Source organism: Camarhynchus parvulus, chromosome 3, assembly GCF_901933205.1.
Source record: "Camarhynchus parvulus chromosome 3, STF_HiC, whole genome shotgun sequence".
Taxonomy (NCBI): Eukaryota; Metazoa; Chordata; class Aves; order Passeriformes; family Thraupidae; genus Camarhynchus; species Camarhynchus parvulus.
The window spans coordinates 105,956,142-106,076,067 of record NC_044573.1 but is presented as its reverse complement, the minus strand read 5'-3'; the positions used below and the strand labels follow the sequence as shown (position 1 = coordinate 106,076,067).

The following is a 119,926-nucleotide window of genomic DNA, read 5'->3' as shown; positions in this document are numbered from 1 at the left end:
AGTTACACAACTCACTTCTTCCCTCCTTAAAACCTGATGCAATATCAAGACACACGTTAAGGGGTTGGAAGTTTTACCTGTGTTATCAGCATTCCTGCTTCTGGGAATTTAAATCTGTTGTTTAAGATTACATCATTGTGTCTTGTGCTTCCAACAGTTTTGCATTATTATAAATGGCACACAGAGCTGAAACATATACAAATAGATGCAAAATATCTTTAGAACACAAATGCAAAATATCTTTAGACCATAGAGGTGCAAAAGGCAGCCCAGTGACTCCTGGTGGAGGTGACAGAGCAGTCTGAGAGCATCCTTAGGTCAGTGTCTCAGGGACAGTGGCCGTATCTCTGAGGCTGCCCCTTGGCTACTGGGGGAGTAAGAGGGGAAATGGGAACTATTTTACTTTTGAGGACATACAAAGAGTAATGTCCTTGCCCTTGTGTCATTTCCCCAGACTTCTGCTGGGGTTCAAACTCCTTTTAAAGAGGAAAACGAAGCTGGTGGAGTGGAACTCGTGCAGTTTAGCGATAACAATAAGATGCAGAGTGTCTAAAGTAAAAATAGCAGCTCCTACATCTCCTTCTCCACCTGAACAGTTTCTTGTGTTTAGTTACCAAATCAATCAATATGCAGTGCCTGGAGAGTCTGCATCTCCTGAATGATCATAGAATTTGTCTTAATAAGCAGGGAGGGGCTGCAGAAGCTGAGCTCTGGGCAGCCCACTGTGCCCCTGGCTCCGGCTGTGAACCCTTGTCTGGTGCCTGGGACCATGAAACGAGTTATCACCAAAGCTAAGGATGCTACAGCAGTAACACTGCAAGTAATGATGAATAACTATGTCAGTTTACCAAAAGTAATTCATTTTATTACCTGAAAACTCTTAACTGAAAACTTTTAAATTCCTGATAAATGGGTAAAATTAATAGGAAATAAGATTACTTGATAAATACAACTGGCAGAGGCTGTTTGCTTCTGTCCCTCTGTTTCAAATAGAGTTGTTCTCAGGCAACAGAAGTTAAGACAGACTCTGAACTGATTTTCCATGTTGAATGAGGTACCCCTTTTCATTGCTGTTGCAGAAGGTAAGGAAAAGCATCATGTAATCATTTGGAGTTCAAGGAGGGCTTGTGTAGAGGAGTAGAAGATGTGCTGTAAACACATGATTCATTCATTTCAAGGTAAAACTAATTTAAATTAGTAAATCAAACATAAAACATATATTTTTAAATCAACACCATGTTCTGTTGGTCATAACTGTAACTAAGTACAGTGAACTATATGTACGTGAGCTGTAGTAGCAGACTGTTGGCTTTGCCAAACAGAATGCCTGTGGGGTAAAAATGAAATATACTTCACCAATTTTTTTTTGAGAACTCTGTGATTTCAATGAATTTGTATATATGAAAATGCATCTTGAGTACCACGTGTCAGGGAGACCAAACTTAAAGATACCAATTAGCTCTATTAAGAGCTGTATTAGAGATACAGTTAAGGCTCTGTCCCATTCTCGTAGCAAAGCACTGTTTGTCTCAGTCTTCGATTTTGTGGAATGAACTTCATGTGGAGCTGACTGAGCTATAACTCTCATGCTCTCAGGTGGGAGCCTGTGTGGTCGTACTCCAGGAGGTAAATCTGTATTGGAGGAACTGGCCAAAGCTGGAAAAAATTAATTTGAGCATTTAGAGAGGATTCAGAAAATCAGCTGTAGCCCAGCACTTGGGAAGTCATGTGTGTAGTGGCAGAGCTGGTGAACCACTGCACCTTAATTAAAGCAAAGAAACATGGTAGCCATGATCCTACAGACTGAAAAACAGCTCTCTGGTTCTAGTCCATGATGGACATTACAGTAAATGGCAAGTTTAGAAAATGTTAATTCAACAACCAAAACTCTTTCAATAATATGAATGTATTTTAGATAACCCTTGTTTTGAATCAGTCATTTTACAAACAAGCCAAATGTATTTAAATTAAAAAAATGTGTTGAACTAGTATGCAAATATTAATTGTCTTTTCCCTATACTATTTCCCTTTAAGAAATGAGGACAACAGAATTATAATCTCCTTATGGAAAATAGGCTACTTTACTTGACACATGCATTAGTAAGCAAAACAAAGATCTATCAAAAGAAGTGATTTGGTTTTAAAAACATAGCAATACTGATCCAATTAAAAGGCAAGGACTTCATTCTTCAGCAAATTTTTGGCATCTAGGTAGAGCCTAATTGCACAAGTACGGACTTGGAAAGTATCTCTGCAGATGGAAGGCAGCAATTTTTAGAGCAACATTGTGCACGACAGGCTATCACACACACATTCACAAATCATTTGGATGGAGTTTTGGGAAGTCAATTTGTAAAGACCTTTAATTTTAACCTTATTACTGGAATTACAATAACAGTTACTTTAATTATTTTCTCAGAAATGTTGTAGTAAGTGCTTCTGAGTAAAATGCTGGCTTTGCATCTCTGATGCCATGTTGGTCACAGCTGCTCCTGCTCAAAGGGGAATGGGTTTTTGGTACTTAGGGGATTAATAAGGGAAGACAAACCATCCTAGTTAATTAGCCCTGACATGTAAACTTCCTGAGAGCATGCTGATGATAGTATGAAAGTCATTAGAGGGTGCAGAGATGCAATACAAAGCAAAAGTTGTGGGATCAGCCAGTATTGATTGCAATATGGTCTCTACTGCTTTTTCAGTAAGGAGAGAGAGCAATATGGAGGGGCTCAACAGCACTGCAAAAGTTGATGGGCTCTTTTTGGGCCATTTAACAGAACAAAATGCTTTTCAGTTGATAAAGTTATTATGACTACAGGTAGAACAAAGTGTTTTCAATGAGCTTAAATATTAGCTGGATGTTAGTTCACAAGAATATTTACTTAGCATTTAATGCACATAAGTTCCAAACCTAAGTTACAGCGGTGCTGTCATGCCTATGTGTTTGCTAAATACCTCTAGAAGCCTTGAGAGCTTTTTTTTGCCCAGAGAACTCTTTAAGACCCCTAAGTCAGAGATGAAGTAGATATTAGTACCCCTTTGCACAGGGATGAGTGCAAGCATTACCAAAACATCCACTATTACACCTACTGTAGCTGAATACTGTTCAGTCACACCAATTTACCGTGCTTGAATTACTCCTTAGCTTTCTCCTGGGGGATTAATATCTATTACAGCCACATCCTGATTTCCTGTGCAAAGTGCTTTTGGGATAACAACTCCCTGTCATCCTTCATAGCAAAGAACAGATCAAAGGCAGTGCCTCTTGACATGCATCCACTTGTGTGCTATTCCGTCAACACTGTTGTGTTCGCTGTCACTCAGCGCTCCATCCTGTTCCAGAAAACTAAGGAACTTAATAATAGTATAGACATTGTCTGCCAAAATACTGTGAAGAAATATGAATCGTCTAAGCTTTTAAATGCCTGTTCTTCTGCAGGTTTTTTCAAAATAATTTCCCTGATCACACCACTCTCAGGAGTTTTACTTTGTAAATTTTTTTATCTTTCAGAGTACTTGGGCTTCTCTCCAAATCTTTATGAAAAGCTTTCTCTAAAAACTTTTTGGCGACTAAAAGATTCCAGGGTTTCATGACTCATGTGTGCAAGTGCTTTGTTAGGCTTTCAGGGACACTTTATGAGGACTACAACTTAGAAAACCAAACAGCCATCTATGTTTTTCTCTGCATTTCCTCATTGTTCAATTTTTCAAGAGCTGCCATAGGTCCACAAAGGGACAAGAGAGGAAGGAATCCTTTTCAAAAGGCTGCAAATTTCATCTTCCAGTCAAGTCCACAACCTGGTTCATGAGGCTCCTTCTCCATGCAGGTGTGCTCAGGAAAGCTGGCAGTGGCACTGTTCTTTGGCTGGGTTGCTGGCTTAAGTCTTAGAAAGGGCAGGTAGCATACCTGCTGCTGGCTAAACTGGACTTGTCCTGACCTCTAAGGGCTTTGGGATGAGTGTGGGGCATGAGGCATGCAGTCACTTTCAGGGGAGAGAGGAAGAAACGTGCCCAGAGGCAGGACTTCAGAGGCATCTTTTTAAATATTAGTAAATGTTAAGATCACAGCGTTACTGCTTTGTGGACGTTTCCCCATCACACCTCCACCATTTCCCTTTCCTGGGGCACATCACTGGCCTGTGCCAAAGCACAGTCAGGACTGAGCTCTGAGGTGGACTGGGGCAACAGGTTTGTATCTCAGCAGTGGGATTGTACTAAAATCAGTGGCAACTGGGAAATCCAGGTGGAGATGGCTGGTTCATTTGGCCGGGTATGAGAAAAGAGGAGTGAGAGTCAGCAGCATAAAATCAGCATACAGGTGTGTAAGAGGCAATCTCTGCTTTCTTGGAGCTGAGTGAGATTGGGGTTGGGAAAATCCACTGAAATGCATTTCTGGGATGTGCTTAAGCTGCTGCAGTGGTGCGTGTGGTTGTCACCTGCCATCTGAGGAGAGGTAAGTGGTCTTGAGTGGAGGGCAAAGAGTCTGCAGGCTCCCTGCACCTTATACCTCCACAGGGGTTTGTTCTTCTGAGAATTAAGGCAGGTTTAGCCTTATGTTCCAGCTGGTATTTCATCTCTGTAAGCATATGGAGGAATGACACAATTTTGTCCAAAATACAAAGGTGTTTGTGGTGAGGATGCAAAACTGGAATTGCTCTTCTGGAAATCCCATAGAGAAATGAAGCTCATACAAGCATTGTGGGGATTACTTGTCTCCCTGTGTCTTTCCTTCTGCCTTCCTTATTTCCTTCTTTGAACACATCTGGCAGTAGAGACAGTTATCAAAGGAAACTTTATTATGTTCATTTGTAGCTTTTATGTGCTCACCACTAAACTATACAATTAGCAACAGGAAAAAAAAGACTTGTACTGCCATAAATTATCATTATATTTGGAGGACTAAGTGCCTAACAGATTACTGCTTCTTTGACTTAGAGTGTATTGAATAGAAAATGGTTTTTTATGTGCACAGGGTATGCTGTAAAACATCCTACAGAATGTGAAAGTTTAAATACAAATCCTTACTTAAATGTCAAAGGAGAAATCATAGCACTTATATAGAAAACAGAAGTAGAGTTTGTTAAAAAGTTGTGGGTTTATTTTGGGAGAAAAAAGACTCCTCTCCTGGTATGTCTTGGACATCCTTTAATTGCTTAAACCTACCACTATGAGCTGTAGTACTATTTGAAGAGGGTGGGACAAGTAAAAGGCCAAGAAAATACACTTCTAATGTGTGATTCCTGGAGAAACTGGGATTCTTAACACTGCAGCAAATGTTTGCTCCCTCTGCTGCCTTTTCCTAGAAAAGGCGATCTGAAATTTTGCAGGTGAAGAAACAACAGACAAATAAAAGCCCCTAAAATAACCTGTGATTACAAATCAACAACAAAATGAGTGGGGTTTGTTTTCATGTTTTGTTTTAGTGGGCTGGGAACTATGATTTTTGTTGTAGAACAATCAATGCTTTGGGTTCAGCATATTTAGTTTGTATCCTAAATGACACATGAACACACAGGTAGTATCTCTCTGTGGGTTATTACCACAGAATTTTTTGTGACATTCATTTAAATCAGGCAGCTGGAGCTAATCCAACTTCGTTGGAGTGGAGTTTGTCCCCAAGTTGTTTTCATTGCATTCAGCTCAAACCAGCTTCTTTTTACATTGACTATCTTAATGGATGGAGCCTGCTTTTAAATTGTATCTCCATTCATCACAAACCTCTCAGAAATCTAATTGCTTTCTGGAGATGCCTTAAAAATGGAAGGAGCAAAGAGAGCTGGATTGCTACCTTTTCTCTGCTGCAGCTACCTCACCAGGGTCAGGGAAGGTGAAGTTGGGAGGCTGTATTGTGGCCAAGCCTGTCCCTGAACTGCCTCTGGAGTGCACTCAGCCAGCACAAGGGCTTCTCCCAGCACAGCCCGATGGCACCAATGCAGATGAGCTCTGGCTGACTGTCAGTCAGGGTAACAGAAATGAGCTCTGTGCTAGAGCACCTTGCAATTTGTGCTGTTTTGCTTATCAGAGGAGAAATCTTAAAAATTGCTCATTTTGGAAGACAAGAATGCAGACAAACAGCAGCCTCTGCTGGGGAGAAACTTCCTGTGCTTTTTGCAAGTGCTGTCAGTATCAGTGGGGAAGCCAAAAGGAAAAAAAAAACCCAAAACCCACTTAATTGAAAAGACGTGGATTTGGCAGAGGCTGTGGCAGTGTGTATGCAAGCTTCAGGCTTGGGGATGAGCCAGATGAGTTTAGAGTATGTCTTTTGGTGCCAAAGTAAGCAATGGAGGCAACACTGCTCTAGGCTGGGGTGCTTAAGTTGTGATCACAGACCTTTGGGGGAAACTACTAAGGTGAATAGAATTGTGCTGATAGGTGGCAGATCTGTGAGCTGCCCCTGCACAGCTTTCCCAGACAAATGTTCCTATTCTGATTCTTGTCTTCCTCTTGGAGTTGCTTTCTCTTCCTCTCTGAGATAGGTGCAGTAGAGCCTACTGAGGAAAGACAGGGAGAAAAAATCAATTGTGCACTAGCACAACCATGTCATGGAAAGAATGATCACTCTGCTGTTTGTGTCTTGAGGCAGCTCATCTGAGTTCTGCTCTTGTCCAGCACCATATTTATCATGCTATACAGTGCATTTATAAGCAGTAAAAAATGCTGACTGCTAAAATTAATGGAAATCCCCAATAGAGTAAATCTGAATGAAAGGGGGATGCTGTATATAAATATTATGGGAAATATTTTAATGGCTCCTGCAGTGAGGAAAAAATGATTCTTCTTTTTCAAAGGCAGAATTTCCACAGTCATCTGGCACTTCCAAGCACTTCAGTTTGAAAAATCAAAGCCTCTTACATGCTTTCTTACCCTCCTCTTGTTCTGCTTACCAGCTCTGTTGACTGAATGATATGTACATCAGCTGTAATGCACTCATATCCAAGCCAAGCTTTGGGATTTGCTGTGAAAAGAAAATGATAACATCTACTGAGCTGTTATTAGAGAAAATTCTGGCATCTGCAGTATGGTTCTTGCAGAGTGAGTGCTACCTTCATGGCCAGGTAAATGGGATATTTCTCATCAAAACCTGCCTCATTAGGATTTTGTACACTGTGAATTACAGCAGGGAGGCAGCAGATTCTTTTTTGCAGTTGCTGCTGTGGCAGTCCTAAGGCATTCAATATTCCAGTTAGCCCTTCTCTTCCCTGACAGCTCCTACCCCTTCAGAATGGGACAGGGAAAGATAAAACCCCTTCTGCTGGTCTTGTCTGGCCCAACCCAGGGCTCCCCTCTTGTGAGGTCAGAGAGGTGGGTGTTCAGCGCTCCCCTACGCCTGACCTGTTTAAAAGTGTTGTTAAAGGAAACTAGGTTTAGTGTTTTGGGGTCTTTTCCCTCTCCTTTGGACTTGGAGAACAACTGTTTGTTAATCCCTCTGAGCTAGCCTTCTCTGTAAAAGGCAACTGCTAAAAGAGAGGCATTTTCTTCTTTCAGCCCACCCCCACAGCTGCGGTTTTTTGCATTTATTGCTTGTACCAGAAGCTGTCACCTTATGGTGTGTGGTACCTTCAAGTAGAGAAGCAGCTCCAGCTGGATCCTTGGCACTGATGCCAGAAAAGAGCAAATTCCCCCAGTTTTTGTTTTATGTTGTTTTGATGTCTATCTTTGCAAACAAACAAATAGTCACAGGGCAATTGCACTTTTTCTCTAAGGCCTGGGAGGTCTTACCTGTACATTTCATATTAGAGCTAGTACTTGACATGTACAGAGCTGTCTAACAGCTCCTCTACCAGCAGCAGCAAAATTACACACTGAATTAAAAATAAAGATACAAACAAGGCAGCTGAGCAGATCTGAAACTTCACAAGGCAAGTACCTTGCTATGTAATTTGGAGAAATAAAGCAGTGCACAAGAAAGAGACTCGGGGTATATTAACAGTTTTCCTGAGAACCTGAGCAAAGCAAGTGATGACCAGAGAATGAAGTGCAGGAACAGGGATTTCCAGACCTGTGGTCTCCTCACCATGTCACTGCAGGTGTGGTTCACAAAACCCACTTTTTCAGAAGGGACTGGCACGTTCTGGAAGCTGCTGAAGCTGCACTTAAAAAACATTTCAATCCTTTTCAGGGAAGCAGGGGCTTGTCCTCCCTGCTGACCTGTGACCTGGCTGCCAAGGCCTTGCTGAGAGCCAGTGAATAGCAGACAGGGATGAGATGGAGTAATTACAGTGGGTGAATGGGGAAAATAAAGATGGACCCCTTTCTTCTTTTATCTCAAACAGAGGAGCTAATTTAGGGAACCTTTCCAACAAAGGCTCACAGTGACCCAAATCCTTCCCCCTTTGACTCAGTGGGGACAAAGCCAGGCTCAGAAGCAATGGGTTAGATGGACACTTAAGAGGCACCGGGTGATGAGTGTGGCTGGACCCTGGCACGGGCCTGGGAAGCTCAGCTGGGGGCTCGGGGTGACCCCAGGAGCCCCTGTGGCTCCTGGGACCTGCCAGAGTCTCTCTGCAGCGAGAGGAAACCAATTGAAAGAGACTCTTGACCTTCTTTATTCTTCTACCAGCCCTTTCTTCTTGTATCCTGTCACTTCACTGAGGCTTTGTGCTGGTAGTGTTCCAGGAAATGGATGATTTTGTTTTGATTTTGAGTGAGTATTGCATGTCCCTGTGTGACTCATGAGGGTGACAAGGTTTTTCTGGTAACCGCTTGTAGCTCTTAGCTGCAAGCTAATAAATACCTTGTGCTACTAAGGGGCTCAAGATCTGCACGGATTGGTGCAGTTCCTTCCATAACCTTCCCTGCTCCTGTGATGTCTGTGTCTTGCTGCAGTGCTTCAAATCCATGTAAAAAGAGGCACGTGGGCTGTTTTCACTGAAAAAAATCACCTGAAAATCCGTCCTAATCCCTGCTGTGGAAAACACTGTCAGTGCTGTTGATTTGAAAAACTTCTTGTTTGTAGAGAAAAATACCTGTTTTAAGCCTCAGAAATAGATCAGCTATTGTCATTCCCAGCCCCAAAAACTACCAGTTGCCAGAGTGCTCAGAAAATGTTCATCTTGCAGAAAAATTGTGAAGAACCCTAGGCCTACCTTTGCCACTTTGTCAAGCTGAAGGGCAGGCAATCATGAGCAGACAAAAGAAGGGAGGTTTTACACCACTACCTGTAGAGATGATGCTGTCTGGTCAAACAGCTGGAACTTCAGCCCCTCCCTTGCAGTTTCTGGGAAGCTATGTGAGGTTTCTAGGAACAAGATTTTACCTTCCTATTTGTGGTTCATGGCCTTCATCCTGCAGGACTGTGGTGACTCAGCAGAGCACAGCACCCAGAGGATGCTCTGCAGAGGTGGCTGTTTCTCACCAGTACTGGCTCAAGGTGAAACACTCTCAGCCTCTCTTGCTTTGGGCAGAGTGGTGTGCTGACCCAGCTAGACACCAGATGCCCACCAAAGCTGCTCTGTTAACCCTTCTTCAGCTGGACTGGGCAGGGAAAATGTAATAAAAGATTCATTTGAGAATAAGGACAGGGAGAGACCAATCTCCAGTCACCGTCATGGGGAAAACAGACTTGACTTGGGGAAATTAGCATAATTTATTACCAATCAAATCAGAGTAGGGTAATGAGAAACAAAATCTAAAAACAACTTCCCCACTTCTTCTCCCCCAGCCCTTCTTTCTGGGCTTAGTTTTATTCCCAAAACCTCTCTCTTTCCTGCCAGCAGTGCAGGGGAATGGACATTGTGGATTGTGGTAGGCTCATCACAGGTAGGTTGTCTCTGCTTCTCCTTTCTCCTCAGGGAGAGGAGGACTCACACTCTTCCCCTGCTCCAGACTGGTGTCCCTCTCAGGGACGACATTCCTTCATAAACTTCTCCAGTGAAGTGAGTCCTTCCCTGGGCTGCAGTTGTTCATGAACTGCTCCAGTGTGGGTCCCTTCCATGGGGTGCAGACCTTCAGGAACAGAGTGGCCCAGTGTGGGTCCATCATGGGGCCACAGGTCCTGCCAGAAGCCCGGTCCAGTGTGGGATTCTCATGGGGTCACAGCATCCTCTGGGCATCCACCTGCTGCCCCATGGACCTCCACAGGCTGGAGGGGCACAGCTGCCCCTGCCCCCACACCCCCAAACCTTGCCAGCAAACCCAAGATGGGCAGGGGAACAAGGCTGTAGCTTTTAGTATTCAGGTCAGTTCAGGGCCATCACTTCTTCATGAGTCATCAGGAGAAACAACCCCAACCCCTGATCTGAAAATGGAGCATTACTGAAACAGATGGAAGGGCACCTGAGCCTATTGCTGCTCTTTGAAGCCCCCTGATTCACTGTCCCCAAACTCCAGGAGCTACCACTAATCCTATTTTTTCCAGATTCTTTGGTCAGAGTGGCTAGCAAACCTTGCCCTCTTTTTTCCCTCTCTTTTCTTTCTTTTTTTTTTAATCACCTGGTGCTGAAACCATATGTCTGTTCCTGCAGTTCTTTTGCTTTAATTCCCCTTGGCTTTTGCTGACAGACAAACAGATCTTAGGGCTCAGGGACTGCTGGTGTGGTGCTTGTGCCTGTCCCCTTCACCCTCCCACACCGCAGCAGCCGAGCAGAGGGTCTCTGTGGGGGCAGCCTCTGCTCCTCTCTGCACAGCTTTGTGCAAGACAGCTGCTTTTCAGAAACTCTCAGGCTTGAAACTCCAGAGAAGTTACGGTTCAGCAGGCTTGACTGTGACTTTTTGTCACAGCTGTCAGGGTAGGTCAAGGAGAGATGAAAGAAACAGGGGCTGAATGGAAAGGAACTTGCTGCGCTTCAAGCCCCCACCCTTGCTGTGCTGCCTTGGGGGAGAAATGGCATTGCTGCTTTCTTTCATAGGCAACTCCCAAAATACTTCCAAATTCAACTTATTATACATTATTCTAGTAACTTTCAGCCAGTATTTCCCAAAATGTCTGATTGCCTCAAATATTTTGGATGCACTAACTGAAGTGGGTTTGGTTGTTCATTGTTTTTTATTATTATTTTGTTTGATTTGGTTTTGGTGGGACAATTTTAGTTAATTGCTTTAAAGAACCCAGTGCATGATAATCCAGCACATTTCTAAAAGGGAAAGAAGACAAAAGAACCAGTTTTCTAGGACATTGAAGACCAACTCTGGCAGCTCAATAAGGCTGATTTTAAAGCCAGAGCTGATATGCTATCTCAGCATATTCTTACTTCATTATGAATGAGGCAAGTTGTAGGTTTCTCAAAATAATGATAAAAGAGGAGGCAATTCTACATTAAAAATATATATATATAGTTGGTCTTGTCTATAATTTTAAAAACTAAAGAAAGAGGGTTGGATTTCCTTATTGGTGCACACAGGACTTTTCACTACAGCGGACAAAGAGCTGGAAGTTGAAGGCAGTGGAACTGGAAAATGAGGCACTACTTGTTAGCAGCAGGTGATTAAAACAAGCTGTCATGGAGCAGACCATCTCTTTTTTTTTCTCAAAACATTCAGGCCTGACCTGAAGCCCAATTAGAGAATATGCTTAAAGCACCCAAGCAAACATGGCTCCAGTTAAAGCCGAGTGCTAAAATTCAATGCCCTAGTAGCTGCCTTGAATTTAATAGCCTGGGAGGTCCAGCAGGTCAAACTAGATAAACAACTGGTACTTCCTGGCCTGGAATCCTGGATTATTTGGAGGTAAATGGGTTGTAAGCATCTAAACCTGGATGGATACCTAAGCTCAGGGCTTGCCATTCTTTGTGCCTAGTTTGCCTTCTCCTGGCTGGCCCAACATTAGAAACACCACCAGTCCATCCATCTTTGTTGGTTTATGAACTGTTTGGCTGCTCCAGCCCTGAATATCTGGGCTAAGAGCTGTGCAGCAAGTGATGCCCAGGGCCAAATATTGAACAGCCAGCAAACAAAAATCGACCAGCTGCATGTTAACTGAGCACCAGCAGCCTGAAAAGGTGCCTGGGGCTCGATGGCACCTACTCAGCAATCATCCAGTGACCAATGACTGCAAAAAATAATAACTGGTGCAGAGTAACATGCTCCTGAGGGGACTGCTCATCCTAGAGGTCAACAACATTGCAGGCAGCAGACAACACTGGAAACAGCAGAGCACTTTGCCAAAATGGTGTTTACATTAATTAATTGGGACATCACCTGAATTACAGTAATATCAGGAGAATTCACGTCACATATTCATCCACATAATGAATTCCCTCCTGTCCACCAAAGAGTGTCCTCCTGTGCAAGTATACAGGAAGTGTGAGGGCAGATTGCAGATTGCAACAACTTGAAAGTACATGAAATTACTTGCATCTGGGGTATTTTTGTTATTGGAGAAAAGTTGACTGGTGTTGAGGGAAGGAGATAGGTATGCTGAGTCTACCATAAATTAGGAGTAGTTTAGAAATTAATAGCTTGCGTAAATGTAATGGCTTGTGGGAGCTCTTGCTCCCAGCAGATTGCAAGAAAAATGCAACCCTTTCAAAAATGGACACATTTGTTTTGGCACTTAGGCTTACAGAAAGGATTGGAAGCATGGTACAGATAGCTTGGAAGCATGCATCCCAGGACCCACTGAACAGGGAAGAAAATAAACATGCTACTTTTATTGTTATTTCAAAAGGTTTCAGTGGTTTTGATGTTACTCTATTGACTAAATTAGAAGTTTCAACCCAAAGATTTCTTCTTGTCGGCACAGAGCAATGTTGCTGTTAATGCTGTGTGGCAGTGATCACTTCTCTGCAAGGTTAGGAAGGGAGGCCTTGCCTTGCAGCAGTGGATTTAGGTATTGCTGATGCTCTGCCTTTGCCTAATGCACAAGACAAGGCTTCCTGTCTATAACATGAAGAGATTAGCTCTAAACTGTCCTGGGGAAAGGATAAAGATGCTGACTTTTAGTGGCTCTGGGAAGGAGGGCTGCTGATTTGGGCGATGAGGCGGGGAGAATTAGGTGCTGCTCTTCTTCCAGGTGCTTTGGTCTCAGTCAACATTAGACACTGCTGGAGAGGAGGTTTCTTCATTTCATTTCAAGGGTTTCCCACATCTGTGCATGGCCAGAGCTGCTCAGTGCTCCCCGAGGTGGCTTCCTCCTGCCTGTGTCACCTTGCAGGGTGTTCCAGGAGCTAGGTGGTGACATACCCAAGGTGTCCCCTCCATTCCCTGAAACACTGGGGTAAGGCTGGCCAGGAGCTCATGTAAGCACCTGGTGTGAACAGTGCTCTTCACAGAGCACTCATCAGATGTTTCACAGAAAGCCTCACTCCTCATGACTGACACCAGCAGTGGGACACGTGCAGGATCTTAGCCAAGGGGATTGCAAGTCCACATTTCAGAAGAGCGATGAAACCATTCAGCTACAGGTTGGGAATGACTGGATGTGACTGGACATGTGATTGGGACACATCTTCATAGCTCACTCTTTTTTGTGGACATGTATTAGAGGGGTGAGGTAAGGGGAAGTAAATGGAAGTTTTCGGTGACTAGAAGAGTAGTAGATAGTCACCCTTTCATGCTAGTGTTTGTACAATTAGAAAAAAAAATTCTGCCTTGTATTAGCAGAGGTTGTTAAATTTTGCCATTAATCACTGCATGCAGAGCCCTGTGTTAAAACAGAGGCCGTGGAGCTGGCATATACACGTCCTCCAAATATTTTAATACAGAATGATGAGCTAATGCTATCCAAGTCACTAATAATACTTTATGTAATTTAGAGAAGGAATTTCCAGGTGATGAAAAATGACAGCACTTTCCTTTCTAAAAAGAAACCCCTCTTCAATTCAGTTTAAATTACCATGAAATAGATATATACAAGCTTACAGACTATGGAAGTAGTAATAAATATGGGATGAGGCTTAAATACCAAAAGCTTTCCAGGCGAGGTAATAACCTGAATGTCAAATTTTCTGATAGCCTTAATGTCCAGTGTATTCTCACAGAGAATAAGTACCAAAAGCTATAATCCTGCAGTTTCATTTCAATAGCTGAATAGGTTTTGGGGTACAATTTCTTCAGCACTGCAAGTATGATTCAGGTATGAATTAATCATTTATTTCTCCCTCTCTCCCTCCCCCCAACAATGACTTATATAACTCAAATTATTTTTTCTGAAGGTAATATCCCAAAACTAAGTGAGCATAGGTGCAAAAGAAAACTCCCCAGTGACATGCAGTGTGTTTTTACCATGCAAATAAAGCAAATCTCAAAGGCTCACTGTAAATGCCAATGTTATATGTTTTATTTTTAATCAAGTAATTCTTTCCAACCTCACAATATCCATGACTGACAGGAAAAAAAGACATTAGGCATGAAATGAGGATATAAAATACATGATATGTAGAAAGGCAATCAGTGCTTTAGTCCCTCAAGACAGTAAACAGGTGAAATGACCTTCAAAACTTCAACTCAAGTTTTTTTTTCTTACAACATAAAATTCAAGCGATTTTTCTTTTATTTCACCTTGTAAACAACATACAAGTCAAAATGGACAATGAGGTAATCTATACTACAGAGATAATTTAAAAACACTAGATAAGACACAGTATTAAAGACATATAGAAATCAGTGTTCACTTTGGTCTCTAGTATGGTTATTGTTATTATTATCACAAGCAACACATACTAGTTAAAGCCAGTCTGGTGATGTTTGTCAGACAGTTGTTGCTTAACTTAGTAATCCAAGAGGTAGTCAAAATCATTGTCCTTTGTAAAGATATTCATACATTTGGTTCAATGACAATGGTAGCAAATACCTTGCTACTTTTCAACATTCTCAGAAAAATACTGCCACAGCTGCTGATACACAGCCCTGATTTATACAAACAAAAAAAGAAGTGTGTGCTCATAGATCAACCTCTTGTTATCAGTCAACAATTGTAACAGGGGTAACACAACCACTGGATCTTAAAGAGGCTGTTGATAAAACTAAGCAAAATAAGATCGATGCATTTAACAAGGCTCTGCTTGTTTCTAAAACAATACTCAAATCTCATTAAGACTTCTAGGAAATTAAAATCAGTGCATCTGCACATGTACACATCTTCCCAATTACTTTTATATCTAGCACAGGGGAATACATATATATTTTTTATGATAAACATTTCTTACAGATAAATTAATTAAATTAAATTTAAGACTCCATGCAATTTCCCATGTTCTTTTACAATTCTTCTTACAAAGAATGGTACAAGATCTATAAGCACTTTTTTTTTAATGGGGTTCTATTAACAAAACTAAGTTAGCAGGAACCAAGCAGGAACTCCAGGATAACACTGGTGCAGAACAAAATGGCTGAAAAAGGTGGCCTGCAATGGGAAGAGGTAGGATCCGAATGTGGTGTTTGGCACTCCCTGAAAGCTGGTTAAAGGCAAAATATTGCAAATGATATTACAATGCCAGATCTACCATTAACTGCAGCAAAAAGTTATTTGGCTCTTCCTCCAAATACAAGTCTTTCTCATGGCCTATCTTTTGTAGCATGTAATTAAATATTGTGACCTCTCCTTGGGGAAGAGTAAAAAATATCTCACAATGTCCCCAATTAAATCACGTTGAGCATTTTGTGATGGGGGAAGGGGAGGGAGGGAGATTCTTGCTTCAGGTTTAACCTTATCTCCACTATTGTTAGGAGAAAAATACATCTGTCTGAGCAGATATTTGAACTACTTCTACTCAAACGAGTTTTATTGTGGAGCGCTCTGGCAAGGACAGGCTGGTGAATAGGGGGAAATCTAGCCTGAGCGAATGCTGCCGAATATTAATTTTGTCCTTAGGCACGAAGGAAGAATCCCAAACTCAAGTCTGTGCCTCCTCCTTTCAAAGCTTCTTTGCTTATTTGGAGCAGCCAATTGAAGGAGTGTAACTAGATTTTTTTTCCTACTTCAGCCCAGTGCTAAGCAGTTACCTGCTGCAGCTTATGCTGCTATGTGTTTAACTTAGGCATGTACGTTTTTGTCTCTTCTGGAGCTGTATTTATTCCCGTGAACAGTGCCCATAATCCTTTGGACAGAAAAATAAAAACTTTCAAAGAAATGTTTGGAAAGGTCTCATAATTTCAAATGGATGCTTCATCTTAAACAGGTATTTACCATAGCGTCTGCAGTGGTGAACTAACAGTCACATATTCAGTACAGATAAAAAGTATGTACCATAGATCAACAGCCACCTTTAAGGCCACAGCAGCACAAAGGTGTGTTCATGCAGTAGATATGAGGTAGCCTTTTGCTGTAAACAGAATAATAATTTTATCGTCACCTATGTAAACAAAGTGGGCTTGATGCTTTTGTGTTGTTGTTCTTCCCCCTCCACCCCCATCCCCCATCCCTCCCCTCCTAGAAAAGCCAAGCACAAGTAACTCCGACTGGAAGTCAGTGGGAGCTGTGGTTGCCCAGCATCTCTGAAAACTCAGACCCTGTGAATATAAAGACACAAATGCTCACATAAGCAACCAGTACATAATACCACTTCATCATTTCACAGGAACTTATAATACAAAACGCTGAGATCTGATTATCAGAAACGTAGGTCTACGTCAACTCAGAGGTAGTTACTAACATCAGTACATAATACTTATATAGAGATAAAAAGATCTAAGACTATTTGGTTTGTTCTGAGTAAGCAGGTCTGTAGACTATTCTGTAAAGAAAAAACATTACATGGTATATTCCCTGAGCAAAGTTCTTTGTCCTGAGTATGTTATGTAACAGTGATAACATTCTAATATATAAAAATAAAACCTTAAGCTTTCAACAATAAGATAGGGTTTGGTATGTGCTCTTAGCAGTTCAGTCTGACTTTGGTGCACACAATGATTTCAAACAGCACCTACAAAAATCCACATGTTGAAAACATTTCCTTATCTCATCTCTGAACTTCTTACATATAAACAGGGAATGACCAATTTTCAAATCCACAGTTGCCTATTTCTATAAGGAACTTTGGTTTAAATTTTCAAAGTGACCTAAGTTTTGCATCTTTGCTGTTTAACCTGGTTTTTACACCGACTAGAAGGTTAAGCAATGCCACTTTGATTTGTCTACATAATTTAAATAAGTTTACTATCCTTACGTAAGGCAAGGACGTTCTCTATAGATATATCACATTCAATATCGTCAAAAGTAAGCTTTGCATTAGCATTACTGAGAACTTCAGTACAAACCTTGAGATTCTTGCAAACACTGGCAAGGAATTCACACAAAATAATTCTCTCTCGAAATTGTGCCCTTCACTGAGGAGTTTGATGACTACCTGTTCACTGAAGCAGCAGCAGCACCAGTAAAAGTCTCATCTGGCAGGACAAGTGGGAAGGGGAAAGGCCAGGCACTGAGCCAGCTGCATACCTGTTGTAACCCTCGGCTGCAGAGGAGTTACCACGGTAAGACTTTGGCTCGCTGTAGCCTTTCATGCAGGCTGTTTCTTTAGTTTGATTATCCGAGCTTAAACCTACCCGACACCTTCAAGCTTTAACAGCCTGTGTTTATTGCCAATGTTAAGGATTATACAGGTTTCTCTAATTAACTTACATCCACAATGGGATTTGTCAGAGTACGTTATCTTACGTATGACTTGGTAATTCAAAAGTTACAAATGGAAAGCGACTTGAAGTTTTGATAGGCTCCAACTCTGTTAACCCCGAGCAAGGCCTGCAGCCCAGGGAGTCTCACTCTGAGGCCACCAATCTTCCTCCTCTTTCACAGAGAAGCGTGTGGTCCTAGGGCACTCTGGACCAAGGCTGGTCAGCTGCAGCCCCCAGTTCAGCAGAAGCAGCTGATGCCCAGGGCTTCTGGCAAATCTGCAGGTCCCTTCACTCGGGCTGGTCTGCACCCATGCTGTATCACCATCTAGGGAGGCCAGCTGACAACCCCAAGTGCCCATCAACCTTTAGTCTTAGGAAACTATTCAGCCCAGGATCTCATTAGCTTTGCATTTTGTTTTCTTGAAAACCCAAACAAACAACAATAAAAATCCCTAGGGAGTTCTCTCCATGGTATTTCAACAGGAAATAAGGGTGAAGACCCTTCAAATTGAGGGACACTACTTGGGACCAAGAGAAATTGCTGCTGCTGTGGCTACTACTGCCACCAAGGTACCCTAAATGCTCACAGTATACAAATGGCTAACCAGGATGGCATCCTGACAGCACTCAAAAGGGTCTGTTTGGTAACAACTTACACATTCTCCCCTACACAACAGACATCTAAATTACAGTTACAATCATATTAATTTAACAAAACATTTTGAGAAACCATCACAGCAACTACACATTCATTGTCTTTTCTGGAGCTTTAAACTCCTCACCAGCAAAGGGTGGTGGCAATGAGAGTTGTCTCGAGTCATGAAACTGCCCTGCACTGGCATGGGGAAGGGAGGGTTTTGATACTTTGTGGAGATGAAAAAACTAATTCAAACTGATTCAAATTGATGGTACGGGGGATGTCTTAGTATCTTTAGTACCATATGGCAGCTTTAAAATATTAAAGTATCCTTTGGTTCACAAGAAATGTAACAGTCTTGATCTCAGTTCTTTGTGTGGTTTATCAGGTTTGGTTTGTTTCTGAGTGAGATTTCAGAAAATTGGGTTTTCTTGTTTGCTCTCTGAACACGTTCAGAAACAGGTTCGAGGAATGAGTTCAGGAACATTGGGTGGGTACTGTGACTTTTGCTTCACAGTAACGTCTGGTGGGATCTGGAGAATGGTCTGATGGAAAATATATATTTATAGATATGTACACATACACACACACACGCATGCACACTCACACATATACACAGAAAGTAAAACATAATGCACCCTGCTTAAATGTATTTTGTTTGGAGTGATTTGTCTATCAAAGAAAAAAAAAAAAAAAAACAAAAACCAAACAACAAAACATTCACAGTTCCTCAACAGTAGTTAAAATTCCAGGTCAGCTACTGATAATGAATTATTTCCCCTGTACTTGCATGAGGTAGACATCCCAAGAGGGTAAAGAAAACGGAACATTATGAAAAACGCGTTAAGTTTTTTTCCTTTTCTGAACAGAAGGCCCCTTTCTGTTTGGTTCTTCAGGCGACGCAGACAACTTACTCGACGACACTTCCTGTGGTGACCTGCCCGAGCGCTCCGACATCTCCGACCTGCCTTCCTGAGAGTACGATGGAGACGAGAAGCCGTGCGTTCCTCCCCCTTCTCTCAGGAAGGCAGAAGTGGAAGGCTGCGGTTCGGCTTCGTGTCTTCCCTGAGAACTAGTGGGCTGCTGCGAGACAGTTTTATGGGGGCAGTTAGCCACCATGTGCATGATGCTCTGACAGTAATGGCACTTCTTTGGCTGCGGAGGTAGACTACATTCTTTAGCGTGGTGGTCGAGGCCACCGCAGTTGTAGCATCTAAAACAAAACAGAGACAGAGACGGGGTTATGCAAAGCAGCGTCCAGCGGGAAGGTTTCTTGCGGGCCCGGGCCCTGCCCCACTAGAGGGCACCAGATCTCCAGCCATCGCCGCCCCGCTGTCCCTGCGAGCCCCGGCACCCGCGTCCCGCAGTCCCGCGCCGAGCGGGGATGCTCCGGCTCGGCCGCTCCCGGAACCAGGGCCCGAGGGACGCGGTGCTGGCAGCCGGGGAAACGCGAGCCCGAGGAGGGGCGCGGCGCCCGCCCCGAGCCAGGACCGGCTCTGTCCCAGGGCCCGGCATTGCCCCAGGACCGGCTCTGTCCCAGGGCCCGGCATTATCCCAGGGTCCGGCTCTGTCCTAGACCCCGGCACTGTCTCAGGGTCTGAATCTGTCCCAGACCCTGGCACTGTCCCAGACCCTGGCACTGTCCCAGACCCTGGCACTGTCCCAGACCCCGGCTCTGTCCCAGGGCCCGGCTCTGTCCCAGGGCCCGGCACTGTCCCAGGGTCCAGCATTATCGCAGGGCCCGGCACTGTCCCCAAATCCCGACACTGTTCCAGACCCTGGCACTGTCCCAGGGCCCGGCACTGTCCCAGGACCCGGCTCTGGGCCAGTGGGGACACAGGGTCTGTAATGGCACTTAGGGGGTCGATTCAAAATAAGCTCAGCATAGCCCCGACAATAATCATGAATCTGTGTGTGTGTGCTTCCTCTCAGAACTCCCAGCCCACGTACACGGGGCTGTGGCCGCGGTGCCGCTTTCCGTGGGATGCGCTGCCGGGAGCCCAGGGCTGCAGAGGCCCCTCCAGCCGCACGGACACGGCTTCTCCCACACTTCTCAGAAATGGCTGAAGCCCACAAAACCTCTTCTATTTAACCTTGTTAGCCGGGGGAGTCCTGAAGAACTCTCCAGCAATTCCTTACTGAATCCTTTGTAACACACACCAGGAACACCAGTTATTGGATTACATTATTCTAACATACAATACAAAGAAATAATTACACGCCTTTGGCATGGTGACCTTATGGGCACCACTGAGTTTTCAACTTTGGCTGCTTTTGTGTGGTTTCTGTTTCTTTGTTTTATAAAACTTGCACTGAATGCATAGACATTTCATTTCTAATAATCAAACATTACTGGAAAAAACAAAACATGGTTTTTTTGGTTTTTTTTCTTTTGCATTCCCTTAACCACCAACCAATTAAAAACAATTATTTCACAATACTTAGGTCTGTGGAGTCAACTTAAGGATTAAAAAAAAGACTGTAACTATAACTGAACAAAATAGAGCAGTGTGCTCTGGATCAAGCCCACATAAAGATATGTTACATTTTCAGATTCCTGAAAAGTAACAAAGCACCATTTGACTATTTCACCTAGGATTTAGTAGACCCTACTAGTTTATACAATATCAAGAAGTTTAATCCAAGCAAAGCTTATGTATAACCAAAGTCTCACCTATGGAATTTGCTTTAACTTGCAAAGAAATGCTATTGATAAAACCCGTGTAATTTTTTAAAAAAGACTGCAAATATCAACATTTGTAATTCCACTCCAAGAAACAATCCCTGGCACCTCCCACTTCACATCTCTTCATCACTAGTAGCAAGATACCAACCATACCTTCATTTCCACAGACAAATGAAAAAACAGCACAAGTTGCTCATGGCATGCTGCATGCCATCATGTCCTACAAGACTGACCAGTAATTTACAGAAGTTAAATAATGAACAGAACTTCATTATCCTTTCAGAAATCGTTGTGATTTATTGTTGTGTCTTCCCTAAAAATGAGTAAGAAGAAACCAAGCCCAGTACAATGAACTCTGCACTTCTACAATAACACATTTTAGGTTCCATTTTGATGTCAGCACTGCACTGAAGTTTGATGTGATTTTTCGGTGGAATTTGAAGACTGTGCTTACACTACTCTATCTGCATATACTACAGACTAACCCATGAAGACAAACACAGTCTAACAAAGCTTCCCTTGAATCACAAAGAAAATAATATGTACCAGCCCCATTATCACTTAGTATTGATTTCCCTAGCACAGGAAGGGAAATGACATACTAAGTACATTGTAAAATCCAAACATCCTGATCTAAGACCAAAACATCAAGCTTTTTTCTCCTATAGTTAAAAAAATAATTTTCAAGTTATTGAACATTATCCCTCTGACTACTTTTTGCCAAATCATTGCAAGTATTTTCAAATTACTGACCCTCACTTGCCAGTATGTTCAGCATTAAAGTCTTCCTAACTGGCATTCAGCTGTGTTTCCACCACAAGCTTTCTAAATACCTTCTGAAAAAAGTAGTAAGGAAATAAGCCTTGCAATTAGAGAAATGAAACAACAGCAGCAAGTAAAAATCTTTTAAGTGTTTTACTTTCTCCCCTTCCAATAAATACATCTAAGGATTCACAGATGTGGTACTGATTGTAATTTAGGTTACATTAGAGAATGATGTTTATTATTACCTTTGTCATTGGTTTCTAACAGTGTACTTGCTCCTGTGATAAATGCATTATAACACAGTATAGGATAGTGCACACAGCATAGGAGTGTGCAGACATTTTGGAAATTGTGATTTTTATCTTAATTCAGAATATGGAATTTTATGGCTGTGAATGCATCAGCACATTTCTCCTTTAATATCACATCTGCTTAGAACAGTTTTAAAAAAAGAAAAAAGTTTGAATATAGGGTAAAGGGCCTCAGTAGCAGGATAGGCAGTAGCCATGGACAAATCAATTTAATCAGTCACTATGGGATGCTCTGTGTTATCCAATTCCGTGGACCATTTCACCTCACCAATTGGCAAAAAACCTGCTGTCAGGGCCCCTGCTTCCACTCACGCAGCCTCTGTCACCCTTTGCATATATACTCAATCAATACATCCTATTTGCAAAATATTGTAATTCCTTGCAACTATTTAAATTTTCACAGAAATGTCACTGTAAAAGAAAAACTCTGTCAGAAGCAGTTGTGATTAACCTCTGATTTGGTTTTTTGGGGATGTTTTTTGTTACCAATCAATTCAAGCATCTGGGTAAAGTGTCACATTAGAGTATATATGTGCCAGCCAGGGTGTGACTGGACTTATAGAGGAGGGTGATATTTATTCTGTTCTTTTAACTATTTATTCATTCATTGTCAATCTCTCTTACCAGGAGAACAGATCACACCTCACTCTGAAACGCCTTCCCTTTCCAAGGGATTTATCCCAAAATGGAAGTGGTCAGCCACCTCAGAGCTCACAAATGACAGCATGGCACCATCCCCAGGCATTAAGGTATGGCATTAACCCTTTCATCCTGAGTGCTTCAGCCCTTTGCTCCTCTCTGCTGCGTGTTCTTACGTTACAACATCACAAAAGCCGAGCACGATGTGCACATGGGAGCTCACACATTCACATCTCCACCTACATACACACACAGAACAATACACAAGCTGATCCTGCCATGAAAACTGACCAATTCTCATTCCACTCTGCTCTCAGAAACTCCAGATTAGTGCAACCATAGCAAGTATCTCTTCTCTTCTGAAGCACCACGGAAAGAATGTGTGTTAGCTTGAACACAAGTTTATATGTAAATTCTACCGTGAGATGAATAAAACACAAAAAGCCCTTAAATGTACAATTATAATAGAATCAGCACTTACAAAGAACAAAAGTAAGAAGGATTTGTTAAAATAGGATTGTCTTTCTCACAGTAGGCTTCCATGATTTGCTAGCTAGCTTCAGGCTCAAAAATATAAAGAGATGGCAATTATCCTAACAGGAAATCCTTTCTTCTCTACAGCAGTGACAGGAAGGTGAATCAGGGTGATTTTTTTATATAAAAAAGATGAACATCTTAATAGAGGAACACCTTGAGGAACTTGTCTAGCATTATATTTCAATACTCTCAAAAAAACCATAACAATAATACCTACTAATGAAGAAAGAAGAGAGCATATAACAAGGTTAAGAAAACCTCCTAAATTCTCCTTCACTATGGATTTGTGATTGCACAAAACTATACATATTAAAGGAAACATGAAGAAGCAGAAGTGTACAGATTGCGACATAAAATATGCTGTATTAATTGCAAAAAGCTGATGACTGAAATTGATTAGAAATACTCAATTTCACAACCAAATAATATCATCTAGTCTTCAGCCTTTTTTCCTTCTTCCAGGAATCAGATACTCCTACTCAGGAAGCACACTCCAGCCCTAAACTTTTTAAAACAACAACACCCTTGCCTTGCAAACACGTTTTCCACACTAACAACTCAGATGGGTTAAGCAGCACTAGGTAAACACAACTGCTTGCTTCTTTGAGCTGTTTTATAATATAATTTAGATGATAATCCAATACATATGACAAGTAGAGAAAAATATGTGTAACCCCAGACTGTTATCTGTTGAGAGAAAAAATGCAAAATTACCCTAGTGACTGACTTGGGGGAGGAAAGGCAGGGAATAAGGGGTTAACATCTAACAGGGATAGGAAAGGGAGGGAAGGGGGTACACTCAGAGGAAGACTAAAATAATTCACCAGGATATACCCCACACCAATTCCTCTTTTGTTATTCCTTTCTGAATGCTATCAGACCACAAAAAAAATGATTCTTGGCTAACAATACTCCATCTTGCAACATTAATGCTTTGAAAACGGCATGGAATCCTAGCAGCGTGTGCACACGAGATGCTGTTACAATACACTGAATGCAACTGTGCAGTTAAAGCACAAAGGAAATGTTTAAAATTGTACCTAAATGTGTTGTCCTTTTCAGCCATTACTTTCACAATATACCTAAAGAAAGGCAGATGGAACAGGCAGAAGATCGCTTCAATTATTCTATTTTGTAAATGGCTGTAAAGGGAAGTTAAACTATCCATGATCTAACAGAAAAATGGGTCTTAGACATAACTAAGATTTCCTCTGTTTAAGGCTTAGTGACTTGTCTTGAAAATAAGGCCATGAAATACAAAGGGATGCTTCTCACTACCTGGATGTGACATTTAAAAAAGCTCAGGGTGCTTGCTCAAGTACCACCTGGGACAAGTGAGAAAGACCTCCCACACCTCAGCAGGTGTTGGAGGATCCTCAGAAAGGATCTTCCGGACTACTGAGGATCTGCTAATTTCAAGTTGTCTTTGCTGCAGCCTGAAAAGCCAGGTTGGATGGGACTCTAAACAACCTGGTCCAGTGGAAGGTGTTCCTGCCCGTTGCAGGGGAGGTTGGAACTAGATGGTCTTTAAGGCTCCTTTCAACCCACAGCATTTTGGTGAGCTGACAAGACACACAGAAGATGAGTGGAATGTACACTCTGCTTGTGCCCTCTGACAGGGAAATGGATGGGATGTTTCTGCTCACAAGTGCATTGCTGGGGTTTTTCACCACTCTGGTTATCAACCTTTAATTCTTAAGCTGTAGCTGAATGCAGGAGAGAATACAGCCAACTTTGAAAACACTCTAAACAGGTATTAGAATTAAAAGTAGTGAATACTGAAATGCTACTGAAATAATAATTAAGGTCATGTGAAATTATCTTGTTAAATAAACTAGAGAAAGGAATATTTACAATCCTCATCAGAGCATTTATGGCTTGTCCATCAAGCAGGCTTACAATGAGGAAGAAAACCTCACTAGCATCTCATCTATCAATCCACGGGAAAAAATCAGTTTAATTTTAAAACTGTAAGTATTTTTAATCAAGAATGTTGTAAAACAGCGTATTGTCGATGCAGAAAATGGCACACTGGTGCCACATTTAGATTTGTGTTGGTCCTGTGAGTATTTGCTACCCTGAACAACTTCTTCATGCAAAACACTGTGCAGAGGCAACATGCTGGGAAAGTTAATTGCAGGCTGGCATTCTTCAGTGAAATTCAGTTAGAAAATTTCCTGTGCTTTACTAGCTTTTTGAGGTATTTAACAGGAATATAATTTTAAAAAAGATAACCTCTTAAATAAAAAAAAAAAGATGAAACACAATAAAAATTCTCACCCATCTATTTGTCCTGTGAATCCTACAACTCATGATAATGTACTAGAGATCCAAGACTTTCAATTTTGTGAGTAAAACAAGGTCCCTCCTTTTTTTCAAGCTTGCCTTCTTTCATTTTACAGATAGCCCCATGACGCTGACACAAACCCGCACTGTCTGCGAGGCTTCCAATAACACAGGGTGGAATATTGATGATGTTTACTCTTGTTACAAATAAATAAATAAAAATGCTCTGTTGTAAACTCATCAGATCGACTAGTTTTCTGTGGTTAGTTCTAAATCAATCTATTTTCCCCAGTGTATCACAGAAGTAATATCAATAGGTTACGGTCTTTTGTTGCTCGGGTTTCCCCTCCCCCTTCCCCCCAACAAAGAGGCTGACAAACAACGTGGGACATTTGCCTGATAAATCAGGCCTCTCAGGATACAATTTAGCTTAAGTTCATGAGGAAATAAAATTGTTTAAAATCTGCTAATACAATTTTACTGGAAGGTGATGGGGTTTGTTTTGGTTTTTTTTTACAACCAAGAGCAACAACGGAACAGAAAGGTGATTCAAAAAGCACAAAATGCATCTTTTTCTCCACAAAAATGGAAAGGACTACAGAGACAGCAGATGTTAAAAAATAACCTCAACGACGTCGTTTCCATTTTTCCTTTCCACTAAACCTTATCTCTACTATCCACTCAGCTCCCTTTACAGGCATGGAGGAAAATTATTTTTCACACAAGCACACAAAAATCCTTAAGAAATGCATCCTCATGGAGGAATGATTTGGATGCAAATGATTTTCATTTATTACAACAAAAGGGTTTTCTTTATATTAAGAGCTAAAAAGTCCTGAAATAACAATTTACAAAGTGAAGTTTTGTTTCTAAATAATATGAAAGATGTTTTTGCTCCTATAGTATCAATATAGCATGGAAAGAATGTGTATATTTTAATGGTTTCAACCCATCCAGATAAAGCAGATACAAAATCAGCGATGGTTTAAGGAAGTTATGTTTTAAACAGCCATATATCACACATTTCAAACATGAAATGATTTCAAGCAAGTCTACTACTGTTAATCTTTTTGCACTATGAAACCACACACACAAATACTCTCAACCACAAATTTCCCTTGTAAGCTTTAATTTCTGTGGGAATAATAAAAGAACCCAGTTTTTCAACAAGAACAGCTCTGTATGCAGTAATTTTTTTAAAAGTACGTATTTTCCACAGTTCCTGCTGGTGGTGGCAAGGCTGCCTGGGCTCTGTTTTGGGCACTGCTGCTGCGTGCACCCAGGTGTGCAGCGCTCTGCCAGAGCCAGCTGGGGTGGCCAGGGCTGAGCAGACCTCACTGCCTGTGCCTGAAAGCACTGCTGCGTGCCCCTGTTTACAGAAGCCTGCCTCGGTAACACTAGAAGCCTTTCACAGAGGTGGCTTGAGCCTCCTGGCCATGTGGATAAGGATGCACGCTGCATAAAACCAGCTCAACTCTTTCTGGGTCAGTGAGGTGCTGGTCATGAGCTAAGAGGCATGCCTGACCTTATCTGCCTCTCAGCAGAGCTGGTTCCAGGGTTTCCACATCCACTGATCAGTTAATCCACAGATGAGATAAAAAGGCAGTAGGTAACTGGGAATCAGTTGTAAAAAATTGCCTTTTCAATTTTGTTCCTTATTTCATCACTAACATTAGCAGCAAATACAACAAATACAGCAAGTGCAAGTGATGCCAACTCACAGCAGCAGGAAACAGCAAATGGCATCCTGGCAGTAGACTGGAGCACTGAGGAAAGCCACAGTAGAGAAAGAGGAGGAAAAAGGTTGTTCTGGAAGTTCATAACCTATTCTTCCTCCCCAAATACCAGCTGTGAGTGGTATGACTTTAGGTATCTCATATAAATCAGTTTCATGCACAAAGTTTCAGAAATATCTGGTGACAGGAGTATGGACTGACTTAGATCCTGGCCTTGAAATGGATTCTCCTATTACATGCCCTGAGTTAGATGGCCTGCATGAATACAGGTTTCATAACTGTTAAGGATTGCAGGATTTAACCAGCAGCTCACATTTTCATTTCATTCTTCAGAAGCAAAGGGATGGTTACTGTCTCTATGACACACTCTCTATGAGGAGACCATGCCAGCAACCTCTATAGGGGTTCTTTCAGAGCTAATGGCACTGATAAAGTCATGTCACATGAATCACATGGAGGGCTTCCCATCAGGGCATCAAACATGGTGCTTGGTTTTGCTTGAAATAGCACCTATAAGTTCATACATTCAATACCTACAAGAACAATTAAATAATTCAGATGCTCTATAGCCACACTTTAATGGTAAGGCAAATCTGCATCACTCTGACTGCACTGACTGAGAAAGGAAGCAGTCACCTTATTCACTTTTCTGAACTTGCACCTTAGGATGTCTAAAATGGACTAGCTTCATATATTGACATTGTTACTAAATGGCTGGGCTGAGCATTTTCTGTAACACATTTTTAAAAGGCTTTCAGTATCTTGAAAAAAAAAATTTTGCAACTTTCACATTAAAATGCGGAAGCAACAGTAAAGCGTGAAAAGAGGATTTCGGCTGCAACAGGATTAAGCCTTGTACGTTAAAGCTTTTAATTCCCACCTGAGGCAGGTATTCTTGTTATCCCACACTGCCTGATCCCTGAGCATTAAAAGAGAAATAATGCCTTTTTCTACTATTCTGCCCTACATCACCACTGGATTTATACTCATCATTTATTCTCACTATTAATTGTGTACATAAGAATAGAAAGCAATTTATGCATATAAAAATTATCGTTAATTCGAATTTGGTGTTTCCTCTTTCCTTGTTTGGCCTCAGGATGGCAGATCTCATGCACATGTTTAATACTCATATCTCTGAATTTTGTTAATTCTGTGTACAGTTAAAAATAATGGAACATAAATAGTTTCACTATATGTTGTAAACTAGATCACTTTATCCTCTTGGCTGGGATTATTTAGATTAAGTGATATCACTGCAGTAAAATTATAACAATGAAGTTAATAAAAGTTTTCTAAAATATTGCTAGTTCCCAGAAACAGAGCATCTTAATGGTCTTAGTTCTGATGTCAGTCACAAGGGCATAGATCCAGAGCAATTTTGATGACTTCATTGAGCTTATTTTCTGTTATCTTTAATAATGTAACACAGAAAATTTCCCACTGTGTACAAATTCTGAAAAGTCACACAGCAGCAGCCAAGGCTGGTTGCAGAGGTCAGGCTGGTACAAGCTGTGAGGCCACACAGCAATGTAGGCTGAAGCTCCTTCATTCCACCTGTAAATTTGTGTTTGCTGGTTGATGGAACATTTGAAAGCAGAACACAGCATAAATCACAAAGAAAACCAAAGAATTGTGGCAAGAGTGGAGGAGTAATGTATCTTCTGCCCATTTTTGCTCAGCCTTTAAGCCTAAGAAAGAATTAATTATCTCAAAATTAAGGACATTTATAGGCCAAGGATCAGCTTTTCTGGCAGGACTGATGAATTCTGAATTAGGAGATTTGATAAAATAGGAACCCTACACTTTAAAAAAATGTTTGAAAGCAAAGAACAATTCAGATAAGAGCACCCCAGTTGTGATCATGGCAGGGGAAGATCAGATTACAAGTGGACATTGAGTAAAGCTGCCACAGGAAAACACAGTGGATATGCTCACTGAACATAGCAAAACCAACTTCCTGTAGTTTTGATCAGAAATTCACATCCAAGCCACAACTCCAACTATGAAAGCCCTGAATATACAAATTTGAAAGCAATCACAAACCAGAGGAATGATTAATGTCAGCATCATGTCTGTGTTTTAACAATTCATTTATACTCTGAAACAGCGCTCTAGTTATCCAGTAGCACTCACTGTGCAAGGCAGGAACACTGTACATTAAGAGTGGAAGTGCACGGAGGCAGAAAGGGCAACACATTTTAATGCAAGCCCAAAAGTTGTTAGTGATAAATCAAGACCACTGGTTGGGGTGGAAGAAGGCATGTGTGTCTCTGCAGTCACTCAGTGAAGGGTGCAAAGGCCACAGGAAAGAACTGGGGAATGGTTACAAGGGGATTGGTTACATGTTCTTCCAATTTGGAAGGAAAATCTTGACTTCCAGTAAAATAGAGGATTACTCAGTTATGCTGGTAGCCTGTCTGCTCTCCTCAGATCCCAGGCTCTGGGGCACATTAGAATACACAGAAAGGTGACTGTGACATACTGCAGGGGCTAGGAATGGAACATATAACATCAAATCCATAGGACTTCATTAGCCCTGACTGAAACTCAGCTTCTTCCTGCTTTAATGATTATTTACCATACTGCCACAAGGTTATGGAGACAATTCTTACTATTCATTGAGCTGTTAATTATTCTAGTGACAGATCTACTGCAGGAAAAATTGAGAGTATCCTTCTGCCACAAGACCTTAAAATATCACAGCTGGGGCAGCGGATTTGAACTCACAGCTAGACAGCAAACCGAATTTCTTCTTTTTTTTTTCATTCTGGATAAACACTGAGTGCCTGAGGAAGGAGGGAGCTCTCTGGCAGGCAGTGTGAGGGAGCACAGCTTCTCAGCATCAGGCTGGAGCAGGGCCCCGCCATCCAGTCAGTGTCCTCCAGTGGCAGTGTCCTTTCCCATAGCTGCTCCTGAGAGGTGGGAAATCTTAGTGAGTGCAATAACAAATTGTACTGGGTGTGGGTGCTGGGTAACTGTATCACTGCACCACTGGAAAAACCAAACCACCAGCCTTAGGAGCTGCTTCGTAGCTGAACTCTCCACCCTCTGCACCTGATGGAATCTCACAGTCTCCATCACTGCCTGTCCTTGTCAGGTACAGTCTCCCCCATATCTTGTGCTGCTTCCATCACTGGGTGTAATGTGCTTGCAACTGGTCACTGACCCTTGTTCCACAAAGAGTGAAGACGAGAAACCTGGATGTCTTACCTACAACCTACTAATCCTCCTTCAAAAGGTTGAACAACCATCTGAAGATTACAGCAATCTCCTGATGGAGGGCAGATTTGCATCCAAACTTGTCTTTCACACTGGGGAAGGTATGTGGTGAACTGGGGGACCTTTTGAGTAGGTTAGAAGTGTGCTCACCGGCTTGGGCCATACAAGTGAAGAGGAGAGCTCAGAAGCCAACCTGGTAATTCCTGAGGGACTCAGCTGTAGAAGCTAGAGCACAGAGTTGCTGCCGTCCAGTAAAAAACCCAGCTGACACAAGACACGGACAGCAAGTTAAATTTGACATTTGAGTCTCTTGGCAGCACCTAAACATCAAATTTAGGAACCAAATGCCTTTTGTGAGGTTGGAAATAGTCACACCTGAACAGGGTTAGCCATAGAAGACAAGGGACCGGACCTTTAGAAATCTGTCACTTCCTACAATATTCCTGGATACTTCCAGGAACAAATCAATTGTTTATTAAACCAACCTCTCTCTTGAAAACCTAAAAGGACTTTGCTCCTAAGCAAGATCCCTTTGGCTCTTCTCCTTACAAACCTTCTACCCAAAATATCCAAAATTCCTGGAAATACACATTCCCATATAACCACAAAATGAAGAGAAACTGTGTCTGCCACCCAGGACTCTGGATTTCAAGCACAGCCCACAAACTTCCCTTAGGAAAAGTCTCATCCTTCCCAGGCTCAGAAGCTGGTGACAGAAACTTCCTTCTCTGTCACAGGCAGCCTGTGTGACACAGTTAGGTATAATCAAATGCTTACAGGTATTTAAATGCCTAAGACCCACTGACTTCAGAGCTAAGCAAGGTCCTCATAGCTTAGAAGATCTGAGTCTGTGCCCCTCAGGATTATATCTGGTACATCAAGGAAAGTAATGGTACAACAAAGTACAACCATATGGTGATCAGGCCGCAAATTGCCATTCACTAGTGCAGGAATTAAGCACATCCTGAAAAATGCATAAAATACCTGATTTTGAAACTGTTCTCTTTGTTATAGCTATTTCACCACTGTCCAACTATTATCATGAAAAGTCATAGACAAGTTGTGAAAAGTAATTTCAATTACATCAGAAACATAACACAGAAAATGAGGGCTATCATGACCTTAATTGGACTTCACATAAATGCTGAAATCGCCTCCACAAGTCCCTCTTGGCAGGCAGCACAGATTTGAGAATAAGATGAAGAACGCACACACTTTCTAAACGATGAAAAAATCTAAACTAGAATGTCCTCAATAAGCTACTGTGCTTAGATTTCATTCCAGTTTCCTGCAAAGCTTTGCACAGTGAGTGCCACCACTGCTTGCTGTCTTGGCAGCATCAGGAGCAGTTCCCAGGGTGTCCTTCTGTTTTCATACTCTGTACTGCAAAACAAGCCAGCAACAGTGTGCTGTGCCAGGCAGAATGCAGGGAGTGTCAGAAACCCTGCTCCAATGCTGCAAACCATCCAGAACCATCAGCAAGTCACCAGGACTCCAGCTCAACTATTTTGCATTGCATTCACAGCTTTTCCTTGGGTAATGTAAAAATAAGTGGAAGATAATTACTGAGTAAACAGCCTCCTTTCCAAGAAGAATGCTTCCAAAGGCATATAAACTGCTTTCAAAAACTGCTAAGGATGATCCCTGTGATGATCCATGCAGTCACTAAAATGCTAGCCGATTTTCAAAGGAAAAAATTTCAGTTAATTCACTTACTTTTTTTTTCCCTATTTGTAGCATTTATTTAGCTTGCTTCATATCACACCTCCAGTTTTGAGACAAAATCATAAATCATTGCATTGGCACAACTGTGGGTGTGATAAACACTGTCAGGAGGTGGGAGGGAGTAGATTAAGCAATGCAATTTCCATTGTCCTCAAACACTCTTGCAGAGAACTACAATGTGGAACAGGCACACTGTCTGGGATTTACCCCTGGTCACAGCACACACATGGCTTTCACACAAATCTATACTGGATTTCTATCTGGATTCATGAATTTGTCAATATCATAATATTCCATCTGATCCCCACCAGTAGGTGTGTGTATGTGAAGAGTGTATGAAAGAATCACACACTCCAAGTCTAGGCAGAAGATGCAGATGTTCAGCTTAGCTTTTTGTGGCTGTGGCTGAATTTCCTTTCAGTTAGAGACAATGAGCTGGAAAAGAACTTAACTGACAAAAAGTAGCTGAGCTGTGTGCTTTGAGTTAAATACACTCTAAATATAGTGCACAGAGATGCCTAACGTCCCTCCTCTAAGGAAATAGGTTTTTACACCATTCTTTTACATGTTCTCCATAAATCAACCAGCCCCATTTCAGGCTAACTAATGCTTTTTTATGAACTGTCCCTCCACTCACGCAGAGCATAGCTGGGGCATTTCCCACTTCATGCTCATGCGAGTTGCAGCTGGACATATGCTTTTACTAGCAGCCTGACTATTTTCCTTCTACCCCTTCACAGGTTCTGCCTTACTGTGTTATTCTTTCTTCATTTTCCTACCACTGCAATGCTTCATGTGGAAGCACTGCACCTGTCAGGGCTCAGCAAGAATAGTTCTCTATTTTCCTTTTGAGGCTATTGTTAAGGTAGGGCTTGAGTAAAAAGCTCCTGCTCATGGACAGACGAGCAGCTAAAAAGGGATAGGAGAAGGGAATGTCAATGGTTTGTCACCAATTACATGAGATGACTTCTCAGCTCAATTTATTGTGCCTGTAGTTACTTCAAATTCAGTGGGGAGGAAATCTTTGAGAGGAGCTTGGCAACTTTGACATGTCTCTCAAATTTACAGTATTGTAAATTTGTAAAATTACTGCATGTTTCAATAATCATGGCTATGATTACAGGACTGATGCATATAGTCAGAAACTCAAGTGTCATGTTCTAGGTTTCCTGTCTCTGCAAGAGAGATGAAAAGGCAGCACGGAGGGGCCATAAGGGTGGGTCAGAAAGCTGAACAACTGAGTAAGAAGAGGGATAAACAAGAAGAGGGTCATCCACACCAAGCCCCTCATTAAAGGCTAGGGAGGACATCAGCAATGGCACTGTCTCACCTGCTGGAAAAGCCTGGAAGGCACAAAGCAACTGTTCAGCCCTGGTGAGGCTGATGCCAATCCTTCTGCAGCATGCTCAGGAGGAAGTGTATCCCATCACAGCAGCAGTGCACAGCTCAGCAAGGAGGAAGCTCAGAATGGCATGAGCTGAAGGCCCTCCCATGTGAGCCTGCTGACACTGCCAGGATAACTGCAAGTCCGCTGGTCTTATGGTATGCAAGTTTAATTGTTTAACTTCAGGAGCAGAATTAACTTCTGTTCCACTACTGAACTCACAATTCATGGTCAAAGGCAGCCAAGATGGCCAGGTCATCCAGGCAACACTCGCTCCGTTCTGAGGAATGCCTTGAACACCTCTGCAGCAACAATAGTCTATCCTCACTCTGTAAATTACCTTAGCTCTTTACCATGGATTTAACTGCTCAAATGCTTGTCTTACAGACAGCTTTGAGAATCAATTATTAACTTTGATACTCATTCAATAACAATTTTGATTTTTACTGAAGAGTGGGACACCATAGAGGATGTTTGGGTTCCCTTAAGTATGTCAAAGCTGAGACAAAGCACCTGATTTCTGCAAAATGCTGGGATAATTCCCATGCCTTATTATACTCAATGGCATAGAAGTTAACAGGCCAACATACCTGTTGACATACCACTGCCTCTCTAGAGCAAAATTTTTTTAGAGGTTGTTATCTGTCATGGTTAACTCTGCTACTATCTAAGTACTTTGGTGGCTCTGAAAGCAGAATGCTTTACAACAGAATACACCTATATGTATCAATATCCCTTTTACCTTCAATGTCCAGTTTGAAGTTTTGAGGTTTTCATGCCAGAAATGCTGGTGTCAACATTTCTAGGGCTCTAATGATTTCTGCTGCTACTGAATCCAGCCTCTAATATTACTGTGCCTGTAAATTACTTGGAGTAAACAATATTCTACTGCAATTCTAGTTTGTTGACAGGATTAAAAAAAATTTCAGGAAAAAAATCTGCATTTAGAAATAGTACTTTAAAATTATCTAAATGCTACCACTCTATATCTTTGAAAGAGCATCAATACCAAATGTGCTTACCACACATCTTAGGCGACTTGCCGCGTGCGTTTAGAGTGGTGCTCCCTTCGGTCTGGCTCCAAAGTTAAAGCATCTGAAGTGTAAATTGTGTGTGACACAGCCAAGGAAACCCACTTTACTTTAACCTTGTTAATGGCGAGCCAGATGGAACCGCTGAGGCCACCCATTGTTCGGGTTTGCATTTTTTTGTAATGCCATGGTGTAGGTCCATAGGGCCTCATGAATTCCCCTCCTCTGAATATATACTGTGCTGTTAAAGGCACTGAAAGGATCAAGCTCTGCTCTGAGAGCAGCTGGCTTTGTATTTTTTTAATGGTTGTTAGCAGCAGCAGCAGGTCCATTCTACTCCCCTATTCTTCCTCTGCCCTTCTTAAAATCCTGATCTGTTGGTTCTTGAGGGAAACCAAACTCTAACTCTGACCTATATAGCACATCATACATTACCTCAGGGTCATTACCCGAAATATTCATCAAAAGCCTCAGATTCTCCCTCCCCTGCAGCCTCAGATGCTGCCCCAGCAGTTCTTAATCACACAAGTAATCATCACTGACTTCATCAACAGTCAGGTTGTAATTTCTTTCCTACCAAACCCAGGTAACCTGTGAGCGCATCATTTTTGTTAATGACCATTGCCTTCTGAAAATTTGGTCAAATTTCCCTGTCTTGACCTCTTTTGTGCCTTTAAGATGAAAAAGGAAGTAAGAGGAGTTTGAGCAAAGACAGCCCACAGCCAATGACTCAGCCTGAGAAATAAGGGGATGCTGGCAAATTGCTACATGCCAAGACCCGTTTGAACAGCATTTGTGATGTAGAAGATGATACCTCGCAGTGCCAGTGCAATGATACAGAATTGTCAAACATTTGCTGATGAAAAGCTGCAACACATGACTTAACAGAGGTAATAGAAAACCCATGAGACTACAGCTGGCTGCCTAGCAGGTTTCCAGTTGCTGTGCAAGAAAACATAATTTTGGGAGAGAGGAGTACTGTTCTCCCAGTCTACTCCAGCTGTGGTGCAAGCTGTTCTGCACAGGATGAGAAAAGCACAAAGCCATCTCTCCAGCCCTTCCTACCCAATGGGCCTGACATCAGGAAAGCAAACTGCATCTCAGGAAAAGGAGGCAGCAGCCAGGAATTACTGAATTGCACCACTGAACACCAGACAATGTGCCTCCCTCTCTGCAGAGGACTTGACAGTGCAGTTAGCACAACCTGTGAATGGCACTAGAGGGACGCTGCAAACAATTATCTGTTCTTACAGAAACTGCACAAAGGCTTTGGCAACACTGAGGTTGGTCAGGCTATTAAAAGAGGTGAGAAACCATCATCAATACTTTAGAGCAAATTCCCTGATCTGTTCAAAGTGGTTTGCTTTTGCACTACACTGGCACAGCAAGGAAGGGAAAGAAATCCTACTACCTGATTCCCAGGCTCATCTGGTATAGGAGACACACTACTCATTGAAATATATTATACCCCTGCCATTCCCAGTTCGTCTGTGTGCCTTTAGGAAGGGGAGTCAGGAGGCACCTGAAGCTCAGCAGAGCTTAGCCTGCTCTAGGCATGAACTGGAGTAAATAATCAAGGACCTGATAATTTATCTTCTTTCCCCAAACTACTCTAGATGCTATCAAAAGAGCTACTTCCACTGTTCTACAGACTCCCAAAAACCAGCAAAATTCCAGCCTCCAAACTCTTTACTCTTTCCCAGAGTTCCAGTAACCTGACACTAAAACTCTGGGGCAACCATGGCAGGCAGGAAAAGGGGAAGACCAATCTACCCCAATGTTCCCCAGTGACCAAGGGCAACCACAGGAGACACACCAGCAGGAAAGGCAGGACATGATAACTTCTGCTTTCCCCCACAAATGTCAAGTTTAAATTCTGTCCCTTGCCCCTTTATCTTCTACATAAATAGTAGGGTGCAACTTAGGAAAATTGTTTTTACTTGACTATTTCTTAATATTGTTGTGTTTAAAGGCCATCTGTGTGGTGATGCTGGCATAAGTGGGAGATGCTGCACAAGGCACAGAACTTTTATATTCACTGTGTTGTTAAAACCATTTCTATTTCTAAATAGTAAATTACAGGGGAGGGTTCAAAACCAAGTAAAGCTCTTTTTCCTCCAAGTAAACTATTTTTCACCTATTTCATAGTTCATGTATTGGACCTTCTTTTTACTAATAATTTTCCTTTGCGCATTGTAACAGTTCATTTTTGAAGGCCAAACTACCTTTAGTGTATTTCCATTGTCTAAGAAAGTTATCTAGTTAACAGAATACAAATACTAGATAAAGTAAATAATAAAAAATAAGGCACAATTTGGAACTGATAAACTAACATTGCACTTCATTCACTTTTTATAATTTTCCTGTCTTCTCTATTTGCGGGATGCAAAGCTGTCATAAATATTTTGAGATTGGACAGGATTGATTGCCATTGCCTGCAGTTCTTATATCCTTTTTTCATGAATATTCTTTAGTCCTAAGTCCATATCTCAAAGCAAAAGCTGTTAATAACCCTGGACTGATGTGACACTCAGTACTTTAGCACCCTAGGATGGAGATTATGTGCCCCCCTTGATTTCAGCATGTTAAGCTTCCTTTAAGCTTTGTTTCTTTCAGAGGCAGCTGTCTGCATTTCCATACCTTACCCTGCCTCTTGCCTCCAGAGCTTAAATCACATGCATATCAGTTAGAAAAAAAAAGCTGCAAAATTATTTTTCCTATGAAGACTTGCAGAATTAATTAGTTCAGCTGGTAACTTTCCTCTGTTGATGATGATGACAAGAAGAAAACCATAAGCTGTCTTATAGAAAGGGAAGTCATCAATAAATCAGGACTTTAGTTGCCAGTACCACATTCTTTGTACAAAAGGAACTCTGAATAGCATTAGTATCACTCTAGAGCTTTACCGTAAATTAATTTTTTTTAAATGAACTGGTTGTTTTTTTGAAGTTTTTTAAGACACCTGTTCCATTTTCTTAGTAACAGAGGGTGATTGAAAGATTCACAATAATGCTAGTTTACTATCTCAACACTGCAAAATAGCATTTTATAGGTTACTTTTATACTTGAGCAGCACTTATAAATCCTTTGAAAACTCACTGAGTCCTAGCAATGACTAGGAAAATACACATACCTGGAAATACCAGGGAATATATATTTCCCTTTTTTTGGAAGCCTGGAAAACACAACATTGTAGACTGAGTTTCACAAAGTTACTGACACTTAGGTCTGCCTTCCAGCATTACAGTACTACTAACTTCAAGTGCTGCTTCTATATAATCCTTCCCATTTGGTGGGAAAACTTCCCTGGAAGATCTGTCATTAAGAAACCTGAAATATTAATTTTTTCTCTATGACATACCAACACTCTAATTGGAGCATGTGGTAAAATCAGATGGAAAGAATATGGTTTTCTGTTACTGTATGCGAAATTTATGTTATTTTTTCCCTTGTCATGAAGAATGCAGACTATAATTTTAGTACATTTAAGCTCCCAAGTGAACCTCTGAAACTGTAACACCCTTCAGATAATATGATTGATGTGAAATAGCAGAACACTGCAATGGGAAATGCTAGTTTCTGTATGTATCTCCAATTGCCTTCACATCGTTCACACCGCTTCAAACTAATGCAACAGAAGCAGAAAAAAAAAAGAAACAGATTGTTTGGCTGAAGCTGGCAGGGAAGGAAGAGCTGTGATGACACCACAGCTGACTCCTCCAAGCCTACTGCTTGCATTTTGCAAGTTTTGAGGAGCAGCTGCTGAAAGGCAGGAAGGGAACTGAGAAATGACCACTGCATACGTACTAAAACACCAGAGTGGGAGTCAGCAGTGAGTTAAGCCTGAGCACTGCAGCTTTTAAAGGCTGTTCCCCGGCCCCACAGGGACGTCAGGCACAGAGCTGAGGAATGCCGCTTACCTTCCCAGTCAGCTGCCAACTTCATGGTGCTGTACAGTTTCAGGGACAAATTAATGGTGTGGTGGCACCAAAGCATCTAAAATAGGTAGGATTGCTTTTTGCATCCTGTTTTCACTCCCTGGCCAGGGAAAGCACGGGCTGCAGCCCTGCTAAGAAGCAGGGACCATGGCTCTTGTGGGGAGCCGTGTGCAGCGGGATCCACTGGCAGTCTGGCAGAGGAAGCTCAAATAGAAAAGACCTTGCCTGGGACACTCCCCAAACCCTCTGCGAGGTCTTGCTGATGCCTAATTATACCTCTGGCCTTTTGGAGGCCAAACCCAACTCCCTGCTGGGTTTTGTGTTCCTGACACTTTCCTCCCATGAACCCCGCTGGCTCTTAAATCACCACCTGCCACCAGCGAGGGCAGACTTCCTATGGCTCCTACTGCAGAGGCCAAAAAGCTGCTGCCAGCAGGGAATGTCTCTGCCACGCTGAGCAGAGAGCACAACACGGCTCACCCCGTGGGGTTTCTCACTCCAGACAAACCCACTGAGCTGCTACCAGAGGCGTCCCCCACCCTGCCACCTCTCTGTCCAGTTGCTGCTCAGCACCTTTCATTCCTGCAGGATTAGTTTTTGCTCAGTTACGCTCCCCAAAGTGGCTCTCAGAGGAATTAGATCGGCACTGGTGACCCTGCAGGCAGAGGACTACAAGGCTGGCTGTGGGTGCAGGGCGGCCAGGCAGCTGCCCAGCCTCGGTAATTTGAAACTGCACCCTGGCAGAGACCTGGCTTCAGAGTCAGGGGCGGCATCCCTTTCTTTTAAAGTCACAGTTCCCCTTCAGGAAAAAATAATTTAATTCAATCTGTTAACACAGTCCAGAACCTTGGAGATTCCCACTACTTTGGCTTGTACAGAGCAGTGCAGACAAATCAACAACAGCTAAAAAACCTTGTATGTTTTATACTTAAAGAAGCATTGCTTTCTGAAATTTACATTAGTTTCAAGTTAATGGTGCCTCTCCAGCAGTTCTGGCTGAAGAATTTTGCTGCAATTGTTGGGGAGAGTTTTGGCAAACTTAGATCAGACATAATTAAACATAATTAAACACCAGCTGCGTGTCCCCAAGGAATGTCAACATGGGATGAGGAGAGTCCCAAAACCCAACTATGTATTAATGGATACAGGCATGAGATACAGACCCACTGGGTGAAAGTTTACACTCTAGATATTCCATATATGATTTACAAGTACATATAAAGAAAAAAAAATCTCAGGATGTTCAATGCCTACACTGACAATGACCTAGATGTACTCAATTTACTGCATATTTAAGAATACTTACTGATGCAAGAAATTTTAAGTTAATTCCAAAATCTGAAGGAATTTGTCTTGAAACCTCTGAGAAAGGGTATGACCTAGGGTTGGGCCAAGGCCACCTGTGTACCTTCCCCATTTTTGTCTTTCTTTCAGAGTGGCTCTTTTCCCTTGTGGAAAGAGACTGTGACATGTGCAGAATTATCTTACTGGAACATTCTGCCAAACAGGTCTCCAGGGCTGTGTCGATTACAGCATCCTCAGGAAAACTCTCCTGGCCACATTGCTTGACCATCTCAGCAGTCTCAGCCTGTGTTTGGCAGTGTCATGAGTGCTGTCTGTCTGAAAACCAAGAGGGGAAATTTTACAAGTGCCTGTCTTGTCACGGAGAGCCCAGTGCCAGGAGGGAGCACCCTGGGACTCCAGTCACAGCACACCTACAGGGAGCCTGGTTCTCAGCACCAAACCATGGCCTCACCACACTTCAGTGCAGCCACAGCTGTGCCACATACTTTCATTTGTGCTGGCTTCCATAGAAAGTGTACATCCCCATGCACAGAGTGTCTGGGGCTCCTGGGTGGCTACAAGGGGGTGAGCCCCAGCCTGCCCCAGCAAAGAGCTGTACCCCAGCCAAGCAAAGCCATGGCCAGCTGTGCACCCTGGACCACTCAGCTACAGCCTGTGCTGTTTTCTCTCTTGGTCAGCTTGGTCAGCAGCTGACCCATGTTTGGTAATCCCCTTCCTCTGCATCAGGTGAAATACGCACTTTAAAGAAGCTTCTCTAGCTTTCTGCAGGGGAAATGGGGGTAAAAGGAAAGTGAACACTACAGACAGCCTGCTTTGGGGCAGAAGCATGCTGCAGACCTGTCTACAAGCACTGGAAGTCATCAGCCCACAGAAAGCATCAGATCAGAAGCAGCCCTGCCTCTGTCTGTCACGAAAGGTGAACACTGCCCACCCACCAATTCTCTTTATTCAGTCAGCCCCAGTCCCACAAACGACCTAGCTCACATCCAGTATTACCTGTTACCACATCTCCTTCCCATCTCCAGTTCTGCACATCCCCACCTTCACTTCCATGCTGATTCTGCTCCTAAAAGGCACATTTGGCTTTTATGTACTGATTTAGCCTTTACACACTGATTGGAATAAACCATTTCAGAGGTCATGGCTGGCTACTTCAAAGAAATAAGGATTTTTAAACTTGAACTATCAATTAACACATTTAACATAGAAGTGCTTTTTTTTAGAAACATATTTGTTCTAATTAATAAATAATAATAAAAATAAAATAATAATAAAAACATTTAACCTGTCTCTGTGGAATCTTTCTTTCAATGAGAATCTGCTTGAAGAAAACATTTCCAAGCTAAATGAAAATGGATTTATATGCCACACACAAACTGTAGTACTCTACAATGTAACAAAATATGCAAGCTTAAGCAAATTTACCACCTGCTACCATAGCAAGGCAACATGGTGGAATCCTGCTCACAACACAGCATCTCATTATTGCAGCTGGATGTTTCACTACAGTGATTAGTGTGCACACAGTGTCACAATTAATTTCCAGTACTAACACCACCTTCATATAGTTTATCACTTACAGTCTCAACCAGAATCTGTAATTCAAGAATTTTTGCAGGTTTTTGGAAATTCTCAACTGGCCTTCTTACACAGGCAACACTGTAGATGATAAAAGGGCATGTGACATTTTTACTTCTGTTGTTACCTGGCCTAACAAGAGCAAGCTAACACAGCTACATTATTATAGCTTCATTTTGGCTGATACCTTAAAACTTATTAAGTTATCTTTCTTTTGGCATCCACTTTCTTCAAAGCAACTGAGGCAACCTTTCATAAATCTGCTGTATATACCATATATGTGTGTACAACACATGTATACAACAGATTTAACAATTATTTTTTCCTCTTGACAAAAAAGTCAATTTTCTATAAAATGCATCTTAACTTTACAGCGGTGTAAACACTTATTTTGACAAATCCAGAATCTTTCAGATTTGACTAATTTGTATTTTATCCAAGAATTAAGCAAGAAATGTGGGTCATGAAGAAAAATTATATATAACATCTTAGATTTATTACCATATACTTCCAATGATTTTATGGACAGCTATCACCTGAAGTATCTCTCACATTCCTGTTCTCCTGGCACTTGGAAACAACTTCAACCACTATTTAGAAACAAAACCAACGTGCTTTTTTTGCTGGCTTCTCATTCGAATCAGCAGCTGGAAACAGATGAGGAACACAAACCTCAATAGTCCCTTAAAAAAAAGGCCACCAATAATCCAGTTTTCTGAAAAATCCTCTGACCTCAACTTTCTACAAAAAGTGTTTTCTGATGAGTTTTTATTTTGAAAAGGAGGGGGGCAGTGCAGGCTAAACCCTAGAAAGCAAAGCAGAAGTAATAATCTCTTTATGGCCGTTCATGGTAAGGAAGTGACTCAGCTGAGGAAAATTACAGAGTCCATTTGGAGACACTGATTCCAAGAGCACCAGGGTCTGCAGCCAGGAATCTGGCACAGCTGCACTGCCAGAAATTTCAACCTTCACAAACACATAAGCCTAAAAAATACTATTTGCAGTAATTCTAAACAGTTTTGTCTATCTCTACAGCATTTTTTGTTGTGAAAACAAGATGTAAGGGAACTGAGGATATATCCTCTTGCTATTTCTCAAAAGGCCAAGCAAAAACAAAGCAGGGTTTCATCATAAGTAAGTCAAATTAATTTCTAAAACATTAAAAAATTGCATTATAACTTTCTTGAGTTTTGAATTACCCTTCCACAAACTCAGCAAGAAATCTATTCTGCCCTGTAGTCTACTGCACACAAAACTTGAAGGCAGCTCTTAGCACATTTAGAATTAATGCCACAATTACTAAGGGATGAAAAACCTCCAACACCTTAAAGAGTGTGCACTAGAGTAATTATCAATCTGCAGATCTCAGATATCTACAGATTACTTTTAAAGGGTGGGAAAAGATATTAAGAAAAGCAGGCTTGTGGACATGGTGCTTGAATCATCAAACATCATGAAACAAGAGGCTACACACATCCAGCAAAAGCCTGGGGAGCAGTACTTCCAGATCAAAAAATGTGTGTGCATCACTGCTTGCTAATAATTCAAATAGCCAAGAATCGCAATTACTATTGTAATAAAAAACTACAGCGATTTTAAGTATTATATGGACTAAGAAGGATTGCATTGAAGAGTTTACTGGTAAACATACAGAACAGAAGGAAGGTATAGAAATGGCTCAGGCAAACAAGAAAGTTATCTTAAGTCAAGTCAGGCACACTATCTTTGTAGTTAACATTTTTTCTTTACCAATTAACAAATCTTCTGTTCCTTCACAAGGATTCATGAGTTTTCACAAGCGGGTAACCAAAGCCATTCTGTAAAACAGAATTGGCTCTCCAACCATGGATTATTTAACCACAGAGAGTGCTGACAAGCAAGAAGCCCAAAATGGCTGATCAGAAGCTACCCCATTTTATCCCAAGAATTCAAACAGGGAAGAAGGTCTCCAAGATGCAATAACCTTCAGGGTTGGTTCTGCCCCTTCAAATGCTCTCTGATTCCCAGTGCCTGTGGCACTCCTAGGGATGCAGGAGTGGCAGCAGCAGTGAGGATGCAGGACACATCCAGGACCAGCAGCGCCTCTGGGATGGCAGAGCACAGCCAGACCTGCAGCTGGCAGAGCTCCTCCAGCAACCCAGTGAAATGGCAGGAAGGAAACAAAGCACTCCCTGCACCCCCGAGAGCAGCTCCTCCTGCTTTCCCTTCTTTTCCCTCCATGAAAGAACAAGAAATTATGGTGATAATTTTGTTCTATTTCCCCTCAGATGCAAATCAGGGCTAAAAGTTGCAAAAAGAAGATTTTGACAGTTAGAGGAAGAGTTTGTAAAGTTATAAGCTTGCAAAGGGGTTTAAATCTCATATCCTTCACTATCCAAAGAACAAGAAAACGTGGAGATTACACCGAGGTTTACAGATGGCTGTCTTCTTGAGTTAAACTGTACTATAGTACTTTAATTTAATTAGCAGCCATACCTATAGTAGAAGTACCATAATCCATATGCTGAGAGTCAAAGTTTGAGCTGAGAGGTACCTGGAACTTTTGTTTTCTTTCCTGCTAGATGGGTTTGCCTGCTGAAACACTACTCTGGCTTTTGCCTATGATATTGAAACCACTTTCATTTGCACTTTAAACAACCAAGGAAAAAATGTGATTGCTTACACAAATCCTTAAACTTGCATAATTGTTCAGATGTGGGAAGGTGTCTTCTTCTAGATAATAACATTTTTGAAATCAATGCACAGATGAAAGATGAAGTTGTCACTCTTCTAAAAACACACACTAATGAATTTTGAACTATGTCAGACAAGAACAAAGAGACAATGGTGTCTTTTCTTGTAAGTCAATTTATAATCTATAAAAGAACATGTCTTGGTCACAAATTTGTATGGGAAAGGAATTCACACTTCAAAAACTGAAACAAGGAGAGATGCTTACAAATGAGTTTGAAAATTCTGGAGTTAGAAAAATTTATTTTGGGAATAATTTTTCCCTTGTACTGAGAGCACCTGCATTCTCCAACAACAGCAAGGGGTCTTCAGCAGACTACAAGCAAGTTTCAGGTTCTACAACTCTTACTATTGCTGTTTGTAAGCAATACAGCTAATTAAATGCACACAGACTGTATGAGCAGATCCTGAATTATTATCTAAAAATGTTGCACAAAACCATTTAGAATACAAAATACATAGTGCATTTATACTAAAGAGGCATTATGTTTCTCCAATTAAAAAAAAAATTCTTCAGTGGTAATGTTCTCAAATAATATAAATTGCTTGCGTCAACAAACACAGTACAATTAGCTTGTTACCCTTAAACTGAGTTTAAAATAAGCAAATTGTTTGATGACTTTGATGTTTTCCACCCAAAATGTGCTGGCTAATTTTTCCATTCCAGTTCCCATTCCAATCTTTTAACTGCCTTAATCTCCTGCCCTCAGATGCTGACCTCCTAAGAACAGAGGTCATAGGTTAGCACAGACAGACCTCAAAAGATCTGGACTATCAATTCATGCCTGAAAGATTTCTCTTCCACAAAAGAACTACTAAAAAAGCAAATTCCAAAATCCAACTCCACAGGCTGCATAAAATGTAAACTTGTTGATAAATTGCGTTCATAAATATTCTAAAAAGATTGGATCTAAACAGTGTGAATTAATTTCTGTAGGATACAAAAATAAACCAAAGGCACAAACATGGAATAATGACAGAACTTCAAAGATAAAAGAGGAAAGCTCTAGACAGGGGAGAATTAAGAGTCGGCATCTTTAAGCACAGATATGTATGTTTTAAATGTTTCTAATCTCTACATTTGAAAGTACCATTTTTCCACACCAGGCGTTTTTAAACATGATTTGTTTTTTTGTAAGGGTGAAAGTATGAGATTAGCTGACTCAGTAAATGAAACAGCACCAGTTAATACAAATTTTAGTAATTATTAGTGAGACTACTACCTCATTTTCTTGCAATAACCACCACACAACAGATTCCTCGCTGCTTGTTTGGTCAATGAGCGAACAGCTCTCATTAAAAAAAAAAAGCCAGATGTTTCCTTTCTATGTATGAGAGAAATGTATAAAATTGTAAAGGAGAAAGATAACTTCAGGAGGCTCCAGGGATGTAAAAATACAGAGATAATAAGAAAGAACAATTTGATAAAATTATTTCTGGGGTCCAAGGAAAATTTGTTTGTTACACAATGAACATAAAGACAAAAATTCCAGAATTTCTGACTAGTGAAGTGAGTAATGATATTCCCACATTTAATAACATAAAATCACATTGAATTATTTACCATGTAAATTAAATGAGGATTATTTTTTGACTTAGAAAACTAAACTGTTTACACATTTTAAGTAATTATTAAAAGGAGGTGTAGGCACATATTTCTAACAACTATTATTTGACTGGCTAACCATTATTCCTCAAAAAAATATATCAAAACATAAGAACTTGAAAGAATTAGTCTGATAAACAGGAAAGGAGAGATTTTTCATTTACTTACTAGAAAGAAGAGATTTATAAAAACTAAAGAGAAAGAAGGTAAATACAATGAAATCTTTAAAAAGGTAAATTAATAGGCTTACATCTGAGCTACATATAACTTCTAATCCTATTGCAACTATTGTTGGCTCCTTCTCATTGATGGAAGAAGTAACACTGCACAATTCTGTAGTACAGTTCATCTCAGGCAGACACACACTGACTATCGTTTTGTTTTACGTTATTAGTTTAGCATAACAAAAAGGCAAAGATACTAAACACTGGCAAATCAGAAGTTGAATTTAAAACACGGAACTATTTCAGCTTTTTGTACTGGTGAGAATATATTCATTTATCATTAAAAGAAACCAAAGCACTCTGGTTAAACTTTGATGCGAAGGCTGTTGCCACATTAATTAAGCAGTCTGTAGTTAGCTGTTGTTTGCAGAGCTGTCTAAAGTAAATTAAATGTTTAGCATTTAAACTACCCAACAGCTGAAAGGGTAAAACTCCAAGTGACTTCTAGAATAGAGGCAGCCATTCAACACAAGACCAGTACAATTTAAATCAAATTTTGTACTTTCAGCTATTCATTGTAAAAGCTCTAGTGCCAGGAGACTCAACATCATAAGATTATAAATTAACGGAGATCAAAGAAAAGAAATTGTTTAGCTCACTCCCATATTTCATAGTGAACTTTCACAACTCTTTCCTCCTTAATCATTCCACTGTTACTGAGCAAACCCAGCTCCCTCTTCCCAATCAATAATGCCATGCTTGGCTCGCTATTCCTCCAGCTTGGCCACAGCACCTCTGCTCTCTCGTGCAGTGTTCCACTTCCTCCCTGAACTCTCTTCATCCTCATCCTACAGCAAACAAAAAATACTCTAAATCCCCAAACTAGTGAGAGGAGTATGCAGGCTAATTTCTACAAATCCTATTATCTACCCATTCATTATTCAAAAGAGATGGAAATAATTTACATTGCAGTAACAGCCTGTGAACCCACATGTGAATTCTCCTATACTGTCTTTTCACATTTACTGAATGAAATACAAATTATTGTATCCTTCTTCCTTAGCCTACTGAATTCAATGCTTGAACTCACCACTAAATCCAACTAAATAATGAACATAAAAAATACTGATTTTGGGGCTCTAACTATGATCTCTTTGTGCATTACAAACATTAATTACTTTGCAATGTCTCTACAAAACTGTGTGGTTTATTTGGTCTCAGAGAAATGCCCAGGATTCTGGAACACAAGAAAAAAAAAAGCCAAAATTATATTCCAGAGGACGATTATTCTAAGTGCCCAGTTTGAAATACCAGTGCCCTTGGAGCACTCACTGTTTTCTAGCACCTGATGCATTTAAGGCAAAGCTCAAACTGAGCAACTGTGAGGGCTGCATTTGGTGGTTCTGCAAAACAAACTCAGTATTGTCAGATGTGTTACATTTGTCACCTGGTAAACAAGGAACACACAATAAGTAGAATACTGCAGAAAGTCCCATTTCAGGTCAACCCTCCCAGATCCACTGGAATCACCATAGCTGCTGCAAGGCTGCAGAGCAGGAGCTCACAGACACCTGTGCTTCAGCTCTTGATTTGCAGCTATTTTCCAAAATGCAGGAAAATTCAGTTGAATCCCTGACTGTGTGTGCAGGGAGATTCAGGTTTTTCTGTAGTCCCTGAAGAACAGCAGAACCACCAGCACTGAGGCAACCATTTGGAGCCTGGAAAAGATCTGGGCTTCTCACATTGACACCCTTTTCAGTGGTCTGTTCTCCCTTCCCTAAGTCTTTTCTCATCCACCTCCTTCCTCATTTTCCCTGTGTTTGTTTTCCCATTCCTGCTTCTTCCTAATCTTCACCCTACCTTTTATCCTTGAAATATCTTCCTATTACCCTGCCTGAGGGACTGTGGATACCACAGGAGCATTTCCATTCGAGTTCCACTGTCTCTTCACTGAGCAGCTAGTCATAACCAGAAGAAGCAACTGCAAAGTCCCACTCAGTCCTGCTACTTCTGGATGGAGGATTCCACGTTGCTGTGCAGGGGTGGCTTCAACTGGTATGTTTTTCCTGAAATAAGAGTCCCTTTCCTGGTGTAAATATGCCCTTACAGACTCATGACTTCTTTCAGGACACAGCCTGTGTGTCACTACCTGCTTGACAAATGCTCCAGCACAGGTGCTAGAGGTTTTGGGGGTGGGGGATGCACAGTGGGAAGAGCAGCATCGTGCCTGCACCACCACTATGGAGATGACTACCTCTGTGACACATTCCTCTTATATAATGAGCTGCTGAGCTTCTTGGCAAAATAAGATATTGAAGTAAATTCACATTTTAAATTATTCATATTTAAGTAGGTTTGATCTTTAAGTGTCAAGGACAGAAACATGAAGCCACAGCTAATAAAAGAAACAGCTGTAGTGATTTGGAATTACATTACCACACAGTCTTTATTAATTTGAAGTTAAAGGGCTCCAGAACTTTTATTCTTTTTAAAGAGCATCAGATTCATCCACAGTGGTAAATCAGAGGCAATGTTTTGGGGATTTAGCAAATATGCTATAATTCATTTTTCTCCAACTTTCAAGTTTTTGGTGTCTTTTTCAACAGGCCAAACTACATGACAATTATTTCCATAATCTGGAATCACCATTATAATCGGTCCTCAGTGTTGTGTATTTATTACGCTTTATGTTTTATTATTATGTTTTGAGTATGTTTGCTAGGTGATGCTGGAGTGCAACATATGTTAAAAAAAAAAAGCAAGGAAAATGCAATAGTTTTCCTAAAATAGCAGATTTAGTGTTTAGTTGTTTAATTACCCTGAATATTTCTGTCATAAAATACAGCACAGGCAGTCTGCACCTTTTGAAAAGGCAGTTTATCCTGTGAGTAGGTCTGTTCCCAGTCCATTGACAGCTATAGCATCACACTTGAGTGTGATTCAATCAGTAGAGATGGAATTGATATAATATCAAGTTTGAAGTAATTCTGCTGTCCTAAACTAGCTCTCCTAGTCCATTTAACTTCAATTCAAATGTCCTCCATGGCATGGAACCATGTGTCATTCAGCTCTTTCATGAGCTGAAAGCAGCACAGTCTGTAGTCAGGATCAGCATCAACTTAAAACAGAATTTTCACAATCTGGACAATATCTTCAAATAATTCTCTGTTCCCTGCTATTTTCAAAGCACAAGAGTAAGTATTTAGTGATTTGGCCCCTGAAAATGTATGCACTTTCTTGTTTATTTTTGTCTACTTGAAAATAGTATAGTAGTAAGAAATTAAACACTGAGAAACAAATTTAAATTAAAGAAGAAGATGCCAGTTATATCAGGAAGATTTTTTTAGAAACAGAATAATTTTTTGAAAATTATTTACTGAGATACTTTTAACATATACTCTACTGGAATTATGCATAATGTCTGTTAAATTGAGCAAAGTTCTCAATTCTTTTTGCTTCTAAACTCCTTCTGGTATGTGTAATCATTAGTACAGGTAAGAATGCAGTGGGATCATTAGGTGTATCAGTGCAGGCAGAGGCCTGAATATACACTGAGAGTTTACTGTAAGTGAGAGAGAGCTCATCCCACGATTAAATAGAGTGCAATAGTCAGAAAACATGAAGCCTAGAGAAAACACCCGATTAAAGAAAAATATTCTGTGTTCCAAAAACAGTGTATGTACTTAAGAAACCCATCTGCTGTGCAGGGACAGCTTTACTCTACATGAGGCTGCATAGAAATGACACCTTCCTACTCACTTCATCTGTTCCTGCTATGTTTCCAGAATTGAATCTACTTACTTTAGCATCAAATTTGGATTTCTTATTATAAACACTGTGAAAAATTTGGGGCCTCTCTCTTCTTAACTGTACATGCATACAAACAGATACCAAAAAACTTTTTCCAGGCTCTACTCTGTTCTAAGCTTGCAGTGATGAAAATCACACTTGGATGTTGCTTAGCAGAATCACGGCTACCAGGTTCCAGGCTCTTCCCTTGGCACAGATATTTGCATTTACTTGAAGTACATGAAAAGCCCCACCAGAAGACACATGATGGAAAGGCAGCACATATTTTTGCATCTTTTGATGATTTGTAGGCCTAAGTGCAAAGCCCAATTCCTGCTTGCACCGAAGTGTGCAGGCTGAAACACTGCACGGTCATGCAAGTTCAGCAGCAATGGAGGATCTGAAAAGAGATCTTACTTTAAGTGGCCTGGTGATGAATTTGGTAGTTAAAGTGTCTGAAACCAGAAAATGGCCTTTCAAATGAATGAGGAATTGCTTGTATAAGCACCCAGCACATTACAGTGTGCCAGGGTACCCCCAAATATCTAACCGACCTTGGATCAAATTAAGCATTGTAACCTGCATCTAACTATGGGCACTTGGCTTTGCAAATCTAACCATGATTTAAAATTTTGAATGGGATTTATTCCATGTCTTCTGAAAAACAAAACCTTATATTCAAATATTATACATGCTGTTATTCACAACTGTAATCATTTCTACACTTTGCTCTACCATGCAAGCACTCATCCTTAGCTCTGCATCCTGGCTCCTGACTGTTTGAGCTACAGAATTGTGGAAGAGAAATCCAGTATCTTTTGAGAAAGGCAGCTCCCAGTGCTGTATGCTGGATCTGGTGGTAGAAGCTTGCCTGTCTTCCAAGAGGTGAGGTTTTCCTGCTTCTGCTCTCACTCTGGAACACTTTCCCATAGTACTACACCAGGTATTTCAGGAAGACTGATTTAGTTACACCTTGTGCCAGAGAAGAAATCATGACATACAGTGTGTGGTCCATAGGTACTGGGAGCTATACACACCAGGCAGTGGCAGTTGTTTTCTCTTTTCTCCCTTAAGCCAATTTATTTTCATTTTTTTTCGTGCCAAAAATACTTGTCCTTGAAGATCTGATTCTGTTCTTAGGCTGGACAGACCAAGTCCTGGAAGCACACTGTGTGTTTGTTATGCAGGAGGGCTGTGACTGCTGAGCTCCCTTTAAACACAGATGGATAATGTAGATTTTAACAAGGACTCTCTAATGAATATATGCAGTAACACTTTTCAGAGGCTTCTGACTTAAGACTTGGATGGGTCTGCACAAAGACAGCAAAGATTGACCTCCTGCCCTACAGCTCCATCTCCAAGCCAGCTTTCAAGCCTCCAATCCACAGCACCAAGTGGTAGCTATTTTTAAAATTTACCTACTTTTTAACCCTACCAACAAGACCCTTTGGTATTCTGGTTTTATCTCACTCCTGGAAAACCCAAAATCTTGCTAAAACTTCCGAAGTGTTGCCAGCCTGAGGAAAAAAACCAAGGATGAAAAGCTTTGTCCCTAATGTTTGTAGCCCTGCGAAGGTCAAACCTTCTTAAAGTACCCGGAGTATTGCAAAGCTCTCAAGGTGTTTTTTTGTTTTCTTTTATCTTTTTTTTTTTTTTTAATTCAGCATTCTGCAATGCCTGTTACAAGCAGTTCATGCCAGTTTAGTGACTTATAAGGCACAGTCAGAAAACATCAATCTTAAAATTATGTAAGGAAGCATAACTCAAAGAGTGGTTTATCCCCATTCTAGCCCATTGTCTAGACATACAAATTGTTAACTCTATAAAACTCTGCACAAATAATACCAAGTTTTGCTTGAGAATCCAAAAGGAAGTTGCATCCAGAAAATTCAGGGACTTAACACTTCATCTAATTGTCTTTTGCAGATTAGTTGTTGATACTGAAGGAATGCTTAAGCCACTATTGCCAGAGATAGAATGCTATACACCTCCCTGCTTTTTACAGTCTCTCCTTAAATATGTGCCTGTGTTGGAAAGATGATAGTAGGCCAGAGAGACCTCATTTCACAGGGCAATTTTCACGTAAGAGAACAAAATGATGGCTGTCTTTCCATTCTAAGCTTAAAGGGTTGTCTCAGACAATACTGGAAAGAGCAACTAAACACCCAATAAAATCATTATGATGCAGGGAAAGAGCAAACAGTCAAGAAAATGCCCTGTGCTTGAAAAAATGGAAAAAGCAAGAATGAAAATTGGAATGAAGAGATTCTTGTCATCTAATGCCAGGTGCAAGGTAGTCAGGGAGGAGGTGTTCATGTTCTAATTGCTGAAACACTACCCTCAAAGTAATGTCCTCATGCAAGGTTGTATTTTTAAGAAATTGGTGCAAACCATGCAATTTTTGCATTACTTGTATGTCAGTTTCCTCTTTGGAAAATGGCAGAACTGTGAATGCAATCTACATTGAAGAGGAGAAGGAAAATTTCACCATTTGACAGTAACACGCTGACACCATTTTGTGCCAAAGGCAGCAACTCCCTGAACTTGTCCATTTCCCTGGCTGGATGACTCAGTTTGCCCATTCCCCACTTCACCCCAGTGCTGTTCAGGACCTGCCCAGAGCAGGTCCCTGGGGCTGGCCAAGTGGATGTATCCCCTTTGTCAGAGCTGTGTGTGGTGACAACCAGCCTGGCCTTGCTTACTCTCACGAGAAGGGACTGACAGGCTTTCCCCACCATCTGCTGAGCACGGGTTTTATGTGCTTCTCCCACACTGGCACTAGCTCAGGGCTCTCCTGCCCAGCCCACACCACTCCCATTATCCATATCTCCTTCACAAAAACCTGCTCGGTTCAAGCCAATGGAGGCTTTTCTATGAAAGTTGGATTATACACTTGAGTGTGATTCAATCAGTAGAGATGAAATTGATACGATATCAAGTTTGAAGTAACTTTGCTGTCCTAAACTAGCTCTCCCAGTCCATTAAACTTTAATTCAAATGTCCTTCCTCCATGGCATGCCACCATGTGTCATCCCTTCTTGCATCACACCAGCTTAGTGGCTGTTTGTGCAGATCACGAGCTTTTAAAGAAGACCTTTAAGATTTTCTTAATACAGTCTGACTTCAGATCATCCACAAAATGTCTTCAGATATTAAAACCATTTTCTGTCTGACTCAGACACAAACTAGTTTTAAGTGACAGTTCACCCAGGGAGAATTATATTATTTAATTACAACCCCTCCTTCCCTAAGTGGCTCTATTTCCACCCGGTGGGTGGTTTAGAACTATGTTCTTCTTCATCTGAAAATTATGGGTTTGGTCACATTCAAGAGTTACTGGTGAACACCATTTATAACATTTTAACACAAAACAACTTCATTTCTAATTGTTCCTCCTTCATATTTATCTATATTGGAATAAAAGTTTTCAAGGTGCTGTATCCATGCTGCAGCACTCATTACTGTTTAGCCAGCTGAGCTGCAAATACATGGCTGTTTCACCAGTCATATCCCAGCGTGTAATTCAGCATCACCATTTATCCAGTGGCAATGGTTCTTTGAGCTCCATCATTTTAAGCCCCTCCCAAATCCCTTCCTCACAGCTCACTTGCAGGGCTGCACTATAAACCAAGCCAGTGAAATCTTTCATGTCAATGTCCAATCTCACAATGTAGTACTTATTTATTACATGTTTAAATCTAAACCACTTACTGACACAGGTCACCTGTACTAGAAAGTTTCCAGGCCACAAGTGTGATGTTAGCAGAAGGTATCAGAGGACTGAAATTACATAAATTAGAACTGGGAGATGGAGTTATCCTCTTAATTATTTCTTTCTTGTTCCCTTCTTCTTGATTTATTTTATTGCTTCCATTTTGGTGGAAAGATTTCAAAACCAAAAAATGAAGAAAAAAAGGAAAGCTGTCAACCTCCCCATCTCCCCCAAAACACTCCACATGAAGCAAGTGCCAAGCTAAGCAAATACAGCATAACAGACACTCTGCTAAAAAAGTACCCAAGTTTGAGCTCCTAGCAGGAATATTTACAGATACTGGGTAATACCTCTAGGTCCCAAAGATAACTCTAGCTTCTAGTCCTGTGAGCATCATGCACCTTTATTAATATTGTCCCAAAGGCCTGTGGGTCAAATTATTTACATGTACACTGCACTAAAGAATATTCTCCCATCTATATAAATAATTACAATTCATAAAAGAGTTCTTTATCTTGTTTCATTTTAGGTGACATAGAAACACTGGGAGTGCTTGTTTAAAAAAAAATAAAAGAAAGTACCATAATTTTTTCCTTCTTCCCTTTTTCCTCTCAACTTTACTCTGGTGGGTTACGTTCTGATTTCATTTGTTCTACTGTAAACCATAGATGTGTCTACAAATTACAAAGTACTTGATAAAGTGTGATTTCAGAGTGCTTTATCTTTTCTGCATCAGATCCCCATGGTCATTCCTAGAGAGCAGCACAGCACACTTTTGTGCCAGCTCACTGCCAAAGCTGAGCAAAGCACACTGTGTTTGGAATGTGTCAAGAGCTCCTACAAAGCCAGCTGCAGCTGGTTACAGTGCAACTCCTCCCAAATACTATCACAGCAAGGTCCCCACAGCAACAATACTGCAAATTACAGGGATCCTCAGTCTACCATGGAAGCCTCACAAAATCCACCAATGTTGGCAGCCTCAGTGTCAGGACTTTTATTCCTCCCTGTCTGTACATATTGCTGCTTTTCTGTGTTTTCTCCCCCCACCTTTGCTATCTCTAACTCCTCTCAGTAATTAGAGTAACAGAATCCATTCAAATGGGATCCAGACAAAAAGATGCACTGAGGCTGGGCCCTCACACTCTTACATTGGTAACATAAAAAGAGATGAACGCAAGAAGTTGGAATTAGCTTTCATAAATGGAGGCAATTCTCAGTACAAGAGAACAACCTTGTAAAATCTTCAAAAAACTTTTCACTAGACATGTTGGAGGTGCACCTTTTTAATTGTCTAGGCATTCAAAACTAATTTTCCTTCAAGCAAAGACACTGCTTTTCACTGAGTGATAATGTCAATGCTACTTCAAACATTTCAAATTTCAGCCTTTTTGGGTGTCTTATGACTTAAGTGTAAGAATTCTGAGACAGAAGTGGGTAGATGTTTTTGCCCACATTTTCACATTCAAATTAATTCAAATTAATTTTAAATTCTCCCTTTTTAAAAGGCAAGTGAACATTAAAGAGTACACTGTCTCATAGATCAGCCCCCCACACTGTTTTCCAGGGTATATCTGTTCAACTTTTTTTATGCTTCAGCTATGAAAAAACATGATTGAAAGCAGAATTCATCTCATTTCATTTTAGAGGTTTGTAAGGGAAGCATTTACAGGATTGGAGCTAGGATCCCTTTGTAATCCTTGAAGAGGAACAGCAGTAAGGTAAGATACAACCCCAACATTTTATGTGCTTCCCTAGGATGAGATGAATTCCATTTGGAAAGTACTGCTTCCCCTGCATCTACTACACTGTATACTACAGATTGTTCAAATCCCTGCCTCTTTCAATATGTACTCTTCCCTGACTGCCTACAACCAGCCTATTTCAATTTCAAGGTTTTTGAAGCAAGGATTGTCTTCCTTCATATACATGTGCAACAAATAGGTAAACAGGATCACACCAGCATGACTGTGGCCTTTATTTGCTGCCAAAGTATGAAACATCAAGAACAGTGGTAATGCTAATACCCTAAACAGATTAGCAATTAGAATTCATGGAAAAAAACCAATGATTTAAATAATAATAATACTGAAAGCCCATGGTGAAATAAAAAACAAAACAAAACAAAGCAACAAAAACCCAGGCATTGCATGCAACATGACTCTATAAGGCCAGATATGGAGAGCAATCAAAAAGAAAGCTTTGTCCAGCTTACAAAGTCCTTGTTGTGGTTATGGACTCTGATCTGGTCCAACAGCAATAAATTTTGTTTATGGCTTTTAGCTTTTACAAAAGAGGTGAAAGAGGGACAAATATCATGTTGTCTCTACTCCTTAACTAAAAAAAAAATAATTAAAATGGGGTGGGTGGGACAAAAAAAAAAGGGCCTTTTAACAGAGGTGAGGACAAGTGGAGTTCATCTGCAGCTAGTAAAGGTTCTTGATCCCAAATTTCTCAAACCTGGGCTACATTGCCTTTCAAGGTGACCTTATCTTTCCTAAGCTGCTCTTTGCTCCAGAATGTGCAAAGGAAGAGAGCCATCACCTCTCAGTCATGCCATACATTAAATACTGCAGGCAGAATGGGGCTGTTCTTACTAGGATCCCCACAAAGTATGTATTCCCCTTGGCATCAGTCATTACAGGTCAGGGCTGGGAACAGCATGAGGAAAAAAGGGTGAATTCACCTAAACAAATAAATAATAAATAAGCTTTTGAGCAGGAAGGCTGTCCTTGGTGAACTAGGTACGGGTGGCTTTGTAGTGGAGAGGATTCAAAATTTTTTGAAGCCATCAGAAGTAGAAAATAAAGGGTAACAATGCAGTGCAAGTCAGACTGCTGCACATGTGTAGAGACAAGTGCAGCAATCAAAATTAACCTGAATTTTGTAAAGCATAATTACAACAGCCCCTCAGATCACCAGGAATTAAAACCTTTGAAACACCTTATACTCTGTTCACTAAGTAAAAATATAATCAACCAAGTTGTATACATCTCAACCCTTACTGCAGCACCTACTTTTTTTTTTTATATAAAACTACTGATGCAGTTTAATGATAGTTTTGATAGTCTGTTTAGCACACACAATTCTCACCTAAACATGACATTATTTCACCTGTATTCAGACTGACCTCTCTCCAGTCTAATAGCAGTATCTTCAAAATAATATATTCCTCTGCAGGCTCCCTCTAATTTAATAAAACCTTCTCAAGTAAAACTCATCAGTGGGTGATTGATGTAGTTGTATAGATACAGCTTTAATAAAATTACTAAGCTACATGTAAAAGCCAAATGTGCACAGAAGGGTTTCCTTTCACAAACAAATAAATGCTGAAAACATAATTTCAAGAAAAACTTGCAAAGAAAAAAAGGGGAATAGCAAAGTAAAGTAATTACCTATCTCCCTTTGGTTTTCTTTTTTGTACTGTCTTCCCTTTGGGTCGTCTTTCACTTCCTAAACAGGGGCTCCCACCAGGGCCTGTTACCCGTATTGATTCAAGGCCTTTGGAAGATTTCTTAAAAGTAAATTCCACAGGTTCTCCTTCTTTTAGGCTTCTAAATCCTTCCATGTAAAGCTTGCTCTGTAAATAGGAAAAACATTATTGGTTACCATTGCCTTAAAAACAGTATTTACATTTATAATCAACAGGACAAATTACCCTGTGTACCATCCTACAACACATACAAGTTAAGTAACAGTTTCCTCTGCATGAGCTGTAGCAGATTATATTACAAATTATAGTCCTGGATACACTGAAAACTCCCTTCAACACTAAACAAGTAAAAATAACCTATTTTCAGTATCAGCAAAACTGAAATAACATTTTCCTTTTCTGTGATGAATGCTACAGATGAAGCAGAAAAAATGGTGTATTCTTAAAACCCTTAAAAACTCTTAACTGGTCTCAGGAAGTAAAATGGTCTGGAAAGAGAACAATTGTTTACTTCAGAGCAAATTAATTTATGATCAAAGTTTTGATAATTTGCATTCTTTATATCTGAGACATGGGTCTGCTGCTCTGAAAATGAATCAAAGATACAGCAAGCATGAGAGGCACGAGGAAGGCACTCTGAACAAAGTCTGCTGACATGGGCAATTCAAATATCCCAAGTGAGCTGCTGAATTTCTGTTGACTACACCAAAAATCTTATCTACCTAGCATGATTTATGTAGGAGTTTATATTTGCATTCACAGAAAAGGAAATTTTTATCATTAGGGCAAGTGAAATAAATACTGATAAATATTTTAATATTACACTGCAGTAGAAAAATCTTGGACAAGCTGAAGTCAACAGGAGCTTAACACTGATTCTGATACAATGAAAATTTTCATCATGATTCCAAACAAATTATGTACAAGAGTAAGTAAGCATTCCAGGACAAATCTGATTAATCAAACTCTTAAATAAAACAATAATCGACTTAAATGACAGGGAGGCTTCTGGGGGTGGTGGAGATAAAGTGGTTGCAGTACACTTTTATTTTAGAAATTACACAGTACATGAATGAAATCAGCTGGACTCTCAGAGAATATTACAAAATACTTCAATTTACACACATTTAGAAGTCTTTCAGGAGAGTTATTACACATATTGTCTTCCTTTGCTCATGAATTCCTCAAAGGAAAGAGAAAAAAAATGTATCCTGACTGATTCTTAATCCATTCTCTAACACTCACTTGGCTGAACCATGGAGTCAAGAAGGAGTTCTCCACTGCAGGTGCCATCCCAAATCAGTCACATGTCAAAAAAAGCCAAGTGACACACAGCTTGCATCTGTTACTTGACAAGTGCAACTAGGAACATGTAGAAATCAGATGGCAATCCCTGACATGGGCTCCCTGTACCCACTGGTGGGAGCTCTGCAGCACCAAGACACGGTTCTAGCAGAGCACAAGAACTGACACCTGCACAGTTCATGGTTTCCACACAAAGAGGGAGCTGATTTCTTCACATGGATGCACAGAGAACAGGACCAAGAGCAAGAGCAGTTCCCCCTGAGCTGCTACAGAGCAAACTAGTTTCAGACACAAGGAGAAATTGCTCTCTATAAAAAGAATTAAACAGAGAAGCCCCAAGTAATAGCTCCCTTTGCTGGAAATAGTTAAGACTCGTCTTACCAGGGCACCCAATCCAAGGCCCTGCTTTCAGCAAGATGTTCGACCAGATGAAATCAAGAGGAGCCTTCCAACCTAGGCTTTCTTTTGATTCTGGTTTATTAACCCAGTGCTGGTGAGACTGGAGAACAGGATTACAGCTCCTGGTTCTGCAGCAGAGCTACCTTGGGGCAGCTGTGTCACTTAACTCTTCCCTGTTTTTCTGAAGAGGGGTGCCACTGAAAAGTCTATTTTTCACAGCACTAAAAGACTAAATTATAAATTATAAAATAATCTGGAATATTTATTTCAATTAAATAATGTGAAAGCACATATGCCTCAGCTTCCTGAAACCCCAAGCTCTCAGTGCACCTAACACAAGACACTACTGCTGCTGGTCTGACTGAGTGGCTCAGGTGCTTATAATTTTCCCAGCAGCTAAAAGTAACCAAGAACACAGCTTCACTCATTAGGAAAAAGATGGTTTTGTTTATCCAGTTGTGCAGTTCTAGTAGGCTTGGCTCCCAAACACAAATGTAACAGTGTGAAACATGAGACAAATCACTGATTTTATAGGCTAGAGGTTGAGCACTATTTTAAAAGGTGGGGGGAATAGCATGGAAGGGCTGTGGGACACATGAAAGAAGAAATATATAATATCTGTTCCCTGAATCATTACCTTGGCTTTTTTGAAACGTTAAAATTTAAGGCATGAAAAAATAAATATGCAAATGTTCTTACTAATGCAACTGGAGGACAGTAATTGTATACAAATCAATGAAACAAACCACCCAGGAGTGGCTTGTTTCAAGCATTATTTCAAGCAAGCTCTCCACTTCGAAATGCCCGTGTAGCAATAAGGGGATCTTTGCCACAATGACAAAACATCCAAGTTCAGAATGTACCAAAAGAAGACACCACCACTCCTCAACTGAAACAACAAGACACTGTCTGTGGTGTGAGTCCATCTCTACGTCTGTCCTCAAGTCTTCAGTTTCTGTGGCCACCAGGCACATCTTGATGAAAGGAAAGAACTGAACAATGTGTATTCTGTCCTAAAATAAGTGCACAGTTGAATGTTCCAAAACCAGACAATCAGTACAACACAGACGGGTGCTAATCACAAGGGAACCTCAGAGGCATAAGCCCTTATTTTCCTGCAATACTGAACACAGCATGGATGCTTCTCTACTTGTTTAATTACAACTTAATGAAGATACAGTTAGGTCTCAGTAAGAGTTATGCATTTTTTTCCTGAGTTCCACCATTGTTAAAAAATGCCAAAAGGTTGACATCTGATACATATAATATTGTCTTCTACTTTACCTCAAAATAAATACTTGCTTCAAATGCAACTTAAAGCAGGGCATTATTAGTATTCTAGAATGTTTTTATTTTTCTCATTTCACTGTTAACAGCAGACCTCGACTTCTAAACAAAGCACACAAGAGATTTTTAAACATTTAAAAGCCTAAGTAAAGCAACAATCATGCTTTCATGAATCACATGTTATGCAGGTGTACATTTTTTGCATGTGTTTTTTTCTGATCACTTTTAACAACAAAAAATGTTGAAAAAGCCCCACTTCAAATGACTTGCACAGTTCTCTCCTTGAATAGATCTCAACAGCTTTTCAATGTTAGAGATGGATTTGGTGCTGTCGGACTTACTGTGCAAATGTGTAGCTCATGGTGAGATTCTCTGAGGGTGCAGTAACAAACAACTCAAAGCCATTGTGAAAAAATGGCATTTAAAAACCAGTAAAACAAATCTAAAACCTGAATCCCTCAACTTGTCTGAAGAGTTGGACAAAAAAATGTCTGTAAAGTTGATAATTTAATGTTGAGAGACCTAGCTCAGTATTTTCCTCACATTACTTAAACAAATAAAACTGACACAATTAAAAGCAGCCAGAGTTTCAAGTCAGTGAACTATTTCTAGAGCCCTGAATGGGATGTATGGGTACACAGCCAACAAACAAAGAGAAAAACTTAAAAGCAACATGTTTTTCCTCGTTTCTCTCTTTCAGCTGTCAGAGACTTCACTGTTATTTTTACCAGCAGTCAATACAGTGGTTTCAGACTGGAGCTTTTTTTCTCTTTTTAAAATTTGACAGGACCATTTATGGTGATTTGTTGGGTTTTTTTGTTTGTTTTTTTTTTTGTTTTGTTTGTTTGTTTTTTTTTTGGTTGTTGTTTTCTGTTTTTTGTGGGGTTTTTTTGTTGGTTTTTTTTTTAATAGATATCCTAATGTAAAATCTCACACCTCTCTGTTACAAGCAACGGCTTGGTCCAAAATGCTGGCAATCTTGTAGCAGTATTGGTAACAACAAATATTAACAGAAAACCCCACGTCCACAAGTTCATGGAAACATTTCCCACTACAAAACAAAAATTAAAACTTAACAAGGATAAACTGTATTAGTAAAATGGTCCCCAAAGAAATGCACCAATTCCTGGGCAGCGTCAGGGAGTGCTTACAGCTTTCACCAGGAGCTACAAAAGAAAGGAAGTTTGGAATTAAAGATCATTACAGGGGCCCTGATTGCCTCAGATATGTGTGCATTACTTTTAATAAGTGTGGGGAGTAAGTGCCTCATCACAACTTTGCCATTTCTAGTCAGGGCTGTGAACAACTGCTTTTGCAGACATTAAATCCTTTAGAGGGACGAGGGGGAAAAGTTATTTGGTGGCATTCTGCTTACCTCGTTTATTTTCTGTATCTCTCATTTCTGACCCTTTTTATCTAGTGATTGATTGATTGCTTAGTACAATGACCAGATGCCACCAGTATGCTGAGTTTCCCAAAGTAAGAAAACTGGTTTTCCTCCAAAATTATCTACAATTAAATCCAGACATGAAGGAAAGCATATTCTAAAGCCCAACTACAATAAAGATTGTAAGAAAATCTCTCCAAAACAACCTTGTACAGTTCCACCAAGAGCCATCAACCTTTGAGTAAAGCAAGAGCACACAGTGAGAGGACCCAGAAGTACAACAACTTACACTGGATGCATACTTGTGCCCTTCCTTGCATTAGACCAAAACCCATGCAGAATAGTATCAGGTCCATGACACAAGTCCTGCTACAAGGACTTTTGCTGTTGAGCAAAAGTTCATTCTAGGAGGTTTGGGAAAACCATGTATTTTTGCAGGCAGAATGCTAAAGGCAACAAAAATTTCACTACCCTGAACAACAGCCCCTCCAAGGGCAATGTGCAGTTCTGCTGCACTAACACAGGATTTGAAGACTGGGAACTTGCAAAACACCTCAACACTGCTCCTGCTGACCCTCAAGGGCTTGTTCCTGCTCCTAGAGGCTTATCTTGCACCAAATCTGGCACTTCTTTTGGTCCTCCCCATAAGCCAGTTTAACTCGCTAATCTGACAGGAAACAAACTCGGTTTAAAAAGAAGGGGGGAGGATAAGAGGAAAAGGAAACAGAGATAGATTTTTGTTTTTCCAGTGAGCTAAATCTGTTCACAGAGAAGTTCAATGAGTTCTGGGGCACACACAGTGGAAGCAGCAACTTTTTGAGATGAGAATGTACTCCTTAATATTTTATGTAAAAAAGCAAACTCTACAGCATCACACGGGGTTTTTTTTAAAGCTTAACATAACAAAAAGTAACTTTCAAAAAGCTACAAAATACTGTTTCTCAAAGATTTGCCTTTTAGCTCTAAGACAAGGAAGAGCCATGTACACTACATGTATAAAATATTTATGTGAAAGGGTGAGCTACTGCAAGTAACTTTACAGTAGGGAAAGAGCTGGTGTGTAGGCAGTAACCACATACAGCTGGTACACTGCAATTTCACACCTTTATTTACTTGGAATTTGTTTCTGTCTTGAATTTCCACCATGACCGTAGTCATGTTCATAACCTTGTTTCCATTCATCATCCTGTCGCTGTCCCCACACTGTTATTTTTCTTACTGAGAAGTGTGCAAAGGTATTTATTTAACTTTTGAACAAAAGGCTCTGTCTAATTCAAAACCCCCCTCCCTATACAACAGAAGGATTTCTTCTTTCTCAATTTATGTATCTAAGAAACTTCTATTACTGCTTTAACTTTTAAGAAGTTTAAATGAATTTTAACTCCACTTAATACTTACAGTTCTTGTCTCATCACAACTTCCAATAAGTAATTTCTTTTGATAATCTATTCCTTTTCTGCATTACCTTTTCTCAACCCAATGTCCCTCCCAAGAAAAGGGTTTCTTCTAGAATGATTATCTAATTTGCCACAATTCTCCTTTTCCTTTACTTGTGATTCCAGTTGAACCTTTTCTCTATTTAAGTCTCCAGTACTTCAGCTCACCTATGTTTACTAAACAGTTCTCTTAAATTTAACAAATGTATCTTTAAAAAATTACAGCTTTCTGTCATCTCATTTAACTTACACCAAGTAAACACAGTTCATGTTGTACCTTCATTTTTTAAACAAGCCTGTTTTCTGTAGGGTCAGCAATTCCTTTCAAGCCTAAAATAACACAACTTCTGTTCTGAATTACTCTTTTGGTAAGAAAGCTATTGATGGTTGTGTACAGAAAAAACACATTTTTATATCATAGTATTAGACATGTTGTCTGTATATAAATCTAAGCTAGATATCTACAACAAGTCTCTCGTAATTCCTTCACAAAGTGATTTTGGCCAAATAGATTCTACTGGGTCCATGCTACTCTTTGTTTCCAAGGTGCCAACTTCACTGACGACACTGTACCAACTTTCTGCATAATTTTAAGTATTTGTGTTCAGGCCATGAATGCAATTTGGCCATGTTCTCACTGTCTCTGTATCTGGTTACACATCCAGCAGTGGCTGCCCTGACTTTGTATACGAATAAAAAGAGCCTGGATATCAAACATATCTTTTGCTTTTCCTCCTCAACCTAACCCTCTTTTCCTGCTATAGTAAGTGTATTTTTTGTTAGTGTGGCACCTACACAACCTAGTGTTCTGCTAGTAATTTTCACCCTTTTCTCCTTTTCATAGACCATTTATGTTACTGCATACGCAAGTCTCATTTACCCAATTTTCATTGTTCTGTGCTTTAATACCAGGCATGAAAATCAAACCAGTCTCTTCTCTCATTTCTTAGTTTAAGCATTTTCTCATCAGTCACACTAGGCACAAGAGATAATTGACTCACTTCAGTCAGTTTCAAAAGGGAAGTTCCTCTTTTCCCACCAAAGCCTCACCTTGACTCAGGAAGAAAACCGTTTAGCTCTCCTTGGCAGTGCCAGGTTTCTGCTCCCTGAATCAGTTCTATGCAGTCAAAAAACCCACCAGTACACCTCAAAGAAGAAGCCTTGTGAATGTGCAGCCATGGCAGGTAAGGCTGGCCTGTGCAGCACCTTGCCAACATTTCTATCGCTTCGGTGATCTCCTGAAACCACACTATTCATCTCAGATAGTTTGATCGCACACTGTTAATCCCAAACCCTCAGAAGTTCCCCCACTGAGAAGCATCTTCTCCTCTTCATGGTCTCCCAATGGTCAAATACCTCCAAGCTCCCTCCCCACAAGCGTTCCCGTGCTGCCAGCTGACTGTACTGCTTATGGGAGCCCCACAGACACCCCAGGATGGGGGCCCTTTCCTTCCTTCACTCACCACTGAGCTATTCCACCCTCAGGCAAGTGCAGCCACCCCATGCAACTGAAACCGCCTCTTTCTCTGTCCCAAATACTCATCTGCTGTAATGCAGTTTTGCAGAAACCCGAAGGTTCTTTTCTACAAAGATTAGGAACAAACAAACATGACCTCTTATGCAATCAATAAACAGGGCAGATTATCCTCTTTATATTTTCATTAAGATGAGGCTCTTTCTTTCCCACCCCCAATTTTTATTGTTCCAGGATATGAGGCCCTGATGTCCAGCTGACCAGACTCTCCAAGGCGTCCTGAAACTCAATCCATTTTAGTGATGCTTCCAAGTGGAAAACTTCCCAAGAGGGAAGAACACCATCATCAGACTCTTTGGTGTACCTCTTCCCCTGACAATGTGCAATAAACTGAAAAATTAATGAGCTGCATACTTTTGTAGTCCATCTAGGCATAGTATTTTTCAAACCTCCTCTCTGTTAAAAATCACAAACTTCCAACGCAGAGGTCAAAACAAGCCACTCCTGCAGCTCATCTATTACATGAAGAAAGGAGGTATCATAAAGAATCCTAGACCTTCTCTCTTTCTCTTCTGGGAGGAAGAAAAAAAAAAGGAAAGAAAAAACACAGAGTGGGCCATCAGAAAATCCATAAATACCACCAAGTCCACTCCTCTAATTTCTTCCAAAATAGATACAAATACACTGAAACCTGCAAGATGGATTTGGGTAAGATGTCTCCTGTCAGGTATCTCTCCTGTAAGTTTAATAGTGAGGACAGGACACAGCATGGCTATACTTGACTCATTTTAAAAACCACGCTGAATATACTGAAACACAGTTCTCTTCTAGCAGATCTAAAAGTTAGCCAACTTCAGTGTACATCGTTCCACAGAGGTGGAAATCAAAAGCACAGGAAGGCACAAGTCTGCTGCATTTTTCAAGTACCGAAAATGTACTCTGGTAGAAAGCAGAGAGTCAATGGTAGAGTTATGTCACATAAACCACAGTTTCCTGCAGATATACTACACCTTTCTGGTGTCATTAACCGTGTTGCCAGAAACAACTGCAGCACCTCTGTTTTCCATGCCTGCCCTACGATGTCTGTGACCTTAATTTCTGTGCTCCTCTATACACCCCCATGCACAAGAATGACAACCTCTGTGTTAAGAGATGTTTAAGCTATATAAAGGTTTCTTATCCACTTCCCTCACCACCTCCCACCATCCCAAGACACTGCATATAATTAAAAATAAATTAGGCTCAGATTGTGATCTGCTAATTCAGATGTAGCAGGATGTCTCTCTGCACATCATCTTTCCATTGCTCTGCATAAAAGTGGCCTGAGAGTGATGTTTTCTTACTATAGACCCTTAATATCCATCTCTGAGGAAGCTGTTCCTAACTTTTAAATTATATACCAGCAGCAGAATGGCACCAGGAAAATTCTGAGAAAGCAGTTTATCCACCTTTTTGTAACCCCTCACATGAGAAAATTAAGTGGTTTACATTTCACTGGTAAACAGAAGAATGGCTAACACTGTGGGCAGCTAGAGAAGCCACAGGCTGGCACTAAAAACCCCCTGCATTTCAAACAAATGAATCAGCAAATCAGCATACATATGGAGTCCTGAACCTCCTGTTCTCATGGCAAAACCTCTATCTCCCCCTGTTCTCATGGGAAAACATATCCCAATTATCCTGACCTGCCTCCTCCTTCCTGAAGCGTGATGTAGCCACCAACAATTCTGCAGCCCAAAAGGGAAACAGAAGATTAAGGCAAGGGTAGCAGGGTTATGTTTGTAGACACAGGCTAATAACCAGGACAAAAAGAATCTTACTTGTGAGCAGTAAATTGAGGTAGGGCTCTGGAGTGGTAGTGATGGAGGTAAGAGAGTGGATGGTTGTTGGATCCTCATGGAATGTAGCAACTGGACTTTCTCAACAGGCCAGGGACAGGGTGGTGGAAGGGCTGGGTAATGCCAGAAAAACAGGGCTGGTACCTTGAAGGGAATGGGCTAGGGCAGTGGCCTGGCTGAGGACTGAAGGCAAAACCAAGCTGTGAAAAAGAAGTGGTGGATAGTTACAGCATCTCCAGGTTCTCGCATCTCCAGCCCCAGACAAGCCCTCTTCCCACTCCAGTACTGGGAGCAGAATGAAGGTTTACAGGCCAGCCTTGACTTAGGTCATGCTGGCAGTCCACCCCTGCCCCTACCTCCTTTTTTCTCTTCCTCCCCAGCCACCTATGGGCTGGAGTCTGAAAAACTGTCCTCACATCACTTCCACCCTCTCCAGGCGCTGAGAACAGGAGCCTGCCAGCCCAGCACAGCACCGTGACTGCTACTTCACTTCAGAAACCCGAGATCATGCTGCAGAGAATGTTTTCTGAAAACTACCACCAGCTGCTTTAGTGCAAAGCTCCTCCATGCTTCAATGACCTCTTCTAACTCTTCAGAGAAAAACGCTGTCTGCTTGAGCGTTCCTTTGAGCCAGGGAGTGAGGGAGTAAGTGAACATGCTTGGTATTTAACCCAACTGAGAGTAACCGTGCCCTAAGCAATTCCAAGGTAAAAATCCATTTTCTTGTAAACAGACACCTCTCTTGAACTATTCACCAGCTTTTGGGCAAACATAGTTTTCACTTTTACGGTACAGGCGTCCTTGCTTCCCACCAAGAACTCACGTTGCACTCTGCAAGGTCCTACACAAATGACAAAAGAAACCATCCACAAGCAATACATCAATGCTACTAAACCATTTGGAGGTCAGAACCTGTATTTACCATCTATTTTTAAATTCCATGTACTTAATATGCCAATATACAAGCAAAACACAAAAATAAAATACTGGTTAGAATATCTGTTTACTAAAATCAAAGTCACCATGCACACAAGAATCAAACAAGATTATCTGCCAAAATTGGTGGGGTTAAAATGCTGCCTATAAAACAAGCAATAAATAGGCTGGAATTTTTATTTGGGATGATTACTTCTTTTCACAACATTATCTGTACTGTAAATGAAAGCCCTTTTCCCTTTACAATAAAAGAAAAATTAACAGCAACATTTATACTCTATTAACAATTCCTAACTTACAATTCAAGGTCCCTAGTACTTCTATGATTCTTTAATTATGGCTTCCTTAGCTATTCTTGTACAGCAGGTTATACACATTTACTCAACTTTTAATTATTTTTTGTTAAAACGAGATAATCTAGCATGACATCAGTTCTACCAATTTATAGGCAGCTATATTTTCATTTGATACAATTTTATCAGAATTACAAGTATCTATTAGGTATTCAGATATCTGAACAAAAGAACCCATTTGGTTTGGATGAAGAATGAGCACAAGGTTATTTTATACTTCAAACATTAATCACTTTTTCTTTTTGAGGGAAGGGAGTGGCAGATGATCTAAATACATGATAATCAAGGTACCAGATAGCAGTGAAACTAGTAATAAGTCTAATTGGCTGTGACAGGAAATGAGTGGCTGACTTAAAATTAAACTATGTTTTAGAAATACATGGCAGCAGGAGGAGATAGCATTGAGGATTCAAAAAGTAACTTGAACTCAGCAGCACTTTTAACATAGTACTTGGGTGAATACTTAATTTTTAACTTTACTGTGAACTAGTTCCCTAAACAGCTGAATTTCAAAAACTGACAGAAATTGTTGGTTTGGAGCCACTTCTGTTATCAAATCTATATTCTGTTACAAAAGACACAACTTGTGTTTCAATTAAACACCTCTGAATTTACAGTGATAAAAATGAGAAAACAGCATTTGAGGCAAAACCCTTCTCAAGTAAATGGAAGGCAGATTTAAGTGATTTTTATGGAAGAGAGCTAAGGATTTTAATTATAAATTATAAACTGTTTAATGTTAGCATAGGCATTAGAGAGGTACTAAGAAATGCTTCAAAAACTTTACTTTTAAAATACTGTTTTATTACTATGGTTATGATTATGTTTATTTTGATAGGAAGTTATTGTGAAAGTGGAGTATCATGCATGCAACTGCATCAATCAAATGACAATGATGTTGGCTTCAGCTCAGATTGCAGAGAGCACAACACCACTTAAATATTATTTGAGACTTCATTATTGAATCTGTCATTTTTATGTCCTAATTTTAGCATGCTCTCGCAGAGAATGTAAATGTTTTCTGAGGCCTCCTGAAAGAGGGTCAGACCAGCTGCAGCAGGAAGACACAAAGGGGTTCCTTAAGGACAAGTCCTTCCTCTTGCAGTGTGCTGACACAGCTCCCATCCACACTGGTGGAGGAGAGCAGACCCAGGAGTGTCACCCTGCTAATTCTGAACGTGTTTGCTTTGTGGGCTGATTACACCTCACACATGCCAGACGCATCTCACATGAAACCCAGGCAATGACTAGCTCTGGTGCAGTTGTAAGGCAAACAATCCATAGGAGAAATCCTTCCAAACACACATTTAGGGTTTAGGTGCCTCACCTAGAAACATCCTTCCAATATCTGCCCTTCTTCCAAAACTAGAAGCCTGTTGTTTCACAGGGCACTGGTGGCATGTACGGCACACTCAGGTTTCCCCTGCCTGTCAGGGGCACAGATCCTCCCTGACAAAGGGAGCACAAACAATGATTGAGTATATTCTCTTCCAGATACCCTTTCCAGCCCAAGGGATCACAAGACCAGGCTTTGCAGTATTTTCCTAATTTCCAAGAAATTTATTTCTATTGTACCCATCTTTAGTAAGATTCAATCAGTCATAATTATACTCTTACTCCCAGTTCTGGCTGAAGACTTTTCTTCCTCATAACATTACACTTCATATTGGAGAAAAAAACCCTAGAACTATATAAAATTGCATTTTTTTCACTATAACATATTTATGTTTCCATTCAGTCTTTTTGCTGCATAGGTGTAATGATCTGCTTTCACAGACAGCCATAACATCAGTGAAAGCTTCCATCCCTCCCTCCCCTTCCCTACCCACACCAACAGCTCAGTACCCCCAAAAACCTGAAATCCATAATAAACAAAATGCAGCCTGAAATCTCTACCATCTGTATTACCCCTTCACAGGTCCAATAAAAGTGGCCTGCTCCCTGTGCTGTTTGCTTTTAATACCAGAAGTAAACTAATCCCAGGCTTCATTTTTATTGGACTATTTGAAAGGAAAAGCTCCAAAGACTAAAATCAGAGCTATAATCATATAGTAACTATAATACAAGAAACCCAGCTGAGTTGTGGGAAACAAAAAAATTCTGAGCATTTTTTTCCTAGACTCCTTTCAGTGACATACAAGATTTATTTTCTGACTACTATGTAAGATGCAGCCATTTGTAGCTGAAAGCACAACACATTATGGAATGGAAGGGGGCAGATAATAGGTGATCATAAAAATCAAGTAAGTACAAATTAAAGTGAGAGAAATAAGAAAGGGTTACACTTGTTAGGTGTGTGACTTCAGCTTCAGTATCATCTATGTGCTCCTCCTTGACTGCACAAACTCAGTTCTCCCTTATCACAGTTCACATACATGCGTAGGAGCATGTGATAACACAGATGTCATTTAAAGGCAACAGCATAGCCTAGTTCATCAAATCAAACAGTAACCAAATTAAACACTAGGCCACACAAAGTGTCCATTGCAAAGTATAATAAAGGAGCTAAGAAGCTCTTGCTAGCAGAAAACATGACTTGTCAGTAACTTGAGTTCTGCAGATGTCTCTTGTGCATACTACACTATGGCAGAACAGCTATGTTGCAGTATTTAACCACAAAGGTTTTTTTAAATCCAGGCAGTTTAAATCCAGGCAGTACCTACAGCAGATGCACGTGCCCAGCAGTTCTTGCAGTAACAGCTCCCATTGGGAGAGGAAGAGAGCAGGATCAGGATGAAAGCTACAGGAGAAGGAAGACTTCTGACCAAGTGCTCAAGCACTTGTTAAATAAACTCTAATGATGATCAGTAGATTCACCTGAGCATGGGCCAACATCCATTTGTGCAGTCTTTGACTCAGTTATAGCTATAAACAGCTGTGAAGGTGCAGGGAAGTAAATCAGGAACAGTCACCTCTGTGTGGGAATGACTCAGGCTTTGGTAAAAGATGGCAGGTGAAACTGTTATGTGAAATAGCTGTGCTCTATTTCCACCAGGTGTGGACAGCTGGTAAAACACAGTTTTAAATCCAAGTCAGATTTTACACACTCAGATTTTACATCTCCACCTTCAGGTGGGGACTCAAAGCTGCTACAGGTAAGAATGGGGATGATCAGGATCTAACAGTTGTTGGCTCATCCAGGCTCCATGCAGGCAATAGGAAGGAGGAAATACAGATCCTGACTGCAATTCCCCCTCCTGCTGTGCAAGAGGCGGCCTGAGAGCCATGGGGGGAGCACAGGGATAAGTTAGTGAGCAGACCTGCCTGCCTTGGCCAGATGGGAACATGAACAGCAGAGGGTCTCATTTGCTCTCATAGAACACATAAAGGACAAAAGGCATAAACAGATGAGCAGGTAAGAACTGTTCACTAACCAAAACCAACAAAGGTGTCAATGTGATGCTATGATCTCCTCTGGAAAAATGTTTCAGCAATTTTGGATAACACAATAAGTAGGTTTAATTAGATAGGCACAGTCTAAGAAAATATTCTGCGGTAGAGCTCTTGCAAAAAATAATAATGGATTAGTAAATGCTAACATACTGCAACTCTATTCACTATGGTGACAAATTTAACCTGATAAATCTGCTTTTTAGGTGTTTTGAAGGCTAAAAAAATACATTACTAATGTCTGTATCCACAAAGAAGTAGTGCATTAATTCCCAAAGCTGACAACCACCTTATACAGCAGGAAGAAGATGACAAAGCTTTGTACTACTTCTTCCAAGTCAGAGAACAGAATGATTCTCCAGGAGTGGCCATGAGGCTGCATGAAGAGCTGGCAGGCTGTGCAGCAATGTACCCACAGGCACTGTGACACAGCGCAGCTGGTCAGGAGACTGGACACCATGGCCATGAAGTGTATTTGGAATATGCTTCCACACCCTGGCAAAAAAGGAACCACAGACAAACAACCACCTCCTCCAAGAACAGTAAATACCACAGGCAACAGGACTGTGTAGGCTTGGCAAACACTCCACTCATGAGCAAAATGTGCTCATGGACAGAGACAGAGGAGAAAAAAACAAAACCAACCAAACAAAACAACACAAAACTTAGGACAGTGACTGATTTTTGAGACCAATCTGACATAATTTATCTCACTTTCCTAAACACTTCAATTCAACAGATCTTAAGAACAAACTAGCAAACCAGCTTTTTTTCTTTATAGCTCCATGGTACTTTTGCACGTCCAGACCACTTAGGTGTGACCACTGTTTCATGCAAATAGTTATTTTAAGACAGCAAGGAAATAATAAGATTATATTTATGATTAGTCACCTGTCAGGTTTCTGCAGTTCATATACACGTGGGATTTCTTATGGCTGTTCTGTAAACATGGGAATATTTTTCAGAGTATCCAGGTGCATAAACGCCTGTTATATAGACAGGCAAGATATTTTTGAGATAAGAAATTGAAAAAAAAATGTTTACAAGAAAACAGAAAGTCAAGACTACAAAAATTTAAAGCCTTGATTGTTGTGGTTTTTTACTGTTAACACATATTAACTTGTTAATCACACTCAGGTATTTCTAGAGAAATAAGTCCCTGAAGCTAACAACAAACACAGGAAAGTTAAAAGTGAGAGAGGGGCAGTGCTTGGCAGTTAGGACATTCAAATACATAGAGAAGAGACACCATAAAAATTGATGCAGAACTGGAAGATATATGATTTTCACAGACTCAAGACCTCAGGTTTCCCTCCTGTACTAAAATTAAGAATACCTGAAGATGCAAGAATTAGTCCCATATCAGTAAAATATTTCTATTTTCAATTCAGCTGTTTAGAAGAGAGTTAAGGAAGTAAAAATCATCAGTGTGATATCAAAGCCCAGCTTTAAGACTTGATATTTTTTCTCAAATGACATAACCTAATGTGAATGAGAAACTTTTTCAGAGAGTAAAAATGGCGATTGACTGCTTTCCCATCAATGCAGCTTCTAAAAACTAAAAATCTTGCTGTCCTGTCTTCCAAAGGGCACAGAAGAAAAACAGGCATCTAAAAACTTTTCCTTCTCATCAAAGAAAACATACTGTGAATGTACTCACAGATAGTTAATTCACAGGTGTCTCTCCTGGGAAATAACACCCTTATCCAATCCATTTCTCATTTCCTGATATGATAGACAATGAAGGCTTATCACATATAAAATCAAAGCCAGTAGCAAAGCCATTTGTTGTCTGGTGAAAAGGACACAGAACTGGCTATGTATGGTCAGTCAAATTAGCACATGGCCAGGAGAGTGACAGAGAGCTCTCGAGCAGTGCTCTCATAGGAACAGCCCAGCAAAGCCATGTGCAAGAACTGGGACAAATCCTAGGGTCCCGGATAGAAGTTGGAAAAAATAAAAACGAACTGAAGAATGAGAAAGGTCATTCTCAAAGGAAAGGGCATGGTCCCTGCTCAGAAAGTAGAAAGATGGACCAGCCCAAAGAGACTCCATCACAGCCATCTGGAGAAAATGGGTGTTACTTAGCCCATGAAATGACATAGCATTTCTCTTCAGTCACATGCTCCATGACTTGTGATTTTAAGATGCTTTTCCCTCTGTTGCTTTTAGTTCTATAAAAATTATACTTCTGTTTGAAGGTCATTTCTGGTCACTGATTAACACATCACTGCTCTTAAGGGAAAAAATGGCAGTTATGAGGCCAGTTGCACTTGCTGAGCAGGAACATCACAGGACCCTTTTACAAGAGACAGGATGACTCAGAGCCAGGGAGCAGCTGGGCCATGGATTCAGCCTGGGAGAGGCTGGACAGGTTACCAATGCAGCCTGCCCCAGTGCTTGCTAGCACATGATGCTTCCCTGTTTAGGGAGCAAAAATTTTCCTGAAGGGACAAGCTTTTAAGTGTTGTTAAAAGTTTCTGTAAATACAGAGCCCAGAGCCTGCCTGCTGAAGGTCTGGATTGCTTGCACTTCAAATGTCACTAGTTTATTTCAACACACAGAGTCCCTTTCCTTGCACTGGTGCCTTTGGTTTTCTGCCTTTGTGCCCCAGTAGGACATAAAGGCAGAAACACTGGTTTTGTTTATACAAAGATTCACACAGGGCTTGGTCTCAATTACAGTTAATGGTGTTTGATCAACTATCTGAGCCCTTAAATTCATAGAAAAAGGTATTTTCCTTGGCTGGTCAAAATGGCTCCATGCTTCAAAGCAGGATAAAACTGAGAGCAGCCAACAGGAGCTTCACTCACCAAATCTCATGGTGTAAACTATCACTGCTAGCTAGATGGCCATCAGTGGTGTTTCTCTGAAATCTGAAGAACTCTCACCCACCAGAATGCGTTATTGATGACCTGATATAGATGAAAATATTTGCTGCACCTGTTTTGTGTTTTTCTACATCAGACAGTAGCACTGCATCATTTCTGATACAGCCTACTGCCAAGTCTTGAACATCTTCTGACTCAATCATCTAAACATCAAGACTATTTTTAGCTTCCTTAACATGCTTCAACTTCAGGGCTTAACTGGAATTTCTAATAAAGAAATGGTAATATGCTTAATAATGTGCTTAGATTTGTAAGGGTTACTAACTGTACTTTATGCTGTAACAATCTGTACTCACAGCTGTATAGAATATTGTGGGCTTGTCCCTGATATTTTTCTGCTCCATTACAGTTAATATAAGAAGCTATCCATGCAAGGTTTTTGGCCAAAGATGACATTTTGGTTCTTAAAAACAAACCAACCAACCCATTGCAAATGAACTTATCATAAAATAAAAGCAGTTGGCTCTTTAAACAGCAGGCTGAATCTATAATATCAGACAAAATTCCATCAGTATGTGTAGACAAAGAGAGGGATATGGATATCTGTGTGTAGATACACACAGAATATCTTGTTTTCAGCAATTATTTCTGAAAAGCCAACACAACCAAAATTATATAAACTCATTAACGTAATTTTTAATTTAAACAATAGCCTTGTCAGGAAAAAGGAGACGATCCCTTCTGCTCTTTCCTGCTGGAAATGCAGATTCTTTCCTTCACCCACTGTACCAGGTTCGGCAATCATCTGAATCATCACCAATTTAGGTAACAATGTCCACACAAATGTAATAAAAAAAAAAAAAGGTGGGGTTGTGTGTGTTTGGTTCTTAAAACAAGTTTAGCTTGCTGAACTGCTTGATGCTGGAGCCTGGGCCAGCACAGAAAGAGCAAAGAAAGTAAGACTGCTCCTCCTGATGCAGTGAATTTAAATGTGCTAAACTATTCAAATCAGACCCTAAGAGTATCAGTTAAATTTAACTTTAAAAGAAAAATCAAGTTTAGTAATTAAAAGCAATTTAAAAATATTTTTTCTTTGTGGGATGTTTTACTTAGGTATTCACACACTGCAGTCAGAACTCACAGGGACACAGATGAACTCCTCATGGAAAATTTTGAATATGTCACAAAGCCCTTCTAGTAATAATGACAAAGACAAGTTCAGGACCTCTAAAAAAGAAATCAAAGTTTACTTTGCACTTCACTGGGAAGTAAGTTTGTCTGTATTAACATAATATACCGAATCTATACAATTAAGATCTGGTAAGCTTAGTAACTGATGAGCCAATCAAGATGCTAATTTTTTTCAACCCCTTTCATATCATCTTCACACTTCTATTGCCTCTAAAATCATGAATTAGTAAGTGCTAACATACTGAACCAGAAATGGCAAGTACTGTTGGATTAAGTCTGAGTAAATAGTTGAGCTTCTTAGCAGCTGGGAACTAATATAAAGCAGGAATGAAGAACATTTCTGAGAAAAGATCGAGTTTGTGGAGCAGTGGACCACAGGGCTTTAAAAATTATTGCCATGAGATCTCCCAAAAAGCAATTTAGTGACAAGAAAAGACATTCTACTTCAGTATAAGAACCCAGCCTACACAGCAGCTGACAAATAAAATGGTGCTGAGCACACTGTGCTGATTCCTCCTGCTCTGCAAAAGGTGTATTATCAGTAGCTCACACAGCATTTGGAAAATACATGCAAGAAAACACAAACTACCATCCTAAGTTCCACTCAGACTGTGGATGGGGCTAAAGTCAAGCACATTCTTCATTCACTGTATTATGAAGAAAAATTTCAACCTCCAGCAAGAAACAGTAAACCTGACAATCAAATATATACTCTCATTTTAGACTGTAACTGTGAGCTCATCTTCACTACTGTTAAATCAATTGTACTTAACTCAATTACAGTGAGGTAATTACATTAACATGAGTCAGTGCATCCACACATGGCATTTGCACGTGTGCTGAGTGAATTGCTGTTACCTCCCACATGGCACAAGTCCTTTGCTCAATCACATTAAACAGGACAGCTCAGGAGAGCTCAGGACACTTTTACCTGCAGTTCAAGCCACCACGCTGCTGTCAAATGCCTCTATCCCACCTGTGCAGGGGGAGACCTATTGCACAGCTGCCCTTAACCAGGTACAGATAACCTGGTGTGGATTTACCCACTGTAGCACCTTTCATCTTCTAAAATTTACTATGTCCTACTCCTTTTGGAAAGGGTACAAAAATACCCATCTTCGCAACCTGTTACTATTAACCTTAAAGGTGGTGAACATTAACAGTGATAAATAAATTTTTAACAAATCAAGGAACCTGTGTGAGTTACAGTGATGTTACCATTACCACAAACACTGTGATTCACTGGCTCCTGCCAACATCGGCTGGCAGCCACATGTGCACCCATCTCTGCAGTCTCAGGCTACATATGTGCCTCTAATTAACAGCTTGGGCATCTTTCCCTGGGTCTGAAGCAAGGTGGCACAACATAATTTAACATTCATCTGACAACATTCTTTCTTTCTCCACTTCTGCCCCATTCCCAAAAGTCAGTCACAGTCCCACAGTGGCTGTGCTCTGACAGCCCTCCGCCGTGTGCCAAATGCAGTAAAAGTTGCTGTGGGGAGGGCAAAAAACAGACACAGGGAATAATGTGCAGCCCCTCACATGATGGAGGATCACACTGCACCGCCTCAGCCTGCCCCTGACCCAGGGTTATTTATCACCAGATGCAGTCTCAAAGCCCACAGAGTGAGCAATACTGGTTTGTTAACTGGGAGTTTCTGTTACTGGTCAGGCAGGTGCTCACAGAAATTACATATAGCTGGCCCATGCTTTAATTTAAGCAAGAACCTGTACCCTGAGCACAGCTCAGCAGTGCCCCTTGCTCATCTCTGCATCCAGAGAGAAATCTCTGCACTACTTTTTAATATAACAAACAGTCAGTTGCCAAGAAACCAAATCCATAGTCAGACATGTAAAAATCAGACCCACAGGTACAGCAAAATAAAGTGATGCACCATGTCCTTTCTCTTAAAAGACTTGCCCAAAGCCACTGAACACAGTATTAAGGAGACTGTTATCAGATATTCACAGAACTTGTGAATGCCTCTCCTCACTGTGCACAGAGAGGAATGACTGATAAACATGGAAATGAAATACCAACTGCAGAACGCGTGCCCTGGTGTCCAGGTGTATGACAAGGTTAACAAATGGTGGTGTTCAAATCCTGTCAAAGGGAAGATGAAAATCAAACTCAAGGTGAGTATGACTTTGGAGACAAAGGACAGAAGGACAAGAGGAGTGAAAGTTTCTTGTGCTTGTCTCAAGAAGCACTTTCTAAAACACTTTTGAAGGGTTTAACCGTGTGCTCACTAGGCAGGAATAAGGACACTTTATCACAAAATTACAAGCACCTTCTGCTTACATTCTGTATTTGGACACAGTATTTTACAAAACATGGAACCTGGAATACTAATGCCAAGAAATAGGTTAAATATATTACAAGGTTCTAAATATGATTATTACAAAACACTAAGTTAAGGTCAACTTCTGAATAAAAAAGCATATTTATACACATCAGAGATGTCATATCTTAGAAATAAATAAAAGGCATTAATTTGCAAGGAGAAATTAATATTTAAATTGTGTCACATAGTTTTCAAAGGTTTATTTTGGGGAAACTTGTTTGCAATGAAAAAATATAAAAAAAATAATCCTTCTATTTAGTGCTTGTTTGTCTTTTTAGACTCAGAGCGCTTATTCTTATTTCTCTAGTTTTATTTTTTCTGAATTGTAATAACAAATCACAAGAGAAAAAACAGATCTTAACGAAATCTATTTAAGGATTTTTCACAAATAGCTGTGCTATCTTGCAAAATTACATGTCAAACAATCTATACAAAACTCAAGCCCCGTTTTAAGACTACTGCATTATTTTATAGAAAAAATCTGCAGACCTCTGGTTTCTTTTGCTGCCTTTGCAGACTCTTTCCTGACTTGTGTGCTCTTGCTTTAATCCAGCAGTAGTGCTTTCTGATCTTGCCAGTGTCCTGTGTGGCTACAAGCTCACACAGTGAGGTCAAGAGAGAGCACAACCAGAAAACTTGTGAAAAAGGAAAACAAAATGGAGGAGGGGCACCCGCAGGAGATGAAGCAAAGGCAGCAGAAATGCCTACAGTGTACAGCAGCATTTTTCTCAGCCCTCATGAAATAGCATGTCCTTATCACTACCTGAGAACTTTAAAAAACAAACAAAAAAAGATACTAAAGCAAAGCTCTTCCTTGGCCAACCTCCACAAATTTCCAGCAACAATTTGGAAATTATTTATTTATTGTGGGTTATATCCTATTTGTAAAGAAATCAAGAGTTTATTGTAAAATGCTGGCTCACAAATGCTAAGCTGATGGGACAGAAAATGAGTTTATACAGCTTCCTCTTGCAATTAGTGATTTATATATGTTTGCTCAGAAAGGGTAAACATTGTTTCATTTTGTTAAATAAAAGCTCTGTGCTGTGCAAATAACTTTAAACGGAAAATAAATTTACATTTCATAGCAGTTTTTCAAATATTACTTTCACAACTGATATTCCTTTTAAAAATATTTTCTCACACACAGCTTATTCTTCCTTACATTAAATTTTCCATTTGTTTGCAACATACCCTCTCCCAAGCCCTGGGGGAAAAAAATTGCTTACTTTTCATGTCAGTGCTGTAACTTATTATAACTATCTGAAATTTAAAAATCAATAATGATTCGAAGAACAACCTACAAATAAAGATAAATGGTATTTTGTTCGCTTAACTCACTCTTTGCTAGAATCATTTGCCAAATAATTTAATTTGTTACAATATGCCTAATATTGATATTCTCCTGATTCTTATCTGTGTACCAGAAACATCCATACCTACTTTGGTGACCCTTATATTAAGGCAATTTGTGATCAGCCTACACTGAACATGTAATATCAGTGCACAAGGCACAAAGATAATTGTCTATAAAGAAAATTACTTTAATCAACCATTAATCCACTCAATAAATCAAGGTTACTGAAAAGTCTAATGATCTTCTCAGTTACATGTTGCACTTGAACAGAATTTTTTTCGTTTATCAGTTTTTCTTTCTAAAATAAATAACTAGGTGCATTTATAAGAAAAGTAGCTACAAATTCAAACCATCTGAAGTTTTAGAGATGAAAGACAACCTCATTGTGAGGATCCTGATCAAATGCGATTACACAGAGATTTGCTACTGGACAGGCTCCATACATCAGTGGCAATCTCTCTCTGTAGAAGAGAAATATTTCCTAAAATGTCAGGACATACATTTTGCTCAATTAAAACCAGCTCCTACACTGCCCATCCCAGCTGCCTGAGGACGCTCACTTTGATAGAAATTATGTATGTATAAAACACGCACATACGACAGAGAATATATGTATATAAATAAAGGCTCCCTCAATTTATTTACATCTGTATTACCTTCCCACCAATCTCCTTGGGGACAGGGTGAACACTTACATACAGTAGGCAGAACTACTCTCTAGCCAGTCACAGCGGAGCTTGTGTCAATAAACAATCTCAAGACAACCATTCTTGCTTTTTATTAAATACAACATCCTTCTGACCTCATGTTGAATCAGCAAGAAGCAGAACTCAATGTTTTAATGTATCTACTAAGTTTGCCCACATTACATGCATGCAGCACCCAGCCTAAGTTCATTGTCCTGTACAGACAAAACTCAGTCCCACTTGCTCTCACACAAACTGGGGACCCCTCCTGCCACTTGTCACACAAGGGAGTCCTGCACAGAGCTCACTTCCAGACTTCACTCATCAGCAGCCAAATCCAATGAAGTCCAAGGGACTTCGTAAGTGTGGCACAGTGCTTGCAGCACTGGACTTACACCATGAATGACAAAACATGTGCATGAATGTGAGAAGTATTTCTTTAAGAACATCTTTTATGTCATTAAGGACAACTCAGAGGTTTATTTCAGTGAAAATATTTTTCAAATGTCCTTAAAAGAAAAATTTAAATTACTGCTACAGCTTGCTTTGAAGCAGTTTGCATAACAGGGGAGAAGCTGTTCATAGCTGAACCTTTGCTGAAGTAGCCACTGAGATCAGTTAATAAACATTACACTGAGTCTACTAAAAAAGTTCAAATCATGGAGACACTTCCAGGGAACCTAACATGATCCTCCTGTACTATTAAGGAAAAGCTGTGCCCGGTAAAGCAAACAGCCCTGTTACACCTGCTAGCTACACACCAGAGGGGCACTCACAAATTAAATGTTGCCAACAGGAAACTCACTCTATTTTTTTTTTAAGTTACAGAAACAAGACACACCCACTATTTGCAGGACTGGACTCTTAACATCTGTTTCTGAGGAAATGAATGCCAGACCAAGCCTGGCACTGGTACAATGTGCAGTCACAGCGAGCACACACCAACAGAGGTGGCAGCTCCGTGAGATACAGCTGTGCAAAGTCTCACTCTGCCATTTCTCTCCTAGGTAGCATGTTAAATCAATGAGACCAACAAGAAGTTTGGGGAATAAGACCTCCCATTTTATTTTGTCTCAGTCCCTCAATAATTGCACTCCACCTCTGCGCTGATACCGAATGGAATGGTGTGTCCTGCATTTCCTCAGGCTGCACGCCTCTACTGCTTTCCTCAAGTTAGCTCAATTTTTCATGCAGCAAAGCCAAAGCCCTATGAGTTTCATGATACAAATGAAACTCAAACACGGAAAATAAATTACTAGTTTGCAGTTTAAGGAGAAAAGTATTGTAACTCCTGCAGCTCCAGAGCAGGGGAATTGATATGGGAGTCTGGGTGGGAACGTGAGGCCAGGGTGGAGGAAGGAGTGGGAAGGATTGCCTCTTCTAGCAGAAGTCTACAGTTTTGTGGCTTAAGGCAGTAATGAAACTGCAGGGTCGTAACAAGCAAGGATTTCATCCAGGAGAAGGAAAAACAAAAAACCAAAACCCAAACCAAACAAGCAAGCACAAAAACGACAACAAAAAAAAGAAACTTAACCAAACCAAACAATTGCAAAAGTCTAGCATGGATCATATCTTCAGCAAACAGTTTTTTCTTCATTAATTATAGAATATATTAGATTAATAGAGATGCTTGCTTAATTTAAAAATAACCATGCAGAATAATTCAAGTGCTCACAGCAACAGCAATGAAAAGTTTAATGTCTATCAACCAAATGTAATTATGCCCTGGTGTATGGAATGACAATTACTGGGCTCTCCAAGATTTGAGATTTGTGAAAAGCATTTCTCCCATTTGGCATTGTAAAAGCAATATGTAACATTAACATTAAAAACAGACAAAGAATTTTACATAGAAAGGTTAAAATAAGTAGCTAACTTCATACAAAATGTCATTAAAATATTCCCATTATCTAATGTGTATATAAAAACCTGTACACTTTGTAAAACAACCCTATGTTTAGCTGAAAATATGTAAATATAAGGCACACATGGATTAATTTAAACTACAGAAAACCAACATACTTAGTACTGGAAATATTAAATATTTCTGCTTGAAAAACACTTTTAAAAAGCACGTGCCACCTATTTGAAGGCAGCAATAAAAGTAAAGCAGCCTATAATCCCTGCACTATTTTGAAACAACCAAAGCAACCTTAGGCTTGTCTGTAAAATGTCCTTTCATAACATATGCTTCTAAAAAAAATGGTTTGCAAGTAGAAAACATTATCAGAAAAAAACATGAGATTCCAACAAATGGGATTCTGATGGAGGAGGAAGGAGCAATTGACACAAATGCATCACAGTCAATGGCATTACACCAAACTCATCCCATAAGAGAGGCTGTCCCAGAGGGGTGAATCATTAAACACTGCTGACAGCCTGGAAGTACATTTTATATTTAGGAATGTAAAAAATACTGCATTTAATTATGCTGTTATAAACTACAGCCAGAAAACTTGTAAAAGCTTTGCACAACTCACCCACAGAGACCGAAAAACCAGCATAATGTGACCTGCGTTGGGAAAGATTGCTTGACTTTATTTCCATTAGAGCAAAACTGTTGTTGTGAAGAAATAGATATACTTCATCTATAGTACATTAAGTATGTATATGCACTACTTTTTGAGTTTTTTATAAAGAAAAAATTCTATAGACCATCAATTGGTTTTTTCAAAAAAAGTAATTTTAAGTAGTAAAGCTATAGTCATAACACAAGGAAAAAACATCCCACCAAGTCCATGTGGAACTTCACCCAAGGACAGACAAAAGCAGAAGACCATTTAGTTATAAAAGCTGCATATTTAAAGTCCTAATCTTGAAACCTTTATTTACATGAACAGGTCTTACTTTAAAGAACAAGTGTTTGCAAGATTGGAATCCAGCAATCATTAATCTTGTTGAAAGACTTTTTAGCATGAAGGACTTTGCTGTCCTTCCAAATAAACAAAAGCAGATAATTCTGCTGAATATTTTTCAAAAGTTCTGTCTTGTCACATTGCAGAACTCAGAAGTTAAAAAGAAATGTAAGATATGAGATAAAACATCACTGAGAAGTTCTAACAATTCAAGGAGAATAATTTGTTATTAAAATTTTATTCCTTTTCAAACAGTTCTGTAAATATGACTGCTTCAAGGTGGTGTGGTATTCAGTAGTATGATTTGTTTGATCATTAGGAGGGCAAGCCCGAGAGGCCACGGAAAATTGTGATGTGCCCAATTTTTTATCATCTTTGCTGAGTTGGTCAGAGCAGGGTGATGATAAAACCAAAGGTTGTGGGTTTGATCCCCACAGGGACCATTCACTGAAGAGCTGGACACCTGTGGCTCCCTTCTGACTCAGAATACTCTGTGATTCTGTGACTACCCAAGTTTAACTCCTCCTCCAAGCATCAATGAAGCAAACAAATGGCTCCTGAAAGGGAAGCTGCCTTTCTTTTCAAAGTTGTTATTGATGTCACCCTGCTGCCATCTTCATGTGTGGCAGCTCCTGAGGGCCAGGCAGAGAAGTGCAGGGTCCAGGGCTCAGTGACCCCCAGCTCGGCTTCTTCCACACCCCAGTATGGACAATGCTGCCACAAATGGAGGTAAAGCTCCAGGGAAAAGTGGTGGCAAAGCTCCAGGGGAGCGTTTGCTGCACAGAGCTTTTATTCGCACTGCCTGTGTATCAGTGTGCCCTGTGGCTGATGGAGGACTGGCCACGGCGGATGGAATACCCATCCCTGATCAGAGATCAGGGGCACTGACCTCTTCTCTCTGGCAATCAGGGACAGGACCTGATGGAATGGCCTGAAGTTGTGCCAGGGGAGGTTTAGGTTGGATATTGGAAAAAGTTTCTTCCCCCAGAGGATGGCTGGGCACTGGAACAGGCTCCCCATGGAAGTGGTCACAGCACCAGCCTGACAGAGCTCAAGAAGTGTTTGAACAAGGCTCTTGGGCACACGGCGTGACTCTTGGGGATGTCCTGTGCAAGGCTAAAAGTTGACTCAATCCTTGTGGATCCCTTCCAACTCAGACTATTCTGTGATGCTGGTCCTTCAGCACGGGGAGCTGTGACTGTCCCTGCTTGCCCCATGCCAGCACCCCAGCGGAGGGCATGGCTGTGTGTCACTGCGGGGAGATGGGCACACACTGCACTGTGTGTCACTGCAGGGAGATGGGCACACACTGCACTGTGTGTCACTGCAGGGAGATGGGCACGCTGCACTAAACCCATGAGTTCCAGCAGTGCTGCCCTTCAGACAGTTTTAATCTATCATTATTTTGATCCTCAAAGATATTAATCAGCATTTCCAGTTCTGCACCGTGTGCCAAATCAGCTTTTTTTTAATGTATTTTTTTAAAATAAAACAAACAACTCGAACATTTAAACCGTATTTAGAGAGTAATAAAATCTTTGAATCTCTCATATCAATCACTTCCTTGGACCACAGTCAGCTGCCCGGGGAGGACCGGGTTATAAATGGCCCGAGGAAGCGATAGGCAATGAATAGCCCTGACCCTCGCTTGCCCGCTTCACTCGGGGCTTGCAACCTGAGCCGGGAGGGGGCAAATTCCTGCGGCTCCCGCTGCAGCCGGGCCGGGCAGGGGAGCCGAGGGCGCCGCAAGGGAGGCCCCGGCCCCTCCTCGGCGCCGCCGCGGCACCCGCGCCCCGAACACCCCCTGCCCACCCGAACCCAGCACCCCCTGCCCACCCGAACCCAGCTCCATCCCGCCCACCCGAACCCAGCACCCCCTGCCCACCCGACCCCAGCTCCATCCCGCCCATCCGAACCCAGCACCCCCTGCCCACCCGACCCCAGCTCCATCCTGCCCATCCGAACCCAGCACCCACTGCCCACCCGAACCCAGCATCCCCTGCCCTCCCGAACCCAGCTCCATCCTGCCCACCCGAACCCAGCACCCCTGCCCACCCGAACCCAGCTCCATCCTGCCCACCCGAACCCAGCACCACCTGCCCACCCGAACCCGGCACCACCTGCCCACCCGAACCCAGCTCCATCCTGCGGTGCCTCCATCCCCGGGGCAGCCGGAGCGGCTCCTGCAGCAGGAACAACCTGCCCTGCCCGCGGCATTCCCGGCTGACCGCGCCATTAACGCAGCACCCACGCCGCAGCAAAAGCAGAGCGGAGGCTTGCCGCCCCCCGCGCCCACTGCAGAGCAGCAGAGAAGTCAGCAGCTGACTGGCAAATCTTGCCAGCGAGCAGAAAAAATAAGGCCCAGAATTTTTTCCTTTGGCCCCTTCCAGATCTGCACCGAGCCAGAAGGAAACTGGCGAGTGTAAAACCCGCGGTTAAAGTCTGCATCACTCTGCCATTCCTCCGCCCGGCAGAATCCAAACTGACCTACATTGTTAAACCTGTTTCCTGAAACACGCAGGAATGCTGTACAAGATGAAAACAACGCTTGTATGCAGATATCTCAGGGATTTTGTATTTCCTGTATTAGCATCTATTCATAATGAATATTTCATTGTGGGTTTTTTGCATAATTTCTAAATTAATTTTTCTGATTTGATTCCTTAATGCTTGAATGTAGCTTTTTAATATAAAATTTTAATAGCAACATTTCTACCAGAAAGCTTTTGATAAAATTTGTCAAATTAATGAAAACTTCACATTTCAAAATCTTAACAGCTGCTTTTGACACACCAGTATTTTGTTTAGTAAATGTGTAAAAATTATGTTACAATAATGTAATCAGTATTTTTCAACAAACCAATTATTAAAGGAAGAAAGGATTAATGTCTTTCTTCTGTATTTAGCATGTCCCTTATTGTTTGATGATTTACTTGCATACAGATTTAATAAAAGGAAGCAATTTGCTATTGACTTAGTTACATCGCTGGAATTAAACAGTAACAAATAAAACCTTGTACTAAATTTTCTACATGTTCACTTATGTGGAGAAAATTGTAGAGCAGTACACATTTTCATCTGCTAAGTCCTCTTTCAGACCTGAAATGCCAGGAATTTCAAACTTGTCCACAAAGTGGCACAGCTACACTTAAAATAATGAAGATCCTGCTGAATGTGCTGCAAGAAACTCAGATGAACATTTGTGTATGGTAAGTTCATACAAATAGTACTGTTACATAATTAGTTTTGGGGGCATTTTAAAGATTACAAAGCTGCCACAAAGATAGTAAAAAACAAGTCCAGTGAATGATAGCTTATACACACAAAACCCCCTTTCATTTATTTAATCAAGCTTCTCTGGTTTAAGTATCTAAGCTCCCAAATGAAACTATCAGATAAAAAATCCTTGAGACAAACTGCATATGCACTGAAACTCCTTGACAACTATTTCACTGACTTCACATGGCTCAACATTTCATCTCTTAGTAACATTTGGTCCTTGAAATGTAGATAAAACATACTGTACTTTCAAAATGCACATCAGATGGAGGGAGAAAACAGAAACTAAGCTAAGGTTTAGCAGTTTTTAAGAATTTAACAAATAGATTATATTTATAACCCTGAAACCAGAAATGCTGCACCAAAATCAACCATGTTATGCCATTAGCTCACTCAAGAGAATATAATACACTATAGGTGCATTTCATGACACCTATTGTGGTCAGTGCTGGTTTAGATCCCTTGTAATGGACATTCACATAAAAAGAAATCAAATTATAACTATAAAAACATTTTAATGCTTTATATATAATTTTTTAAAATATACTGATTCCCATTAAAAAGGTATTAATATATCTTAGATCCTAGATATTAGTAGATCACAGAAAATCTTAAACATTGATTATACTAATAATGGCCACTAAATATAATTCATCTTCTGCCAAATGCTCCAACTGTAGCTGCTTCAGCAGTCTAATCTTAGTCCATTTACAGCTGTCACCAGTTAAAGAATGATCATCCAAAGAAGTACCATGTGAAGATTAACAATAAACCCACACAAGCATGGAACAGGCTATCATTTCCCAATAAACTACTTATCATTATTCTCAGTAAAAAAGAAACTATACTGCAAGAATAAATTAATCTGCCATTTGAAGAAAATATGTAATTGCTCAATTAAAATCAATTAATGAGAATTAATGTGAAAATTCTTCAGGGAATCTGGATCGACCAATTATGTTATCAAACATAAAAAGATGTTGCTCAAAGCAGACTGCAGATTAATTTAAAAAGCATCCATGTTCTTGAAAAATGTAGTTACTAAATGTAAATACATATAAAATGGAATATGCATTTTTATTGTTTATAGAAGTCTTTAATAATTTCTACTGAAGACAATGTAGGTACAGATCAAATTTAAATGAACCTTCCCAATCAGTTGAATTTATATAATTTTAAACATTTTCAAATCAAATGGATTGTATTTTGGAATATTGTAAACTTATTTTTTTTAATTCTTGAGGAAGAGAAGGCATTGCTAAGAGGAGAATCTGATAACCTACTTTCATAGTGTAGATAATAGACTACAGTCCAGGATAATTAAGCACTCCTTAGTGAAAGATGTGGTAATTATGGCTCCATTTAGTGTTTGCAAAAGCAGGAACCAACCCTAACAAAATCCTATTCCTGCAAGTCTAAGCAAAAATTTGATCTTCAGATAAAATTATCTGTCTTTTATCTACTATATTTCTGCCTAAAAATCTTGAATATCGTTTTCATCTTAACAATGCACCTTTAAAATCTTTTGCCCTCTTATCCTCTACAGTTCAATCCCACAGTCCTCTCTTTGTGACTAGTGCTGTGAAGTCAGTGGTGACATGTAAAGTTCTCTACAGTATCAGAAATAAAGAGTTTCTTGGTTTATTAATGCATCTGCTTCACATCCAAAATAAATTATTTCAGTAGAAATTATTCAGGAGAAATTATTTCATTTTTTTTTCCCCAGGTTGCAGTAGTTTCTAAGCCAGAATCACACACAACAAACAGGATGCCCTTAGATCAGCCTGCACGCCAGACCCACCCAGACCCCTACACAAGAAACCACACATTCCTTACAGGGTTCACTTCCACCCTACATTTCCCACCCAATAAAAAAGTTTCTGCAAAACATGCTACATGAAAACACTGAACAAATGTGATTTTGACTCATGTAAAACAGCTATTACAAATGTAACGTGCTGTCTTTAATTAACACACACATAGGCACACAAACCTCCAAAACCAAACCACAAAGCAGGCAAACAAAGCAGATGTGGCACAGCCAAAGGAGAATGTATTCACTGCAGTGGAGACCCGTTGAGGACTGTGGTGAAATGGAAACTTTTTGACTAACTGCATTTACAAATATTTGTGGATTATACAATGCCTCCAAATCCATGAACTGTCCACCTGCTCCTGTCTGAGCAGAAGGTTCAGCTACTTCCTCCTCCCCACCAGGCACTGCTCTCCCTTGTCTGAGTAGTATCTCTGCATCCTTAACCCCAGGGCCTGGAAGAAGACAGATCCTAAAGGATCCAGCCAGCAGCACTCCCATCCTCCCCCTCATTAACACAGATATGCAATATTGCAAGTTACCAGGTTTTCAAAAAAATTTCCCAATAGCTACTGCATCCCATCATCAGCCCTGCCAGAAATCAGAGGCCGGGCATGGGGCTCACAAACTGTTCAACACCCCAAAGGCACCTTCACTGCAAGGGTGAACTGCACTCACCTCCAACAGAACCTGCCTGTGCCCACTCTGAGGGTTCTTTCCCACACTGGGAGGAGTATTTCACATACTTCTCCCACTTTCTCCTACTGTGAGGAACTTATTTGGGACTGAGCAATTTTTCAACAGGAAGATGTAAAAAAACCCCACATTATCAGCCTGATATACCTTACCATCAGAGCAGACTGGTAGATGTGTGGCCAGGTGAATTTAGGTAAGACATTAAATATTACACATTCACAGTAGGAAAGAAGTAGCATACTGTGAAAAGCATATACAAATTCCATACATAACATAGTATGTATGCATGAACTTGACAAGTTGTATCACTTTTAGTCAACTTTTAATTATGCAACAGTAACCCAAATCCTGTTTACGACCCTACACTTTAGGCTCTGTACAGGAACAGCTCAGATCATTTTTGAGCACAAAATGCACACTTACAGCCTTGTGAAAACAAAAGCCTGTGAACCACAGAGTTTCAGTAAAAACATTCATGTAAGAGTCTTAACATGCACTTCTAAGTTTCACAGGTCAGTAGGACCTGTATTCACAAGAGAATACTGAGCAGAATTGGGCCCATCAGGTCTGTAATCAACAAGAAGGGAAGGGATGACATAATTTCATTGCATTAAGGAAGAGGTTTTGTTCACTATTGGAACAATTCTCAAATTTCCATTCACTTGATGTACTTACTATTGTGTTTAATATCTGGGGAAGAAGGCAGCAAACAAGTTTGTGAATAATTCTTGGATCTTATTCCACTTTAATGTTAAAAATGACTGATTCTCAGGATGTATAATCTGCATGTCTTAGACGAGGTAATTAAACTGGGTGAGATAATATATATTTTAAATACAGGATGCAGTTTGGGGTCTAATCCAACATCTAGAGAAATCAGCTTGGGTCTATTAGGTATGTTTGATACTACTACTTTTATATATTTCTAGTATTTCCAGTACAATGAGTCTAAGAATATTCACAAATTATTACACTTGGTCAGCAGAGGCTTTTTAAACCACCTTATTTCCCCTAAGATTGTACTATTACAAATGGCTCATAAAACTAACCAAGGTTTTGATTACCACCTTGCAAAACACAGCTGTAAAATGAAATATTTTTAAATTATAGTCCATGTGCACAATTTAGGGATTTCAAAGACACCTGTACTGTGAAAAAACGACGAAATTATGCTTATTCTGGTCTTGTTTAGGAACACAATGGCTATCACTCTCAGTCTCAGACCAGGGTTTATTTCGGTCCATGTATTTATATGACCACAAACAGAGAGTTGTAGCACAAATGTTAAAGTAGCTTCACGTGGCACTATAATAAAAACAATCAAGAAATTCTCTCAGCACTGCATACCTATAAATTAGCATGGCTAATTAAAAGAAGACCTCTCTAGGAACAATTATCTTTGATGGGAAAGCCACTATCAGCTAAATTGATGAGAATTACACATTTATGAATGTAATAACAACATTAGCATTTTCTGAGAGTGCACAAGATCTGTAATAGTCATGAAATATTACTTTGATTTTGTAGATAAATTCATACACTCCAAATATTGATTACAAATACCTTTACTCAGATTTTACATGTTAAACAATTTTAACCAGTGAAAATATAACTTATGATGCTAATAAATTATTTCAAGCTTTTCAGCATTCTTCCTTCCAAAAAATGCAATTCTAGCACCAGATCAGAATTTTGGAATAGAAACTGTGTGATTTTCTTGGCTCCAGCACTGATAATAGAATAAGAATATTCTACAAACTCAGACAAATAATCTCAAATGCTTTGATGTATTTAATTTTCAAAGTTGAAATTCCATAAATATTGAACAATTAAGGAGCTGTACTTTACAGATTATCAATCAATTTCAGTAAGACCTCACCTATCTGCTAAAAAGATCTATCCAAATTATTATGTACATGTCCTGTAAATATGCTTATTTCAGTTCTGTAGAAGAAAAAGCCCCCATATTATTTATATGTATCAAAATTTCCCTGATTTTTTGTCTGCCTTATAAATAGTGCCTTTTAAAAACTGCAATCAGTATATTTCAGTGCCACCGCTGAACTGTAATCACTAAACAAGAGAAAGAGAAGCTGGAAGACTGAAGTGTGACACAGATTCCTGAAACATTTCACTTCCAAAGAGAGCTCAGATGCTTGTTCTCTCTTGCCTATACCCTCAAATGCCCTTTTCCTTGAAAAGTCATTATCACTTTCGTTGTCTCTCCATCCCCAGCTGAAGGTGGCAACACAAGAATTCTGCTATTTTGCACCAGGAGACTGCAGTTCCATTCACCACATTCCTGTGACAGCAGCTTCCAGCTCTTTCCTCCAATACCTCCACCTCACCCTGGCTCCTGCTTGACTGCGCCCTTGGCCACCCTCCCATGGTGCCAACATGGCACCCTTATTTGTGGGGCTCATGGGGATTCTCTGCTATGAAAAATGATTCAAAAATCAGATACAAACCCGAACAGTTCCCCAGATGAGTTTGCAGTGCAGCCCCGCAAGCACTTATCCTAGTCCAACATGAAGAGTGATGCAAAAGCTCTTGAAACTTACTGAGGCAGTGGCACTGCTGCCAAATGTAAAAGTAATCTCCATAGGATTCCCACTGAGAAGGGCGGCTGTAGGAGTTTAAACCTCCACCTATTCACCCCACACTGCTACAGCAAAGCCTTGTTCAGCTGCTTGCAGAGCAGCTGCTGAACCTGCTGCATGATACAGCTTTGCATGTTCAGAAAAAAATCAAATTCAGTGCCAGTTTTCCATAATACAGCAGGCTGTGACGCTTGCAGCAAGGTCCACAGCTGCTCCACAAGCAGCCAAGCCATCTCTGGACTGAGATCTGGAATTCCCTTTAGCCATATCTCAAGCAGTTAACCGCCCCCCCCCCCGCCTCCATTTTAAGTCAGAACCAGCCAGACTAACCTGAGGAAAAGCATGGACACCAGTTTCTTCAACTGAATAGGCTTAAGCAATTTAGATGCACTTCCCCACCTTCCATGCACAAGTGTTCAGTGATACTCTACTGATGTAAAAGCAATTTAAGAATTCACTGCTTTCACTGGTGATATCCATCAGGCAAAAGCCAGTTCAAATCTGTCCTGAAGAACTGTCCTTTAAAAAGAGCCAAGCACCACACAATACCTCTCTAACATTCCTGGTTATTTTCAGTTGATTTTTAAAAAGGCAAAAAAGCACTCCTACATACAGGGAATTAAAAATTTAAACAGTACGTCCTTGTTTATTTGTGTTGGTTTTAAAAAGCATCATAAATGGTCTTTACCATCTAGTTTTTAGTTCCTAGGATCATTCTTAAACGATACTTTCACAGTCACTTTTATATACCTTTGTAGAAACTGGTGGGCCTGATTTTGCTTCTGTTGATAATTAGTGGGGGAATCTGGCAGGCCTTTACTGCAATGGGTTACTTAAGGAAGATGAATCAAACAATATGTACATGGGAGTATACTTTGCGAAACAAAACTCTGGATGGTTCTAAATGTACTTACTACCTTGGTAATGTAGCTGCAAACCAGAACAAGCAACAATAACAACATTTTTCCCAATCTGACAATTCATTTCCTTTTAGCTTTGGTTCATACATCTGCTTTGATATCTTATGTTTGTGCCCCAGACAAAATATCCTCTTCCTTCCACTATCCCAACCCCTGTGCACAACTTCCTCAGTCTTGGAGAAAAGGAGGATAGCCTGCTCTGGAAAGGGTGCATTTACTGCTCTGCCAAAGAGGGAAATACCTCTTAAAACAAAGTTATCCCACTGAAACCCTCTGCCTTTGGGCCACTTGTGATTTCTACTTGTCAACACACAAGGTTTAAAACTCTTCAGCCAAATCTGATCTGATTCAATACCACTTGGGTTTAAGGTGCTGCCATTCACTTAAACACTAATAACAGTTTACTAATAACACTTTACTACAGTGTTTGGGTTAGATGTAAATAGATGAAATATGGAAGATTAAGAAGATGGCGGGTCCATAACTCAACTAACCAAATTACAAGTTTCTTCAGACAACCATCTTAAATCATCAAGTTGTCAGGGAAGTATTTTGCCATCTATGTGTCCATACACTATGCTAACTCATACAATAATTAGTAGCCAAAACAAATTTTTCAAAATTAAAAAAAATAAAAATCCCAAACTGCTGCAGCACTCCACAGCACAATCAGTGGTCCCCATAATTTCTCTGCATGCTGCAGCCCAGCTGGTGAGTGCCAAAGCTTGGCTCCGGGTCTCTGGCAGCTCCATCCCATTCGGACACTACACCCGTGGCTGATCCCTGCCGGATCTTCCCCACACATGCTCACTGCAGACACACTTCCTTCCTCAGCCTCCCTGCCTAAATCCTGCTAGCCACTTTTGTTTTGATTAGGACTGGGCTTGCCTGGTCCCCAGCAGAAGTCAAAGATGAAAAGTCTGTAACAGCACATTCTACCTGGGGACTTCTATACTCCAAACAAGCACACCTACGTCATATTAGACATAAGGAGCAATGAAATACTGATCCCACTTGCTTGCCCAGGACCTCCAGTTATCCTGAGCAATTAAGTAGTTTTTAAAAGCTCCCAATAAAACAAAAATGAAAAAGGTATGCTAGATGAAAGAATGAATGCATCCTTGAAAAAGCACAGGACCATGTGTGCTCACAATATAAGAAAGTCAGCATTGAGTGTATAATGTCATGCCCTACCCTGTCATAGAAAAAGTATTTCAGCTGTGCCTAAAAAATAGGAATTCAAGGAACACGAATCTGATTAATTATTGAAAAAAATAGTTGGTCACATTAAAGGAAAAGACTGTTCAGATGCTGCTTGTATGTCTCATTTTCCATTTATTCTTCTGTTAACAGTCAAAATAGTCACAATAATTTTTCCTCCTTCTTTTGTTACAGGTACTTGAAACAGTAAGAGCCATCTTTATAATACACAAATGATAGTACAGTTTAAAAGGACTCAATGCAAGAAAAAAAGGGTGTTTTCCTTTTTAATCAAATTTTGTTGTAACAGTAAGAGAGTTCAGATGAAAGTGAAAAATTTCAAGCCAACTATGTTCCTTTTAATGAGAAGACAAAATACACCAGCTCCTACATGCTGCTCCTCCCTTCCTTCCTCTCCCCATCTCATAAAAGAGGATCCCAAAGAATGATTGTGTTTAAGGTCCCAGTTCAGAAATATTGTATCAATCCCTTATTGTGGTAAGAATTTTGGACTACAGAGCCAGGTCCCAACAAACTCCATCTAAACTGAACAATCCATTCCATCCTGAAAAAACACATTATTGAGAAACAGACATAAATTCTTAACCCTCAATACTCACAACCATGCATTTAATTGCATCTGTTTACATTCAGCACCCTACAGTTCATGATCATCTTTAACATCTGTGCTCCACACTAAGCAAAGGAAAAAAGACTTGTTTCTAACTTAGTCTGTACCAAGTGTGTGTGAAAAAGAATATACAGCATTTTTGCCTTACCGCCAGCATCCAAAAGAAGTAGTATATATTTGTCTAATTTTGAATGTGCAAAAAAAAAGTAACAAACATCATCCTTTTCTGATTCTATGAGAACTTCAGCTCTTCTGAGTTCTTTGCACTGAAGACCTTTATTCATGTGCACCACAAAAGGTTTCCCTCACTTCACCTCTCCAGTCTGCTTTACCCTTTGATAAATAGATCTTCTAAAATTTAGTAAGAGCCACTCACACATAACTAGGTCCAGAATTCACATCACAAAAGAGAAACAAGCTGTATTATTCATTCCATGGTAACTTATAAAGAGAACATATGACAATATTGAGCCAAATTCAGTAAGGTGCACAGTCCTTGGATTTAAAAGGGTTACAAAGAATTATCATTGCTACTCTTAAATTTTTTTTCAGAAGAAACAGAGTTGATTTGGCACATTGCTGCACTGAGCATGGGTTCTGTTCAAAAAATCAAATTGTTTTTAGGGCTCATAATTTTTATATGACCCTGAATGACTCAAACACAAGACTTAAAGATATAAGCTGTATCAGAATAGAGCTAAAAAGGAAAAGACTGGACGTGTGTAAGTGTACCAAATTACACTGTAGACACACAGATGCACATATATAATGGCTGACGTGTTTCTACCTTAAATAATGCATCCAGCTCTAGGTACTTCATTACCAGAAGGGTAACAACAGTCTGATAGTAGTTCAGAGGAGATCAATTGAAATTATTAACACTAAAGGAAGAACTTAAAAGGCAGGGTTAAAAACTCAATACTGCAGCTGTTTCATGAATAGGACTTTCACTGGGTGAAGGGAAAGAGAAGTCCAAACAAAAGCATGGTCCTCTAAAAATATATCAATATATACAATTAGCAAAGCACCGACTTTAGAAAAATGTGACTATAATCCACACATAGCTAAGGGGGAACTCCAAGAAGAAAGCAAAATTATTTATTGCAAGCTCAAAAGTCTAGGTATAATGAGCTTAAACTATTACAGGAATTTTGACTTGACACACTGTAAGTTTTTGCTTATAGCAAGATCTCAGAAACTGGGCATAGCCTCACCAAAAAAGGGTAAGATAAGAAAGTAAAAATACTGTTGTTGGGTTCAAGGTAGCTTTGACAGGACTTAGACTAAGTAAACTAGAAGCTTCTCTCCTTTGCTCACACTGCTTAATTCTATAAAATTATACTATTAGCTACAAACACTGCAGAAAGAGTGAATGAATGCATGCAACACTACCTGCATACACTTAAGTGATGAAGTGTTTTCAAAGCAGTTTTGAACAGTAGTGTTTTGTCTCAACAGATTAATAAAGTAACATCTTTGCCTTGAAAAGGACCCTTCACGTGACAAATTTTTTTCAAATTAAAGAAACTAATAGGAATAGGGTCCAAGCACTGCTCAGGCAGTTGTACAAGCAGGAGCGTTAAATAACATTACAGAATTAAACACATTTTTATGCTCCGGATGCTACTGTTAGAACTGGTGAGCTAGTTAGCTAACAAAGCATTCTATGTAGCAATATCAATCATCTAAAATGTACTCTGAAATACAACAGATAGTAGTTATCTCTGTTACATTACACAGAAAACTGATGGAAAGAAGATTCATGTCACCGTGAAGTTTATATATATACACCTTAGATTTCATCAGAATGAAAATGCTGAGAAACATACTTTGCTGCAAGAGCAATTCATTGCAAAATACTAATAATAACTTCACTCAGTAAGACATATCTCTAAGTAAACTCAAAATGACAGAGGCACACAGTTAACAGGCAATGAAACATGGTATTTTTCACTGCATTTTACACTGTGATTGTCTTAGAAACCCAAGGGTATGGATAAGTTGTAGATTATTAAACTGTAATAAACAAACTTGTCTAACATTTCCTTCTCTTCCCTTCTTTTAGGGAACACAACTCAATAGAGACCTTCAAATTCACTACTACTTTATTATTTTCTATGACTACTTTCCATTATGAAACTGAAAACCTTGTCTAGTATTACTTAAATGTATCAGGTTATCACACAGTTCAATACTTCTCTATTTCCATAGCTCTAAGAATATCTTTGTTTCCAAATGTGTTTTTTATTAACAGCACTGCTATGTTTTAAATATTTGTCTTCTACTATTCAAGAAGCAAAAAATTTACATACATTAACACAAAATTACATTAAGAAAGAGGGAGTTTTATCTTTAAAGTAAATTTATAGAACTGTAAAGAGCAACTTCGTGACTTAAGATACAAAGAAGGGAAGAAAAGGGGAAAAGGAGGAAGACTGCTCCTTCTTTGATAAGTGTTTCATTCATTCAGTTCTAAAGAGAAAAAGCAGCAGCGAAGAGGGGGCAGCCATATGCCAGTGCAAAGCAGGACGTGTAGGAATTTAGTGAGTTCACTACTGGATTCTACGCTTTGTACATAATTTCGAATGCAAGCAGCTGTACTGGAGTGCAGACCCTTAGGTGCAAGGGCACGTGTGTGTAAGGCACCGAGACAGAAATCCACTCCACCCTGCACTGCAGGGCAACAGGCCACAGCAGCACTTTCTGCAGAAGTTTCAGCCACCTTTTTACTAATCTAATCAAAGGTGTGTGATTTGAAAAAGCCTGATAAAGTTACTGCAGAATAAAGCCGGGCCACCAAAAGCACAATTAAAAGGGAGTCACTCTATAACCATGGAACAGCCCCTTCACCGTCATTGCAAACGTCATAGCAAACGGACAGCCACGTAAAAAGTGTAAAAAGATGCCTTTTGCCTCCCTAACATGGCCCTAGCCAACCCCAAAATGGTCTCTTTACCTGAGAGCTCTCTTCTCTTCCCTGATCACAGAGGAGATGGGTGAAATTCAAAATAGCATTGTTGCAACTGGAGACTTACAGAAGGACCAGGGAAGGTCTTCTTCACAAACCACAGTACAGGTCTCAAAAAAAGTTCCCTTATTATTTCATACCTATTTTGCATCTGTAACTCGTTTAACATGAAGGCATTCATACCAGTTTCCACATTCAAAACACAAAACCAACCATGCTACTTAAAATTAAAACCATGGACCATACACCCCTTGTCTCCCCAAAAGCCTTATAGAGACACTGCTTTTGGTCTGCATACTTAATAATTACTCTTTTTTTTATTCCCTAGAAAGGATTAATTAAAAATCAACCAACCAAACCACATACACGCTTCAGAGTATCACCACAGGGACACTCTCAGGTCTGAATTACTGCAAAATAACACTATCATTATGTCTTAATTTCACTAACTAATCTCAGATGAGCTTTTAAAAAGTAATTCGAGGTTTACAAGTAAACCGTTTAAAACTGTACTCAAATGTTATCTGAATGAAACCCGACATTTATTTATCCTTTTCCCAGCTTAATTTTAAACAGTTTCCAAGGAAAGGCATATCTGCTCCTGATCAGTCCGGTGACAAATGATAAACCTTGTTAAAAAGTGTGACATTTGAAAATAAATAAAAACCACAGGAGACTTTTCCAACCAAGGAGGAAGATACGAAGAAACATTATACCCTTGCACAAATCACCAGCCAGAGACTAAGCACAATCTAACGACCTTATTTACTCAAATTGTACACTGCCAACAAAACCACTACCTAAGGCAACTCTTTAACTACAGATGTACTTAAATACCTAGAAAAAATAGGTTACTTCTCTTCACATAAAACCGGAGTCCCACTGAGCTCAACCAAATGTGGCAGGCTGAGATGGAAGACAAAAACGGGTCTTACTTGGTGTACAAAGACATCAACTGGAGACTCCAAGGGGCTTCCCTCTCGGTTGCTCATGGAGATGAACCCGAATCCCATTCTCACATTGAACCATTTGCAATGGCCGGTTCCGTGCAAAACCTGGGATTCCTCTTCTTCTTCCTGCTCCGGCAACTTCCCGGGTTCGTCTCCACCTTTACTCGCCCCTGCTGAGGTAGAGGGCAAGGCGGGGGGTGTGGGGGGAAGGGGAGAGAAAAAGAAGGAAGAGAGGGAGAAGATGCAAAGCAAAGAGTTAAATTCTGGTAACATCCTTTTGCCGCTGTATAAAGGAGTTACTACAAACGGAACGGGTTAAAAAAAAAAACAAACCAGAAAAAAAAAACCAGAAAAAAAAGGGGGCGAACAATACAAAATCAAAAAGCAAACGGTGAAAAGTGCGTATTTTTCCTAAATCCTAAAATAAACAACCTTCTCCCCAAAATACGTAAAAAAATTAAATCACCGGAGTTTACAGAGAGGAAACACTGCGCACGGAGGCTCTCCCTCTCTCTGAGCCCAGGGCAGCCCACGTTTCTGTACATACGTGTATTTTTCCATTTAACTCCATCTTTCAGCCACATTACAGCAAGGAACGCGATACTTTACTTGAATATTGCTGGTTTAAGACCGATCCCATTTCTCAACAGAAATTCTCAGCCCAATTAGTCTCTCCTCGCAAGGCGCAGGACCGGGGGGCGAGGGGGGAGGCCGGCCGAGGAGGGGTGGAGGAGAGAGAATGAGCAAAATTGGGCAGATTGCACAACTGGTTATTGCACATGCAGCGCCGAAACCACTATTTTCCACCGTGTATCCATCCCTCCTTGGAATAAACTTTCGATTAAAGTTGGGACAGGTGTACGGCCGTTTTCTCATCCCACCACCGCAACTGTGCTTAATCAAACAGGAACAATTCAAACAATAGCCCCCTGAAAGCTTTTCAAGTTGTGAATCGGTGTGGGCGGTACGGAACAGTTTCTGAGCTGGGTAACAATGGGTTTGGAGAAAGCCCCCTTGCGCGAGCTGCTAAAAAAGGGTAATGCATAGTTGGGTTAAAAAAAGGTGGGGGGGGGGGGGAGAGGGGGAGAGAGCGAGCGAGCAAGCGAGCGAAAATCATAGTAAAACAATAGAAAAAGAAAATTAACCTTCGGCCATGTTGCCCCACGGGCCCTCTGCTCCAAACTCGTGAGATGAAAACTTTCCCTGTGGATCGAAGTGGTCTTCTGCATTAATCTAACATCCTGATTTTGAACGATCGCAAATTTAGCTCGCATGGTCTAATGTGCTTTCCCTCTTTTGATTTTTTCCCGTCTCTCTCGCTCCGTTTCTGGCCCCCTGCGCACACGTGACTCGGTCAATTACATGCTTTCTTGCTACTAATTTCGCATCGGATCCTTAAGGGGTTGGCAGCAGGCAGGAGCAGCCAATCGCCATTTCAAGTAGCCTGACACACCAAAATAATTTATGAATGACCAAGAAATTTCCAACGCGGCGCTTTTTTTTTTTCTCCCCTTCCTTTTCGGACAGCTAATCTGCACGCTTCTGTACGGGAAATCGAGATGACGTATTATTCTGGGGTTTCTGCCCTCCCGTGCGTGCAGAAATCCGTAGGAAGATCCGTGTGTTTCTAGATACAGCCCAGTGAACAACAGCTGCACGCAGGGGCGGCCGTGCGGAGGAGATTATGGGGTATCTGTGCCCACCGCAGGCGGGATCCGCGCACGGAGGCGAGATGCTCCCGGACGGGGACACGCGTGTGTGCAGACAGGGAATGGGGACACGTGTGTGTGCAGACATGGATGGGGACACGTGTGTGTGCAGACATGGATGGGGACACACGTGTGTGCAGACATGGAGCAGGGACACACGTGTGTGCAGGCACGGATGGGGGTGACACGTGTGTGCAGACATGGAGCAGGGACACACGTGTGTGCAGACACGGATGGGGGTGACACGTGTGTGCAGACATGGAGCAGGGACACACGTGTGTGCAGACACGGAATGGGGACACGCGTGTGTGCTGACACGGACGGGGCACACACGCGTGTGCAGACACAAAACGGGGACACGCGTGTGTGCTGACATGGACGGGGGACACACGCGTGTGCAGACACGGACGGGGCACACACGCGTGTGCAGACATGGAACAGGGACACGCGTGTGTGCACACATGGACCGGGGACACACGCGTGTGCAGACGCGCACGGCGAGCTCCCGCAGGCATGTGTGGCACCCCGTGCGCACAACGCGGGCAGATGCGCAACTGGATCGTGACTAATTTCGCATTCAAATTAGAAGCGCGCCGGAAACGAGGTATCACCTTAATATGCCCCCGAATGTGCGGAGATCTAGCGTTTCACAACATTTCTGGAGGGGGGATGGGGCGAGGAATTGTACTTCACAGGTTTCTCCGCCATCTCTTTCCGGGGGAGGGGATGTGATTAATGACTTCCTAAATAAGAGCCCAGTTTTCAAGCCGAGAATTGGAGTGAACCTCAATCAGCAGTTGGGAGAGGACTGACAGAGAGAGGGATTTACTGGAGAAGAGGGCGGAAAAAAAAAAAAAGCCTCGGGGGAAGAGGACAAAGAGGGGAGAAATAACGGTGACTGCGGACTGCTGTTTTAAGTCTTCACTGCCAGCGGGAGGGGGGATCCAATTCGGAGAAGAAATGTGTGATGTGTAACGGGCTTGCTAACAGCCCCTTTGCAAAGGAACTCCCCTTCCGCGCTCACAGGTACACAGCTATGGCCCTGCCCTTCCTGCTGCTCTACGCACGGCCAAACGCATTAAAAATAATATTTTAGAAACGTGAAAAACAAACAGGGGATAATTAGTTTTATTTTTCCACCTGTCCACCTCATTTAGTGTAAAGTTACAGATTAAAGTATTCTGTCCTCATCACCACCTATTCTCATTAACCTGTCTTTCCATGCGGTATTTATACATATAGATACATGCATATATATGTATATATAGATATGTGCTTTAAACTTTGCCCATACCTTGTAAAAACCAGGACTCCGACTTTCTTTTTAACCTCCCCCCTTCTCCCCCAGCATCCTCTCTTATCCCAAGGACACACAAACAAAAGCGAAGGCAACAAACTGATCCGTGCAGAACCTGAATGCAAGGGGCTTATGCATTTGCAAAGCACTTGCTGTTGTTTGGGAAGTGGCGTCGATCAGTCTGCCCAATTAAGGGGAACGCCTTTGCCCCCATGGGCCTGTTTACTCCTTTTGTTGCCTTTCAGGAAAGCGTCAATTCCCCTGCTAGCGCCTCATTTCTGTGTGAAACACCAAGGTGGAGGCTCCGTGTGATCGTTTGCAAGAAAGAGGCGAGGGTGGGCAAGAGTGTACAAATACAAGCACCCTGACAAGTGGAGCAGAAGCTTTAAATCCTGAAATTCCTTTGCAGTCTTCAACCGTAAATTTCCTATAGGTTATTTCAACAGTCAGGTCGACTTCCTACACTGACCTGTCTTACGCATTCGTGCTACATACCACTGCTTTTGGCTCATAACATCCTATTCCCCCTTACAACAGCGATTATTTTGCAATATTAAATCGCCAGTAATTTTATATGCTTGGATCTTATGACTTGGACGATATCTAATATATAATGCGTGTACGCGATTTTAATAAACCCGAAACCTCAGTTTTGCACAAGAAATTAAGGTTACCGGAAGAAAACAATCCTTACACCTCTTACTTGAACTGCCCAAGACTACATATCTACTATGTGGCAGAATGTCACATTAATAAAATACAAGATCCCTCTGCCCCTCGAAAAGAAAGAAAATACCGGTTTAATTAAGTTTTTAAAGTTTTTATTTTAAAAGATTTATTTAATTTACCGGTATTCGGAATTTAAAAAAAAAATCCTTAGAGGCTAGAATATGGGTTAAAAAGACACAAACGAGTTGATTGAGTTCATTAAATGGACAAAATGTCTTGTTAGCAAATTTCAGTGAAAAGAAAATTCACTATATGTTCTCCGATGAATAATGAACGACTACAAAACCACGTAAAATAAATGAATGTAAATATATTGGTTGCAAAGTTTTTCTTAGGTTGCAAAATAAGTGCAGATTTTGTAAAATGGAGGGGGGTGGGATTTGCAATGTGTCTTTACGGAGATTTTCAGGCCTCCAGTATTAGTGGAATTAAGGTTGGGGTCACTGGACTGGTCACTGGTGTCAGATGTTATCGACTCATTCATTTCCTGCAAGGGACATCAGCCTTTCAAGTTTTGTGGAAGGTAGAGAGCTGTTGCCAGCTGGGAACTCTCCGGGTAAAGGAAAAAAAAATTAAAAAGAAATAAAAGGAACCCCAACCAACACCCTTCCAAAATTCATTCTGAAAGCAGGGGCGGGGAAGAGGTAAGAAAACCCTACGGAACAAGCCAGTTCGTGGAAAAAATTAGTTTCATAGTAACAGTTTACTTTTTCTTTTTTTTTCATCCATTTCTATCCTTACATTTCGCTAAACAGATGCTAATTTTGGAAAAGACAATTATAGGAAGCTGGAATCATTGTCTTTCCACATGCACAGCAAGAGCTCGCCTGAAACTATGCAACCAAAACCAGTGGTGTTGGATTTCCTATTTGTCACCTTCCTAAAGCTTTTAAAGTCCTAACTTTGGTTTCTTCTAGTCCCCTAAACAAAACCAAAACAAGGCAAAAACCGCACAACCTCCCTCCCCGAAAATACTACAAAACTGCTCGCCTTCTCAAAAAAGATCCCATCCCAAAACAAAAGAAAAAAAAAAGGGAAAAAAAAAGAAACTCCAAGCCCAAAAGAAAACAGGGAAAAAAACCCCAAACCACAAAAATCCAAACAAACGACGGAGCCGCGTGTATTTGTGCATTTGAAACAAAACGCGTGTTTTACACTTGAAAGCAGAGCTCGGGGTGCTGCTGCCATTCCCATTTCAAAGCACAGCCAGCGCTCCTCGCCGACGGGCGGGCAGGAGGGGCAGGCGCGGCGCCGCGGCGCCCCTGCCCCCTCTCTCTCCTCCGCTGCCGCGCTGGGCTGCTCGGCGCCGCCCCGCCGATGGTGAACCGAGTAATGCCCGTCGTGTTTTTTCTGCACGTTCTCCACCGACACCGGCTCTCCTAGATGTGTGGTCGGAGGGGGGCCTTTCCCGCCGTTCCTACGCCCGGAGGCTGTGCCGGTGCGGAGCTGTTCCCGCCAAAACCCTCTCACCTACATTTTGGGCGCCAAAGCCGCTCTCCCTTTCCGCCGCCGCGCAGCGCCCGGGCCGAGGGCGGGGGTGACCGCCGGGCTCCGCTCCCGGGGAGCCGAGGCCGCTTCCACCGCGGCGCCTCCGCCGGGCAGGGCGGGAGTCGGGAGCCCAGGCTGGGGCGTCCAGCGGCCGCGCTCCGTCAGGACGCGGGAGGCGGCGGGTCTGTCCCCCCAACCCTGCCCTAGAGCTTTGCCTCCGGGCTTTTGTTTAACCCTCCCCCGAAAATGCAGCTCCTTCCCGGCCGGGTCGTGGCGGCATGTCTTCCCGCGCCTTTGGGAGGGCAGGGACACCGCCAGTTCCCCTGGTCGGGCTTATTCCCCTCCCTTTAAAACGCGAGCATTGATAGTAGAAAATATGCAATTTGTACTTTTTTTTTTAACAACACAGCGCCGGCTCAACTGCGCGCTGCCACGGGACGGGATTTGCCCGACGTGCTACTGCGGGTATGAAGTTACAAGCTTTATGGAGGCGCCTTCGCACCGCGCCCGTCCCGAACCGCGGCTCTTTTCGGGAAATGCAGTTTTAGAGCTCAGAAAGCGCCTCTCCCCTGTCGCTCCCTGCCGCCGCAGCAGCTCGGTTTTTTAGCTTCCCCGGCGCTCCTCAGCCGTCGCACCCAAGGCGGGCGCTAACCCCCCCGCCTTGCTCCCTCATGGGGACGGGGCAGCCCCCGCCGAGGTTCGCAAGCGCCGCTGCTCGAGCTGGGGTCTGAGCGCGGTTTCAAGTACGAGCTTTGCGAACGCGTTCTGTCGGAACGAGAAGCGGCGGCCGTGGGTGCGGCGCGGGCCCGCCCTGCCGTCCGTGCACCTCTGCCGGGCGTGCCGGCGCTTTGCGGGAACTCCTGTAAATGCTGTCTATTACTGTGATCCCGCGTGGGATCCGCGGGCGGGAGGACGCGGGAGGCGCTCCCTCGGGTGCAGGATGTGGTCTCACGTACATTAACCGTCTCCCAGCTGCGGATTTGCAACTGATAGCGGCCGCTTCCCCGGGGGATTTAAGGAGGCTCTGGAAGTCGTCGCGGGAGACTGTCTGACAGGGCTAACGACCCGCAGGGAACACCGGCCACCGCGGAGGGACCGGCCACACGGCCCGGCGTGACCGCTTCGCCGCCCGCTCGGCAGGCGCAGGACGATGAGCGGACGGGTCCGCGCCTCGGGCGCTTTCGCTCCAGCCCGTCCCCTCAGGCGGGACAGCGCGGCTTTAGCGCTCGTCATCCTCCCCGACGGGCAAGTGCCCAGGAGCTCTGGCCTGCGGTGACACGGACAGCTTCTCCCGCCCCAGCACACAGACAACCCCCGGCGCCTGCCATCGTCCGCCTCAGGCTGTCCACCGCTGCGGGATCGCCGGTGTCCCCGGGACGCGCGTCCTTCTCTCGGGGGCGCAGCGCCGCTCCGCGGGGAGTTCCGCGCCCCGGCCCGCGCGTGCGCCGCCCCGGCGGGGACGGAGGGCGCCCGGGCAGGGGGCGGACGGGCAGGGGGACGGACGGGCAGGGGGACGGACGGGCAGGGGGCCGGACGGGCGAGCAGGGGGCCGGACGGGCGAGCAGGGGGCCGGACGGGCAGAGGGGCCGGACGGGCGAGCAGGGGGCCGGACGGGCGGGCAGGGGGCCGGACGGGCGGGCAGGGGGACGGACAGACGGCACGGCTGAGGCGTCGCAGTCGGCGGAGATGCGTGGCGCTAGCGTGGCAGCGGCACGGAAATAACGGGTTTGAATTTTAGTCCGTGATTGAGGTGTGTGCGCCCACCGGCGCGCCTGCCGCGGCGGTGGTCCCGCAGCGCTCATACGAATCCGTGGGTTCCCACCGTTTGCGACAGGTATGTGACATGGGGTTATTGTAAATAAACTTTCCTTATGTAATTGTTTATTTTTCTTACAGAAGCCGAACACTCAAGACTGCATCCAACAAGAACTCTGAAGCCTGTGGACATAATTAGCGGTTCTTCCCCATCCCACCCAGTGATTAGTTCATGAGAGTCAGCGGGACAGAAGTGCTGAAGCACCTCAGTTTTATAGATACACAGTCAGCCACGTAAGACGCTGGAGAGAAGACTGACCTGAGCCTGAGGAGACCTTCTTGAATGACCTCATCATCTTCTGAGGAACCTAAAATCAGAGAGCTGCAGTCAGTACCGCGTTCACTGTCCCAGAGTACCGTATTTAATTACCTCAGCTCCAGTTTAACGGCTCATTAGGAGGCCATAAAATGCCAGGGCATTGACTCTATGAAGTGACCTGTAAACCTACTGTTTGAGACCTACCTAGCTCATCAGAACCACAGTGAGATAACGAAGGCATAAGAGAAAAAAATTAAGTGCTGCTTTCCCCCTGCCCCCCAGCACCAGTAAAAGCATTGCCCCTTTCATTAGTCACTTACAAAAGCTACACAATTGATGACAAGAGGGAAAAGACACAGATTTGCAGAATATTGGAAGGTGTTATTTTCCTTTATCAATATTTAATTGCAGTAGGTAACCTAAGAACTAGTGAGTTGTCTTTACTATGCTTAAATTGTACGTAATAAACAATCAATTAATACCTTGTATATGATTTAAGAAAAGTCAAAAAATAATTCTCCAGGATTCTTTCATGGTCAAAATAGTAACTCAGTGCCAACTTATGAGTATCAACAGAAAAATGCTTTTAGTTATGACTTATAAAACTGCAGAGCACAGTATGTAATATTAAATTCTAGGTCTCAATCTAAACAAAATCAATCAGTCATACAAATACAGATGTGTGACTTGACTGAAACTTCATAAAAGGTGTGCTTTTGCTCTAGATGAAAAAGGCCTGGCTTATTTTGTATAATGTCAATGAAAATATCACACCCGCTGCAGATGGCATGAAGCATTAAGGAAAATACCTTGGTTCTGGAGTATTCTTCGTACTTAGGTTGTCCAGTTTGCTTAACAAATTAAGGATGAATAGACAGGGGCATGCACAAACTCACCTGCCACAAGCCGGTCTTCCTGTCACCCTACTATCTTTCTGAATAATCCATGTTAACTAAAACCCATGCAAAAAGAAACAAGGAATTGCAGTATCAACCTGTTTAGATATAAGCCCAGTTCTCTTCTGTTTTAAAGAAATCTGAGTTTTATCTTTTTTTTTTCAATTTAAGAGAACATCTGGACAGCTATCCTGCTCTCTTACTAAAAAAAAAATAGAATTGGATATCCTACTAGGAGTGAGAAAAGTCAGAAGAATGAACAAAGACAAATTAGAACCATTTTTCTCTAATTTTTTTCCCTTACAGTTAAATATCCCGAATACTTTCATACACCAGAAATGGGAAAAGGGGGTGGTACAATTTTTCTTTTCAGTGCAACAACACTGGCAAGCTGATTCAGTTCCTCTTCTTTTGTAGTAACTAAGTTTTCCAGTGGAATTGTGTGGACTTCTGTCTAGTCCTAAACCTAACTCTGCTTTTACACCTTCAAGTACTGAAGCCAAATCTCTTGTATCTGCTTCTTTGTTCCGCCAACCTGTGGCCATGTGGCTTTTGTGTCTTTCAGATTTACTTGCATTATTTATGCAACATAATGAAATATGCAAGCATAGAGTAAAGGATCTGGTCTTGGCTTTGGAACATGGCCTGCTTCAGTTTATGAAGGGATTAAAAATAAGTATTTGGGGGAGTGGTGTTGGGATTCAAAGGAGGAAAGTAAAGTTCTTAAAAACTGTAGCAGAAAACAGGACAAGTTCAACCTATTCTTGTTTCCAGTATTGTCATTTTGTAACACATTTTTAAGCATCACATATTCTAGAGGGTCACATAACAAAATACTAAGCAGAAACATGGATATCTAATTTTTTAATAATTATTACAAAAAGCTTCCTGATACAATACTTAAAACTTGGCATAAGATGTGTTAGTGTAGAAGAGCCTGGGCATTTCAATTCTATGAACTCATTTAAATAGATAGTTTAAAAGAGAAACTATTCTGGCATGTATTTTACTGTATCCTACTGAAAGTCATACAAAATCAGTCCCTGATTTAAATGGAAGCAGATTTGGGCTCTGAAATGGCTCAGGCAGGGTGAACTCTCCTGTGCCTGCTTATGCTGTACAAACCAAATAATTATTTTGGCATTTTACTTCTCAAACTACCTTGGCATTTACATGAACTTTGTAACTGCAAGTAAGTAAATAAATGCTGCTGAGGAATTGTGTGCTAGGACAGCAAGATGTTTTCAGAGAAAAAGTCACTAGCTTTGAAAGCAATCCTTATTTTAACTAGGTATTCTCAGCATGTGGAAGGATACTGTAACAGTAAGCATGAAAAATAATGCACAACAACACCATATGGAATTATTGCTGGATAGAAAATACAATGAGAAGTGCAGTATCAGGTAAAGGCACACTGACAGATACTCAACAAAGGTAATCCACTTTCAAGTAGCACATTCTGTAATTCAAATAAATTTACAGTTTATGTAACCTATTTTTGACAACTTATCAATCAGTAAAAAATAATAACAAGTTTGTATCTATTTAAAATGAATTCTCTGAGATATGGATTGTTTTGAATTCATTACCTTAAGCAGGTTTGCTGCCAAAGGATTTAGAAACATTGTTTGTTTGGAAGAAAGTAAAGCAGACATAAATAGTTACTCCACTTAAGATATACACTCTCCTCCAAAAGTAAGTTGAAAAGAAAAATTAATGTTAAACTTGTTTCTTTCACAGAGGTGGCCAGGGGACTGTTTTCTTCCAGAGTAAAGCCAGCAGTATTTTTTTAAAGAATGCTGGGTACTGTAAGTATGATTAGCGAGTAGAAGAACTAGAACACAAAACCCACCAATCCTTTATTTTATAACAAACAAGGAAAATAGTGATGCAAAGGAAGAGGGGAAAACATTCCAGTGTTGAAAGGATCTTCTTTCAGTTAACTCAGCAGGAGTGAAGACTTAAATAGATGAATGATGCAAAGTATACACAAAATTTTAAAACTCTGTGGACAGAACCTAAGCATAGTAAAAGCATAAAACATGAGCTTTTAAAATGTATCTATGTACACATACACACTAGTCAGATATATTAACAAACTTTGCAGTCATTTGAAGCAGTCAGTAAAAATTAATCTTATTTATTGTTCCTGACTGCTGATAGAAGCATTATGCACACAGTATTTTGATTTCAAACCTCACAAATGACTGTTGTCTGGCACTCTGAATTTACATGTTTTACACAGATTCCTCAATGTGCAATTCTAAATACTGGATTTCCTCCTGAGATGTTTTTATTGTTTAAACTCTTTTTTTCCCCTTTTCATTTTGTTCAGTTCAATATAGTTACTTTGAAATACATATATAAGAAAAATTAAGATTTCCAGAAAAGGTACACTCAGGTGTTAATGTCCTTATGTAATAAGAGAGTGGATAAAGTTGAAAGCTCTCACAATTTTATTCTTTGTTTAGCCATAATTTTCTTTGCTTTTCTTCTATACTTCTGTTTATACACCATTACAGTACTTTTCTAGCATGTGAAGGTGAAAGCAAGCATGAGTGAGATATTTAAAAATATTCTCACAATGCTGATTTAAGGAAATTAATCGAACAACTAGCAAATGAAAACTTAGCTTTCTTTGCTAATTTCACTCACTTTTGTCACTGATCTGAAGGAGGGTAACTACAGCTTCAGGCAAATAACCCAGCTAGGCAATAACCCAGATATGTTTTTTTTCTGATATGAAAGAGGCTAAGCATATCTTAGTTTTTAGGAAATGAACAAACATCCAGTTATACACCTAAGAGTGTCATTTGACTACAGTGAGAACTGGAACAAAGAAAGGCAGAATGTGCTTCCACCATTGTTAGGAATCTGATTCTTTTGGGCAATAAAAAGGGTAAAGAACTCCACACAATATCAGAACAGGAGCCAATGAAAGCCTGACAACTCTAGGATCAGAATTTCTCCTTAAAATTAAATGGCTACTACTATACTGACAATTGTTTAAGCAATAAAAACTATTAACCATTCATTTAGTTTGAAATGTTAATAATACATAACAAAGGAATATGCTGAACAAGGTTATTTTTGTTTAAAGGATTGAATTAATTAGATACAATTTTCATATTTAGTGTATTTGATTTAGTAAAATCTGCAATTTCTTATGGTCTGCATTTGAATATTCATATCCTAAAAAATGATCATAATTATATAATTTAAAAAGCAATGTAAACCAGGTATGTGGCAAACAATATTTTGTGATTCAAAGATAAAATTTTTAAACACACAATGTAAAAAGGATCACTACTGTTCTACTTCCTACATATTTAAAGTATTTTGTTCCCAGTTTACTGTTAGCAAGGGCATTTGAAATTGCTACACATTGATTTGTTATACAGCAAATGAAACAATGAGAAAACTACCTTGTGATCTTATTACATGTTTTCAGATGGATTTTTCTTTGTACTTCTTAAATTACTTCATATCAGTACTTTGTAAGGAAAAGAACTTTAAAAGCCCTAATTCTCAAATCATTAGTAGGTAACATTTTTCAGAGCTTGATCACTGATTTATTTTGTTTTTTATTTCTGTGAGAAACTACGCACAGAGAGTAAGAATTTATTTCCCCATTTGATAACTATTTGCAAACAAAACAATGCCAAATGAAGTACTGAAAAAAACCCCGCTAAAGGTCAAATTAAGAACGAATCTAATGACAAGCTGAATTCAGTATTTGTGTAACTTACAACTTTCACCTAGGTTATAAAAATACTGCAGCCAAGTAGGATTTTAATATCATCCTGTCAAAAGTGATGGCACTACAATTTTTATTTTAAAAATTGAATATTTTCATTTACTTTTATTACAGTTTTATTATGGTTTGTTCAGACCTCTTTTCTGAGATGTTTTACATTAACATTTGTTTTGATGGAATTTACACACCTTCACATATCTCTTCCTTTGCACAGAACTTTTGTCTTATTTGCATGTGCTATTTATCTACAAACCACAGAATCCTATTTCTTAATTTTTGTTAGGTTTTTAATCACTGAATTATTACTTGAGAGCACTACTAATGATGGATTTTATAATTATTTGTATTTTGTAATATGCTTACCAAGTACTGATATGGATATTGTCCATTAAAATAATCAACTCAAACATTGTAGAAGGTAAAGAGCAGATGACTGTCTGTATTTCAAACACCAATATTCACTTTACTAAAAGAGTGGATAGTTCAGGGCACATCTCTCCCATTTCAACTGGAGTGGACATCAGTCCTGTATGTCAATGGCTTCTAACTGAGTCATTGTTTAAAACAACCAAACAAATAAACTAATGCAATAGTCACTTTTTATAAACTTTAGTGGAGATAGGCTATTAATTCAAACCAGAAAAAAAAAGTAAACAAGAACATCAGTGATATATAACTAAAATTCACAATCTCTAAAAGAAAAGATGAAAACTTAAAAACAATGTACACATCAGTAGCTGAAGTAGGTACAGAATATAAAGTATCTGAAAAAAAAAGCAAAACCCTAGTATGTGATACAAAATTATTAGTGAGTGAGCATACACATTTTAACAGTTGAATTTCTACCAGTTACACTTAGGTGTTCCATTACTGCATATGGTCAGCCTATAGAATATTTGTTAAATAGCTTCAGAATATTTATGAAAGCTTTGTTTTGTCTAAATGTGGTGTTACTGATATAAACACTGAATCAGTACCTTCAAATTGTTAGAACACTGAATCTTAGGGCATATAATAAAATAATAATCACACACACATACTTGTTAAACAGTCAGGTATTAGGTCTCTCTAATTACTGCATTTGGACATACAGAATGCTGCAGACTGGAAGTAGGATAATGGGGAAGTGGTTTGCTAGAAATAATAAGTATGTGCATGAATGCCAAAATGAATGGACCTGCAATTTAACTTTATTGAAACAATAGCATAAGCAAGATTTTTTTTTTGGTAAAATAACTGAAAAATCAGAAAATAGCTACACAACCCTCTCATCTCTGAAGCAGTAAGTAATATTAAGTACAGATGGTGGATTATTACATGTTAACTTAAGAAATGCATTTAAATATTTTAATTTAAGACAGACACATTTTTGCATCAATAATAGCACAAATAATTCCCTAACATTCAACACAACTACATTCAAGACAATAGGGAAATGTATAAAACTACTTCTATTTCTCTGTTAGAATTGACTAGTTAAATATTACAGTCCTTACTCTTCTGTATAATTAAGCTTTTGTTCATCTATGAAAAAACTAGAAACTGATTGCTTGAAAATGAGCTGCATGACCTTTGTCCTGGTTTGTCACCTCTGACCTTTAATTTGAAGGCCAATTCATTCTGCATATCAATTAATTCTATTTTTAGAAGCAGAATGTATATTTTTAAAAGTGTTATCCTCCCATATGAAACACACCATGTTGGTTTTGTATTTTTTTTGTCAGCCTCTACACATCACACCAGAGGAGCATATTTGTCTTTTATTGTGCAACTGTATTTGAAACATCCAGTGTGCAGTTACAGAAAATGAATGCTTGTCTCTGAGATGAAAAAAAAGATGGTTTTTTTTCATATAGTAGAGATGTTGCAGCACATTAAAGTGAATTTGGAAAAAAAGATCTGCTAGACAGCACACCTTTCTAAATTTGTCTTTTTCAAACAGAGGAAAAAAGGAGAAAACCCTATGCCTGTGTTTGCACTGCTGCTAATGGATACCTGCTTTTTCTTGAACCTTCCCTGTGCCATGAGTGGTTACTTTGTGCCCACTGATGATGTGCTGTTTTGATATTCACTTTCAGAACGTCCTTTCATACACTGAACCTGTGGTTAAAAACAGCGAATACCAAGTTCGTGTCTAGTTGCCGCTTTCATCCGCACACTTCCATTTCACATAGGTAACCTTAAGCTTCCCAAGTTGGCTACAGAAAAATCTGCGTTGCTGGGAGCGCTCGCGTTCCGAAGGAGAAAGCGCTGTGGCATTTGCCATTGATTTTGCTGTCAGCATCCGACACCGGCGCGATCCAGTGTATGACACACAGGCCGTGGGTGAGCGCACTCCCGTGCCGCGACCCGTGCGCTGCAGTGCCCGAGAGCGGCGGGGCAGCCGGGGCCGGGACGGGCGGACGGCACACGGCAGTAACATGGCCGCGTCCGGGGTTCAGCACCGCGGACAGCGCCGCGACACCGAGAGGGAGGGAGCGAGGGGCCGCGCCCGCCGCCGGCCCCGCGGGGCACCGCGCTGCCACCCCGGCCGCCCCGGACCGTCCCCGCGGGGCACCGCGCTGCCACCCCGGCCGCCCCGGACCGTCCCCGCGGGGCACCGCGCTGCCACCCCCGGCCGCCCCGCGCTGCCGCCCCCGGCCGCCCCCGCGGGGGATGCGCGGCTGCCCGCCCGCCCAAGCAAAAGGCTCCTCTGGAAGCCGCTCCCGGCCCAGCGCCCCGCTCGCCTCTCCGGCTCAGGATCGCGCTGCGCGCCGCGGGCTTCAGCTGCCGCCCAAACAAAACGCTGCCACGGGGTAACACAGCGCAAAAAGAGGAGGAACAAATGGCTTAACAGCTTGGGCTTTTAAAATTCACTTCTGTGCTCGGCGATGCAATATGAAACACTGCGTGTGACCTACCACTGCATCCTGCAAATGGCCTAGACTGCAGCTGCTCAGGCCTAGGAGAGCACGTGGGGTTTCCTTCTTCCTTATGTCTTCCCTCTCATGAAATTCTCAGTACATGCCAGCTAATAAATTTTCAGATTAAATTTTTTTCAAAAAAGTTTTGATAAAAGTGAGACAGCAGCACATGTCCTTTACAGAATGTATTTTAAAATGGTCAGAGTAGAAGGCAGTTACTTTTGTAATATACACACAAGCAGAGTTTTTAGTACAGCTGCATTTTTGTAACTACTGCAAGGGACAAACATTAGATATGATCACTACCTTTGCCATTACATACATGATTCATTTGACTACAGCAAAGGAAACTTGACTTCCTGGTGTATTAATAATTTAGGTCATAATTTAATTCAACATTGATTCTTACTACTCTTGTACCAAAGGGGAAAAGAAATCATCATCCTTTGAAGAATTATGGCTTAGCTGCATATATTACAAATATTTTTTCAAACAAGTTTGTCAGTATTACCTCCTCTGAAGCTTTAAGGGTTTTTTGTTTGTTTGGGGTTTTTTTTCAGTAGTGTGTTTTAAAAAATAAATGTGAAGCATACAGATATCAATCAAAGAGTAAACATGCACTATTGCACTTCAGTACAATGTTATATCCAGATATCACTGAAAGCATACACAACTACATTTAAATTAACTATGACCAAATTTAGCTGTAACTATTTTCTTAGTGTCTGATGACTTGTCTATCACAGGACACTTCTCCATACTTGCAATTTCTATGCAAGATGCGAAATACCAAAACAGGTGGAGAAAAACCCACAGCCCTGTGAACGGCCTATTTAAAAAGAACAGCAAGACCAGTTACATAAGGAAAAGGAGTCAAGTCTGTAAACAAATCAGTGTAGCATGCACTATGGTTTTGTCCCATCACTGCAAGATAATTGTACATCATTTACTCACCATCACTAATAAGCTAACCGGCTGCTAAGAGAGAAACAAGTAAATGAATCAAATCTCTTTATGTTTATCAGATTAAAATGCGTAATTCCCTCATGTTAAAGCTAAAAAGATACTTAAAATTAATTAGACTTAAAAAATTTATTTAGATACGCCAATTGCATATTTTATTATAGCTTGGACAAAATGCGTGCATTGCTGCTGTTTACTTATTTTCAGATTACCGTTCTCATTCGATAGCTGGTTATCTGACCCGCTGTAGGGTGTACTACAATGACACAACAGCCGAGCGGAGCTGCCGGCGCTCAGACACGCTCGCTGCCCGCGGAGCCCGGCGATACCGCGGCCGTACCCTCCCCGCGGAGACAGCGGCCACGCGGAACCGCGGGCGCGCAACCAGACCGGGAGGAGCAAGGCGTGTAGGCGGCATTTCGGCACTTTATTTGTTCTCCCCTGCACCGCGCCCCGTACCGCGCCCGGCCGGCACCTCCGAGCCAGCCGCGGGGCTCCGTGTCACAGCGCTCCGGAGAGCCCGCCCGCCCCCTCGCCGGCGGGGACGCGGCCCCGGCCCCGGCGCTGTCCCCGCAGCCCGGCCGCGACCCCGGGCCGCGGCGGGAGCTATCCAAGATGGCGGCCCGGCCGCCACTCGCGTTAAACCTCCCGCACCGCGCACACGGCGCCGCGCGTGACACGCGGCCCCCGCCCGCCCCGCCGGTGGTTACCGCAGGGCGCTCGGGCCCCGCACCATTCGGGGCGCGCCGCCTCCGCCCATCCTCCGCCCCCAGCCGCCTCGGAGCGGACGCGTCGCCCGGCGGGTCCCGTCCCGCCGTCAGTGCGCTCTCCTCCCCCGGCCTTCCCTTCCGCCGGGCCGCGGGCGCCCCACGCCGGTCCCTGTCCGCCCCTCCTGGCCGCGGCCGCTCGCCGGGCGGTCACCGCCATCCGGCGGCGGCTGTCGGCGGGGCGCGGGCCGCCCCTGGCGTCGGGCTGCCGCACCGTCCCCGCGGCCGCTCCCCCGGCCCCGGCCGCCACCGGCTCTCGGCAAGGCGCTGCGCTCCGCTCGGCGCGGGGGGCGGCTTCGTCCTTCACCCTTTCCTCTACCGCGGCTGCCGTCGTCGTTGGCGTTTGACGGGCGGCGCGGCCCGGCGCCCCCTTTCCCCGTGCCGGCGGCTCGGGCGCGGGCAGCCGGGGCCGGAGCGGGCGGGCGCGGGGGCAGCGGCGGCCGGCGGAGGAGGGGGCGCGGCGGCGAAGGGAGAAAGGTGCGAACCCGGAAGTACACCCGCCCCGCCGCCGCCCGCAGGGAGCACCCGCGCCCGCACACACAACAATGCGGCGCCGCTCCGCCTCCGCCCAGCGCAACTTTTCCGCCGGCACAGGAGAAACCCGCCGGCCGTCCCCTCCCCGCGGCCGCCAACCAGCGCCCCGGCAGGTGCGGCGCCGGCGGGAGGGCGAGACCCGCGAAGGGAGAGGGGAAGGGAGCTCGCTTACCTCCCGCACGCCATGGTGGCCGGGCTGAGCGGGGCTGTGCCGGCGGCTGCCGCGGTGGCGAGGCGAGCGCGGGGGCTGGGGGGCACGCACCCACCGACGGGCGCCCCCGGCGGGGGGCTTTGCCTTCCCGAGCCACTGGGAGGACGGAACGGAGGAGGAGGAGGAGAAAGCGAGCTGCGGCGGCAGAGGGAACCGGTGCTCCCGGCGGGAAGGCGGCGGCAGCGACAGCCAGCGAGGAGGGGCGGCGGCGGCGGGCGGACACGGCCCCGGCGCTGGCTCACGCCGCCGCAGCCGCCGCGCACCTGCCCCGCCGCCCTCCCCGCGGGCGGGCGGGCGGGCGGGCGGCACCGGCGGCTGCGCGCGGGGGGCGCTCCAGGGCAGCGGGAGCCGGCGGGCGGGGCGGGGCCGGCCGCGCCCCCGGGAGCCGCCCGACGGCCCCGCCGGAGCCCGCACTCGCCCGGGGCCAGGGCCCCGGTCGCCGCATGCAGCCGGCAACCTCCTCCCCCAGGCGCCTCCTTGGCCGAGCATCATGGAGGCCGCTTGGCAGATGTGGTCGCGTCCGGCTCCGCCGCCCCGAGGACTGGACCCTCCAGCTGCGGTGTCCTCTTGCGCTGCTGCCCACCGCCAAATCTGCCGCTAGCAGGTGGGAAGACATCGCTCCTGTGTGGATCTTGTGCGTCTTAACAGCACTTTAACCAACTGCAGCCACGACCTGCTAGTGTGCAGTCCACAAAGCAGGCAGGATTCCCACTGTACATCTGGTTTGTTCAGAACTTGTCTGTTCCCAGTAGCCTTGCTGCATAATTGGTTTCCTTTACTGGCATATGAGACTTTAAAAATGCCAAAGTTTTATTTTTCTAGCTTGTCCTGACTTGACTGTGGAATACCCAATGCTAGTTTACATACTCTCATAAGCCAGCACCAACTTCACCCATGAGTATATTGTTCTTTGTTCTGAAAATAGAAGGGTTAACAAAGTTTGGCTACCTATGGATCCATGTTCCACATCCTTTTGCTACCAATCCACTCTACACAGGGTCCAGTAGTCACCACTTTCCACATGCACTGGCAAAATGGATATGGTTCTCAGCAGTGTGGTTCCTTACATGTGCTGAGGATTAGCCAGCTGGTGAGTCAAACAGTAGGCAACTGCTGAAGTCACACTGTCTTCCATCTGGAGAGGACACCAATTAGCAGTCTCATTTACTGACTGCTGGTTTTTGTCATGACACGAAGTGTTTCTGGGTTCTTTATGTTGATTTTGGCTGAAACTGTGAAAAGGGTTCAAAATTAGCCTGAGAGCAAAGGGATGGACAGCCAATGCAATTCCATTTTCTTAAGAGAACAAGATAAAAACACAGACTGTAGTGAGCCCAGTTCACATGTATTTTCTATCATTAGGCATTAGTATGCTTGCCTTGAACTTCCCACTCTTGGGCTTTCCTTTGTAGATTTAATTATTGAGGGTACAGTAAGGCTTTCAATAATTTATTAGCAATTTTTGGTGTAAGTAAGCACAAAGTCAGCACTAAAATTCTTATCATACTTAGCTTTATAACTTCCTTTCAGCAGAAAAAGCTTTACACAGAATTTTGCTCTGTGATCTTAGCCTGTGATAAAAGCAGCTGTGAAATGTCTCTATCCTTCAAATACTGTGCCTTACTTAGCTCAGAAAGGTTTTGTGTGGAATAGAGATGTTTCCAAGGCTCAGGAGGGAATCTTCCAGAAACCAAATGACCAAACTGTTTCACTTCAACTTATCTAGGCACAGCCATAGAATGCTGCTTCATGTTTCACAGATGAGATTTTAAGTGCCTGCATTTCTCTAGAATCCTAATATTTGGCTCTCTTACCTAGAATTTGGTGCATACTCTGTGTGAATATATATAAATCTAGCCTAGCACAGAGCTATATTACCTTAACACAACTTTAGGTGTATTTGGCTAATAGTTTGAGACTACACAGTCTTTTCTGAAAAACAAACAAGCAAAACCTAATCGTGATCAGAAGTTGGTTTTTCACTTAATTTTTATTTATTTCTTATAGATGGGGAAGAGTTCCTTCCTGGTACCCACTATTTCTGCTGAGGTATTTATTTTTGCAGAGAAAGAAACTTCCCCACATGCTTTGTTTTGCTGTGCCCTCAGAATACGATATAACCTAATTTTGTAGCAAGTTTGTATAAAACAAATTATATATGGAACACAAGCAGAATTGAACTCCTTCAATAAATCACAGAAAACAGACTGTGAAAACACCTCACATTTTTTCCTATTGCTTTCTCTTCTTTTCAGCTTTTTTCCATTGACCTTGTTCATAGGGTTTCCCCCTGAGAACTTGCTGAAAAATTTGTTTCTTCCTATGCAGATTAAACTGTACTAGGCATTTTCATGAGCCATGGCATTTCTTCCTAACGTGACCTGTTAAAGTGACCTGCCATCCCAATCCACATTTTGCACATGTGCTTCTAAATTTTTTTTCTCTCCTCTGCTGCATTCCCAGACCCTTTTCCTCTTCCTTCTTTTAGCCTATCCTATTTGCCCACTAACTTCCCATACTTTCCTCATGGTTTTCTAATCAGCCTCCCCTGTCCTTGCCCCTCACAATTAATAGGAGAGATGCTGCTGCTTCCTGAAGATATTTATGACAGCTCTTCTAGCCAGCAGTAATGCTGATCTTCATAAACTCATTTTCACATAGTGCAGACTAAGCTATGTTTGCCAATGGACACACTGATATGACTGAGATGCTCTTGACAGTGAGTCTCTGCCTCTGCTCCCCAGTTTCCAGGCTTAGTTTTTTGCCCCTTGGAACTTCCTCTTAATCTATGGGTTTTTCCTCATTCTGGTCTTGCATTTGTCTTTTTCCATTTGACTAAGAGATTTATTTTTTAAAACCACATCAAGTCTACTATAAAACTCAACCAAAAGAAATTACTGCAGTTTTAAAGCTGAATGTTCCCTGCATGCTGGCAGCAAAAGTGATATGAAATGTGCTATAGAAGAACACTGGTGAGGGTCTTGTTTTCTTTCCCCCAGAAATGCTCATGGTCCAAACTGTTTCTTAGCTGTCAATGGCTGTGTGCAGTTACATAACTATCTCTGCCCTCTTTTTAGCCATTAGTCTCCTTCTTTGCCTTTGGGTTTCTTTTATTTTTTTAATGATCCCTTGAAAATGTTAGTAACAGAGGAGTTTCCTATTTTCCACGTGTCTTCCTCCTATTTTATTTGCGTTTGCCAGTGGGGCCAAAGAAATGAAGTGATTTCTTTAGAAGTTTGTTAGAAAAAGCTGTGCCAAAATATGCTGTTCTGCTTTATTTTGTGGCCTTATGAAAATTATGCAGCATTTTATGAAGCTTTAAATTTTAATGTGAGATTCTCAAGAATGTTCCGTTTGCAGACCTAGGCAGATATCTAAGCACATGAACATTCAATATGGTAATCAGAGAAAATTATTTTATCAAAAATGACTTTTTAGGCATTTATTTAGTTGCTGCAGAGTCAATTTATTACACAAGCACACCCAGAGTACTCTGCCAAGCCAAGCCTTAACTGTTACTTCTCCACACCTTTTCTAAGCCATTATTTGCCAAACTTTACCAAACTAAAAAGGAAGATGTGAACCCCCACAGTGAAGGCAGATTCTGCTTTCTGCTTTTTAGGCCAAGGCCACACATGTAGCTCCAAAAAAGTGTTAGCTTGAGCTTTCCTATTAATGGGAATGAGCATGTCATGTATGTGTCACACAGGTATTGGTTTTACATCAAGGAAGAAGACAAACATTTTGCCCCTGCCAAACCAAGTATAAAGGACTACTGTTCTCAGTTTATCTGTTCCCCCTATCTGGTTTTGTTTCGTGGATGGAAAATCCTGTGCCCAGGTCCTCAGTGCTGGCTTGCTTGCTCAGGGATATGGAAACTCTCTGGCCACATCTGAATTAGCAAAATGAACAGGACCAAAATGAAATGCCAGAGCACTGGTTGTGCATAGTCCATGAAGTGGTTTAGTGCCAACCAGGCTTCACCAAAACAATAGGTGCCAGGCTGTGGCTGAGGAGCTACCATAGGAGAAACTCAAGCCCTAATAGGCACAGTCCTATTGGTCTGGTTTTAGGAACAACTGGCTAAAACTCTTGTATGGGTGTGAGATGTGCCAGGCTAGTCAGCCACAGTGTAGCAGAAAATGAGCCCTGGACTTTTTTATTCACTGGAAGAGACATGACCTCGACCCCACAATGAGTTTGGTGAAAGGAGGGGAAGGGGAGAAGGAGGGGAGCAGGGGAGCGTCCACTATGGGGGCTGTCTTTTTAAGAGCCAGCTTTAGAAATGAGACTCATAATTGAGTGGTTTCTGCTCTGAATTTCTTCTGTATTTTACATTATACCACCATTAAAGAAAAGGTTAGTAGGGAGGAAATAAGGACTAAAGTCTCTTTTTGTCTAGCTGATTACCCAAAGTGGTAGTTTTGACCAAGATTTTAAATGTTTGTTCTATTTCTGATTTCAGGATTCAGGATCAGTTCAAACAGAAAGGTTTCAGAATGCTCCTCTTCAGATTAATTAGAGAGTGGAGGTTACGGCATTTTTTAAAAAAGGAGAAGTAATATGGAGCTTTTAATATAACGCTCGTCAACAATAACAGCAAAGAGTCTGAGGCAGGATGAGGGATTTATGGTGAAGCTGAATTAGTGCACAAGATCTTCACACATAAACAATTACTTTAAAATTATGACAGTTGTGTTCAAATACTGTTTTAGGAATTCAGAGACATGGACTTGGTTAACCATTACTATTTAATGCTTTTTAAATCAATATGTGTAGCCTTTAAGAATAATGGCCATAAGAAAATGTTAACATTAGGAATAAATTTTACGTTATGGCTGAGACTAGTCTGTGGGCTTTATTGCATTACACTGGATGTGGTTTTCATCAGCTGAAACTCTCTGGCTCCTTAGAGCAGCTTGATTTAAGGAGTTTGAACTAGTTTCCTTTGGGAACTGCAGGCTCAAAAAATTGAATTGTTAGCTGGTAAAAAAAAATTATAGAACATTTTTGAAAGTGTACAGTGGTGAAGAAAGGAAATGATTACTTGGAGTTGGGGGCGTAGAGTGAGAAAGTGCCTGCCTCATGCATCTGTGGGTGGAAAGGCACAGTTGCCTTATACATTTACTTTGTTTCTTCATCTACCATTGGTCCAATCACAAGAACTAATTACAGTCAGTTAGGTCAGCATTTCCCTATTCTATTGAATATTGAAAAACCAAGGAGAGAAGTTAACATGATTTAGAAAGAGCTTCTCTGTATTTCCACTGGACTAGAATAATATGCAACTAGAATAATAATGTCCAAGCCTTCATTTGCAGCATCACTATTATTGTTACTTTTGAATTTTAAGAATGAAACATTAATTGATAAGCAAGGCTTAAACTACTCAAAAATATTGTCTCAAAAGATTTCGTTTCACTCCTGGCTTACCTCTGCCACTTCAGTTTCAGTCAATCAGAATTCAGCCATAGGTTAATTGCAGAAATAAACCACATTGCTAAAGGGTGAACTGATTGAAAGTGACACTGATTCAAATGGAGACTGCTTTGATACAGGAGAGTCTTTCTTCATATTTCCCATACCCTTTTAAATAAATAAATAAAAAAGACAATGGAAATAAAAGCATGGCTTTTTAATAAATTCTGAAGATTTTTCTGACTAAAAGTCAGTATAGTTTAAGTCCCATTGTACTTGCTATCAGAAGAAATTTGGGAAATTTCAATTAGGCAGAGTCCAAGTTAAAATCTGAGTGGGGAAGGAAGTATTG

The 119,926-nt window shown here is 41.4% G+C and overlaps 1 protein-coding gene across 3 annotated transcripts; it reads right to left on the bottom strand.

The window, feature by feature from the left end:
- Positions 1–18,877: 18,877 nt before the first annotated feature.
- Positions 18,878–98,178, bottom strand: LIN28B (lin-28 homolog B). 3 transcript variants are annotated; one of them, XM_030945829.1, is made up of 4 exons: positions 97,974–98,178; positions 96,814–97,001; positions 56,661–56,845; positions 18,878–19,337 (listed from the first exon to the last, which is right to left on the bottom strand). In XM_030945829.1, exons 1-4 carry the CDS (start codon positions 97,981–97,983, stop codon positions 18,968–18,970), a joined length of 753 nt encoding a protein of 250 aa, XP_030801689.1. In that variant the 5' UTR covers positions 97,984–98,178; the 3' UTR covers positions 18,878–18,967. The 3 variants fall into 3 exon arrangements, with proteins under 3 accessions (XP_030801689.1, XP_030801690.1, XP_030801687.1); XM_030945830.1 differs by having other exon boundaries at positions 96,814–96,998; XM_030945827.1 differs by lacking the exon at positions 97,974–98,178 and adding an exon at positions 97,295–97,373 and having other exon boundaries at positions 96,814–96,998.
- Positions 98,179–119,926: the final 21,748 nt, after the last annotated feature.

What these genes read in the sequence shown, in the direction of transcription:
- LIN28B (XM_030945827.1), bottom strand. Translation starts at nt 97,373, where the DNA reads ATGTACAGAAACGTGGGCTGCCCTGGGCTCAGAGAGAGGGAGAGCCTC. An exon ending in TTTCCTCTCTGTAAACTCCG is followed by an intron (nt 96,999 to 97,294) that starts GTGATTTAATTT and finishes CTACCTCAGCAG; the next exon opens with GGGCGAGTAAAGGTGGAGAC. An exon ending in AGAAAACCAAAGGGAGATAG is followed by an intron (nt 19,338 to 56,660) that starts GTAATTACTTTA and finishes GTTTTGTTTTAG; the next exon opens with ATGCTACAACTGCGGTGGCC.